Consider the following 123,779-nt stretch of genomic DNA (forward strand, 5'->3'; position numbering starts at 1 on the left):
TGAACTCCTACATCATCACACATACACACACATACAGAGGGGCCCTCTACCCTGAGAAAAAGAATACACTCTCTCCATAACTAGGCTAAGTTAGAAAGAATGATGAGCAGGGTTTTTTTCTTCTCCAGTTTTCAGTCACTTTTATTTACACTTTACAGATTACATTGCACAATCACTCTGCCTCAAGTAATAAAAATAGACAGTATCCAGGTTTTTGTTAAAAAAAGATCAAATTATGCATTCAGGGAAATAATAAGAATTCAAGAACAAGTTTAATCTGAAAAAATAAGTTATCATGGAAATACTTTATCTCATCAACGCAGATAATCAAACATAACACTACACCTCAAACCAGAGACTTCAGGCTTGGTTCTGTTATGTGACCCAATAAAACTTTCTAGTTCTCTCTGGGTTCTTGCCAGAACGAAGTTTACTGGCCCTAGTACCTCTGGGGTCAAGTAAGGCCAGGTCTTGATTCAATGAAACAGAACACAGCTTCAACATCTGTTCCACTGAGTCTTGCAAAGTTATGTAAAATAGAACAGTTCTCAACCTGCCATTTTCCATTGTGCCTCAGCTGAATGTAGCAGACAGATGTTAACATATAAATATAGACGTTAATATATGCGCAGACGGCAGATACATCTGTGAAGGTAGACAGCTGTTAATCACTACATTTTATGAGTTCATCCTCCCAGTCCAGGCCCAGCTGCTTTAAACAAATGTATAACTTTGTCTCTTAAGACACTTCAGATTCTGTGCGGTCGATAAAAAACAAGATAAAATACAAGAAAAACGACCTTCATTTGAAAATATACAGTACATGATAATACAATCCATTAACTTCAAACAACTTCCCCAGCTAGAAACGAAGAAGTTCTCACATTTTGACTTTTATGTATAAAACTAATAAAATACAATACTGACAATATTTCACAAAACTCTGGTGTAAGCAGACACCATTATTGCACTAGGACTGATGATCATGTATCTTTATATATATATGTTTGTATATATATATATATGAGCCACAACCCCACAGCAGTTCAGTCACTTATTCAGAGATGTTAGGCATATGTGGCCACTGCAATGAGGACCTGTATTGCCATGGAAACACAGGGCACTTGCCCGATGATGTAGGCCAACGACCGTGTGGGTGCCCGCATGGCAAACAGGTAGGCCACACTGTGTAGCGTTCTGGCTAGGAAAAACACCAGGAAATGCAGCCGGGCCACGGCCAATGAGGGTCCAGTAAGGCAGTAGACGGCCCCCACGAATAGGAAAGGCAAAATGTTCTCCATGTCGTTACGGTGAGCCCTGCATGGGAGACAAAACACAGTCAGTCACCCTGTTATCTACACTGTAAAATCCTGAGTGACAATTTAACTCTGAGAGTGTAGAAATGGAACGAACTGGATCTGTAAAGGTCCATTTGGTGAGTTCACAGCAAAATATTTGTAGGCTGTAAATTGTAAATTTAACTGAGTGTAGAAATGTGTCCAAACACATTTGTAATGCTTATTTTTTTTACCTTCATGAGTGCAAAGTGCAAACCCATTATTATAAGTTTAAAAGGCACATACACAGGTATGCCTACACACACATGTACACGCACAGACATGCAACCAAACCCTAAATCCAAGGCCTAACCCGAAAATAGTCCCTTGAGCTATTTGAGGTTGAAAAAGTGTCCTTGCTTTCTGGTCAAATGTCATCATTCCCACAATTTTGCTACTCTTGTTTTCTTATTCAATAATGTCTTTTCCACATAAAACTGGGAAACACGTTGACACACATCTGTTTTTTATATAGGGCATTGCTCAATCGTTCCCCTCACTTCCCATAATTATTTCTGAATGCCGACGAACTTTACTTGCTCTTTTTTCCAGGAATTGTAATGATAGAAGGACGCAAGTCATTAAATTAAAACCCTGCATTGCATGAAGATTATTCTGTCTTTGAGTCATGACAGATGATCCACCTTAATTCCGTTTGACTTAAGGTGGATCATGAACTTTCCTCTGAAGTGATGTTGTGTCAGTGACAGTGTAAGCATAGCGAATACAGTGTGCTGAGGAAAACCACTGGATTGCATTCCATGCTACGGACATGACATCAGTAGCTACTGTACTTCAAAGGAAGGACAATGATTAATTATACAAGATGAAAAACATCTGTTACCCAACATTCCCTGTCACCAAAAAGCATGACTTTTCATTATGATTCATTGCCATGTCACCTAAAATGCAATTTCCTGTAAAAATGTCACTTTCAATTTTTTTCTCCATAAAGCCACATGTCTTATAGGTTTGCCTGGTGCCTAATTAGGCTGTGTTTTCATTAAGCTGTGACCTCGGCCCCTGTAGCTGCTTCTTGGAATGCCTGACTAATCAGAATCTGTGGATGTCATAGACCCACTAGCCCCCGCCAGCCCCCCACCCACCCCGTTTCCTGTGCAACCACAAAGGAAACTTAGAAAGAAATATTATTTTAGGAGCCCTGCACTGGAAGACAAAAACTAAATAAAACCAGCCGCACACAACACAAGCACAGCATTGGTAGAGCTAGAAAGGGATGTGATTATATCTATCCTGGGGCCTGAATGTCATAACATTCCCTGATTAGATTTCATTTGTGATGCTAGATAATTGTGTGCGAGTGCACAAATGTTTCCTGTCATTAAAAGATATAAAATATGGGTCTTGGAGGGTGATGAGAGGAGGGGGATCAGGGATTATAAAGTTTATAGTGTGTTGAGAAAGCATGCAGCTGCTGTCCTCAGCACCACGGATCATTTCCTGGCAAGTTAAAACAAAACAAGCATTCCCTGCTGTAGGACGGTGAACAACCATTCCCAGGGGGCTATACTTGGTCTGCTCCTTGTTTCCCTCTACACCAACACTCTTCAAGGAAAATAGTGTGAGCTTGTAGATCTGCTATTTTCACAGAATGTTAACCATGTGGGTGAATATGCATTTATTCATTCTGTAACACTACTGTGGGTGAACAGCCATCTAAAAAGAAGATCCAACTGTGGACCTCTAAGATTCCACTTCTACAATTGAATTAACTCTGCATCTAATAATGCAATGCAGTGACTGATCTTTGGCTGTCTAAATCGCTCAAAACTTTTGAACTATTACACATATGGCTGAGATTTAGAAGTAGGACCCATGCACATTCAAGCACCTCAGTGTGACCAATGCATATCATTCGCTGTTTTTCTTTACCTTCTATCCAATCTCGGAGCCCAGATGCAACTGAAAAAGGAAAAACAGCGACCTCTGTTCGTCCCTCCTCAGTCTCTCACGCAGTGCAGAATCTGTTCTTGAGAGATTACCTTCTATCTACCTTCTCTGCTATTCTTAAAAGGAGCACTTCAACATTTTATCTTATCTTCATATAATTGGTCCTCACTAATGCTCATTATAAGATGGTATAATTACTCACTCTGCATCTCAGAGGTGGGCTGTGGATAGTTCAGCTTCTATTTACGCATGCTAACTTTCTAGGATGAGAAATTCTGTAGTTTCCATTAGCTTGGAATCCCCATCGATGACATCATTGGCAGGCATGTTTCTGAACTCCCTCCTCCGACTGAGACACAGAGCGAGTATACAGAAGTGATGACATCTTATGAGCATTGGTGAGGACCAGTTATTTGAAGATGAAGGAATGTAGTACCCCTTTAATCATTTATTTGTTATTATAGAATTTTGTCTAACAATTAATTTAAAAAATATGTTAATTTCATTACGAAATACCTGCACTAAATAGGCAATAGTATAGGCCTAGGAATTCACACTCCAAAAGTTCCATCAAACTTTTTTTGACCCGTTTGAAATTAATGTATAGCTGGGAGTAGACACAACAGATGCAGCACAGCAACAAAATGAACATACATACAAGTGTGACACACACAGACACACACACACACACACACACACACACACATACACACACGCACACACGCACGCACACACGCAAGCACGCACGCACACACACACTTTTAGAGTTTCCACACTTTTAGAGTTTCCCCACTATCCCTCATGAGACTACAGGCTATTCATCTCATCTCATGGCATGCTATACTCAACATATAGACTACTTTTTACACCAATTCAAACGTTAACGTTGTGATGACTGTAGCTAAGCCTATTTCACACGAATAAAGCAGGCCTACTGAACAATCCCTGTAGTGTCTCACCTTAGGCAACGTTCCACGGTGGGATCCTCTCTGCAGAACTGAAGACCCCCATGTCTGACTGCATCCTCAGGGTTGGTGAAAGCCTTTTAGAGCCAAGAATGGAAAAATAGTCATACTCTCTCAAAGGACATTGCATGTGGTGCTGCCTTCAGTGCCTTGTTTAAGCTCTATAAATTAATGAATAGCTTCTGATGTTTTTACACTTTCAACTGGCCCTACAAGCTCACAATGCATTGCGATGAATGAATATGTATATGAACAACACAATATGAACAAGTACTCTACCTAAGTCCAATTTTGAGGTATTTTTACTTTACTGCAGTATTTCCAATTTTCAGTACTTCTACCTCTACTTTCAGTACTCCACGACATCTCAGAGGAAAATATTGTACTTTTACTCCACTACAAGTATTTGAAAACTTTAAGTTACTAGTTACTTTCTAGATTTTGATTATTATTACAAAACATACATTACAAAACATACATTACATACATTATTGAATGAATATGTAGGGCTTTAAATGATGGATATTTTTAGGTCACTCACCTTTTTTCGAAGCCTCACTTGTCCAGTTATTATTGCTATAATGTACATCTTTATTATAAGAAGTACAGCATAGAAAATGAAACACGAGCAAACGTCATCATATATCATGATTGTTCCTTTAAAGTCCCCGAAATCCTTGTCAGTTATTGCAGCAGGCTGCTGAGGAGGACGCGTGCGGCAGAGAAAATGAAGTAGACTCACTTTCAGAGACGTTTATATAGCGCACCCCTCCCCCAAGACTACGCTAGAACTTTCACTGGATCCCAAAAACTGGGTCGGCACCCATTTGTGGGTCGCAGACACATTTTCATGGGTCCCTTAATTTTTTCGTTTCCTACTTTTTGTTTTTAATTATTATTATTAAAAAATAAAATTAAAAAAGTTTTTCATGAACTAAAACAAATTCAATGATTTTTTTTCCAAAAAAGAATTCATAAATAAATGAAATAAATCAAACAAATTCCATAAATTAGAAAATATTAATGCTTAAGAAGATATCTACAAGCTCACTCGCATCATGATGCCTTGTGAGCTTGTAGATCTGCTATTTTCACTAGTTTGGGTACTGGGGGAGACATCAAATTTCTCTTTTGGGTCTCGAGCCAGGGAACCAGTTGACCCCTTGAGCCTAAAAATGTATAAACAGCCTACAATGTACATTTTGACAGATTGAAAATACTATGATTTTTATCTGACACATTAAAAACAAAAAAATAAACCTGTCCAGCCATTATTTATGCCCCACACCTCCTCTAGTCTGCACGCCCTAGCGTGTTTGATGTGGTGAATGTTGGAGCATGTCCATGTGTTCCCCCCTCTGGGCATGGAATTTACACCAGGTCGCTCAAATACTAAACTTTCACTAGGAGCATAATAGTTCGAAGAGGTTATAGCATAATTAGATTGAAGTGAATACACAGGTCCCCAATGGAAACAAGCCATAGTGCTTTCTTGGGTTTTAATCCTTTTAGCATCCTTTTGTATTGAAATGTACTTTTTTTTTTCAAACTGTTAATAAAGTGTTCAATCAATCAATCAAAGTGACTGTCATAATTTTGTCGGTTGGTAACAATATGTATATCTCATTAATGGTTGAGCTCTTGTTCAAAAAGTTGAATAAGGCTATCTGACAAATCATGGATTCTCATTGTTTTACAATTATGAATTGTCCTGTGTAGCCTACAGATGACCTAAGGTAGGAGTCAGCATGAACTCTCTAGTCCAGGGGTTTTCAACTGATTGTGAACCAGGGACCACCACCCTGACTAAGAATCAACCTGGGGACCACTGTTGTGTTGGGTGAGGATATGAGCTAAGTGCTTTGCTAACACTTGCTACTGTATGCATGCATCCCATGATACATCCCACTGTTTCTCAACCAGTGGTCCATGGACTTATCAGACACATGCAATTATATGGCCACATTTCCTAATAATGATGACTCCATCAGGCAATCCGGTCCACTTTCCCTTTTTGAACTCCCTTTTCTGTGGAATTTCTTGACTACCAGGTCGATAGTATGCACTATTACATGGAACAAGAAGAAAAAAACATATTGCAATATGGTCAGGGACCACATGCAATACCTTCAGGGACCACAAGTGGTCCACGGACCACCTGTTGAAAACCCCTGCTCTAGTCAACCGACAGAGTATTATAGTCAAAACACAAGTAAGTAACAAGGATAGCAGGTATATATATCTAACCTTACATCTGTCTAAAATAGATAGTGAATAAATAAGCAACACAGCTGTCTGGATAACATATTCTATCTAACAAGAGGATGAATCAAGATCAAGATAAATAGGCAATAAGTAGGACTACCGAAATAATAAGATTTTTCTTTTAAGAGTTAGCCTTCTAACTGTATAATCATTTTTTTATATAACACATTTCAGCTTTTATTATGTGGTTTATTTGTACTTACTTATCGCCCACAAAGATGTGCATTTTATGTGTTTTACAGCAAGGGTTCCCAAACTTTTCAGGCCACAACCCACCAAAATATATTTGAGCTGAGGACCCCCCACCCTGACAAGCACTTTTAGGCATTACATTTAGTTTGACTCGGTTCCATAGACAAATATTGTGAAAATAGCAGATCTTCAAGCTCACAACGCCTCGCACTCATTCTCCCGTAATATTTGGCTAATTTGGAATTAAAAAGGTCTTAAAAGACCTTTAATTGTGACTTTAGAAATGTGTAGGTAGGTACCCTGTATACATTTATACTGTGTTGTGTTGGTTTACTGTTGTTTGAGAAAACAATGTTTCACATAAAGCTAATCATCTGGGGACCCCCCAAAATAATTTTGGGGACCCCCCTGGGGGTCCCGACCCCCAGTTCGGGATCCACTGTATTACAGTATTATATAACTATATATCTATATACACATAGCCTACATATATGGCAGTTTCATAAACCCTTCACTATCGGGCTCATTGTCAATCCTCTGTCCCCTGTGTCTGCCAGTCTATGGTGACAGAGCTCCCTGTGCTGGTGTCATCGCAACAGTCCTCAGCATCAGAGAAGGAGGACATGTAATGAAGACCAGTCACTCTGTGGTAGCCACCCTGGAGAGCCTCTGGGTAGGCAGTGAGCTCCATAGCCCTGCGGCTGGATCTGTTCACCGATACATTCCATAGGTCAACTAGCTGGGAACATATGGCACAACCCATGGCAGTTCAGCAGATTCAGACGGTGACAGTGAAATAGCAGCACACACCAAATGTCTAATACACATGTGTAGACACATACAACGTATAGTCACACTCCAGTAAGTACTAAGTTAATCATGACAGACATGACAGCAACTGCAGGTGACACAAGCAGACAGACAGACAAACAGACAGAGAGACAGACAGACATCACTTCACTATTACACATCTAAAGTACGTAGTATCTGAGAGCATTGCAGTATGACACAGTCACAGAATCCTGTGGAGTGTTGAGTAGATGGAATTACGAGTCTTTCCCTGGAATGTGTTTATGCAAGTTCCTCTCCTGTCTGAAGCGCTGCCTGTGGCAAAGAGAGAGAGAGAAAGAGAGTGTGTGTGTGTGGCTGAGAGTGAGAGTTTTAGCATAGTAGAGTTTTCCCCTGTCTCCGGTGACCACAGATTGTAACCGCCTCACATCCAGCCCTGCCTGCAGGGCCTCATATGGGTTGGTATGAGTTCAAAAGGTCACAAAGTCGTAACCAGGTTCCTAAAATGCTTTTTCAAAAGTGGAAGATTTAAAATCTAAATATTTACAGAGTTAGAGACGGTTCACAAAAAGAGGAGTTGAATCAGCGTGAAGCACAGTCCTTCCAAGCCTGCTCAGTCCAGGCGACAACTGAGGACACACTATGGCCCAAAGCTTTCACAAATAGTTGTGGGCATATCAAGTTTTGCTTTTAAGTATGTAACTTTTCCTGTTGACACTTGATTGCTTTGATAAATAAGTAAAAAGCTTCTTGCATCATGCAGTCATCTTCTATCTGGCAGAAGAATTTTGTAGTTGTTTTTTCTGATGCTTCAGACGTCTTGTGTTCAGTGAGAGTCCATAGCTGCTGTCTATACTGAAGCAGATCCTGAAGGGCCAAGAGGAAAAAAGAAACTTATTTAGAGAAATGTCATATCTCACTCAGCTACATTGTGACAATGTAATGCAAGGATCTAGTGTTGGTCATGCTCAGTTAAAAACGTTACTGATAAATAAGTTGGACCAATTTCACCTATAAATCTGCATGCATTTTTCCATTTTGTTTGCTTTCTAAGAGGCAGATGTTGTGGACATGACTGTGCAACTTTTCCATCACAGCAGCAAACGCTCCTTTGCAAACGCTCCTTTCAGACAACAAGAGGCATATATGGTGGTAAAGTGAACATAAGGTATTTGGAACGAGGACAGGGCTATGTGGTAGACAGGAATAATGTCTTCAGGCTGATACTGTGGAACGTCCCTCTTTAATTGATAACTTTAGTCACATTTCACACAATCATAATCATAATCATACTAGAATTTTCACTCAGGTATGTCAAACTTGGTCCTCCAGGGATTAATGTCAGTGATCACTATGTACTTTTTGTACATCAGAGGGTACGAGCCGAATATATTGTTAAGTTTAACAGCCGGAGATGTTGTACATTTACTTTCTTCCACAAAGGGCTTGTACTTGTGGTGACCTAGACATTTCCATACATAATTGGTAATTATTCCAGTTCATTAGAACATATCAGAACATGCCCTCTTGAACTAGACTGTCTGGATAATATCATGCAAAGTTGAATGGCGTAGGCCTGCAAGTTATTACGAGTGATGTTTATCATCTGAACAGAAATGGAACTGTGGTCTGCTGTTTACCTGCCACACCCATCCCAACATGCTGGGGGGACATAGCAGGACAGCCCCATGGAAAAGACTGTAATCTGGAACAACGGCATGTACGTATTAGGTTCATATATACAGTAGCTGCAACACTGCCTTGTTCTTTTCTCTACAAGTCTGATGCATGCCAACAAGAGGTGCACTATAACACTTTCACTATGTTGATTTATTCACTTATATTCGTTATTTCAAAATATAATAATGGTCATCACATTTTAGATGTCTGTGATAGCTTACAGTGATCCTTTATTAATATCCCTTACTCCTTTCAAATACATGTTCTAGTGTCTTCCTATCTAGTCTATGATATGTCATAGATAGACTGTTGCTGAATGGAGTGCACTGTCATGCTCACACACACACATGCAGAAGAACACATGCTAATGGTTTGATGGGGTGGGTCGATTGAGCAGCTGCCATTAGGTGTGCGTATGAGAGGGAGGAGATTCATGAAACGGAAAAGCATGATCCTTTCTCTTACCTACCTTTTAGTGTTACTGCCTCTGTCTCCCAAAGGATGATCAGCGAGCGTATACCGTATAGGATGATCACTTTGCGTCCCCTATAGGATGGTGTGCGTACGCTATCCTCTCTTCATCTCCTCCCTTCCCACTCCCTCTCTTGTCTGCCTCTGTCTCAACCAGCCAGATAGAGCAACACACATACTGTAAGCAGAGGGCTGCAGATGACATCATTCCTGCCCACTTATATTTTATTTTTTATCTTATTCTGTTTAAAACACATACATACCTGTGCATCTTTTTCACACACAGACCTTAAACAATGATGTGTACAGGTTAAATACAGGCGTGTTATATTGGTTATTATCCCTCAGTGCCTAATCAATGTGTCCTCAGAATGTTATTGATCATATTACTGTAATATATAGATGCATGCATACAGTAATGATGCTGTGATTGTAATAATTAAGAATATCAAATGAACATTAACTACTGTATGTGTCTTTAGGAAAATGGTGATTGAGTAAAAGCATAATTTAAATCATTGAATTGAGGCAATGGTGCTATTTCTAGTCTCTTGTACAAAGGCTTGTTTCAACTGTGCCTTTGTTGCAGCTTCAAAGTAATGTATTTAACCATGAAGCCTGTATTACATATTCTAACTATTACCAGGACCAGTAGTCATCAGTCATGTAATGTATTTTTATGATTATGATGATTATGTAGTATACCTGCTATCAGAATAAGATGAGAATTCAAAGGCTTGTGTATTTGTGGATGAGTAGTTGTCTTGCTTCTGCTTTCTTTGCAGCAGCAGCTCAGGAGGTAGACCGGCTCCTGGCATCCTGCCGAAGTTTCCCTGAGACATTAAGACCGGGAACGCATCTGTGTCATTTTAGATTTTAGCTATAACCATGGCTATTCAAAAAATAGCAGATATACAAGCTCATAGCGCGGCAGTGCTGTGCTATGAGCTTGTAGATCTCCTATTTTAGAAAATTCTTGAACATTTGCGCAAATATTATATATATTTTTAAAGGGAACATTTTCGACTCAAATCTTTGCTTCTGGGGGGGTCCCTGGAACAAAATATTTTCAGATGGTGGTCTGCGGCCAAATACATGGCCTTGAAAGGAAAAAGTTTGAGAACCACTGATATATCAACATTCATTTTTTAGAAAACTGTTAGGATTTAGAAGACATTTGTAGATGCGTTCCCGAATTGAATGGGCTAAGGCAAGACAGATTGAACCCCTAACTGCTCCCAATGAGCTGGTTGCTGTCGGTATGGGAATGTAATGATGCCGTGCCCTGTTCAGTGCCATTCTTTACATAGCTTCTTAATTCCAATAAACCTCTATATTTTTCAAATTTTTATATAACACACCAAAAATAAAAAAATAAAAATGAAAGACGCTTTAAAAGAGTGCTTTCAATCATTTAACCAGGCATGGAAGAGTAAATCAGTTTGAAGACAATTCCTGCTAAGTTTACATCATCCACTGGAGTCCTGTTAGTAGCATTTGCTATGGACCATGTGTCTTTTATAAAGTTTGTTTGATTTAGTATCAAGATTATCATAACAACAGCCACTGTAACTGGAGAGAACATAGAAATCATTACGTTATGTTACTTTCCAATATGAATGAAGAGTGACGAGTTGTGATTGATATCCCCCACTGTAATATTTGTTTTCAATCAGAAACCAGTTAAATGGCACACTGCTACACAATCTAAATAATGCAACACAAACTTAATGAGTTAAGAAGTGGGAATAATTTAAATGCTACCACCGATCATTTCTTAACAGCCGTCACTGCTGTAAACTGTTCAAACGCTTCTGTGGGACCGTTTTCTAATACATCGATGATGCAGGTGAGATTGCTTGGACATTTTTATTTCCAGTGCACTTACCCAAAATAAGACAAAGTAGCTGAAGACAAATGTTCTCACAGAGATCCGACTCATATGGATATACATTTGAGGAAAAGACAAAATTCACAATTCAATTTTCTTAATTCAAAACAACAAATACATTTGCTGTCATTAAAGCATTATTGGCAAACAACAAAAACCTGGATCTATTGCTTTGCTATAGACTTATTCAGCTTGTTTGATGTAGTATAGAATAATGTTTGAACCACTTGAACCCTAGCTTCCCTATCCTTGGGGAACCAAAAATGCTGATCTACAAGCTTACAACGAATCGCAACGCAACACGTTGAGAGCTTTAGTTTGACTAATTTTGTGTAGAGGGGGAAAAAAAGAGCGGTACAGAGTCGACCCCGGTCAACTAAGTACTAATTGACTAAGTATAGAGGGCCTTGTACAATTGTGAATATCGAGCTGAAACCTTGCCAAAATATAGTCATACATGACTGACATCATAGACTGGACACATTAAGTCCAAGATCCACATGAAGCCACACCATTATCCGATTTCCGTCTTATTCCATCGTTTGTATTATTGAGCCTGCAGAACCACCTGTTTTTTGCTCTTTTCGGGTTTTCCTCACTCCAGAATTCCAAGGACGCAGCAAGTAAATCATTACTATCTATGGCTAAATCTTTCAAGCACACTGATTTAAATGGGAGATAAAACAGTTGGGCCAGAAATGTCCAGTTACACAGATTGAAACATTTTATTGGCAATTTCTGAAAATGGTCTAGTCTTGATTACTCTCATAGGAACTACAGCAAGTGTATTTTTGCAAAATGTGACCATTTGCACTGTTGTTATCTGTCAAGTATGCTTAATGTTGCTTTATTTAAGGAGAAATGTATGAATAAGCATTTTTATACTCTTGTTAGAAAATATGTTTTATTGAGAAAACAGCTTATTCTAAACTATACATGTTTATTAACTTCCCATGTATGTAGCATTATGGTCTTATGCCTACTGTATGTAATGTATATACTGTATGCATGTACTGTACAGACATATGCATGTACTATGTACAGTATGTACAGTATTTATGTATGTGCCCCCTAGTCTTCAGTATGATTATGAGAATAAATACAACCTCTGGTAGCAAAGAAACTAGACAACTGCGATAAGACATGATTCGGTTTGTGTTGTCTTCACCAGTCATGAAAAGACTTAATGTTACATGCAGTTAAGGGCATTTCAAATACAAATTAGACTGAAAAGCACATGTGTGCATGCATGATTCACAATCTGATCATATGGGAATAAATTCTTTTTTGTGTAGCTCAGAATATTTCACTGATTTAAGCGTTTTCCAGGGGCTCAGATTACTAATGTGAACTGTTTATTTATGGTAGGAGGAGCCAGAGTACAGTTTGTTTGTTCTCTGATGTCTCTGAACCACTAATGTGCTAAGCAAGTGGCAAGATGTGGGCAGAACCATACTAGAAATAAGCAAATAATGGCAAACATGTTAAATGTCTCTTGGGGTTAGGACCTCCAGGGAAGCATGTACAAGTGAACGCGTAAACAAGTAAAGCATAACACTTCTGTCCTCCTAAGCGTAGCCGCCAATCCTCTGCCTGCCTGAATCAGACACAGTTTACAGTATGACACTTAGATACTACAGTAGCCGCTCCATAGATGTGGAATGATGTGTTATTTTCCACTGTAACATCAAATATCAGAATTGCTCAATAAAGATACATTTTCTTCCTACTACAATATATCATAGTTGAGTACCATTTTGTCTTCTTGTGACGAGGCAACAGATTAATGCATTGCTACATTTACAGAGTGCTCACAACAAGGATTCTTCACCAAGGTGCAAATTCCTCGGTTTCTTGTGGAGGCAGGAGTGATGCAGAAGTCAAATGGCCTGTTGAGAATGAGAAAACAAAAGCCCAAATTGTGAAACAAGTGCGAAACAAACAAATGTTTCTTCAAACAAACCTTGTGAAACCTTATGGTCAAGCTTCAACTGTTTAACTAGTTATGACATCTCCAAAATTCCTGCCCTGCTGGCTTATAGCGCTGTGTGAACTCATGACAGTGACAAGGACGGATCTACAAGCTTCCTCTTGTAGATCGTCTACTTCTGGCGAATGTTCCCCCAGAATAGGGATGCTGTGGTTTAGGTGGTTAACCACTTAAGCCCCATTTTGCACTTGTTCCGTTTTCAACAAATATTCAAAATGTTTGAAAAATCACTAAAAACTAATTATATTTATGAATATATTGTCCTATAATGACATGCAAAACTTTAGATGCCAGGGTTAATGTGGTTAGATTAGAGTGGTTACATTTATAATTTACAAGTAAGATTCATTAAATGTTAGCATTATTAATCGTCACATATTTTAAATAATGTAGGTAGTAGGTACTGTTTCAGTGATCTATGCAAGAGTCTCACCTTTCTCTTTCTCTGTGCCTCAAAGTGCTCTGGTCTCTGCCTCAATCTTTCTCTCTCCGTGCAAATTGTCTGTGTCGACCGGGGCCACGGTCTGTCTCACTGCAATCTCAGGGCCTCCACCATAGATGCTCAACAGATATTGCCACGTCTCCTCTGAGATCTGACCATAGTCAGCACCTATGTGCCAAAACAAACATGAATACACATAATTAAGTGACTCTCTGAGGCTGTCAGTACACTGAACAAGGACAAAAAAAGAAAGAAAAATATGTAAAAATACCTTATTGTAGTTCACACGATACACATAGTATACTTGCACTAATGTTTGTATGTATGTGTACCTTTCTTCTTTTTTTTTTACACATTCTATATATCCGGCTAATGAATTATACTCCCTAGAGGGTTTTTACCCTTACCGTCTTTCTTCTTAACCATTACTACTATTACCATTATATTTTTATATATAATAAGTACTATAATTAATCATAATTCATTAATTCATCAATGACTATTATCTTGTTATATTGTAATTGTTGTTAGTACTGTCTGTGGAACCTGATGCCAAACCAATTGCACTGCTTACACCTGTATAAGTGAGCGACAAATGAACTCTTTTCAAAAGTATCGAAACATTACTGACTGTCACCTTGTTTGAGCTGTATGTGTCCTCCTTTCATAACACCAATCTTACTGTTGTCAATGGGACCAGGTGGCTCTGAAAAAGAAAGAGGACAAATATTATGTATGTTTTGACAGGAAGCTAAATTACTTTTAGGCACTAGTACTTTAAACACATAAGCCTGATTTATAATTTGTTTTAGGCTGGTGTCGCGATGCAACGTGTTGTGAGCTTGCAGTTTCTTTTTTGTTTCAACACTTCCAATTTCACTTCTTTATCCTGTATCCTGAAAGACAATCTCCTGATTGGATAAAATAGGTGTCCTGACCTGAAAATGTATTTTCCATTTACTAAAGAGCTGGAGGGACAGGGAGACAACCGTTACTGAAAAAAAAACACTCTATAGCAATGATTACTGTTGGAATATAAAGCTATGTAAAGCCCAGTCCACACAAATGATTCACGATGCAACGAGTTGCAACTTGCAACCACTTCCGACCTGCAACGGGGCAATTCAAACCGCTGCAATTTCTCTCTGCAACAGTTTTGTTGCATCTACTGTACAAGCTCACAGCACGTCTGTAGATCTGCTATTTTTGGCTAATGTTCCCCCAGAATATGGTTCTGTGGTTCAAGTGGTTAATGTGGTTATTAATGTAGCTGTACAGTCATACCATGGTCTTTGCCCTTAACAAAGCTCTCCCACTCTCTGAACCACTGCATGCTGATACACAGGATGACAGTGGGCGCTTCCTCAGCCTGAAACTCTTTATTTAGCTAAAACAAGGAGACAAGAGCATACAATCAAAATCAAATTCAAAGGAGAAGTACACACATGCATCCATAATTCCTTAAAACAGGCAGTACTCTACCTTGATGAAAGTGTCGATTTCCACTTTTCTGCGTTTTGCCAGAGCTTCAATCTCCACCTGGCAGATGGCACACATGTACAGATGGTTCACAGCTGGACCACCTCCAAAGCTGCACAAAGATACAAGAGATAAAATAGACCATTAGTTCTCCACCGTTTTCATTTCAACGACTCTCAGTTTGATATGCATTAGGCCATTTGTTTTTTTAATTTATTTTTTAAATCTCTGGGACCCTAATCTTGGAGATCGGCTATTTTCACGCGACAGCGCCATATATAAATATAAAATAAGTGGTCAACATAGTAACGTGCCAGCTGCTCACCTGTTGTAAAGATACTCCCACACGTTCTGTGGCAGTATGACCACCAGGTCGTCTATGTATTGATATTTATTAGGTGGGATCCCTGTGCAGAGATAGAAGCAGAGTGCAGAGGTTAATAACTGTCATGTGCACAACAGACTGAGGAACACTGTAAAACTGTCTATGTACAGTAACTACCTCCTCACCAGTCTTGAACATATATATACAGTACATACACCTTTAAAACTTTTATTCTACCTAAACTCTTATTGTTTTTATTCATTTTTAATTGCAGTAATTTCACCCCACTCCTTTATACTGGTGTAAACATGTCATAATAAAGTTGAGTTTGATGTGCATGAGTGGGTCTGTTTTGTAACGTGTGATTCTGTGTTCACAGAAGCGGCAACAAAAACTACAAAAAGACAAAGTGTGATCAGCTACATTTCTACAGAGTCGCTTTTGAAGTGTTGCTCAAGCTACATTGTGTAAATGAAAATAATATAGCACAAGGAACTAGTTAACAAGAATAGTTTTTTTTACTTTCATTTACAGACTGTGAGAGAACGGAAACAAAAATGAAACAAAAATATATGATTGTTTGACGCTTCACTGCGTAACTGCTAAAAGACAGTTGAGGTCAGCTCAACTATTTTGTAGCATGTCACCCACATCACTTAGCAACAAGTGTCGGATATCAATGTCACTGGCTTCCACTGAAAATAATTTGTAGCAGCGTAGGGAAATATGTCCGTAACACTTTGTTTGACTTATGAGCTTATGACAGCACTAACCTCCATGCCGACAGAGAAACGTTTGGTTGCTGATGGGTCCTGGTTCTGTGAATGTGTTGAACTTATTAAGCCATTCTCTGGAAATGTAAAACTGAAGTAGGCTGGGCTCTTTCATGTTGGCTAGAGCGACAACCTTCTGCCTCTCCCGAACCGACTCTTCACTGCTCTTCCTGCACACCGAGAGGAAATATGTATACACCATAATCAGCAATACTTTTTACAGACACAAACTTATTTGAGAGTGATCATTATTGTAGGACTGTGCATGGCTCACCTATAGAACAATACATAGGCCTCTGCATTCTGCACGACAGTTTCATGGACTTCTGTTACGTATTGGTCATCAAACTCATACCACTGACCATTAATCACATTCTGACAGTACGCTATGTAATGCCCACCTGAAACACCAGAAACAGAGAGATGAGAAGTGAAATATAACAAGCAGAGGGAAGGAGCCTAATTCATGCAACGGTGTCAACAGTGCCAAAAATAGCTGATCTACAAGCTTGCTTGTCGATCGGCCATATTTGGTGCACAACATCGTTCTACAACACCGCTTGACGAAGTATAAATCAGACTTGAGGCTTACCAATGAAAAGGCCACAAGAGATTCTATGGATTAAATCAAAATAAAATCTCACGACTGACAATGTTTGTATGGCCAAGTCCTAAATGTGTGAAACAGGGTGAAATGAGCCCTCTCCACACTATATTAACAAAATATTAATGTAAAATTATTATGTTTTAGTAATATTGTCCCTGCTGTTCTACAAACTGCTAACCAGGTGAAGAAATCATCTTCAGTTTCTGAACATAATTGCTAGTTTGACCACTTGAAATGCTCTAATCTCAAAATAATGTCTGAAAATAGCTATTTTTGCTCCGCAACATGCTTCCATAGAAGACATGTTGGCTTCTGTGGAATCCAAATGACTGAAATCAGTCGTGGCGACTGAGAACTTTAATCCATGAATAATCATTTTTGATAAATGAGAATGAGGGAGACCGTAATGTTGACTAATTTCTGACTATGATTCTTCAGTTTCTGACTATAATTCTTCACTAAGGAGACAAGCTTTGCGGTGTGTGGTTATCATTAGGAGTGGAGTCATACTTCCTGCAGTGCCATGGTGACAGATGACTGATAGCAGATCATATGTGGTGATTTGGGAGGGACTTTCTTTAGCTAAGAAAGGTCGCAGGTCAAGGCCCTCCAATGGGAATGAGACGTGGCTGCTGATTTTGAAGGAATACATGACCTCATGGCGAAAGCGCTTCAGGTGAATGCACAGAATCTAGATCATTTAGGGCACAAAAGCAAAAAGAGGCTTCATGTTAATTTCATTGTAGTAAAACTGCCATCTTCTACAGGAACATGTTTTAATTAAAGATATTTACCTCAGGCAGTCGGAGTACTTTGCAATATTTTACACCATTTCTCAACCTGTACAAACAAAGATATTTGTAGATATCAGATTTGTTCATAGGCACCAAAATTATGTTGTCATTCAAGATGTCAAGACGATGGAGTCTGTCCAACTTTTAAATTAAGTTCAGTTGTAATCATTTTCTTGTCCTTGACTCGTTAATGAGACATGTTAACAGAGAAAACATCATTTGAGTTCTTAAAATGTTACTAATGAGCCACTTTTACAGTTACGGTTACAACTTTGCTCATCAATCACTTGTACGTTTCCAGGTCTAAATGAATGTGACTGATATTCATTGATATTTTGCAAAGCGAAATATACACTTTTGCTGCATAGTAAAATGCTTAGTGTTGATTTAGCTCCAAAGAGTGTACAAATGCAAGCAAATGGACCCATAAGGACTTGTAATACACGTGTGTGCTGTGACGTGCTGAACAAAGTAAACAATATAAGGTCCACTAAGCAATGCATCATTCCAATGTACTCACTTTTTACATCTTTCACAGCTGTACATGTTGTCCCCTGTAAAGTAATGAATACATACAATAATTATGAAACATTCCTTACAATCCACATACTGAAAAACTATGGTGGACATCTTCGCTCACAAACCTTTCAGTTCATCTGCAGCAAAGAAGGCTGCAAGGCAGTCCTCTAGATTCACAATGGGTCCCCAAAACCAGCTGGGGATGCAGGAAACTACAAACCTGCACAGATATGAACAGATTACACCCATGAGATAAAACAATGTAATCATTACACCCATGAAATAAATCGATGCAATCATTTCACCCATGCATGAGATAAATCTTACACCCATGAGCATTTCACAATGATAAGGACTTCATAATATCCTGTTGCTGACAAGGCAACACAACTTTAAGATTTAACTTGTCAAGCTATGTCTCTTGATGGGTTAAGAAGTTAAGATCAATTTATACTCTGTTGCACGATGGTGTTGCTTGCAGAGAAGAACAGATATTCAAGCTAACATGTGACACATTGTTGGCTTGAAGATCAATTCTGGACATAGTATAAATTAGGCATTACATTGTGTTACATGATGTACAGTGGGTAGGAGAACCACAAACTTGCGTATAGAGTCCATGATGTACAGTAGGTAGGAGAACCACAAACTTGCATATAGAGTCCATGGTGTATTGTAGGTAGGACTAGTAGAACCACTAACTTGCGTATAGAGTCCATGATGTAGGTGATCCAGCCCTGGGAGCCGTACATATCAGGAGAGATGCCCGTCTTGGCTGGAAGGTTCTGATGGATGGAGGCATGCAGTTTTGCCAGATCCTCTTTACCGGGAATAGGTAGGGACAGGTCCTGGAATGTCTCCACCGTGGTGGAGACCTACCAGACAACATGAGTATTAGTCTACTTAACATACAGTACAGCACCTGTGTCTGTCACATGACATGTTGGGTTAACATCCAGAATATGTCTGTCACATGACATGTTACATACTGAACCGGTGTCCCCTTTAGTTGTTGTTGGGGTATTAGACACTGTACATTTGCACATATATAAGCAGTGGGCAGTGGGCACTATTAATACAGCACCCATGGAGCAGTTAGGGGTTAAGTTTAAGAAGTGTCTTGCTCAGGGACACTGTGACACATTAGACTGGGCGGACGCCGGACAGGTGGGCAAACCAGTGACCTTCTGATTCCCAGAGGGCCTCTCAGTCTCTACCCATTCAGCTACGGCCGCCTCCGACCGCCTGTACATGACTTCTTGCAAAGTGGTAAACATTTCAACACATTCTATCTGCAACCCTTTCTCAACAGTTTTCTGAGCACAGAAAAGTGACATTTGGTCAAACACAAATATCATTATGAACTCACTGAATAAATAAGCATGGTACAATGTAGAAATAGAGATATTTGCAATACTTTGCATTATTATTCATTAAAAGTTCCATAACAAAACAGAATATAAAAGTAGCATATAGGCTATAAGTGTAATATGTTATGCATTTGGTGCCGAGGAATGGAACTGAAACACATTGTTTGTATATATTATAATTCTAGATAACACTGACTTTACTTTGTTACGAATAATTCAAATACAATGTTCACTTCAGTAACACACAATCATTTAATATTTAAATTTCCATGCAAGCAGGATACATTTTCAATTAATGATAAAAAATATTTTTAAAATGACTACTGTAATTGATCAAAGTAATTGCAATGTTCCATTTTGTGCATCTATACATGCACAGTATTGTAGTATTAGTCTGCATATATCAAGAAGACAATTTATGTAAGCACTAAGCAGCTCCCCCTGCTGTTAACAAGCAGACACTGAAGCAAAGCTCACCCTGTCACAGGGCAGAGACACTGAAGCATTACATTATGGCTGTCACAGGTCAAACCTCACCCTGTGACTGTCACAGGTCAAAACTAGGGATGGGACGATAATCGTTAATCGTGATAAAACAACACTCACAATAATGGTAAAATTATTCGCTGCAAATTGAGTACCACTTAAATCCTCTATACTAGATAAAACGGACCTGTAAAGAGCGCATTTGGTGCGCTCTTATTTCGCTCTATACAAATTGATTTGCAGATCTACAGATCACAACACGTTGCAACGTGACGCGTTGCGAGCTTGCCTTGTAGATCGGCTATTTTTGCCGAACGTTCCCCCTAGAATGCTGGGGGTTCAAGTGGCATTTTAAGTTTCAATCATATTTAGATTATCGCGATAACCATGAAATGTAATTTTCATATCATCCCATCCCTAGCAGAGACACTGAAGCAAAACTCACCCTGTCACAGGTCAAACATTGGACCAGGCTGAGGATGGAGCCATCAAATATGTCAGAGATCACACTGCGGTAACGAGACTGTTTCTTCTTCCTGGAAGTCGGCAGCAAGTGAGCTGAAGAGAACATGTACCAACTGATTATGAAGGAGAAACATACCATTTTATCATTAACCACTTAAACCCTTTATGGTCCCAGTGGGAAATGTCTGTGATGTTTGCTGCTATCTGGGTGTCACCTTGAACCTCGTACGACGAATAACGAAAATAACCGACCTACAAACTCGAGTGTTGCATTGTGACGTGAGCTTGTAGAACTGCTATTTTCACAACATAATGACATGCCTAAAGGTGGTTAACTCTTTGCCTGCCACCGACGAGATTTCTTGTCGGATTCTGCTAAGGCGCAGCCTGCCATCGTCAAGAAAGACGATTTTTTTTTAAGTTTTTTTTTTACACAGAACCAGGAGATAACGTGATCCGAATATTTATTGCTCCATTCACTTCCTGGTTAAAGTATTTGGGAAATATTCTGTATCTCGGCTCCGTGTTTTACTATGTATTTTTGGCGAGACATGCTATTTTCAACGGCGTATAACAAGCGAACAGGAGGCTGCGATGACATTTTTTTTCTTTCGCGGAAGCTCAGTGAAACCTTCCGTGATTAGCAAACATCAGGGGATCGATCATACTGGAGATAATTATTCTGTGACTACTTGAAAAGGTAAAAAGAATCACTAGCAGTCTGGGCTATATTTATTTGTATATACTCTGGCAGTGAAAGGGCTAAATATGATGACACATAAATATAAATGAATACATTTTTGTAGGCATGTTTGAGAAAAGTGAGTCTATGAAATCCAAGCTGGCTCCACACCTTTCTTAAAGGAGTAGGCCGGGCCTGCAGAGCGAAGGGGGCTGGACCGCGGTGGACTGGAGGACAGCTTGGGGTGTAGCTCCTGAATGGTTCGAACCGGACTGCAGGGGCGGGACTGGGTCTGGGCCTGGGCCATTGATGCTTCATTGTCTGGTACTAAAATATAGAAACAAAAAAGTGATGATATGAGATATAGTATAACACATGCTAAAAATGTCATGTGGATCTTGGGATCCATCATTAAATATTTAAAATAATATTCAAAATAGTTGGCAGGCATTCTTTTCAAAATGTTCTCCTATATCATTTTGTAATCCTGCGGATCTTATACCTAAAGTGTTGTTGTTGTTGCTCTGTCCTTGTACTGCATTCTGTGTCTGGTTGTTTCCTTGGACCTGAGTGTTAGATGTTGATGTTGTCAGCTCCTCTGCAGGACTCTCAGGCGTGCGTCCCTCAGCTGCTGTGTCCACGTCTGCATCCTCATCCATCTCCTGAGAGCCGCCGCGGAGCGGAGAGCCAGACACCTTCCTCTCCTTCAACCTCTCCTTCTCTGAGATCAATCCCCCAGGGCTGACAGCAGGTATTCCCCCCGCTGGGACCCCCCTGACTGCATCACATTCATCCTGCAATAGAAGCTCCGCTTCCCCTGCACCGCCGCCGCCGCCGCCTCCTCCTCCTCCTCCTCCTCCTCCCTCCCCCCGGTCACTGCTGGAACCCGAATCACATGACAAGAACTCGTCCTCAGACGGGGAGTGGTCTCCATCCCTCCTCTCGTCTCCGTCGCTTCCGTCGCCACCCACAGCACACTCTGCCAGAGGCTCCTTCAGTTCCTCGTGGAGCTGATCCATCAGGCAACGCAGGAACTCCTGGGTGTCCTGTCCCACCACACAGACAGAGGGAGAAGGTCTGCTTGTGCTGCTCATAACAAGGAAAACGACCTCGGGTGGTGAAATAATGAGCACTGCGTGCAGAGGCAGTAGCTGAAAAGATACTTTTTTTGTGAATATGTAATAGAATGAGTATGCACACTTGCCAATTTCAAAATTAGAAGATGGAAGGAGAAATGTGATTTAGAAGGTATTTTTCTTTCTGGCTGAAATTCCTTGGCAGCAGACAAGAACCAGTAAATATGCCCACTACAGGAAGGCCCAATTATTTAAAAACCTTTAATATTTTACACAACAATCAATGCCAAACAAAGCTAGAAGCTGCCACTCTAACACACTCCAAGACTAAAGGAGATTTTAATCAAGATGTATTTTTCTCTCTTTTTTTATCAGGGCATGGTGAATAATCTAACAGACTTAAAACAAAATGTTTGGATGACAATATCAACTGCCAACAGAAATCAATAACAAAAACAATGGGGTCTTCTTACTATTAAGTAAGAGGCACTCGTACATCAGGCGTTGGGTATTAAAGTGTGGATGGTTGTTGAGCTCTGGTGTGATGTCGGTTGTTGTTGGGACCCTACCTGCTGGGCATAGCCACGAAACATGGGGTTGACCAATTTGATGCCATGAGACAGGTTAGTAGGGACCACATAGCTGGGCCTGGGATGAGGGCAAACAGAGAAGGGTTGAATGATAGGCATTCAGTTCATTATAACACGGGCAAATTGGAAATCCCCATTGTAACGCATTAAAGTTCTCCACTGTATAATCAAGATAACTCACTGCTACACTAGGTTTTGACTAGCAACATAATTGCAAAATGTATCTTGTTCCTAACAACTGGTAATTGTGTTATTACACTCAAGGAAGGGAAGTTCGCACACTGTAGCTCCCAGTAGAAAATGTATTTTGAGTCTTTAAACAACGTTTCGACCACTGTGGGTCTTCATCAGGTCTGATACATTATGAAGTAGGCATGTTATATACAACAAAAGAGGAACGTCACAATCAGAGGCAGCTGTAGTAGTGGACTCTATTTCTCATGATAAACAGTATCACACTACGGGCATTTAAGGCACTGCATGTTGTGCCAACAACACCCGTAGGTGTGATATAATCACAGTCATACCACAGCATACCAATGTACCGATATTATTTCTTAACCACCTAAAGGTGCAGTAAGTGATTTTCTTTTGTTAAATTAAGTGTTAAATAGCTCTATATTCTGTTCATTGCTGTAGAGTGTTTGTTCAGTAACAGGGGTCTCAGTGTCTCTACAGCTCTTTAGTAGTAAACAGCAAATGCTTTTTCAGGTCGGGATAGCAATTTTATTCAATCAGGAGAGAGAACTCATTCAGGATACAGCATAAACGTGAAATTGGAAGAGATGAAGCAATGAGCAGACACAATTTTAACTGGAACACTATGAAATTGATGCTGATAAATGGGTACTCTCTGGGTATTTTCTGTTTATTAAAGAGATGGGGAGACCCCTGTCATTGAACAAATACTATATAGCAATCACTATCTGAATTTAGAGCTTTAATCAATTCTTGTCAAATGTTTGCCCATTTTTGCTAAATGTTCACATATTGTGGTAATAGGGATGCTAGGGTTCATGTGGTCAAATCTAAAATCAACATGATCAGGTAACAGATTGATTTACTAGAAAAGACAACAAAAAAAACAAAAACAGATTGTGATATTTGACAACGATGTGTCTTAATTTCCATACATGACTTACCGTTTTTTATGCCAGAGCTCAGAGATGAGTTTCTGGTAACTCTTACACAGAGCTGGTTTTTTATCTGTTCGGACTAGTCCACTACAGTCCAGGAAGAATTGAGTGAGAGGAGGACTAAAGGACAGAGAGAAGGACAGTAGGAATTCAATTTACATTCTAGTAGAGAAAACTGACAGGAACATACAAACATTGCCCATCATCTGGCTAAATATAATGAGGCACTCAAGAGAGGAAATACTCTCACCAATTGGACAGGGCTTGAAGGGCTGCATTCATATAACATGAGTTTCCAATATTTTTCATTCCCGTTAAGCCTAGAAACAACAGAATAAAACAGAAGAATATTACCTTTTCAATCCCCCCCAAAAAAAAGACGTTGGCTGGCCAAAAAGAATGTGTGACCTCAAACTCCCAGAAGAGCTTGTACAAATTGGGTCCTCACTCCTGATACCATTCAGGAACCAAGAACAAAAATATAATACTACACAGGGTATGAACACACCCCGGGGTTTGATCTCATCCTCTTCTGACTCGGATTCCTCTTCTGCCACAGCGATCGGTACTGCTTTTATTGGGCGACTAGTTGGTGGCGGCATTGCATCCTACGGAAAACATTTTGTCAGGAATATAAATATCAGCATTCTAAGTAGCCACAAACAACAGCATTTGTAGCATTAATGTTTTTATATATATAAAAGACCAACAAGATCAACAGAGAAAGAAAATAAGGCGTAATGATGAGCAGATCTGACCTTCTTCAAGCGAAGCCGTACCTGCTCCATGGCTTTACAATGGTGGGGTGTATTAGCCACAGGCACCAGGGCTGGTCTCTGCTCCAGAAACACCTCCCTCTCACATACATAACACCAGATCCTGAACGTGGTCAGGTTCACGGTCAGGTTGTGCTTCTTAGCCTACACACGCACACGCACACACACACAAACACAACAGTTCAATACTTGGATGGAGGTAATTGCTTTCTGATAAACAAATTAGAACTTTTGCCTCTTTCAATAAATTACTCGGGTATAGAAGAACATTTTACCTGTGCATGCAGGGTACTGTGGTCACAGTATGATTCTCCACAACCAACATATGGGCAGTCGTTCTGCATTACAGAAACAACACATTGAATGAGTAATAATTTCATACAAAAAATAGCCTTCCTTAACGTGTTATTTTTTTATGTTTGAGAGACAAGACTCCTGCACACTGTCTTCTTTACTTGCACATAAAACATGTATGAGAACCACAATGTTTCAGTAGGCAGACCTTCTCCATGTTATCTTATATCTGTTAGTAAAAATGCCAAGTTCCCAACAAGCTTTCCAAACAGGGTATGTCAAAATAACTACAGCCCTCACTAAAGTGTCTACGGACATTTGAATGTGTCCCTATACCTGCAGACAGGCCCATAGGTTTGGCCCCCCTGCTCCGCATGACTGGCAGGTTCCCTAGGAAGAGAGGCAGTGAACATGATTATTATATGAATACCATTTTAACTACTCCAACAATAATATGACACATTTTCCAAATGCAATCCTAGTAGAACATCGAGGCAAAAGGCAGTGGTGGAAAAAGTACTCAGATAAAAGTAGAAGTAAAAGTAGCAATACCATAACATCTACCATATACTCTGTTACAAGTAAAAGGCCTGTGTTCAAAATAATTCTTAAAGGGTGAAAGTACAAAAGTATTGGCATCAAAATGTACTTAAAAGTACTAAAATGTTGTGAGCGTGTAGATCTGCTATTTTCAAATATAGCTTATGAATAGGGCTAAAGTGGTTAATCTATGTTTTATAATAGAATAATTGATATCTAAGTAACTAAAGTTTTCAAATAATTGTAGTGCAGTAAAAAGTACAATATTTAACTCTGAGATGTAGTGGAGTAAAAGTAAAAGTATTAAATAAGTATTAAATAAATTGGAAATACTCCAGTAAAGTAAAAGTACCTCAAAATTGTACTTAAATACAGTACTTGAGTGAATGTACTCAGTTATTTTCCACCACTGGCAAAAGGTGACTCAATAATAAAACCCACCTTGGATTTCTGCAACAGTTCCTCTTTGGTCACCTCCCCTATGGAGTCCAGGTGGGGGCAGATATCTTGGTCAGCCATATTAATTCAGTCTCCTCAATTGGAGATCTAATGACATTAAAAGATGTAAATATATAACTTGTTGTTATGGCAAGCTGTTGTAGCTAACGCTAGCCAGAGCCATCACTATCCAGTGCATCATAAATAATCAACATTAACACCCAGCAAGGACTTATAGTATAGGTATGATTGTTTTGGTCATCTTTGCTAATTAGCTATTAAACCAAAATATGTTTCACATCATTATAGAAACATCTACCTTGCCTCAGAAAATGTGACAGCTCTTCAAATTAAAAGGCCTTGTTTTCATAGCGAATGCTCGCTATGAGAAGGCTTTTGGAGCTTTAAACGACGTCATTACAACGACGGGTGCACATCTACCATAATAAAATAATGCAATAGCCTGGATGATATCAGGTATTGTTGATTCTTATAATAAGCATGTTTGCGGTAGATCGACGGTAGATCCTGAGAAGCGGCTGACGTGACGCGATGACTCCCCCCGCCCCTTCAAAACACAGCAGTGACGTCACATTCTCATCCTGTCCCTTCACAACACAGCAGTGACGTACTTAAACTTTGTTCTTTTTGTGGAAAATATCTACATTTTGGGATTGTACCTACTGTCATGTCTTTTGGATTGATCTTAATAATTTAATAAATTCCAAAATTGACTCTTCTCTTAGATTGAATATTCAGCATGTATTATTTGGGCTTTCAAAACAATTATAAAATAAGTCTAGACACATTTTATGTTATCAACCTTTTCAAAATGTTAGCAAAATTTCATATTCATTGTACCAATTTGCTAACCATTCCAAATTTAGTTTTTATAAAACCTACGTTTTAACAGCTCATCTTTCTAGGTCTCACTGTCTGCTGTTTGTGCAGTTTTAATAGTCCTTTTTATAACGGCCTGTCACATGTCACCTGTTACTAACTAGCCTTGGATCAAGATTATCGTAGATGTATTTAATAGAGTGACTTTTTCTTTCGTATCATACGAAAGCTAAAGCCAGTCAGAGTCTAGCTCCTTGCTTGTACTAGACTGGGACCAATTCACTTCGCAGGTTGCTGATCCGTTCTGCTGCGTATAGAGCAGATACGGAAACGGTGTGTGCTTTACTTTGCTGCTCATAAAAGTGTAAGTGCACATTTCCGGATACAGTAGGCGGGCCTAGACCCGTAGACCGGATCAAGCTGGTCAATTTGGAATAGAAACGGGAGTTTAGAGCCTAGCGTGGCGAACATGGCAGATCTACAAGCTCACAACGCGTCACGGATGCAACGCGCTGTGAGCTTGTAGCTCCGCTATGTTTGGGCCTACGTCATCACACTGCAAGCATCGCGATACTTTAAAGTTACCCAGAATCCCTTGTACGGTCTTTTCTATCTGAACCATCATGGTGAGATGATATTATTGCATTTTTATCCGTTTGCATCTGTGTGTTATCGACGTTTTTATATCAAATTGAACGTAACAGTCGATGTAGTTTCATTAAACCATGTATTCTAAGTCGATATGGCCAGTTCATGTGTCGCGGTTTTTGTAAAAATCAAACTTATAAGTGCTATGTGTTGTAATGGTCACTTGTACGCGGTGACCGAATTCAACCCGGTTGCTTACCTCTTATGTTGGTAATATTTATTTTAACCAACATTTGAATTTTGTTCATTAACGGTTATATGTATATCGGCACTTGTTTTATTTATATATGTTAAATTACATGGCTGTTAAAAGTAAATACAGGCGTTTGCCGGGTTCCGCGTCCACAGGCCGGGGCTAGTCAATGCTCCCACTCCTTCAGTCATGTTATGTTGGAACTCAACCGCACGTGCATACATTTAAGATTAAAGTTATCCGGTAGGTCAACTGAATGATTAGACCAGAATATAAGGCTCTGGACTAGACCAATGGTTCTCAAACTTGTTCATCTCAAGGTCTCCCTTAACTCGGACAGTATACATGAACCCTAACTGGTCCATTGAATTTGTATACAAGATACTTGACAATGCAGATACCTAACTTGTCCTCCTGAACAAGGGGAAAACTCTTTAACAGGAAGTAGAGCAGATTTATTAAACAGGACATCTTAATTAAGTATTAAGATTCATTGTTCTGGAAACATGTTAGATTACAACTTGTGACGTTAGATTGATGCCCTCTCTGGTCTTTACAATGGTTAAAGTCACCTGAATCACCTGTGAGGTTCAACAATGGTGCCTTAATTAAAAAAAACCTGATAAAAAGACTATCTTAGAGTTTAGGTTTGTATATGTATATACTTCATGTCAGTGGTGTTAAGCCATAATTCAGTGCAAGTGGTCATTTGCAATGATGTTTGAATACTGAATACCTGAATCCTCCATGTGGATCAAACTACAGGAGCTTTTTAACCCTGAGCAAAGACCACACAAGTGATGTAGCAAACGATTGATTTGAAATCAGATGTTTCATTACAGCCCCATAAACTTACAGAACACAATGGAGCTTTTTTTAAACCCTGAGCAAAAGTTGTTATCTTAAAGGGTAGCTTTGTGTATTAATTTACCTCATGTCAGTGCTGTTTAATTCTTATACATAATACTTCATTCTCATGTACTTGCCACTTTAATCTCTTTAGCCGAAGGGAAAGAAGGCGAAGGGGAAGAAGGTGGCGCCAGCCCCTTCTGTGGCCAAGAAACATGAGGTTAAGAAGGTGGTCAACCCCCTCTTTGAGAAGCGACCCAAGAACTTTGGCATTGGTAAGTATTATTTGAGATCTTGTTGGGTGCAATCTAGTGCAAATGATGTAAAGAATATTTGCTATCTTAAACATGAATGATGACAAACCACCAAGATCGCTGATGCACATGAGACTGAAAAGACTGCCTAACTAGATATTATTAATAAAGGAACTAAATGCATAATATTTACCCATCCTTACAGGTCAGGACATTCAACCAAAGCGTGACCTGACCCGCTTTGTCAAATGGCCTCGCTACATCCGCCTTCAGAGGCAGCGTGCCATCCTGTACAAGCGCCTGAAGGTCCCTCCTGCGATCAACCAGTTCACCCAAGCTCTGGACCGCCAGACAGGTTAGCTGCAAAACAAACTGTTGTGATGGTCTAGGTCTACTCTAGATGGAGATTAAACAGTTTTCCAGCTCATTTTCACTTTCAAACATTACTGTAAAGGTTGTGGAGTGCCGTGTTACTTTTTTTGGTCAATTGGTATTGGGTGTGATGTTTTTTTTATTATCTTAAAACTGCTGTGCAGAGTATTTTGTTGGGTGTAATGCTGTGCAAATGATGTCAAAATATTTGCTATCTTATGTCAATGATGACAAACCACCAAGATCGCTGATGCACATGTGACTTACAAACCTACATGAATTAGAAATGCATTTCTAGTTACAAGCTCGCAACACTTCATGCTGAGCTTCTAGATCAGCTATTTTTGATAATGTTAATAAACATTTAAGTCTTTTAATTATGACATGCCCAAAATGGGGATGGCTGGGTTAAAGTGGTTAAGTTCTTAAATTTGTATTGTTTTCACCATAGCAACACAGTTGTTCAAGTTGGCCCACAAGTACAGACCAGAGACTAAGCAGGAGAAGAAGCAGAGGCTGCTGGCCCGTGCTGAGCTGAAGGCCGCAGGAAAGGGAGACACACCCACCAAGAGACCCCCTGTCCTCCGTGCAGGTGAGATACTGGAACTGAGACTGATATTGCAAAGGAATAATGCTACCTGCATAAAAGTTCATAACTTCAGGATGCAGATGGCTTGCATTGACACAAAAGCTAGATTAGAAAACTTCACCTTGTCGTTCTGTTGCTCTGAAACCCTGTGGAAATGCTTGTAAATTGTTGGCAAGCAAATCATTTGGTGGTTTACACTGTTGACTAGGCTTATTGCTGCTCACTCCAGTCTTGCATTTTGTAAATCACTTTGGATTAACCATATTTCAGTTCAGAGGTGGTCATTTGCAATGATGTTTGAATTTCTTCACCTGAATCCTCCATGTGGATCAAACTACAGGAGCTTTTTAACCCTGAGCAAAGACCACACTCTAATGATGGGTGGAACACATAAGCATGTCATTACATGCAATGAAAATATTCCTTATTTGTTTTACCAAGGATGCCAATGTTTTTATAAAATGCAACAAATGCTTGGACATTTTTATTTGTTGGTAAGCAAATCATTTCCACCAACTCTATTTTTGAGTGGTGGTTAACGCTGTTGACCAGGATACAAGTCTTGCACTTGAGTCACTCTGGATAAGAGCATCTTCTAAAAGCCTAACTTTTAATTGTAGGTGTGATGTGTAGAAAGAGTTTTTGAAGACCCAAAACTTGGTTTCAGTCTCATTTGGACTGAAACTGAATTTAGGCAAGCGATATTACAAACTCCTTGAAATACTTTATCTTGTGATGCAGACACACTGCTTGTGTTGAAGATGAGTCTTTTGCTGACCGTTATTAAAAATGTTGTTTTGTTTATTGTCCCATAGGTGTGAACTCAGTCACAACTCTGGTGGAGAGCAAGAAGGCCCAGCTGGTCATCATTGCTCATGATGTGGATCCTATTGAGGTAAAAACCTGTTAACAATGGGATACACATGTGTACCTAAAGTTACGCCATAATTCAGTGCGAGTGGTCATTTGCAATGATGTTTGAATACTGAATATCTGAATCCTCTATGTGGATCAAACTACAGGAGCTTTTTAACCCTGAGCAAAGACCACACTAGTGATGGTTATAAGCAAACCATTGATTTGCAATTTGATGTTTCACCTTACAGAAAATATTGAACACAACTACTATTAAAAGAATAAATAACTTAAATTCTTGGTTGATTGTTTTTTCTTTCCTAGCTGGTCGTCTTCCTGCCAGCCCTGTGCCGCAAGATGGGTGTCCCATACTGCATAATCAAGGGCAAGGCTAGGTTGGGAAGGCTCGTGCATAGAAAGACCTGCACTTCAGTGGCTTTCACCCAGATTAACCCGTAAGTACAATCTTGATTCTAGTTATGTGCAAACAAATTAGAATGGGAATAGACGCTTCTTCTTACGACAAGAATCTTTGTTTTGTGAAGTCTTTTCATACACAAAGGCATTAGTTTTTAGAGGGCCGGCACTAAGAAAGTCGGTGTAGACGGCCCTTTACTGGAAATATTAAGAAATTCTTTAGGAACATTTCTCACTATGGTTACATGTTTTTACCTAAACCATATTTCAGTTCAGAGGTGGTCATTTGCAATGATGTTTGAATTTCTTCACCTGAATCCTCCATGTGGATCAACTACAGGAGCTTTTTAACCCTGAGCAGAGACCACACTCTATTGATGGGCATAAGTATGCTGTTACACATGCAGTTAAAATGCTATGCTTTAATCATTGTTAGATATGGGGAAAAGCTCACAACATGGCAACAGTTCATGTGGCTGGTTCATGCTTTGAATGATTCTGATGGCTTGATCAGCCCTATGTGCAGCATAATTGATGTCTGTTGGTTTCAGTATTTGTGAATAGCCAAAAATCTACACTGGAACTTTTATACTCGAATGAGCTAAATCGCTTTAAATGTAAACACAACTTGTGTGGTCTTAACTTGAGAAATGGATTCCAGATTACTTATTGGTTTTGTTTCTTCACAGTGAGGACAAGGGGGCTCTTGCCAAGCTTGTGGAAGCCATTAAGACCAATTACAACGACAGATACGACGAGGTGAGATTTCATCCGATAACCATATTAAAAAGATGTATTGACATGGGTGGTTTCCCATGGTTTGAAGATGTGTACTCACCGTACTTATTTAGATGTCTAATTCAGTTAAAAGGTGGTCATTTGCAATGATGTTTGAATTTCTTCACCTGAATCCTCCATGTGGATCAACATATAGGAGCTTTTTAACCCTGAGCAGAGACCACACTAATGGGACATACACATGCCAGTTATACATGCAATTAAAATGTTCCCTTTGTGTTCTTGATGCATCTACCCATCATTTTAATCCATTTATTATGGATATGGTGGAATGACTAGTCAACCTTGAACCTGCTAAAACTCTGTATAATTGTCTGTTTTACAGATTCGTCGTCATTGGGGAGGTAATATCCTTGGGCCCAAATCTACAGCCCGTGTTACGAAGCTGGAGAAGGCAAAGGCCAAGGAGCTGGCCACCAAACTCGGATAAAGTGTATTGTTGTTGAAATAAATGCCCATCAAACATAAGTAGTTGTATTGTCTTATGTTATATCGTGCTTTGCAATGTTGCAATATTTACAATGTTATTTGATTGGGAAGCCATAGTTGTATATTTGGCCTTGGTTCATAGTACTGAATGTGAATCCTCAGTATGTTTTGATTAAAAAAACGGATGCTTGAAATGACTGGTACCCAGATTATTTTAGTCCTAATTGATAGATACTGTGCCTAAAACACCTGTTAATCATTTACAGCAGGGATTCTCAAACTTTCAAGTCAAGGACCCCCAGTTTGGTCTGTATTACGATTAGTGTTGAAAATTAGCTTTTTAAAAGATTTGCACAATTTCAAGATTCTTTAAAATGGCAGATCTACAAGCTCATGCATAGCACGACATGAAGTGACACTCTGAGCTTGTATATCTACTATTATATTTATGAATAGCCAAGTATAACATGGTTAAAATGACTGATACACTAATTTTGCTGGGGACCCACTTTGAGAACCAATGATTGACAGTATCTTAGTCAAGTACTACACATGAGTGCAACTAATTCCTCTTAAGCTGCAATCCAGAAAGAACTAAAGTATAACCAAACAATGTGTTAATACAATGTACACTAGCACATCTACAATGTTATAGGTTGTCATTCTACTTTTCCACTGAGAAAATTAGACCTTAGTGTCCGTTGGGACAAGACATGTACTACCCATCTTTCCTAGCCAGGCAGATTCCCTCTTCACTCAATGGTAGATGTTGGGCACCATGATTTCTTTTTTATATAAATGACACGGAGGCAAGAATGCAAGTGGTAACACTTTATTAAATGGAGGCAAGAATGTAAGTTTAACACTACACTTAAACAAGAGTTAAGATTAAATTGGTTTGCAGTGCAAGGACTTGCGATTTGAATCTTTTAAGTTGGTATCACTTTCACAGCCCTTTGAAACCTAAATAACTGTGAGATTTAAATGTATAACACCAAAGACATGAATTACAAGAATGCAGATCTTAAGGTGGCAGTGGTTTAGGAGGTAGAGTTGGAAGGTTCCTGGTTTGATCGCAGCGACTGGCTGCATGTGTCCTTGAGACAAGCCACCTGACACCGGCTAACTGCTCCCTAATGAGCAGGATGGTTGCCTCCATCGGTGTGTGAATAAAATGCATATTGTAAAGCAATTTGGTGAAAGGCGCTACAGATAAATGCACCATTTACAAAGTCAACTGGAATATACAGTACTGAGTTTGATGCTCAAAATAAATATTACACCGCTGGACTTCCTACAATATTTTTACCTAATGTCTTTTGTAAATACATGTCGGCATAACTCTGTTTTATCCAGACAGCTGTTCAGTTCATATTATCATCTTTTTGATGAACTTTGCATACCACATGTAAGAAGTTGCAGCACACAGACCATACCTGGGGAAAGAGAAGTGATAAGCACATTAACTAATTTCAAAAACATCAAATTGAAATCAACACGATTTGTGTCTTCGGCCGTTCATACTTTCAAGCTGGTGTCCCTATTCTGGGCATATTATAGGGACAGTAAAAACTCAAGTGGTTAAAGCGATTTAATTGTTGTGAAACCTACCACGTCATTACATACTGGATGTGTTCATTCCTCAGGGTGACTCTGGTCTGTCCACCTATTGGTCCGCCAGGAATGGTGCTGCCTGCAAGAGAGCATCATTATGCTGCTGTCCTTTCACTTTTAATGTACACAAATGTGTTCTTCAAACTCAGATTTAGGAGAGTTCTTTTATTCAATTATATATAATTACAGAAATATTAAATTGAGAAAAACACTCTCTCTATACACACACAGTATATAGCCAAAATCTAAAATGACACAGGTGCTTTCCCGGTTTTCATGGGTTAAAGAGGTCCTACCGAAGTCTGCATCAATGAAGATGGGCTCAGCTCCGGTGACACTGGACATGGCCTCGAGATCGCGGTAGTGCCAGCGGTTTTTCTCCACATCATTGTGTGGCACAAAGGGTTTGCGGATTTCTGTCAGCCTTACTACCCCTACCACGTCTACCTCTCCTTCCACCTGGAATAACAATGAAAAGCATCCACTATAACCACTTTCAATGACACTGGACTCCTGGGGAACAGATTAAGATGATTACTACATATCTTAACAACATTTTAAAACCAGTATCATAAAGTTTGTCATGACAAGTGGGGAGCAGAATGAGACCTGTGATCCGTCCACTAACGCCAAATGTTTAAGTAGAATCAGAGGAAATATAATAATAATACATAATATGTCAGCCATTCATCACTCCGAGCCAAAACTCCTTATGTCTCAAGCTCAACATGTCATTAGCAATGATCCCTCTACCATTTACAAAATGTGCATTTCAGTTTTTATTTGCACTTTGAAAGTAAACCGTTTATGCACAAATCTTTTATTATTTGCATAACAAAATAACTAATTGATGAATCAGGGCCCTGGACATTGCACCCTTGGAATACATTTTCAGTTATTTACACAAATTAACCATTTACCTGTCCCTTTTCCCTTGTCTCTGGTCTTATCTTCTTCCTGGGGACATATCCTCTGTTCACCAGGATTGTGATGCTGTTTGAGAAGTGAGAATCTATGAGTGGTCGAATTTGAAACTTCTTAAATGTTTCTTACCTTTCTGTATTACAGACTCACATTGATTGTTGTACAGTAGAATTACAAGATAGCTACTGGTCAGCATAGTTGATACTTACCCTAGGTCAGTACAGTAGAATGGAGTAATGACATTTGCTCCAGTCTCTCCACTGGAGGACAGTGTGCCAGCCTCCCTGGCCTCCTTCTCTGGGTCAACAGGTGAGCGGGGCAGTATATACATCTCCTGCGAGTGGTCGTACCGTCCTCGAACTGTCACCCTTCTGTATTCTAGGGTATTCAGCTCAAGAGGACTGGGAACCAAAGACACACTTGATTAGCAGAAATATGCTTGATTTATACTTTATCATACACCGGTGTTGCATGCCGGAAATATCCGATCTACAAGCTCACTAGGGGGCACATTAAGACGCATTGTGAGCTTATACTGTAATAATAATAATAAACTGTATTTGTATAGCACCTTTCATGACATGAAATGCAGCTCAAAGTGCTTTACAGAGCAAGATTACAATTACAGAAAATGTACAACTATTTCTTTTAGGTATTATGAGGAAAAACTTGATTTATAGAAGCTGAAAGGGGTGGATGAAAGACATCACATACAATGGAAAAACTCAAAGATGATTTTATTTGCAATTCTATTTCAGTTAGTTTTAGTCTTAGTTCACTGTAATGTGATGATATCTGGTACACTTACTCGATAGGAAGAGGAATAGGCTCTGCAGTAGTAAGACTTCTCAATTCTGCAATGAGTTGCAATTTCCACTCACGCCGTTTGACCTTGTGAAGAGGAGTATACGATAATGATAAGATAAGATAAGATCCCTCAGGGATGTACAGTATATCCCTGAGGGGAGGTGATGAGCGATGATACACTTTCTCCATTCTCTTGGGCTGTCCTTGACTAAATATGTTTGACTAATAGTCTTAGGAATTTGTCAAGATTGAATCGATAAAACTGTTAGCAGAATCTGTCTTGAGAGATTAGCATTTGTAAAATAAAGAAAGCACATACCTGCCATGTTCCAAGGCCAAACGTTGCGGCAGGAATTAGAAGCAGTAACCATTTGAGAAAGTCCTCTCCCTTTTCACCACTGTGGGCTGTGGTACTTGACTGACGGCCAAACAAAAGAAACTTGCCTAGGAGTAAAAACAAAAGTCTGTTAAGTACCGTTAAGACAGGAGTAGGTACATGTTAATTAGTAATAATCAGTATGATTTTGATCATTTTCCTATTTACCCTCTGCATTTTTGAAGATGTACTGCCTGGGCAAGAGAAGAGTCCTCTTGATGTAAATTACATTTGTCTGCAAAAAGAACAGTTCATTTGTAATTACTGATCATTTGGTGAGATCGAATGGCCAATACTGTCTGCATCACTCATTTATAGTAGCCTAGATCACAAGCAAATTGAAATCAAAACCAATTCAATTGAATTAAGGGTGACATTGTGACATGCTTTTAGAATAAGTGCTTCAACAGTCTAATAGACACCTTCCATCTGAATGTGACAACATTCAGCCACTAGATGTCACACTTACATGATCTCTGTTGCATATTATTCGTTTACATAAAATGTTATCAATATGTCCTTTTAAATATCTCCACGCTGTTGACCACTCAAAAGTGTAAAGAGGATACTCGTACATGTTTGTCATCTTTGTCTACGAGTATAACTTATCTCCTTGTATGTAGAACATTAGTAGCGTTATCCTCGATATTATAAAAGCACCTTGAGCTCTACACATTATGAAAGAGTATCATTAATAAACAACTCACCTTCCTTTTCATTATCTGCAGCGTTCTGATGGAATACGCCAGCATAGACTTCAAAGAAGACATGTTTTATTGCGTTTATTAGTAATCAAAACACCAAAAACAGAGCAATAGCAATTAGCAACTAACTACTACATAACTGACATGTTTTTAACAACACAGGAATAGGGGGATGTTTTTTCATGTTACTACTTCCGGTTCAGGCTTTTCTGCCACGATTGACGTACGACAGTGTCGCGCACAGAAAATATCAGACCTGCAAGCCGACAACGCGGTACTAATGGTTCATCCGCGACGCGCTGTGAGCTTGTAGATTTGCTATTTGAGGTTTAAGCCACGCCCAGGTGTCCGTACCCACGTGTGGACTCCTCTTCTGATTTCTTCCAGTTCGTCTTCCTGTCTCGTGTGAATCTTTGAGTCTTGCTTCATACTTTAGTTTAATTTACAGCTTAAGTTTACAGAAACGTTAATTACTCTAGAGATGGATCTTCTGGCAGCGAAGGACTCGTATATCCAGAAGTTGGCGAGCAGAGTGTGTTCTCAGCCGCGTCTGGAGCAAAGGAAGAAGCCTTTATATGGTAAATATACTGATACAAATGACATGTTTTCATTAATACTATTGCTATTTTCGACCGTCCTCGGCTCTACTTGCATCATGTATCTTATTGATTTATATTATATCGTAGTGTATAGGCCATCTATAGAAGTGGTTCTCAAACCTTTTCAAGTCAAAGGACCCCCAAATTGATATCTATTTGGCCGCGGACCCCCCTCTGAAACGGTTTTGTGCCAAAACCCCCAGAAGAGAAAAATAGCAGATCGCTCGCAGGGCTAATGAGCTTGTAGATCTGCTATTTTTGAATAGCCAACTTATAAATGGATACATTGGTTGAAATGATTGTGATGCCATGTTAACTACTTTTGCTGGGGACCCCCTGGAACCCCCACCCCTCAAGGACCCCTGGGGGTCCCCGGACCCCACTTTGAGAACCACTGAATAGTACTTTCTACTGTGCACTCACTCAGTCATGTCATTGATAAAATTAGAAGTATCTTTCCATATTTAACCTTGTTGTTGTTAATTGTCGTGCAGATGTTATTGTAATATAATGCATTTAAAATGGGGACCCCTCAAATTAGTATTTTCACTATAATTAAATGCATATGAGATTATTACAATGTAATAAATGCATCTATTCAAGCGTTAGGTCTCTAATAACACCACCATTAATCAATTTCTCATTTATAATTATATTCAGAGAAATGAATTTAATTAAAACCAAAACCAGAATATTTTCATGACAGTGTCCTGTGAACAACAATACAAAATCATTTGAAATGGCGTAGTAAAGCAATATTATGGAGGATTTGGGACTTGAAAAAGTTCAATTATACCTAGTATCCTAGTATCTAGATAGTGTTGCTTTGCATTCCCACTAATATGACCATTATCCTGTCGTTTGTTGACCAGGATTCATGCCCTTTACTCCGATCACACACTTTTGCCACTCTGAGTCTGGATAAGAACGTCTTCTGAATGCCTAATATGTAAATTGTAAAACGTCCATACTGTCTTCTGCTTCTTTGTACAGTTCCATTTAAGGGTGGAGGTGATACTGGTCCTGCCAAGAAAAACAAACCTAAACCCCTTGTAGAAAAGGGCACCAATGGGACAATAACACCTCCTAAACTCCAACAGAAGCCTCCAAGTGCAGCTACAGCAAAACAGAATGACCCCAAAGCTAAGATCACTAATGACGCAACAGCAGATGAAATGCCGGCAGCCAAAGGTATTTTCCATTTACGTTATAATACGTAGACATCCCAGTTGTTGTTCTTTTGCTGTATTATATGTAGACCAATATCCAAGGACCATGCTATTGTCTTGACCATGCTAGTATTGTTTTGACCTTTGTGTTTCTATCTTTTCTTAAGAGGGAGCTACTGTTTCAAACTTCTCCACCGTAGACGTTCTTCGCAAGAGACTACATGAGAAGATCGAAGAGTCCCGAGTGCAGGTATGTTTGGAAAGTGTTTTCAATCTTATAAAATGAAATATTAATGTTGTCTTTGGATGCATTCTGTGAATGCCCAATATCGGCATCCTGGTGTACTAAAGCACAAACATCTCTATACAGGTTAAAACCACGTACATTATTATTTCTTCTTTAAATGCCTTACTTTACAGGTGAAACTGAACTTGAAACTGAATCTTCAAATCAAGTAAATTAGTCACAATTAATTATGCAAGCACTTAAATGCAACTAATTGCATTTGATGTCACCATGCCGATACTATGTCGTGCACGTCATTATACAAGGAGGTGCAGAGTTACAGTAGGTGACACTGCAATGATCTGATGCATGAGGTTCTGACTCTGAGCTTCACTTCCTTGTTTAATCTAATGCATTTTTTTACCATTTGCTTAATAATCAGTTATTACAATGAATTGCAACTACTATTACTACACTTTTTATTGGCATGAAAGCTGTGATGGCTCAAACAATAATTTGAATGAACCACTTTAGCCCTTTTTCATACTTAGCCCTATTTCATATTCATACTGTCGTGTGAAAATTGGCGAGCTACAAGCTCACCACCTTGTGCGATGTGTTGGTAGCTTGTAGATCTGCTATTTTAGAATTTTTGGGAAAATGTTTATTATATGGTTAAAGTTGTATTTTGACTAACATTCCATGCTTCTCTCAGGGACCCCAAAAGAACTCAGAAGAAGTTCTGGCAAAGCGAGCAAAGAGAAAGATGGAAAGGGAACGCAAGAAAAGGAAAAGAAAAGAATTCCAGAGGAAAAAGCTGGCAGAAGAAGCTGGAAAACTACAAGAGGAGGAAATTAAGAAGGAAGAACTGCCTGCTCCCGCTGCAGCTACAAAGAAGAGGGATGACACCGCCATTCTCTTCAACACGGTGGAAATGGTAGAGGAGGAGTATGTAGACAAAGTTCAGAAGAAGAAGGATAAGAAAAAGAGCGTGAAGGGCAATCTAACACCACTGACGGGGAAGAACTACAAGCAGCTGCTAAGTCGCGTGGAGGCACGCAAAGCTAAGTTGGAACAGCTGAGGGAAAAGGATGAGGACAAGGCCCGTGACATGGAGCAGAAGATGAAGTGGACCAATGTTCTATACAAGGCTGAGGGCCTTAAGATCAAAGACAATGAGGACATGTTGCGAGCCTCGCTAAAGAGGAAGGAGAAGCTGCGTTCACAGAAGAAAAAGCAATGGGAGGAGCGAAGTCAGTATGTTGTAGGAAAGATGCAGCAGCGACAGGACAAGCGACGCAAGAACATCCAGAAACGCAAGAAGCAGAAAATCGAAACGAAGAAGGACAAAGCACGTAAAAAGGGCAGAGTGTTGCCCGAGGATTTGAGGAAGGCTAAATTATAGTCTAGGAAGTAAAGTATGAGATATTCTGTTGTTTTTCTTGCTGGCTCATAAAAGTATATCCCATTTTAGAAATACCTGACTAAAATCTCAATCTACAATCAAACATGTATTCTGATGTTGTTTCTTCATCCACCAGAAGGAAGGAAACAATTGTTACCTGGTCTGTAGACTAAAATAAAGGATTGCTAAATTTGATCTTTGTCGTTACCGTTCGAACATAATAATGATGATAATAATTTGAAAATGCTTACATATTTTTTCTCTGATATTTTTATGAAAGATGTGATATGGTTAACCCTGACAGGACAGGTACATCCCATTTTTTTTTAAATACAAAGTTTAATTATTATGAGGGTTGTTTTGCTTTGCTTTTTACTGAAATGTTTGAAATTACATTTATTTTGTTAAACTTGTTTTTTCCAAGTTATTCAATTTGTCCAGTGATCGACTGCAAGCTGTGATATTATGTCAAGAAAGACTATTTTGGTGGCAGCTTGGTTTCTATGTACTGCTCAGTGCTCAGATCCGGTCTCAAGCCCAGAGCCCGCCTACTACAGCCGGTCATCTCAGTTTATGACATACATGTAGATTCCGTATCCGTTCTAGACCGGATCTGCACCTTACAACGCATATTGATCCCTCTTCAAGCCCTTCATTTAGTCCACCCCGCCCACACAGGAAGTTAAACGTGAAACGAAAACCTCAAGGAGATCCAAAGTTCGGGGTTCGTCTTCAGTATTGTGTCAAGTTATGGGGACAAAGAGTCTACTTGTGTTTGGTTAAATCGGGCCATTGTTCTCCTCTTTACTGTTATGATAAAAGCGTCGGTAAATGTGGCTGTAATTTGTCAGAGACTTAATAAAATCGTTCCTCCTAAGGTGAGTAGAGCACTCCTGTTGTTTACTTGCTCCAGTTGGAAATGAAACACGGCCATGGTGAAGTGAAATATGACATTTCATATTTGTTGACATCTTTTCAGATAATTATGGCACGCCGATTGCATGCGCGCAGATTAGATGGTGTCGACAAAAACATATGGTAAGTGTTCAATATTGACGACGCAATGCAATGCGTGTATACCCCACAGTCTATGGTGTATACGTGAGTTTGCAGATTAGCAATAGTCGTTGAGCGACACAGTTGTACTACGAACTAAGTATCAGTCAAATACATTTACTTGGATTAGTGTTTGTCTGGAACTAGATGGAAACGTTTCATCTGGCCATTATCATGTCACCAACGTATTTGGGCCACCAAGGGTTTATAAATGTCTCCGTTGTTCTGTTCACAATCATCTGGGTCATTCCAGAATAATTGAGTCCTATGTCTCTTGGACTAAAATACAGACTCTACTCTACTCTGAGAATTAATAATTATTTTTTCAAGTGACAACCTTTTATGCAATTTATCACTTTATTCATATGAGATTAGTATCTTTTTTGTGCTTTTAACCTCAGGCAGTCTGTCATGATGTGAAGTGTCAGTGTCATCAATGAGTGTCACATGACATGAGCCAGTAAAGTAAAGTAAAGTGCTGTGCAACTAAACCGTAGCTTCACTGTCACATTAATGGGAAGGGAAGAGTCGAATTAAAATACAGTATTGCATTATGTAAACAAGATTTTTGTTTATTTTTTTTAATGACAACATCAGTAATGGTGTGCTTAATCCATATTTACACATTCAATTAAGGTGGTGGTTCTCAACCTGTGGGTCGGGACCCCCAGGAGGGTCCCCACATGATTTTGTGGGGGTCACCAGATGTCAACGTGACATTTGAGGACCGTTTTTAATACCGAAATGAAATGAAAAAAGACCATAAGTAATCAACAAACTACACAATTATACAAACTGGTCAAACTTTGGCTAAATTGTCAAATAATATAAGAAAGAGGCAAATATTTTGAAAATAGCTGATCTACAAGCTCACAACGCCTTGCGTTGGGAGGCGTTGAGAGCTTGTAGATCGGCTATTTTCACATTATCTGTGGGACCGAGTCAAACTAAATGTAATGCCTCAACTTCTACAATTCCCAGTGCTTGTCAGGGTGGGGATTTGGGTCCCCAGTTCAAATATGATTATTTTGGAGGGTCCCCAGTTCAAATATGATTTTGGGGGGTTACAGCCTGAAAAGGTTGAGAACCACTGAATTAAGGGACATAGGAAACCCCACACAGAACAATGCAGAACACTGGTACAATCTCAGTGACAGCCAGGTGATCCATCTGTGTAACACCTCATGAGGTAACTGACGTTGCCTGATCAAGGATGTCCCATTTGACAAATTGATTCCTCTGTCCTCGCATCTCAATTGTTTTATATTGACAGGGTTGAGTTCACACAATTGGCGGCTGACTACAAAGCTGTGAATCTAGGCCAGGGCTTTCCTGATTTCTCCCCTCCTGGTTACATCCAGGAGGCTTTCTGTAAAGCTGTGAGCGGAGGATCCTCAATGCACCAATATACCCGTGCTTTTGTACGTGAGAATATTATATACATCCATCACAAATAACTGAGAATCATATTGCTTTATTTATCATACCCTTGGCCTTTGTGTGTGTGAAAGTTGATAGAACGTTTCCATATTTCCTCAGGGCCATCCCGCTCTAGTAAAGATACTAGCTAAATTCTTTGGCAGGATTGTAGGATGTGAGATTGATCCTCTTGAGGACGTCCTTATCACAGTCGGAGCCTACCAGGCGCTCTTCTGTACGTTTCAAGCACTGGTCGATGAAGGGGATGAGGTAAGAAACTGAATTCAAGGCAGGTTTGTTCTTTAATATATATTGTAACAAAGGTGATTTGTTACAGAACTACAAAGTAGATAATAAAAGTAGATCAAAACAAAAGTGATGCCCCCCAAAAAGAAAAACAAATATTACTGATCAGTACCCTTTTATTATAACCTTATTACCTACTTGTATTACACACTGTTTTTGATATTGTAAGCATATTCTAGTGATATGCCACACTAACATGTCACTGCACATGTATGAGCATGTGACAAATACTATAGATAGCGAGGTGAAAGGGCAGACTGTAAATGAGTAATCTAATCTGTACAAATGGAACCAAATCGACCCTTACGGGTCCATTTGGTTCCATTTGTACACTCTCAGAGTAATGGGGAACTTTGAAATTAAAAAGTCTGAGACCCACTGATCTAATCGAAATGGAGAATAAGTGGTTTGTAGAGTTAGAGTCGTCATGGTAAGACAAATTGGAGACACAGGAGGTTCACAAGTTATTGAACTTAGCAAGTTGGCCGTTTTCTCTGCTAGTATTTTTATTATTTTGTTATGCATTGGAGATAATAATTTAGAAAAATGTCAAGAGAGTATCAACAATAGCAGGGACCTGGATATGGAGTAAATCTTAATTTAATATTATTTATTTATTTTTAAGAGGATGAGTATAAAAGGCAGCTACAGAAATTAGATTAGTTTTAAGAGTTCATTTTCTATACTGGGAGAAATATGCAACATTTGTTGAAGCAAGGGTTTCATTAAGTGATCGGTTGCAGGTTCCTTCCTTGACTGTAAATTTGAAAATGGATGTCTATTTTTTCACTGAGTAACGCCTAATGAATCATCTGATTCATCAGCTGAGTGATGAGGGAAGTGATACTGACTGTCAACAGTATTTGTCACTTGCTTTGGAGTTTTTGTTTGGCTAATTTAAGTGCATGAATGTAAAAATGTTACTGGCGCAGATCCAACCCTATTTGATTGAGGTGCAGGATAAAAATGTAACTGGAAAAAGGAGGAATATCCACACAGTGTATTTAATTAAATATTAAATTCACTTTATTTATTATACTTTGGTCACACAGATCATCGTACAAGTGGCCATGGGAATCTGAGCAGTAAGATAAACAAGGAAACAAGTAGACATCCAAAATAATGTCAGGTGCAGGGCAGAAGCAAAGAGAAATAGAATCCGCACACAGGGTCATTCTCCAAAAGGCTTTATATTTATTACCACCGCGTAGCGTGACGTTTTGAGCCTGGTGGCTCTTCCTCGTCGGAGGAATCTTATATGCTTAAATTATACACGTTGTACGCCGGTGTTGTGCAGTGAAAATAGACGATCTACAAGTTTAAAATGCATCACATTACAATGCGTTGTGAGCGAGTGGATCTGCTATTTTCATCCTTTGTGTCAGGCTTATGAAATATGCTAAACCTTTTTGTCCTCACATAAAACAAATCTGTGTTTTAGGTCATAATTATTGAACCGTTCTTTGACTGCTACCAGCCTATGGTGAAGATGGCTGGAGGAAAGGCTGTCTACGTACCTCTGAGGCCAGTGAGTGATCAGAAAACTTTCCTGTTTAAATATAGTAGTATATATTTAGTGATAGCTAGTTTCAAGTGTCTGCTAGCATCTCTGTTTGTTTCATGGATTTACAAACTGATTCATTTAGATTTTTTTCCCCCAGAGGGCGGGGTGCAGCGAGGTCCTTTCAAGTGGAGACTGGGTGCTTTCTGCTGAGGAGCTGGCCAGTAAATTCTCTTCACGCACAAAAGCCATCGTTATGAACACTCCAAACAACCCATTAGGCAAGGTGAGTTTCTGTTAGAAGTAGCATGTCACTTGCATTTCAGTTTTTTTCAGTTTTCAGTAGTGTGTGTGTGTGTGTGTGTGTGTGTGTGTGTGTGTGTGTGTGTGTGTGTGTGTGTGTGTGTGTGTGTGTGTGTGTGTGTGTGTGTGTGTGTGTGTGTGTGTGTGTGTGTGTGTGTGTGTGTGTGTGTGTGTGCGCGCGCGCGCGTGTGCTCCTGGGTGACAGCTGTCACCTCTCAGGATCTAGCATGGACAACACTAAATAGTATCACAGCCAAATCAACCCGGTGCATATAGTGTGTGTGTGTGTGTATGAGTGAGTGTCCAGCGCTACTCTCGCAAACTGCTGGATTGATCGCCACCAAATTCCTAGTGCACACTGCCAGTAGGCCATAGACCTCCACTAACGTTTTCTCTAACTACTTCATATGCAGGTTTACAAAACAGAAGAGCTCCAGGTGATTGCTGACCTCTGTATCAAGCACGACGTGGTGTGCATTAGTGATGAGGTTTATGAATGGCTGACCTATGATGGAGCCAAGCATGTCAAGATAGGTGAGATACATCTGCCATTCTTCAATAGATAAATGCAAACAAATATAACTGTAAAATAATTACATTTTACTAGATTTGGCATCGGTTTCATGTCATGTTGCAGTTATTCTAGGTGTATAAGGTTGAACTGTCAGATCATAATAATCTTTAAAGAACAACATTTTACTGCAAAAACCTCTGCCGCGGAGGTGTGAAAGCTGAAAAATATTTAGACGCAACTGGCAAAAAAGGTTCTAACATTTGCTTTTTAAATTGTATTTGTTGTTTTATTTGTTGTTGTTTAACTGAGTTTGCACTACAGTTCTACATCATTATTCCTAACTTCCTATTACCGTTTACCATAATTTGGTGTGATTGTGTCTGTGAAGCCAGCCTTCCTGGTATGTGGGAACGGACAGTCACTATTGGTAGTGCTGGAAAGACCTTCAGCGCTACAGGGTGGAAGGTAATATCCTGATATTTTTCAGAAATCCTTTTAGGCCATCTGATTTACCATACATTACTGCCTCATGTTGCTTATAACTTGTCTTATTTCCTTCTTCTTTGTTTTAAGGTTGGTTGGGCTATGGGTTCTGGGCATATCTTAAAACACCTGAAAACCATCCATCAAAACTCGGTTTACCACTGTGCAACAGCTGCTCAGGTTAAGAAATATTTTACATTTATTAGTACTGTATTGTGGCCAGAAACACCTATAAGTTTATGGCTTACAGTAAATTACAAGTACAACATATTGGTTCATTTATTGAAAGTCTGTCCGTTGAGCTCCTCTCTTTTGTTCCCTTCCTTCATTCCTCCATTCAACAGGAAGCAGTCGCCGTTGGTTTCCAAAGAGAATATGAGACCTTTGGGACTCCAGAGAGCTACTTCCTGCAGTTACCTGAGCAACTGCATCACAAGAGGAAGAAACTTGCCAAATGTCTGGAGAGTGTTGGCTTGCAGCCCATAATGCCAGAGGGAGGCTATTTCATGATAGCAGACATATCCTCTGTCAGTGAGTATTGACTGTTGCAAGGAATTATATCAATTGTTACCACTATGTTTAATTAGGTGTTAGCATATAATCAGATTATTTGTGCAGTGTTTAATTTTTATTTTAAAAATGGTTAAATCTCTTGAAAAGGTCAACCTATTTCAATGTGTTCTATCTATAAAGTATAGTTTTCTGTTCTTTTGTTTTATTTTATTTTCAACAGAATCTGACGTGGATGACTCAGTCAATCTGGATGAACCTTGTGACTACAGATTTGTTAAGTGGCTAATTAAAAACAAGGTAAGAAAAGATAAAATTTTTACTATACTGACATTTCAAAGATGTTATAATTTTTCATTTGAACAGTATAATTGAACAAAAGGGTTGGTATAGTGCTATCTTATTCAGGATTTCTAATGTGTAGATCAACAGTAGTATTGCGGCTGTACCGTGTTTGACCATTTATTCTCCACAACATGTTAAGGTTACCACAGTTCCCAGCAAACTATTAACTAAACGTTGATCATGCCCACCACCTACTACCAGTGCAGTGCCCAATCTGTCAATAAAGTGTGCAATACCTTATGTCAATAATAATAAAAAACGCAAGACTTGGCATAACTCACATATGGCTCCTACAAGTAGTGTGTAGAATATCTACTGTAGGCTAATGCACATAGAACCGCTATAGTAATGCATATAGAACAGTGTTCGGTTTTCCAAACTGTAAGTTTATTCCTTGTTTAATTCTGACTTTTTATTGTGTTGTTTTGTCAGGGTTTGGCGACAATCCCTGTATCAGCATTCTACAGCTCTGAGCACCGTAAAGACTTTGAGAACTATATACGATTCTGCTTCGTCAAGGTAACATACTTAATACGAGAATAGGGTCAGGTGATTCTATTGGTATTTTCTGATTATTTGACATTTATTCTTCTTTCGTGTATCGTAGTCATATGTCCAGCTCAGTGTCACAAAGCCACGCTCTCCTGACATTTCTTGATCTTTATAGATCTGCTATTTTTGTTGCGGGACTCTCAAGCGCAACCAAGTATAACTCAGCCTTTACTCTCTCTTAATTAAAGGAGGACTCAACACTGAATGCAGCAGAAGACATCTTGAGAAAGTGGAGTGAAGGAAAGTGAAAGAACCGTCTGTGACAGCCATCCGTCCAACTATGTCGACTCAGTCTGTCCCAGATACTCTACTTGAAGTATCTATGATGCAATTTCTCCATGTTGAACAATAAAGCCATATAGTATGTTATCTTGTGTTATCTTATTTTGTGATATTACAGTAACATACTGTAACACACCCTTGTCAAGCACCTTGTCCTTTGTTTTATTTTCGTGACATCTCTGATAGTCTCTCTGCAACTCGTAATGGAAATGTTTCTGTGATCGCTCCTGTACACATCAGTACAAATAGATGCAAGTATTTTTGTCAGTAAGTTTCCACTAGAATATTGTTCTCTAACTGTCACTAATTTGTACTGAAATTCAGTTTTTCATATAAAAAAGGATTGTCTAAAATATGCTAATTTATTGATTTTGCGTCTTGATTATGAAGTAAGTTGGAGCTATGGTTGATTTAAATCACCTGCACTGATATTGATTTAAATGTGGGGCAAGTTATATTGCACCAATGGCACATATATTAAAGTCAGAATTTTGGAGCTCTGGTGTTGTTTTTTTAATGGAAAGTATAATGTTAATTATTAACTTACATCTAAAGACAATTTTACTGTCTTTAGATTGGAATGGGATTGTTTATTCATTTGTTTTGCCTATTTGTGCTGGTACTGCTAGTCACTATACCATCGTTAAATATCCATATAATGCCAGTCATGATATTATTTATATTGCATTTTTAAGATCAATCTACCCTAGTACCACCATATGGTACTGTGAGTGTGTTTTCATACACATCAAACACATTAGAACATTGTGGGTTTGCCTGTCAGTGTATGCACCTTTTTCCCTATGGAGAGAAATGTAATACAAGATTCCACCACATTTTCCCTTCTGTACTATGCCTGCTGCACCTTATAAGTTGCAAGCATGGAGGTATGAAGGAAAGTGTGTAGGCATACTAGGCAATGGTGTAAGACCGAACACTACAAACGATGGGCAGTACATAAGAAACAACAGTGGGGGGCAGCAGTAAGCCAACGGGCGTCTCGAATAGTCAGCCGGAAGCGAGTGTGAACACTGTAGAAGAAGTAACGCGGAAGTAAATAAAGTTCACGTGGTGAAGTTGCAAGGATGTCTGACGACAGTGCAGCGAAGAAAATAAAACTGGAGAGTTCACAGGTATTAAAACAATAACGACTTCCAGTATGTTTTAGTGTAATACTAATGTGTTCATATTCATATTGCATGCTTACATTTTTACAGCGTGAGGAGCATGTGGACTGGAGGAAATGGAAAGGAGAACGTGAGTATCATCTGTGTCAACAGTATTATTATAACCAGTGGTGGAAAAAGTACTCACATTTCATTACTAAATTAAAAGTATCAATACTGCAATGAAAAAATACTCTTACAAGTAAAAGTCCCCAATTTAAATATGATTATTTTGGGGGTGATTTAGGGGAGGGAAATACAGACGTCCTGTGTGTTAGCTAATCTGAGAGTCTGGAATCACCTTAATCATTAAAGATGCCAATATTGACCTTCCTTCTATGACCTGGAAAACACTATTATACTGCATACAACAGGTCACTTAAGCCAAAATGTATGACACTTGTATATGAGGTTATATGGGTCAAGAGGAAGGGGCATTAGACATTTGTTATATAGCAGAGCACACAAAAGCAAGTTAATGAGTTTTTTTAAATATACTGTCACACATCTTATTTACTATACATATTTATCCTGAACTGACAGGGAAGGAGGTTAAGAAACAGTGGAAAGAGTCCAAGCTGATTAAACAGTTGGAGAAGCAGAAGGCACAAGACTCGGATTCCAAGGAGGAGGCAGCAAATGAACATGACCACAACAGACCAAGTAGCAAAGGTAACCTCACCTTCTGCTGCACAATTGGTGTCTGAACTTAAGGCTGCTAAGTGATGTCTCCCCTGCACAAGAGATTGTAATTCTACAACTGCTGCTATCATATTGGCTACAAATGTTTCTCTACCGGCACAAGAAGCATTTCTGCCTCATTTTATTACAATTCTAATCATGCACCAGTTGTATATCATTTTATTTTGAATGATACCTTTTTATCTTCCATGTTCTTATTGAAACTGGCAAATGTTTGGAGCTTATACAAGAAAGAATTACACCCACTCTTTTAAGCTTGTAAACTTGTGATCTGACAGTGAAGTTGAATCTGAATTACCCTGTAGCCATCAACTCAGAATGGAGATGAAAGTTGGTACCAGGCTGCTACAGAATCAGTTGCTTGAATCTGTGTCTATCACTATGTCAGTGTACATAAATAATAATAAATATGATATAATGAATAATACTGTGATTTACATCTCTTAGGTCGGCCATACACAGTGAGTGTGGCGCTGCCAGGTTCTGTCCTGGATAACGCACAATCCACAGAGCTCCGTACGTACCTGGCTGGACAGATAGCCAGAGCCTGTTCTGTCTTCTGTGTGGATGAAATCATCATATTTGATGAAGACGGAGAAGATGTTAAGTAAGTCATCATCTACTGCGGTTCTCAACTGGGACCAGCGGGTGGAACCAGAGTGCTTCAGTTTGTTGCCATCTAATCAGGAACTCTTTTAGACCTGTCAAATTAAACTACTCGGGAGGATGCAAATATGGAATACATGCCACACCCTATTATGCCTTACCCGTTATACCCGTTGTCAGAGTACCCGTTGTAACCGTCTCTGTCTGCCTGTGTCCCTTTTATGTCTATACATGGAGATCTGACTATATCTGTCTGTCCTTGTCCCTTTTATAGAACAGCTGCGTATAGGTAATTTCTTACACGAACGTGTTCTCTTTCAGCCTTTCAGCATCAGAGGATAACCACTTCAGCCCTATATACTTAGTCATGGGACGAATAGTGAATTGTTTGTAGAAATTTTGGAAAATGTTTTCGCCATTGATGACATGCCCAAAACAGGCTAAGAGTAGACAATGTAAAGCTAACAGAATCACTATGTATTTGGTTGTTGTCTTGCAGAAGTGTAGAAGGTGAATTCACAGGTGTTAGGAAGAAAGGACAAGCCTGCATCCAGCTTGCCAGAATACTTCAGTACCTAGAATGTCCACAGTAAGTAGTGACATTTTACATAATGATCAAGATTATGACCATTATGAGATTTTGATGGCTTAACCTTTTTTTGTTTTGTTTTATCCCCCCCAACAGGTATCTTCGGAAGTGGTTCTTCCCCAAGCATCAAGATTTACAATATGCTGGTAAAATTAGTTATCCCTAATTATTGATTTTTAAATATGTAATTTCTTGTGAATAATTTCTCTCACTATAGTACGTATTTGTGTTGTTTTTGTTTATGTTTTCAGGCTTATGTAACCCATTGGACAGTCCACATCATATGAGAATAGATGAAGAAGCAGAGTATCGAGAGGGGATCGTTCTCGACAGGCCGACAAAACCAGGCAAAGGTTCCTTAGTCAACTGTGGAATGAGGAAGGTAAGCAGGTGTAGTTTAGAGGTGGAACCATTTGTACATAGTTAATGACAATTTTGAACAAGGGTATCTTGGGCTTTGATTAGTGAATATAAGCCTGATGAGAGAGAATTACGCATGAAACACACAGGGCGCGCAAGCATGCGTACACAGCTTTTATCCGCTCCCACGTTCATTAATGTCCGGACGCAGATTCTCTCACTCAAGGTGGAGAAAACAGTTTTTACGTGTGCATTATCATTGAAACGCACTGACCAGACGTCTGCTGTGGCCAAGTTTGGCAAGAACCGTCGCGCACAAACCTCCTTGCACAATAAAGAGCGTGAGCAACGCTTTTCTTGGTGGGTTAGACTCACAAGTCAGTATCTAAAAGCTTCGCAACTAGGACAATCTCCCAGCTTCTGTTACTTAAACTGGTTTGGTTTCCAAAGTAGCGGCATAGGTTTGTTAGCGGCCGTTCTAGCAACTACCTTCCACCATACCTAGGTGAAGATCTCAGATTGTCGTCTTGGCAACGTAACACGAGACTAAGTGAATATAAGTCTAACCATATTCTCCTCGGGTAGTCACACTCAATGCTGTGAAGAGATGATGATCTGTTGCATGACTATGTGTATGTTTTTGTTGTATTTTTGTTGTCTGTTTTTTCTTTGTTTTGTTTTTACACTTTTTTAATTTCGTTGTACTTGTGACAATGACAATAAAGCTACTACTACTACTACTTCTACTCCTCCAGGATGTGCAGATTGATAAACAGCTGCAGTCTGGGCTGAGAGTTACAGTGCGCCTCACAAAGACAGAGAACGGTATGTCTTCTCCACTAGAACATAGTTAGTGCCATGGCTTTTTGAGAATGTTTTGAGTAGGTTGTCATAGTGCTCATCACATACCACAATAATGTTGTTATTGTTGGTATTTGTCACTGTACATTTCGTCACTTTCGGGCAGAAACCTTGTATCTAACTATTTGATCTTTTAATCATTATTATTTTTTATTTTGATCTTTTAATCCATTTTTATTTTTTATTTTCTTTGCCAAAATAGCTGATAGAGTTGCTATTTCTGTTAGTTTTGAACATTTGTGAAAATTACTGCCTACAATTACATGCCCGAAATAGGGAGACCAGGTTGAACGTGCTTATTTTGTGACTGGGATCGGAACACAGGTTATTTTTTCCATTTTCCAAAGTAACGATTTTGGACATACAAGGTTTCTGCCCCTCGTACTCGACAGTGACGATTTGCACACAGTAGTGAAATTTGTCATGTGTGGACACTGGACACTTAAGTATGTGTGTATATTTCTTTCAGAGAGCAAACTACATAAAGGTGTGGTGGTGGCACCTCATGTACCCAGGACGGAAGGCGGTCTGTACTGGGGTTATAACGTCCGCCTGGCATCCTCTCTCAGTAGGTTCTTCATATGAATGCAGCCGTTATGTAATGTCAGCCATTCTTCTAGGGCTGGGCCATTATGGATTACAAATAAATATCACTATCTACTTGGGTATGGAAAAGCACATATTGTTCATCACATGCATGGTTTGACACAATTACAGATGATACATTATATATATTGATATAGCCCAGCCCTAGCACTCTTTGAAAATATCACCAGCACTCACTTGGTCCTTATAGTATGTCTTATTTATTGAAGCCTCAGCAGCAGATCACATGTCCTATAAGGATCAAGTGAGTGCTGGTGATCTTTTCAAAGATACTGTTTCTGCCAGAACTGTGCACCTGATAAACGAGTGCTCGCATTCTCTTTTTCCAGCCCTAGCACTCACCATGAACTTCTATGATCAGCTTAAAATAGTTTTTCAGAGTAAGCATGACATCATGGGTTTGTTGTGGGATTTAATCCTGCTGAAATGACATCACCCTTTTGTTCTGTCCTTGTGTCAATTTCAGGTGATGTGTTCACAGAAGGTCCATATGAAGATGGATACGATATGACAATTGGCACCTCAGAAAGAGGCAGCCACATTGACCATACAACACTCTCACCATTCAAGTAAGAGGATAACAGCCCACTAAATAGAGCTTTATTTTATCTATCCCTATTTTGGGCAGATAATTATATTGTAAAAACAGAAATGTTCACAAATAGCAAAAATAGTAGATCTGCATACACCCAATGCATCATATAGGATTGAATTGCCTAACATATTTCTCTTACACGCTTCTAAGCTATTATAATTGTTCACTTTTGCAGACATCTGTTGGTAGTGTTTGGAGGACTACAGGGACTGGAGACCAGTCTAGATGCTGACCAGAAACTGAATGTGACCGACCCCGCCGTTCTGTTTGACCATTATCTCAACACCTGTCCTGCACAGGGTAGTAGAACCATTCGCACAGAGGTGAGCCTGAACTTCACAGGGTTGTAGAACCATACACCGGTGCGGTGATGACGATAGAAAGTTGTAGAAACTATGCTGGAAGAGGAAAGCCTGTTGGCCACTCAAATTATGTGGAACATCATTGATTCATTGTATCCCAGGGAATGTCATGTCTAGTATGCATATTAATGTACAGGGTCCCCACGGTCATGAAATTCCTGGAAATATTTTGAAATTAAAAAAGAAATAATCCAGTACTGGAAAAGGTTTGGAATTGATCAAACTTCATCAAAGGTCCTGGAATTTATCAAGGGTCCTGGAAAAATATTTGGCTATGCATTGTTTTTGGCTATTGATTTTTTTTAATACAAAACCTTTTCATAAACATGTATAACATTACTCGAAATATGTAACATAAGTCGTTTTTCGCCAAACAGGCTGTGTAACACCCCATCCGCACTGCCAGCGATGCGACGCGAGCGGGCGATGAAATCTCATTAAAATACATGTTTTTGAATGAGACCGTCCTGACCTACCGCAAGCGACAACGAACCGTGCAACGACGTCGTCCACCCCTCCTATTTCCGCTCGCAGGCTCTATTTGAGCGAGGTTTCGCGGCTGTGCCCCACCCCCAAACACTTTTTATTGTTTTTTATTTATTTATTTTGCTACACTGCCTATCTTTGGGCATTGTACATAGGAGTAAGAGACACATTATTGCGCTGAATGATTGTTATATAGGCCTGGAAATTGGGCTAAATATTCTGGAAAAGTTTTGGAAAAGTTTTGGAAATTCATTGCTAAAAATGTGTGGGGACCCTGAATGTATGACAGTCCTGTATGGTTTATCTAATATAAATACACAAACCTGACCCCATGGTCAGGTTTGTGTCGGTGACGGTGTCCTGAACTACACACCATAAACAGCTGACTGGATGTTGCCACAGATTTTACAAGTCTCATGGCAATAGCACACATACCATCTATACATTTTTCTCTTTTTCCATAGGAGGCCATCTTGATTTCCATGGCAGGTCTGAGACAGAAGATCACAGCTGCTTTCAGATGAAGACGTTCAACAGAACTGTTGATGGAATCATTAAACACAAATTTGACATGTTTTCTAACTGGGACCTGACATGAATTTATATCCATATGTCTTATGTATATTTGTATGTACATTAAAGTGTTTAAAACAACCTTCCTTGGATCATCGTTACAAATCTCTTGTGAAGCTAGATATCCTGTATGCTACATTTCAATGCATCTAAATGTTCTCTGTATTTTGTGTCTATTGAATAAAATATTATTTGATCTATGGGCCAAAATGTATGACAGATGAAGGCAACAAAGATGTATGTTTGTGGTACCACCAATACCAAAGGGTAATACATGAAACCCTCCATGTGCACAGTATATTAAAAAAATAATTTAAAGCTACGATAAGTCTTCTCTCTCCTCACGAGATGCAATTGCAACCATGTCCGAAGTACAATAAAGATGGTGGCACATCTAGTATCCAATCCGTTTGCAGTCTTCAAAATATTGTCAACCAGTAACCCGTATCAATTCCTGAAACCAGAGTGTAAAGAATAGTGAGACTATCTACCCCCGTTTCAGATGCTAATGACTTTGTAATGACATACTCTACCATACAGTTTGGTTAAAATAACATTTCACTCATTAAATTAAGTCTTGGGTTGTAGCTTTTAAACTTTGATAAAAAATATCAAATAGAGAAAATGTGAATACATCTGTTGGATTCCAATGGTTATGGTAACAAAAATGGATTTGGACACTCATTCCATTGACTCAAACAAAAAATGTTCAAACGTTACATTTTAAAGAATTATGTAAAAATCAGAAGGGGAAACAAGGAGGAAGGAGTTACAGGGGTCCAAAATATAGGGTGAAAGAGTGAGAATAACAGTGTGATGAGCTGTGCTCACTTCCAGGGAGTCCACTAATAATGTTGAACATGCAGCCCCCCCCACCAACGGCAACAATACATAACTTTAGCTCAGTACATTTCTCTTGTATTGATTGAATTCAGCCTGCATGCAAGATTTCTAGTTTTTTTTATGAAAAACAAAAATAATCATCTAGACTCCTTCACAAAGCTTACATGTAGTAATTCTCTTTGATTAAGAAGTCTCTTCATCGCCCATTCACACTGAGCTCCAAAAATCTTAAGTTTTTATTTTACCTTTGACACCACTTTTCTGTCAAATTAAACAGCAACAATATAGTTTGAAGTGAGCACATACAATTTGAGCGTATTTTGTCAGCAGATGCATTTAAGCCTTACATGAACATACGTACCTTGAAAAGATTGGTATTAGTGTGCACCTCACTACATTAGTCATTTTAATCTGTTCAAATGCAACATGTACCGTAAACTTATAACCTGTTCCTGTTCATACAATATGGATAGAAATGCCATCAAACTGAAGAATATGCAATCATAGATACTATAATTTTAAAGTCAAAGTTTTGAGATTCAAAAGAATGTCTGTGGAGCTCCTTTGTATATTATGTTCTGTAATTTCAACTGTCACCAATCGATAGATGCTAATCCCTCTTGCCAGTATTCTCCTGTACCTAGTAGATAATAATCTGTTTATCCAATAGTGTTGCTCAAGAAGATCGAATGGGATGAAATATGTAGGTAATTTTATAGGTCACTTAGATTCGGTCAAACCGTGGCTGATACAATCCCCCTCAACATGGGAATTATGTGTACATTTTGAGGACATTTCTTAACAAAGCAATTATAAACATGTAAAAATACCTCTTTAAATTCTTTTTTTCCCTATTTACAATAACACTTGTCAGTTGGGTGCCACATTTCCATGTGGGATACAGTTAGCCTGGTTCCAGACGAATCTGCAATTGCAAAAAAAATGGCCCTCGGCAGATTAGGTCTGGCCCCTCTCAATAGAGATTGGATTTATCTCCCTCCGAAGTTTTGAGGGACCAATCAGGGCCCAGTATGCAAATATGGGGCGGGTTTACCACCAGAGGCATCGGAAATGCAGGTCCCACACAGAGATCCCAGACTAATATCTACGCAGTGATATTAGTCTGGCCATGCCAGGCTAGGATACGGTGACTATTTCAGGAATCTAAAGAAAATTCCGAATTCTTTGTATCACTTTGAAAAAGAAAACATTTTTATAGATCTCTCATTGCTCACTTGTTCCAGTAATACATGTTTTCACAACCTCCTTCATGGGATGACTTCCATCCAAAGATGGAGCACTCACAGAAAGGTTATGCCTGATTTGTACTTGGTTGCGCAGCATATTGCACATCCAAAAATTGTGGATCTACAAGCTCAGAATGGGCCAAATCACGACACGTTGTGAGCTTGTAGATCTGCTATTTTTGGTGTGCAACAACAGCGTACAACTAAAGATAAATCAGGCTTTTACTGTACTGTATATGAAATCTCTTATGCATTTATGTGAAAAGGATCGAGACTCTGGATAGAGAAGCTATGATGTTGGAGCAGTTACTCTCTTCAGTTCTGGCTTCAAACATGTCTTTTCACCAGGTGGGATGAGTGAATGTGATATTATACAGCTTTGCCCAGCGTGCAAACACATGCTTCTCTGTTATAAAGCGATGATGGTTCCCTCTCCGACCTCTCTCGTGTTGGAGGTATGTCACACATTCATCGGGTCCCCTGGGCTTATAGTAGTGATACGGAATTTTCTTGGATCCTTGTTTCCTCCTAAAGAAGAAATGATATTAAATCTATTGCTTAAAACACACTCCAGGAAAAGCAGCCAATTTATGCAAAGCAAATGTCCTTACATATGTAAATAGGTGAAATCTTTCTCATTGTAATTTTGTGTTTCCAATACTGGGTTAAACATAGACAGGCTGGTTTTACACAAGTTAGGTGGTGTAAGTCAAAAACAAAAAGTTGTTTGTTTAAAGTTAAAGCTCTTTAAAAAAAAAAAAATAGTAATCATTGCTATAGTATAGAGTGTGTGTTTGTTCAGTAACATGCCCCCCCCCCCCCCTTACAGCACCTTTAATGTTTTCCCCAGATGTTCTACGATTGATTTTCAGAAATAATTTGACATCAAATTTGATGAACAATGCTTCAATCTCATTACACACAATTGGCTACTGGTTTCACATTGGGAAATTGAAATTGAATAACTAATCGTTCAGTGTCTGCTAATGTCGGCATACATTTGTCTACTTTTGTGATGTATAATGAGTGTCTAAAAGTAGTATATCTATAATTTTTCATATGCTATACGTACCCACAGTGATTTGGTGGAACCATTCCATAGACTTTGATGTTGTCACAAATCTCAATGGCTATCACCATAGTGAACCAGCCTGTGCTCAACCACGACTGAGACTTTTGCCTGTGAGAAACAAATGTAATAATAAATGTAAATTCAGAGACCTTTGGAAGTTGCAATTCTTAAAATAAGCGTTAAATAGCTCTAGTCTGATAGTAAGCATTGCTATAGTGTTTTTTCAGTAATAAAGCTCTCCCTGTCTCTTGGGCATTTTAGTAAACAGAAAATATTTGTTTTCAGGTCAGTATACCAATTGTATCCAATCAGGAGAGAGAACTCATACAGGATACAGGATAAACAAGTGGAATTGGAAGAGATGACACAAAAAAAGAGCAGACTAGGAACTGGAACACTATGACATTGAAGCTGATAAAGGGGTTCTTTCTCCTGATTCGGTGAAATTGGCAACCCCCCTTTAAATGTATTGTCTGCTAGATACAGGGAGACCCTAGTCTCGCGTAGCCAGACAACTATTCCACAATCTCCGAATGCTATATAGAGTCTGGAACTACACCTCCCGAAATCCGAGAGAGGAAACTGACACTTCCGTTCACGAAAATATATTTGAAAATACCTTTACATTTGAATTTTGAATTTCCATTTCTGCAAAGCAGCAAGCTACATATACTTAGATGATTTTGTTTTATATTAGGATAAATTTGCGTGACTGTAAAGACGAAACGGAAGTGGGGAGGAGGCTTCATATCCGCTTTATATTTTAAAATAATAGGGGGCAGCCAAATCTCAGTGTGATTGGAACTTTAAATTTTATTTACATTAACCACTTGAACCCTAGCATCCCTATTCTGGGGGGAACTTTTGCCCGAAATAGACGATCTACAGATTCTAAAAGGTCAAGCTCCTCAAGCAACAAAGCGCTGCGGTGCCTTGTGAGCTCGTAGAAAAGCTAGTCCTTGGCCTGAAAAACGTTGAAGACCCCTGCTCTATAGCAATGATTACTATCTGAATATAGGCCAGATTCCCAACTAGGCCCCCATCTGTTTTTGCTCTACAAAAATATCTTCACCGAAAATCTACAAGCTCACAATGTGTCGCATTGCAATGCTTGTAGATTTTCACTGAATGTTAGACCCAGAATAGGGATGACAGGGTGCAAGTGCTTAACGTAACAATAAGAAATATGTTTTGAATAATTATAGTCACCCATTCTTCCTTGAAATGTACCCACCTATCTCGTCCAGTCTCCTTCTGAAACAGACTATCAAATTTGCGCATCTTGTTTGGTACGATTGTGAAACAAGAGAGGTTACTGTAGGTCATGCTGACTCTCTGTATCAATCTATACAGGGTTCCCTTAGCATCTTTTCCAATCTTGGTGGGGGGTCCCCAGAAGATGATGATAGGATCACTGCCTGTATGGTTTAGGAACTCGGATGGCCTCCGAACGACCCTGAACACACTGGAATGGGCCACCACCCTCAAAGAAGTCCGATTCCCTACATCAGGCTCGTGTCCCGTAGAAGGAGCATCGTTCATACGGATCACACATTCAGTTTGGTCAATGGCTTTTCCTGCCTTGGAACCCAGGACATGGCTGGAGCTCGTCACCAGTGCGCAGTGATGACAATGCAGGGTCATACTCTGGAGAAGAAATATAAAATTGCTATTTTATGGTTCCCAACATCACACCAACAAATCAACACAATAAAAGACACAATTAATCATACTGTGTTTAGTGATATTCATAATTCACTTGCTACATGTTTATACAGTACACATACAGTTCTATGTGTTCTGCAATACCTTGTTTCCATGAACAGACACATAACCAGCTTTTCCAGCCCATTTCTTCAGGTCAGTGACCTTTAAAGAATGATGGTTTGTAGAAACACGGAACGGACCGTATGCCATGATGTCATTTCTACTGTTTGAGCTGTAGAGGATGAGGAGGGTTGTCAGGAGGAAGATGGCTCCAAATATCACCATCCTCTTGCTCTGTCCTTGCTGTGTAATAATAATAATAATTAATACTCTTATAATGATAATAGTTGTAATAGTGTCGTCATTAACTAATATTATCAGGGTAGCCTTACCTACACAAATGAATTACATCAATTGTATTATATAAGTGCAGTGGTTCTCAAAGTGGGGTCCGGAGACCCCCAGGGGTCCTTGAAGGGGTTCCAGTGGGTCCCCAGCTAAATGATTAATAGTTATAAACCAAATGGACCCTTACGTGTCTGTCACTCACAGAGAGTGTAAAAAATTGAACCAACTGGACCGCAGGTTCCATTTGTACACTCTCAGAGTTAAATTGTGTAGATTGAGGTCCCAGTGATAGAATTTGGGGATTGTGGCGTTACCAGTTATGCATAGCCTAATCCAACTGGGGGCCTTGCATTTAAACAGTGGTGTAAAGTAACTAAGTACATTTACTCAAGTACTGTACTTGAGTACAATTTTGAGGTATTTTCACTTTACTGGAGTATTTCTAATTTTCAATACTTTTACTTCAACTCAACTACATCTCAGAGGCAAATATTATACTTTTACTCCACTACAATTATTTGAGAACTTTAGTGACTAGTTACTTGGTAGATTGAGATTATTATTACAAAACATTACCCACTTCAGCCCTATATACATTTCGGCCATTTGAAAATATCCGATCTACAAGCTCACAATGCATCGCATCTGCTATTTTCAAAAGATTTGTATACATTTTAAAACTTGTGAAATGGGACATTCTGCATGATGAGTATACTTTTGGCACTTTAAGTACATTTTGATACCAATACTTTTGTACTTTTACTCAAGTCAATTTTAATTACCAGACTTTTACTTGTAACAGAGTATTTCTACATTGCTGTATTGATACTTTTACTTAAGTAAAACATATGAGTACTTCTTCCACCACTGCATTTAAAAAGGTTGAAAAACACTGTCATAGTAGTGGATACAGCACAGTCAGCACTGCCACTCCCTCCATATGTCTGAGTGTGCATGTCTTGTGTCTTACCTTGTCAATGAGCCTGGGCCCCATGACGACTGATTATTATCAAACTGTGCAAAACTCTTACTGGGATTATTTGTCATCATACCTGGGAAGAAGAAAAAAAGAATATTATTATCATTGTATGTCTTTAAATGTCTCGATGAATTGATTGTAGGACCTTAATGGAAAGAAGCCCTGATAGCTGAGGGCTTATTTGGGTTATCATTTTAGCATTCTTTTGTATAAATCTGTGCCACAGTGCCTTTTTTTGCAAACTGTTAATAAAGTATTCTATCAATCAATCAATTCGATATCAGTGATGTTCAGAGTAGGCCCTGCATGGCAATCACTTGTTTTAACATAACGTTATTTTGATGAGAACATTGCATATTGTCTTAGGTTACATTTAGATTAACCTTTTAATACCATAATATCGAATTAATACATTTTGTCCTGTTTCCCGATCCCTGGGGGTCTGGTGTGGAGAAATATAGACATTTCAGATTCTTATGAAATAGCCAAGCCTAATTATTTTTATTAAATAACAGATTTTTATGTTGTAGTAGTTATAAAGAATTTAATTATTATTAGCTATAACGGACAGCCAAAGTACGTACCGTAACCCAATGAAAATGATATTATTTTAATATTATTATTATTATTAGAAAACCATCTTATTACGCAGCCCATCCATAGCTATTCACACTTGTATTAACAATTACTGTAAGCGTTCTCCACGCCTTGAGATGATGACAACAATTGTCATAATATACCACAAAATGGATATTAAGGAATAAAATACGGCTTACCATTTAAATGTTTTTGTCGTGCCCGATCTATGCTTTCTTGACGTCTGATGTGTCTCGTCCCCCATCTTCCCTCATGCACCACTTAGACTGGAATCGATTCACTTTGCAGGTTTCAGATCCGGTTTAGAGCGGATACAGAAACAGTCAGCGTGTGTGCATGTATGTGTGTATGTGCAAATGACCAGATACAGTAGGTGGGCTCTACACCGGATGTGAGCACCGAGCAGCAAATAGAAACCAGGCTTTCCACAAGTACCGCTTGGAGGCTGTGACGCGAGGTTATGCACCACTGTGGGAGGGGACTTGGCTACTACGTCATGCAACATTTCACTGCTCACTGCAGTGAAGGCCAGGGAGAGACCCTATGGTCTGTCCATGCTGTCCTGTCCATTGATGATGGATCTGTCTTGTCCATGGGTCTGTCCAGTTGCCCTTAGGCTATATATGGCATCAAAAGCATCTCAAAGGCAAATATTTGCCTTTGAGATGTTGTGGAGTAGAAGTAAAAGGACAGAAAATTGGAAATACTCCAGTAAAAGTAAAACAAAAAAAAAGAAGTACAGTACTTGAGTAAATGTACTTAGTTACTTTACACCACTGATCAAAAGTCATAAAAAAATCAACCAAATAACTAGATTTGGGGAAAGAATTTCCTCTTTTGTCAACAAAAGTGCTCTCAAGCCCTCATTCAATGCCACATTGACTATGCTTGCCTCTATGTGTGCCTCTTCTCCAACATCTCAATGTCAAAACTAAGCTTCAGACCTCCCAAAACAAACTCATTCGACTACTTCTCTGCCTAAAGCCCATAACCCACCTAATTCCAACACATGTTGCTAGTCTGGGATGGCTCAGGGTAGAAGACAAGGTTGAGTAATTCAAAATAGGATTGGTTTTTAAGATAGTCAAAGGGGAAATACCCTAAAAACCCTCATACCTGACTAACTACTTCTCCAAAGTGAGTGACACCCACAATACTAGAGGGAGCAACACCAATCTGGTGCCACCCATCCATGGAAAAACCTTGGGAAAATTCTCATTCTACTACTCTGCCACCAAAATGTGGAATGCCCTGACATCTGTGGATATGTGGACCACTGGCTTCTTTCAAAACAGGCCTGAAAATCCATCTATCAGGACACCACAAGGAGAGGTAAACCAAATGTGCCTTTTTCCCTTTTCTCCTTTGTACATATAGTGTTTTATATTTGTTGATGATATGTATTATTGAGTTATTTGTATGCTATGTTGATGAATTGAATACATAGGACCACAATGGAAACAAGTCCCCAGGACTTTTTTGTGTTATCCTTTTAACCAAATGTCTGACTGCACCTCGTACTGTTCATATTTCTGACTGTATTCAATCAATCAATAGTTACCGTTTCAATACATTCAGAGGATTAATCGAACCAGATTTAATTCATAGCCTATAGCCAGTGTTCATTTTAGTTTTTTTATCAATAAGGCCTATACAGGAGTGATTATACTGATGATACATCTACTATATCAATAAACTGGTGGATGGCGTAGGTAGGCTATTTGTCTGTTTCATGTTCACTATAATTGGAAAACACACGGACAGCTAGATTTGAAATAGTAAGAGTAAAGTAAAACAAAAACAACCAATGTTTACATACACATAACTTTATATCTATATGATACAACTGTTGAGTGTATACATCAACATAACTTTATATTTATATGATACAACTGTTGAGTGTATACATCAACATAACTTTATATTTATATGATACAACTGTTGAGTGTATACATCAACATAACTTTATATTTATATGATACAACTGTTGAGTGTATACATTAACATAACTTTATAGTCATATGATACAACTGTTGAGTCAGTTTCTCTACAATATGGAAGTATTATCCTTTATAACAATGATGAACGTGATATGACAGCAAAGAAGACTCTAAGCAGCAAGGTATAACAGAAATAAAAGGTGGCAGAAAAGTATTTACGATAAACATCCCATTTCATGTTTTATAATCCAGTTTGATCAAAAATTAATACAAAAATAAAACATGCTATAAGCTTATCTAATTGCTTAACATTCACATCACATGGAAATACTGCAACATAAAATTAAACACAATGAATGAATACTGTAAAAATTAAGGCACAGCAGGTAAGAAATGTAAATGGTCAACTTTGGTAACATTATTTCAGTAGTGTTTGGGGTTAAGGTGCTTTATCTATAAGCATACTGATACCATCAAAAAAGGCAAATATGTATATTATTATCAGTTACTAACACATTACAATGTTAAATGTAAAAAAATAAAATAAAAATACATGCAACAATCAATTCCTTAATTTCAGTGCATTAAAGTGAATCAATGAATGCCTTATGCTTTTCAAGAAGTCCAGAAGTCCAAGTCTTTTATAATGTCCAGTGGTTGAATCCCAGTGCTCAGTGCTGCATTCTCAATATAGGTAAACACAGTGACACACCACACATTCTATACCCTCTTTATTAGCTTAACCACTTAAGCCGTGTATACTTTGTTGTATGACAAATAGCAAAAACTATGTGTTGCATCACGATATGTTGTGAGCTTTTTTTCTTTTCTTTTTTTATTATTATTTTGCTATTTTTAAAATGTTAGGAAACAACTATAATAATATGTCCAAAATATGGATGCCAGGTTGAAAGTGGTTAATGATGTAGTGTTTGACAAGTTGGCAGCAAGCTGTGGCTCTTGACCACCATACCAGCGTAAAACAAATTGTTTGCATGGAAAAAAACGAGCAAAATGTTGAAGTACAACTGTGTTTAACTGAAAATAGTTTACATGCTGGTGTAGAGTCATGCACCGATCAAGATGAAATGCATTCTTTTTACACAGAATACTGTATAACTATTAGATTGCAACAGCAAAATCTAACAAAAAAACAAATTGTTGGCATAAAGTAGAACTCATGTCATAGAAACCTGGTAAACATTCAATTCAGTAACACTGCAGAGTAAAAACAAAGTGGTCTATAGATGAAATAACAGAACAGCAGTTCCACAGGGATCAAGTAAAACATTAATGGTTCCAGTATCTCCTTTATTCTTGGCTCCAAGAGGGGTGTTTAAACTCCATCTTGTGGCGTTTGGCCCATTTAGCATAGATGGCCTTCTCAGTGATAAAGCGATGTCCCCCGCGGCGGGTGTGTTCATGGACCTTGTACATTCTGCATTCATCCATTCGGCTTCGTTCATAGTAATGGTATGGAACAATGCTGTGATTGGCGCGACTGCCATGAGGAGGAAAGTCACAAATATTCATAAATGTCAGCTACGATGGCAAATGCCAAAACAAATTAGGCAAGAAAACTAAACAGCCGTGTCAAGTAGAGCTGCAACAATCAATAGTTTTCTTTTCAATTACTCTAATTATTACTTTTTTCATTAAGTGAATAATTGAGAAGCATTTTTTTTTAATTTTGCATATATAAACAAATTGACGTGAAAATAATTGCTCTTTTTTTTAATAATAAACTAAATCCATTAGTCTGATTTACTTCTTGACCTATTTTATACTTTGCCGTACAATGGTGAAATAGCTAAAATAGCCGATCTACAAGCTCACAATGCCGATGTGAGATCATAGATATGCTATTTTTGAACATTTTTGAAACTTTTTGCCTACAATGACATGACTAGTTGCCCCCCCCCCACCCCATCAATTATTATGATTAACTGTTGCACCCATATTGCCAAGTCAAGTTATAGCTGCAAATATCTTACCTGCAGTAGTTATCATCGATCATGCCATAGACATAAATACTGTCACACATGTCCAGGGCTAGAACCATGGTGAAGAATCCAGTGCTGAGAAATGCCCCCGTCTTCATTCTAAAAAAGACACCAACTGTTATCTGTATTCGTAGTGTTTATTTATCGTTTTTGTTTGTATTTGTTATTTTTGTCTTTGTGTCAATAGGACACCCTCAAAAACACACATCCTTTCAATACATTCTGCGAAAGGTGAGAGGTTTGACTTGAAAAAGGATGCAAAAAATCTATGAAACCTTGCATTTTATAAGTGCAGTTGTATTCTATTCTATATGCTATACCTGTTTTTTCCAGTCTCTTTCTGAAAAACACTGTCACAATACTCTCTCTTCTCTCTGGTCACAGCATAGATTCTGACATTTGGATACTTGTTTGCCATTTTCAGCAGGACATTGAAGATGTGTCCCTTTCCATCCTGCCTCATATTTCTTTCAGGACCCCAGAACACATATGTGGTGTCTGCAGAAGACTGGAAGTAGTACTTCTCGTTTCTCAGCAGCAGGGGGACACTGGTGTGAGAAACAACTCTGACGTTTGTTTGCTTCCCAACATCCCTCTCGTAGCCGCGCGTAGGAGCATTGTTCATGCGAATCACACATCCAGTCTTGTCGATCTCCTCTCCAACTCCAGCTCCCAGCATCTGTCCTGAGCTGGACACCAATGCACAGTGACTGCAGCGCAGGTCCAGGAACTGTTCAATAAAACACAATACAATTTTTTTACAATTAAAATCATTATGTAGTGGTTCCCCCATATTTTCGCTGTCAGGTGGAAACCTTGTATTAAAAAAAAACGGTTATTTTCTGGAAATTGAAAAAAATGACAGCATGAAAAAAATGACAGCATGTCATGTACATTAGATCAAATGTAGTTATTATTTAGTCACAAGCTCTTGCCAATATTTTTAACTGGTTACATATTTATAAAACCCGCAGATGGACTTAACTACTTTCAACCGGGCATGCCTATTTTGGTCATGTAAAAAATAGGAGATCTACAAACTGCATCACTTAGCGTTACACATAGTCCCAGACAGTGTCAAAACAGCATCCCGCCCAGAGCAACGACAACTTTGTAAGCAAACGGTATACGAACAAGACATCAAGCCCTGTACATTAGCCTGTAATCACAGTGACATCACAGAATCCCACCCTAAACTGAGGCAAATATGTAAGCAAAGGTACTTGCTTCTTGTCGTTACAGGGTCAACAGTAAAAAGTAACATGTTCAATACAGATATACATGTTTGTTCTCCCGTTATATCAGTTGTTCTCGCTGACAAAAGTTGTCAGTGAGATCAGGTTGGTTGTTAAATTAATGAATCTTAATCCAGTGAGTCTCAACCTTTAATTCATTTCAAGGACCCCCAGTTTGATATGCATATTAGACCACGGACGACCATTTGATACTTTTTTTTTTTATCTCTGGGAACCCAATCTACACTGTAAAATTCAGTGTTCATTTACTTCTGAGAGGAGACCCGTTAAAGATCCATTTGGTTCCATTTGTACACTCTTTGAGTTACAGACCTGCAAGGGTCCATCTATTTGATTCCTAACTATACACCATTTAGCTGGGAACCCCCTCAAAGACCCCTGGGGGTCCCCAGACCCCACGTTGAGAACCAGTGTCTTAATCAATTCCTCACCTGGTCCATGTTTTCAGGTTTGATCCTGGTGTATCCTTTGAGACCAGAGTTGTGCAAAGAGGAGCCATTTGATCGGATCCTGTCACCACACCAAAACATCACCCCAAATGCTAAAACCACCAGACAAACCCAGCAAAGTTTCTGAGGGAAAAAAAAAAAAAAAAAAAGATTGATAGAAAAGATTAACATGTCATAGTAAATTTGGAAAATCTGTGAATTTAAAACTTCACAGGGGATTCCCCATCCCACAAGGACATTGTACAGTTTAACAATGTGGAAAAACTCAAATATTGACTAAATGCTAATGACATAAATGATCTTACCAGAGAATTCATGTCACAGCTTTTAGGAGACCCCCCCTGGTACATGGCCTGATGGCATCATGACGTCACTGTGTTTGTGTGTGTGTGTGGGGGGTCATCTGTCATTGCGTGAAAATGTGTGACAGACATTCATGTTCAACGTTTCTTCCATTAAGGAACAAATTAACAACTCGATTTCTTTACATTTAAGTTCCCACGAAAGCTAAATGTGCGTCGAGCTGACATGAACACATTTCGTCTGTGATAAACCCTTTGTACTTATACTTTACTTTATGTTAACATCCATTTGAATCTGGGTCATCGTCGTTACATTTGTGAGAGAGTAATAGTTACTTTAACCTATACGTTAATTATAGCAAACCCCCAGAACACACCCGCAAAGTAAATGATTTTCTACTTTCGATATCACGCATCAGTACCGTTATTATCAGGTTATTATCCCTTCTGTTCTCACAAATACTACATTTTAATGTAGTGACCAACGCATAATCATACACATCGTTATATAATAACAAGGACACCAAAAATGAACAATGAATGAATGTCTAAACCGTTCGAATACTGACTTTAAAATCTAAATAGTTTATATCCATAGAGTTGTTTATATCCCAATATTTTTCTGGAAGGACAGTGGTGTACACATAGATGTGTTCCGCCTGGAAACACCAAATAGAGCCGCTGGTTCCCACTGTCATGCCAAGCAGATGATAAAGAATCTTAAATAGAAAATGTCCATTGACCAGGGGCCAGTTGTACGACCTCACACTAAGTTAAACACATTAAATCCGGGAAAGTATCTCTGTCATTTTAGATTTCTTTGGCTATTCTACAAGCTCTCATCATATAGCACGGCACTCGGTGCCGCGCTATGATGAGTATATCTGCTATTTTTGAATAGACAAAGAAATCTAAAATGACACAGATACTTTCCCGGATAAATGGGTTAAATGGCTTTTTAAAAAGCCATTTAAGCTATAACTAGGCTAAGTTTGAACTTAGTGTGAGGTGGTGCAACTGGCCCCAGAAACATAGTAGGCGGGCTCGAAAAACCCGGCCTGGTTTCTATTCACTGCTCAGTGCTGAGATCCAGTCTAAAGCCCGCCTGCTGTATCCAATCATTTGCAAACCCACACCCACGCTCACACAGACCGTTTTAGTATCCGCTCTAAACCGGATCTGCAACGTAACTTGAGCCCCAGTGGTGGAAAAAGTACTCACAATTTTTTACTTGAGTAAAAGTGCAATGTATAAATACTACAAGTGAAAGTCCTAATAATGTACTTGAGTAAAAGTACAAAAGTAAAGTAACCAAAAGTAGAAAGTACTCATTGTGCAGAAGGTCCAATTTCACAAGTTTTCACATAAAAGGTATGAAAATCTTTTGAAAATAGCAGATCTACAAGCTCACGATGTGTCGCATCGCAGTGCATTGTGAGCTTGTAGATCGGCTCTGTTAAAAAGGCCAAAATAGGGCTGAAGTGGCTAATGTTTTGTATTAATAATACAAATCTACAAAGTAACTAGTAACTAAAGTTATCAAATTTAGTTACTAGTTACGCCACTGTGGAGTACAAGTATAATATTTGCCTCTGAGATGTAGTGGAGTAGAAGTAAAAGTATAGTATAGTACTATCGTATAGTAAAGTAAAAATGCCTCAAAATCGTACTGAAGTACAGTACTTGAGTAAAGGTACAGTTACTTTACACCACTGTTGACCCCAGTGACGCAATTAGTGCATCATCTGTGATGCCGTATGATCTGTGGTGTGATTGGATCATTACGGTTCTTGCTACTTCCTATCTTACATATGATTGGTCAAAAGGGTGCCAGCCTTTTCCACACTCGGCACGCGATTGGCCAATACTCCCGTCAGTCCGAAGTACCGCTAGTGTTGCCATGTCCGCTTATTATAAGCGACTTTGGGCTTGTTTTTCTGGTAAGTTGCTTGTAAATATTGGTTGTGCAGCGTGTTTTTTGGACTTGTTTTTAAAGTATACTTGCTTATTTAGTTTGTTTCCAAATGTTGTAATTCTTATTTAAACCAGTGGTTCTCAAATATTTTCATGAAAATGTTTTGCGCCACAGGAGAGCATTTGTGTTGTTAGAATGTTTAAAACATATTTATTGAATATAGCAGATCTACAAGCGACGCGTTGTGAGCTTGTATATTGGCTATTTTCAAATAGCCGATGGATTAACTCTAGCTCATGTGGCCTTGTTACCTTTGGGCTTGTTTTCCTAGACCTGGTTGCTTATTTCTCTCACAAAATATGGCAACACTGAGTACCGCCCCCAAGCAAAGATCCAGTGTGTGAAATGAAATGTCCTTCTAGCCCCGACTGATGGGACCTGATGGGATGTTAAAGGTAAGCTAATTGCTAACTGCTAACTGTAGAAACACATTATTAATGTCCTGCAGACACCCACAATCAACACATCTAATGTGTCACGTTGAATATAAAACTATCCTACAACATCCCACCAAACTGTGATGTGATGTTGACACATTAGCCATATGTGGCTAGTTCGCTAGCTAACTGGTTAGCAGCCTAGTGAGTGAAGAAAGATTGTCTATAATAACTATGAAACCTATAACTGGTTCTGACATAATATTTCCCAAATAATAAAAGTCACAATCACCAGATTTAACTAGGAGGCGAATGATTACAACAGATACAATAGTGCTAATGTCATCCAGTCTGCTCTCTGTTCAGCTTTACTCATACCATTAACCACTGTCATTTTTCAATTGAAAGCTGTCAGAGTCTTCAATCGCTAATATCACACCATCTAACTCAATGGTTCCCAAACTGGTGGGTCGGGATTCCCAGGGGGTCCCCAAATTAATTTGGGGGGGTCCCCAGATGATCAGCTTAATGTGCAACATTGTTTTCTCACTCAACAGTAAACAAACCAACATACAGTATAAGTGTATACAGGGTATCTCCACATTTCTTAAGTTACAATTCAATGACTTTCAAGACCTATTTAATTCCAAATTGTCAAATATTACATAAGACAGAGGCAAACATTGTGAAAATATCAGATCTACAAGCTTGTAGTTTGGTTATTTTCACAATATTAAATGAGTCAAACTAAATGTAATGCCTACAATACCAAGTGCTTGTCATGGTGGGGGGCCCCCAGTTCAAATATGATTATTTTGGGGGGTTGTGGCCTGAAAAGTTTGGGAACCCTTGATCTAACTACATGTTTGTTACATGCTTATTTTTGGGGGGCTTTTCAGCACATCCTAGAAGGTATCTGGTCATGACAGGTCTAAAACGTACCTGGTCATGACACAGGTACCTTTTAAATAGCACAGTCACCTTTTATGAGATGTGGGTGTCTTGTAGCCGCAAGCAACTCTTAGATGCTATATAGTTGTATATAGATCTATAGTTGTAATACCAACCCTTGACAGCCCATTCATCCAAACAGAAAAGTCCTATCTGATTGTATTTAACAACGTTAAATTCACCAAGATTGCAGCTGTACGGAAAGCTTGGATTATCGTCTTTGTATCTGTCAAGTTTGTGTTTCATAAAAATCCACCGTTTACATGTTATGTGCTACTTTCAGTAAATTCTGTGTAGGTGATATTTTTCAAAGTGTTCGAGTTTGGAAGCGCTCGTTGGAAATCCCTCAACGGTCCTGCGTACCACCTGTTTCTAAATGTCACATAATGCAGGAGGCAGCAGGACGTTGCGATACTGAAAACAAGCGCTTCCAACACTTGGAGTGGAAAATCATCCCCTGCATGGAATTTATTGACAGAAAGTAGCTCATAACATGTCTACGGTGGATTTTTATGAAACAAAAACTTGACAGATACAAAGAGGTTAATCCAAGCTTTCCGTACAGCTGCAATCTTGGTGAGTTTAACGTTGTTTAATACAATCAGATGGGACTTTTCTGTTTGGATGAATGGGTTGGTATTGCAACTCTATATGCCAGATAGAATAATAGCATCTAAGAGTTGCTTGCGGCTAGGTGTCTTGCTGGTAGTTTGAAAATGGACAAACTATGGCTTTTCTTGTCTTGAATCATGTGGGAAAGTAAGTTATTGGGTTGGGTTTCCATGCTAAATCATGAATGATGGCAAGTTAATTTTCGTTTGTGGAGTCAAGGGCATTATTTTCATTCATGGAGTCGAGGCCATTATTTTTGATCAGCTACGTGTACTGTCCACCAATCCATCATGTTTCTTAAAACAATAGGTCGCCAGGGCCCTGCTGCAACATAATAGCATGAAAGAGGAAGATCTGCACACCTAGAAAGCTTTACCTCCAGATATTAGGTTCCCAAACCCAGTGCTGCTGGTCTTTGGGATACAGTTCTATTCAGAAGTAAGACCAGTATTGGGAATCTGGTTGAGAAGTGGATGACGACAGACAGATCACCAGCAGGCCCTGTCCTGGCTGCTCACAGAAGAGAGAGGAAGCCTTCTGGAAGGTGACTGTGACGGGGCCTCAGACAACTGTGGCCTTTTGGCATTTTTGTTACTGAGATGTCAGTCAGAAGAGCGGAAGGGATGTCCATCGCCCAGGCTTTGGCCATGACAGTAGCTGAGATACCAGTGTTTCTATATTCCACGTTTGGCCAGGTAAAACACTTCAGTGCTTCTGTGATTTGTTCTGTGCTCAGTGTGCTGTAGTTGCAGTTCTGCACAAACATGCACTACTTACCTGTCCTGTGTGGACTGGATATCTTTTCTCTTTAACAGTTTTTTATTGCTTTTGTTTTAAACATACAAATCTGTAACAAGACATGTAAAAATATATATATTGTTGAAACAATGATCATGTTTTCTATGTTGGATATCTTCTCTAAATGATTAAATACTGAAAACGTAATTATTCTTCAGCAATATGGATATTGGAGAGCTCTGTGTTAAAAGACTTAAGGCTAATTTATTCTTCTTCCCTTTCACTTGGCAAAAATGACATATTTTCGACTGAAAAAAGTGTTGACGTGAGTTGCATCAAGCCTAAGGTTGGTCAGGCTTGCTTAAGTTGTAACTTTAATTAGTGCATCTCCCTCTTTCAGTCCATATTCTCGTTTCAAACTTTTGTAATGAGCAATATGGAAAACATACATGTAATTCTAATTCAAGATCCAAGATCCTGTTTTAAATACATCATAAAACACGGATAACAAACAAAATACAAAGATATAATGCATTAACAACACATAACCCGCCCCTCCGACCCCCACCCTGGCACACCTTTTCCTAATTATACATCCCTCCCTCTGTCAGTCCATATTCTCTCAGCTTAAGCTTACACCCAGCTTGAAGAAGGTGCTATTTGCCACCGCACTGGGTAGTGTGGCACTGGCTCTTACTGCACATCATCTTAAACGGAGAGGTCGGAAGAGGAAACAGGTAACGCAAGGAAAGGATGGACAAAAGACTGTGGGAATTCCTGAGGCATTGCTGAAGACGGGTAGACCCTCATCTCTGAAGAGAGGTGAGGATGTTAGTCAAGTTGAACACGTTTAAAGGAATGTCCCCAAGTTGTTGAATGTCTCAAACTGAATGTCTGCTAAACTCAGAGAATGCTTCCTTTCTGCTACAGGTCCATATCCTGGCCGCCAAATGATGAGTCCAAGCACACGGAGCAATGATGCAATAAGTGGAATCTCCTCTCTGGCCCACAGCAAACACTCAAGTTCCTCACACAGCAACTCAAATGTAAATCAATGTAAATTATGTAACTTTGTCCCATTGGTCTGTCTTCTTTGGTGTCTCTATTGTATTAATTAGGTGTGTGTGTGTGTGTGTGTGTGTGTGTGTGTGTGTGTGTGTGTGTGTGTGTGTGTGTGTGTGTGTGTGTGTGTGTGTGTGCGTGCGTGCGTGCGTCTCAGACGCGGGTCACCGTCTCCCCAAATCAGTCAGCCAACCCATCTACTCCTTGGGAGGCAGAGCCTGTAGTGGAAGAGCCAGGTGCAGCAGAGGATGCAAATGCAGAGAATCTCTATGTATTGGGTATGTACTTTCTGTAGTTTGTTTTATACAAACAACATGACTTGAACAAGAATTTGGTATATTGATTAACATTATTTTTATCATGCTTGAGATACATCGGCTACCAAGTTTCTGACCAGACAATTGATAATTGCTTGTCCAGCAAGACAAAAATGTGTGGAGGAAGTATAGCTCCTCACCTTGTGAAGGACTACAGTATACAAGTGTATAATGTTAGTTGCCCAACCTCACAGAAACGGTGGTTGAATTCTTGAAAATATTCTAAATCCAGTTTTTGGGAAAAATCCAAAACATTTTTTAAAAATATTTTTCAAAAATAGCAGATCTACAAGCTCATAGCACGGCACTCGGTGCCGCGCTATGAGCTTGTATATCTGCTATTTTTGAATAGCCAAAGAAATCTAAAGTGACACAGATGCTTTATACACAGAGATAGTTTGAACCTCTGTACGTACTGACAGGTTCTCCCAGTGAAACTCCATGCTGTCAGGTGAAAAGAAGCAGCTGGTGACTGTGTATCAGAGGAGACATGTGGTTGTCTGCACACTCCCCAGACCAACAGTGGAGGGGGTCAGTGACAGAGACCACATTACAAAATCTGTAGGAGTAGTAGCAAAAAGTGTGTTTACAAGAAAACGCAAATAACAGAAAAACGCAAATAACAGAAAAACAGAAATGGAAACTTGTGTTCATAAATAATTCATAGTGCTATAAGGGAAATGTTTGAATGATAAAGTTGGACACTTTGTATTGGCTTACTAGAATAGCTTATAACAGTCTGCTTGTTATCTTTGCCTACTGCAAAAGCACATGCGTCACAAAGGTCAATGACCAAGCATGGATGTCTTTTTTATTTTGTTTATTACACAACCCAGTTTGAACTAGCAACCAGTACCCTCTTCAGAAGACAAATGGAATACAGAGAGCATGATATGAATAGTAATCTCCAAAAATGTTGAGGCTGTATATACTACTGTTGTATACTAATGTTCATTATTGATGTTGTCTGTTTGTGTGTGATGTATTTTACCCTGCTGTATCTACAGTACTTTCTCTTGCTCTGTTACTGTGTCTTAACTGCTGTGCTGCCTCTGGCGACTGAATTTCCCTTGCGGGATCAATAAAGGTCTTATATCTTGGACACTTGCGTCATTGCGTTCCCAGAGATAAAACATCCTATCAAATGGGGATCTGAATGCTGACATTACATGTCAGCGCTCAGCAGTGTTTAAAAAAAAAACGACTTTTTGCGGGAACTAGTGGTGTAACTAGTTACTCTTTCCAATTCAATAATGCCATGATTATTGGCATTATTAACGATACAGTTACTGAAATTTAAATGGGCTTGTTACTTATTGTGAAAATACTATAGCTGACAACTTCAGAGGATTAAAGGTTTATTATGATCCAACTTCTACTCTCACACTAGCCCTGTCTGTGACCTCTCCTCCCTGTCAGAATAGCTGTTTGTCAGTTGGCGATAACTATTGTAGCCAGATACTTTTCATTGCCGTACACTAGTCTCATTCAGGAATCGAATTTAGAGAAGTTATCAAAAACACATTTATGTGGAATGATTTTTGTGAAAAATATACCAGTGAAAGATTATATCAAAATAACTTTAGTTTAATTGAAATCTCCATGGTTATGCTTTCTCTTCCATTCTTCCCATTTTCCACCAGGGATGGAGTTGTTTGAGGAGGCCTTGCAGAAGTGGGAGCAGGCGCTCAACATTCGCCACAACTTCCACTCTTCCTCCAACAGTAGTACCAGCCTCGCCCTGCAGGGAGCAGCATGTGTTGACATTCCCTTGGTGCATAACATTTATATATATTTTTTACATATTTTTAACCATTGATAGACAGATATTTTCAAACAATTTAAAAAGAATAGCTGATCTACAAGCTCACAATGTGTCGTGATGTGACGTTACAGTTGAAGTACAGTTAGTTGGTGTCTGGCATATATTATTGTATTATTATTGTATATTGTTGGATTGTCCAAAGTGTCATATTTGATCCCTAATGTAACTTATTTTCTGCCACTCTGCACTGTAACTACTTGAACACTAACGTCACAATTCTGGGCATGTCATAATACTCAGAATTATATTTCGTAATAAGTGAACATTTGGTGAAAATAGCTGATCGACAGAACAAGTTGTGAGATCGGCTAGTTTCGCATTTCCCCCCCACATTTGATAAGGGAAAACATCACTTGTTTAAGAGTTAAAATGTATTAACTGGAGAGTAATTTAAGAAATATTTGTGAGTCTACTAATAGGGCTTCCATTCTCATTTGCATTGGGCACTGGATTATCAAGCCACACACTGGTTTCTAATTGTGTTTTTTTGCATTACTCACTGTTAATAAATGAAAATGTATTTACCGTGGAAAAAACAAGATTGTTTCCAGAGAGCAAGTGACTGATTTTGGTTTCTGTCATACCTCTGTAATGTTGTAGGTGGATACACGTAATAAAGTGTTTGCAGAGAAATTGGAGACCCTCTTACACCGAGCGTACCACCTCCAGGAGGACTTTGGAAGCACTATCCCACCAGACAGCCTGCTGGCTGACTTTGGTAAAATATTATCATCATAGATAGGGAGGGGTACAACAGTTAATCAATCAAATCAATTTAATCAAATGTAAAATAAAAACAGTAACACACGCAGTAACAGTCATCATACTTTTGTTAAAAGCATCAATGTTCAGTGTGGTTCACACATTTTTCTGGTATTCCTCTAGCAGAGAGTGAAGGAACACTTATCTTGCCTAATGTGGAGAGTTCACTCAGACATCTAGATGATGATGCAACGACAATTACTTCTGACGATTCTTTCTTCTCAGCTGCAGAGGTCAGTTCTTTCGTTCTGCTAACAGAATGTCTCCTACAAAAAAAAAGGTTGACCATTATTAATCCCACAGGGAGAATTCAGCTTCACTCACCTGATGGCTGCTCAAGTGGTCTTGATGAATGCTTTTCAGTACATACAGTACATACTAGGGATGGGCATTTGGACTTTTTTGGGGGAAATGTGTAACCTTTGGAATGTTGGTGGTTGACCGTGGTTTACTATCTATTAGGTCATAACATAACAATAAATAAAGTTGCAGTCCTATGTGTGGGCAGTTCAAATAGGGCCTAAAACATGTAATGTAACATACATTAGGTCTATATCTCATACAGCTGATCTCTTCAAATGTTTATTTTATTTATTTGTATTAGGTATTGTAACATTGTATGAGGAATAATTATAGCTTATTTAAGTGATTTATTCCATTAATATTCTATTATTATATATTTTTTCTTCTCTTTTTTGTATTTATTTAGAGTAGCCAATTATTTTGTACCCTCTTTTTCTCCCCAATTTAGTCCTTTTAATTAATTCCTCCCCACACACATTTCTGTGTTGTCACTGCTGTTGTTTCCTACTGACTCACCTGCCAGTGAGGAGCCCCCACCGGGAGGACGTAGGGCCTTCGTCCCACTCCTCCTGCCCAACACTCCCTGCTGACGCCCCCCAGCCCATAGGAATACATGCAGTGACAATCATCACCCTCCCCGCCCGGCTTCCCTACCCAAACACGGGCCAAATGTGTTCCTATAGACGCAAAAAAGCCGGATGCTTTTATAGATTTTTTATGCAACTTAATTCCGGTTAGTCCTAAACTGTTAAACACAGTAACACACATTTCGGTTAACCGTTCCCATCCCTAGTACATACCTGTGTGCCAAACAGATATGCCTGATTTACTGTACTGTATGCTTCTGTCATACACCAAAAGCCAATTTACAAGCTCACAATGCATCGTGCTGTGATGCATTTGAGCTTGTAGATCAGCTATTTTTGGTGCGCGACACTGGTGCACAGCTGTGTATAAATCAGGCTATAGTCATTAGTGTTTTGACTGTGAGCATGTCTCCTTCTGTGCAGTTGTTTGATGCCATGACACTAGATGAGGTGTACCCGCCTCTTAAGGCTGCTGCTCTTTATGAAGAGGCCCTTGAGCTTGTGCGGCAAGACAAAGTGGTCTATCGGTCCCTCAGGTAGCTAACGATTCATAATGAAGGTCTGCACCTAATCCACCAATATATAGTTGTATACAGAAAAATTATAACGTCTTATTTTGTTTAATTTCTCTCATCCACCTCTGTCTACAACAGGACTGAATTACTTGAATGTTATGGAGACGAAGACTTTCTTGCCAAGCTTCACTGTGTGAGACAAGCATTCCAGGTCAGTTCCTGCAGTATCTAAATCATGCTCACTGTACTGTATAATCATGCTCACTGTACTGTATGCATGGATACAGTCATCATATTGCTGTTGTGGATTTTGAGACGGTTTAATTCGATATTCCACATTTACAAGTGCCCACCTGGAAAAGACCAATATTTTAAGACATTTGTATGTTTACATGACCCAAATAAGTTGTAGACGTTTGTGAAATTGTTGGCTATTCAGTGATTTTGCAAAGTTGTCTCTACTCTGTAGATTGTAAAAAATAAATTCGTTTTCTAATATATTTAGACACATGACTGAACTAGGTACTCTTTTATGTATCTGAGATGAACTGTGCAAGGAGAGCAGCGCAGTCCCAGAATCCCTGAATACTCTATACACCAAAATATGTAATGCCAGCACAGTACAAGGCCATGGCAAATTAACTACATACAGTACAAATGTATATACTACAAATGCCTTAGCTGAACAGCATTGAGAAAAGAGCCTAAAGGCTCAAGGAGGCCCCTGGGCCGGACAGGCAGGTGAATATGCAAGATACTCTAGTTTGACATAAAATAGCACATAAGTGGTTAACCTCTGACAACAAATCTGTCCCTTATATGGGGCATGTGTAGGCCAACACTCATCTGGCATGTGTACAAAAAAATGACACCTAGCCAAGTTCAATTCTGCCTAAAGAAAACATAAATGAGTGAAGACATTTTGTAATTTGAGTTATTATTAGGATTATAGTACATAAGAATTAACAGATTAATAAAACAGTTTCGCTATGTTTCTGAACCAGTTGAATGTTATTTAATACTGCAGTTTTTATTAGCCTAGTAGTAAGTTATTTTTGTTTTATGTTTACAGTTAGATGTTGGATTGTTTGTGCTTGCAAGAGTGCATTAATAAATCCACTAGTGAGATTTAGATGTGAAAGGCACCTTAATTTAACTCTTGAGTTTAATGTATTTTTTGGTAATGTTATTTAGTAAGATGCAAGAGTCATGACAGTACTTTTCAAGGGGTTTAGCTTGGCATAAGCTGGTATAATATGACTGTGTCCTTTCTCCTTTCTTGTTTACTATCTAATACTCTATTATTTTATGCAGGTTCTGTTGTTGGATGAAACTCACCGGACATTTTTTATGGAGTCAGGGAAGCAAATGATTGTGGGCTTGATGGTTAAGGCAAACAAGGTAAAACCTTTTACTTGGGTCATTCATTATTCATTTGCTGTATCTTGGCTTACTTTTACTTGTTTCTTTGGAATATTGTATTATCTTTCTTACCCCACTTCAGAGTCCCAAGGCCTTTCTAGAGGCCTATGAAGACATGCTGCTGTACACTAAGAGAGAAGAGACATGGCCCATCACCAAAATGGAGCTAGAGGGCAGAGGGGTGAGCAATACTATTATTCCCTTTTCCCCCCTTCTTTTTTTAAGTTATTGTGGGGGCTTTTCTAGCCTTTATTTGAAGGCTGCTTTATAGTAAAGGGATGTACTTACATGACTGTTCTAGTCGTTCTATTGTTTGCCTTTACCCACTTAGTTACCAATATCAGGGTATTTGGTCAAAAATATTGTCATATCTGATTTGATCCATATCGCCCAGCCCTACTGTAACTGTGACTTAGTTAAAAGTGACTTTTTCTGCTCTTTTTCACACTTTGACATTTTCCTGAGATTGTAGACTGTATAATCTGATTTATTTGCTATATGATTTCCGTGGGTGCATTTTTGGTTGTTTATAGTCTATATATTTATATAGCGTTGCTGTCTGACAGAAACCTTGTATCTCTATATTTCCTTTGTTTTTTTCTGCACAAAAGTAGTGAAAATAATAGATGTACAAGCTCACATCACATCCTGACGCGCTGTGAGCTTGTAGATCAGCCATTTTCACTATTTTTAAATGTTTTTAAAATAATAATACAAAATGAACGCTTTTGGACATGCAATGTTTCCACCCGATGGCAACTATAGGTGACTTTTTGGTTGTCATTCTGTGATTCCTGTAGGTGGTGTCTATGAACTTCTTTGACATCGTGATGGACTTCATCCTGATGGATGCATTTGAAGATCTAGAGAGTCCTCCCTCATCTGTGGTGGCAGTGCTGAGGAACCGCTGGCTGTCAGATAGCTTTAAAGAGACAGTAAGTTGCATATACACTCTCACACAGACACAGAATATATAAGTACATTATTTTAGCATGACACTAATAGACTCAAGTAAAATATACACTAACATCTGTATGTGTCTCTATCAGGCCCTGGCTACAGCGTGCTGGTCTGTTCTTAAAGCCAAAAGACGTCTTCTTATGGTGAGGTTGAACACATTCCAATTAACAGAACTACCTTTCAATATCTTTACAGGTGGATTTAGCCAGTTCCTTCTTATAATGGATTTCAATTGTTCCACTTCCATAGGTTCCTGATGGGTTTATCTCCCACTTCTATGCCATATCAGAACACGTGAGCCCAGTTTTAGCATTTGGGTTCTTGGGGCCGAGGCAACACCTAACTGAAGTATGCACAATCTTCAAGGTATGTCTTTAAAACTTTTTATTTTATTTCCATTAATGCTAAGCAGCAAGCTAGATAAGCTTAGATTAATTTGGTTTACAGTAATAGCTCTGCGACTGCAAAGGAGAAACAAGAGGGGGGAAGGCGGAAGGGATAACATGCCCAACGGCAATAAAAAATGAATGACCAAGGGGGTGGAGATATCAAGAGCAGTGGCATGGGTTTCCTACCATTCCCCAGAAAATCCAACCCTGCCTATGATATGATCAATGCTGAAATAAGGACTAGGCCTGCACACAAGTGACCTTAATGAAGGTCAGTTGACCGTATTGTTGTGCTTTAATGAAGTGATACGCAAGTGAAGACGGTGTGTGGGACTACAAATGTTTTCAACGTTGGCTGTTCCTCTCCTATGCACCTGTCCAGTGTAAGCAGGTGTGCAAAAAGGCTTTATCTAAAACAATGTTCCAAATTCAATCTGTAACAAACCTCTTTCTCACCTCTCCTCTTTAGCAACAAATAGTGCAGTACCTTAAGGATATGTTTGACCATGACAAGGTTCGCTTCACCTCTGACCAGTGTTTGGCTGAGGACATCCTGAACCTCTCCCATCGGCGTAGTGAGATTTTACTGGGCTATCTGGGAATTGAGAGCCTGCTGGAGCTCAACGGAACCCTGCTTAGAGACACAGGAGGCCCCTCTAGGCTGAACTGAGACTATGGGCTTACGTGTCAGATTGAGTATATTTGGGCTAACCAAGTGGGAAGGACAGGGAATCACAGCTTACCTTCTATTATACTGATTTTTAAATTATTGGCACCCAAGCATTTTACATTTGTATCTACAATGAACAGTTGGGAAATTTGTAAAGTGATGTTGCCCCCAATGCAGCATGTGCTCAAGAGATGTCTCCAGATATTGTGTACAACACTTTGTTGAGGGCTGGACAAAATGTGTCAAAGGACATTCAAAATGTGTGTTCTGAAGTAAAAGACAAATGGTATAAAATCGAATTGTGTAAATGGGAGTGGCCTGTATACATAAATGCGGCATGACCAAAGGAATCACAATGTTCATATTTTAAAAGCCTAAATGTCAAGTCGGCTGATTGGTGTGTGGTAGCTGTAATTTGTTGTGGTTCCTAAGATCCATATACTCTATATCTGTCTGCTATATCCCAATCATATAAAAGACTCCATGGTCAAAACTGTAATAATTCAAAAACTAGACAACCCACAGCTTAGATAAATACAATAGATGAGTCAGCAGAACCAACTAAATATTTTAACATATAAATTATGTTCAAGGTGTTTATTGTCACTGTACACAATCAATACAGATGGTAGCCGCATTAAGCAGGAAGACATTCTTGTACTTCCTGATTCCTCAACAGTGTGAATAGCAATAAAGTAAGAATACAATTATATAGGTTAGAAAGGTAAAATAATGGTAATAAATAAGGAATTATAAGAACTGAATAGCCAAAATAGCCATACAAATAGGCAGATATTAATCATATATTATTAATAGCACAGTCATCTATGTGACTGCAATGGTGGTGGCATTAAAGTGAATATTCTATAGTGCAGTAAAATACTGAACATCAGTAAATATTAGAAATGGCAATAGGAAATGTGAAAGGAATTTGTACAGTCCATAATCTGTAAACTGTTTTTTTAATATCTAAACATTTTTAGTTCAGAGGTCCAATGGCCAGAGGATGGAAACTGTCCCTGAGCCTGCTGAATCGAGATCTGATGCTCCGGCACCGTTTCTCTGACGGTAGCAGAGTGAACAGTCCATTGCTGTGGTGACAAGCTGCTTTGATCCTCTGAGACTTCGCCCTACTCCTCTGGGTGTAGAAGCCCTGCATGGCTGGCAGCTCAGTTATTCGTATTATGTCTATGAAGTTTATAAATTGTGGTCATAGTGAAAGTAACAAAAAAAAGGTACATCTGCGTAAAATGCATGTCCCTTCTGGGATTCAAACTATGATCTTTCAGTATTCCAACCAATAACCACTGTGCGTAGCTGCAAGTGCACTGGACTGAAATTAGTGACGAATGACTCATTGCCAACTGTGGCTGTTTTGTGGTTTCACTGGCTCAACACCAAAATAGGATGTGCGTTAAATTATTTTTGAATGCCTGTTCTTTGTGGACTATCATGACTATCATTCACAGCTTAATATCACCTAAACCATAAGTGCTATCACTAGGGTATTTGAAGGTGAGTGAAAGCAGGAACCGGAGAACATGTTAAGGTATGTCGATGTAATAGAAGAATTGTGGGAGCAGCATTATTTCTAAAAAAAAGTATATAGTATAGTAATAGGCAGCATTGAGGCTGAAGTAGAGTGCAGATCCAATGTGTGTTTGTGCCAAACAAATGATCATAATTCAATGACTAAATCACAGAGCTTCGATTATGATATCAGGAATCGGTGGACCCTTATAGACAATTTTATTGTAAGTATTTAAATAAATTTGACCATTCCAACAGCTTAGAAAATGTGAGAATTCATGCAATTCCACCTACCTTCACTCTAAGCCACTAACAATTTGTGGTACACATATTGTAGTAAAATGTATTGCAATTAGGAGTTATATATATCAAAATCTATAAAAGATATTGCTTATAAATACGAGCACACAATTTGATACGTATGTGGTGTAAAAACTAGGAGTAGCATGGCAGTTTTTAATAAAAAAAAATAAGTATGAGCAATAAAGGCAACCACACTAATGGTAAAACCTTAATTTGTTGGCTTGATTTCTGACAATCTAAGCTATGATTAAACCAAAATGTTCAAAATTCAGGTTTAAAGTACCAGTAATAAATGATAACGAAATGTATTTGGTCTACACATCGAATAAGGCATAAAACTAGATTGTTGAAAGGAGAAAAAGAAAAAAAAGCCACTCTAAAGACAGACTTTAGGAAGTGATTTAAAAGATTTTGAAGATTTTGCTAATATTTTTTGGGCAGGTTAATCAAAAGTCTAGCTCTGATGGCAAAGGCCTGGTCATCTTTATTTATCAGTAATATCTGCAAAGCAATGTTCTAGTGAGTCAAAACTGAGTTCTGGCTTTCTTTGTTATAAAAAACAAATGATTGGGTGTCATCTGCCTAACAGTGGAAGTGGACAGATTGGGTGTCATCTGCCTAACAGTGGAAGTGGACATTTACAGATAATTTAACCAAGAAGGAGGATAGATGGAGAAAACGATCAGATGTAGATTTTAAACCTAGGTACCCCACATAATTGATATTTATATACAGTAGCTACTAGCTACCCATGTTGCCCATATCGGCCTCTGTATTGTAAATTGCAATAGATCTTTGCCTTTTATATTCTTGAGAATTCAACTGTAAATATCTCTTAATATTGCCATTATGTGCAAACATCCCTGGCAATAAGGAGGAGATTTCTAATTCTGACGAGAACTTTGCTGAGGATAATGAAGCATTTCCTCACTGGATACTGAACAAGTGTTATTGAGAATATGAGTTATACCAGCTCAGAGCTGTGCCTTTGATACCCGCCCAATGCTAAGCGATCAAGTAAAGTGATATCTACTGGATCAAAGGCTGACATGACTGACATGTTAACAGTAGAACAAAGCCCATCATCTGCTTTCAGAAGTCAAGGTCTTTTATGATGACATTCATGACTGTAAGCTTATTGACTATTCTTATTGCTATTCTGCTCTTCTGTAGTGTATCTTTATGGCCAGGCTATTATTACTAAGCCAAGGTGTAGCCTTAAATCCTTCGTTGCAGGTTGGTGTCGCACACCGGAAATAGCTGATCTACAAGCTTGCAGCACATCACGTTGAGAGCTTGTAGATCGGCTATTTTTGGTGCACGACACGACGCACTCAAGCTACATTGAGTTGAGTTGAATTAATTCTAGGTATAACTGTGCAAACTGCTACAGTGCCAATAGATTGGATCAGTGTTATGTATTAACATAGGATTGAATCAAGCTCATGTGGCAAACTGAAGACCAGCATCACCTCTTCATCTACATCAAACAGCTATTTACTTTAATCAGAAACAAATTAATTGGACAGTTTTATGTATTGAGGTCACCTCTGCACACATTAACGTGTCCATTATGGGGACTTGGCTTCACCTCGCTGAGTGAAATGGATAATTCTATGTAAGGGGCAGACTACTCAAATCACTTGAGCTGAGTCAAGTCTCCATATACAGAACATGGAATATGTTCCGAGTGATTAGGTAATTCATTGCATTGTCCATGTGCAAGAAGAAATGGTGTGAAACATTGTTTGAGTATTTGTATATTTCTTTTATATTAAAGGGGATAGAATGATTTTTTTTTAATCCATTGCAAAAAGGATGTTTTGCAATGAGTGAAGTCAGGTGAAGGACCTAATTATTCTTGTTTCCTTGTTGATTTAGTACCTCTGTGATCTTGAGTATTTATTTTATTTGTGATAAATGTTTGGCATTCAAAGGTGACACATATGCCATTGAAATTAAAAGAGGCATGATGTTTTGAAATAATTTCACTTATTAGGTGAGCATGTCTGCTCCAGTGGAGCCAAAAATAATCGCCCTAAAACCTTTTGCCTGAATTGTGCCCAAGCTTCGCAAGCAGTATAATTTAACCTAAACTATTGATGCAGTGATGTAGCTGGAATAATAAAAGTATGTCACACGCTATTTCTTAAATCATCGATATGCAGAATTAGCAACACCCAATCGGGACTAAAAAGAAAATCTTGGTCTTACGGTTATTATTTATATTATGCTTTTATGTGCCCTCTCCTGCTTCCCATTTCTCTCACGGTTAAAGGGATTAATCATTTTTTGGGGTGAATTTTATGATTTTTTTCCTATACTTGCTGGTATCCAGAATCAGACAAAATCATAGATGCCACACAGAGGCATAAAGGGTATCCATGAGTTTGTCTAACAGGGTAAACCAGGAAAGAGTAAAAATCCCCCAAAACGAAACTATCCCTTTTTAAGAGATTATAATTAAGGGACAGTGCCATCCAGTGGCTAATGTGAGCATTGCTGTTTCTCACTTAGCTATGTTTTATTCTACAAGGTCTGTGCTGAAAGCTGTTGAACTGTATCCCTGGGTGCATAGTACCTACTGTACAGTATGTCAAACGTGCACTAATGACCCCCAAGATGTCTTCACACTCATAGTTAAAGTATTGTTATAGAGACAGACATAGAGACACTGACTGAAGGGGCACTTTCTTGATGCCAAGCTATAGCCCTAAGAATGATACCTCCATTACTGTACAGATAGACAGACCTGTGTTATGCAGGTTGTATTTTATAAGTGTTTAGGAAAGTGCAAACTATTAAATTAACTTTTTGAATGGAAAGTATGTTGCATTATAGACAGGAATGAAAGAATGCTTTTGCTTATATACACACATTTGGAAAAAGACATGTTCTGTTGTCTGTAATCATTTTCTGTTTCACAAGCCTGGATTCAGTACTTAATATTCAACCATTTAAACCTCACTTAGAAATAATAACAGAAACCAGATATATTTGGTGTGACGTTGGTATGCCAGTTCATCATGGTATTTATTGTTAATCTACAGTGACAGTCTTTTTTCTATTTATGATCTTGGCATTCAAATCTGAAGATGAATGCTTAAAATGTATACTGTGTAATGGGTGTCTTCAAATTGAGTGGGAATATATCTGATTCTGTTATACTTGAACATAACTTCAAGTAGTCGCAAAACAATCATGCTGAAATTTAGCATTTCTGCCACAAGTTTTTTTTTCTTCGTGTTTTGTACTATGTTGTCTATTTTCTTTCCCGTCGTCCATCCTATCGTTCTTCCCTTTTTTGCACTTTATTAAAAAAGTCAAAATTATGTCTGTTGACCCTTTTGTTATCAGCTAAATCATCTTACTAATTTAATTGCATATTCATGAAATATGATGCTGATCATGTAGAAGAGTATAAATTCTATAAAATGTAACCTTCTGCCTTTAACTGAAAACAGCATTTTTAAGGTTCATTGATAGATGTTCGTCACCACTGTTGAAGTTATTTATTTTTGTTATTTTTGTTATTTTCTGCCCTACAGGTTCATTTTGTCAGAACTGTCAGAACTTGTGGCTGCAATTTGTCATATCCCTGATGAATTTTACCTAGCCTCGGGTCCTGTTACTGTAACGTATCAAGTATAGTTAGAATTAGTATATATCCTACAAATAAATGCACCTACCCCCCCCCCCCCCCCCCTCTAAATTATTTTTGTATAATGTTTAGTCTTTTGTCGCAAGATTGGTTTCGTTTTCCTGTTTAGAATGCCTGGAGAATAGATGGTCTGAGAATTTGACAACATTTCTATGTGAACATTCATTGTAGATTGCTTTTGATTGCGTCTTGTGCATGTGTCCCATCAAATCATTATAGAACCGGAATGTTTAATCGCAGACTCATTTATAGATGTTTTGAAAATCTAAATGAGAGTATAAAGTATTTCTTTTTTTAGCTATGACATTCATTTGAAATCAAATGTCAGGTGCAGTATGCACTATGCAGCCTATAGAATATAGCTTAATAAAAAAAAAAAAAACAATTCAGATGGGTAAGACAGGGATATTATAAAATATTTATATTTTGTGTTATAAAGTCACTGCTCTCTACACTACAAGTGTCCTATTCATGCCTTTGGATTTTATAATGTTACATTACAATGCCAGCACATACTGTAAATTAAGTTTGATTCTGCATAATTGTGTGATTTTATTATTTTTCATATTAAACTATATTCATTATGCAATTTCCCAACCTGAGATGGCGTTTTATTTTTTAGTTCCATTGCAGATCACTTTATCCAACAAGAGACTGCTCTTAAACTTTATTGTCACATCACAGGTGTGAAAAAAATGTGTGAAATTCTTTATCGTACAAACTCAGAACATTTGTAGTTTCAATAAAGGGTAAAAGATTATAGAAAGAAAGAAACCAGGAAAACGTCTTATTATATGAGCTATATATTATGAGCTATTACAGATATAGCTCGTATATTATGAGATATCCTCATATGAGCAGTGTAAAATATACATAAGATGTGTAGGTGTGTGTATATATGTGAAATGCCTGACACCTAGTAGTAGTCCCTAGTTCGACTCCTGGTCGACTGGACCATTTGCTCCATGTCACTCCCCTACTCTCCGTGTTTCCTGTCTCTCAACTATCTATAATATCATATAAAGGTTTAAAACATTTCCTTTACACCCCCCTCCACAAAATAATAATCTCGTACAGATGAAACATCACTCTTGTGCTGTTGAGACAACACTTAGCACACATCAAACATGTCATACAGACATCAACCAGGTCAACATGCCAGTGCAGCAGCAGAGTGCTCCAGCTGTCGTGTATACACAAAATAATCCTGTGAGGGATTATTTTCTGGATTATATTTATTTAGGATTATCTTTTGTGTTTCTGCACAGAAGAAAGCCTAGTTTCTATCTACTGTTCAGTGTTCAGATCCGGTCTAGAGCCTAGTGCCCGCCTACTGTCCGTCGTCCCATGCATGCGCACGCACACGTAGAACCATTTTCGTATCCGCTGTAAACCGGATCTGTAACCTCGAGCCCAGTCCGACTCTTCAGCGATTTGTTGGGCGCGTGTCTGGGCTGGGGTCCAGCGTTGCCATGTTTTTTTATTTTATTATAAGCGACTTTGGCCTCGTTTTTCTTTAAAGTTGCTTGTAAATATGGTGATTGCGTTTTTTGGGGCTTAATTGTTTCTTAAGTGTAGTTGCTTATTTAGGATTATTTCTTCATGCTTATTTCGGCTTGTTTCCAAATGTTTTTATTTTATTTTATTATGGTTGAAACCAGTGGTTCTCAAACATTTTCATGTCAGGGACCCCTAAATTATGTGACGGACCCCCCCATCAGAAAATATTTTGTTCCAGGGACCCCCCCCCCCCCCCCATACTAGCCTGTTAAAGCCCCTCAAACTCACAATGCGTCGCATCCGGCTATTTTCGGCTATTTTTTTCGACGTTTAAAGTGTGACCCATCCCACGCAGTCGCTTCTTTTGGACTTGTTTTCAAAGACCTGGTTGCTTGTTTCTCTCGCATAATCTGGCAACATTGACGTGTGCCCGGTTGTGTCCGGGTAAGATGGCGTCGGAAGAGCAGTGCTCGGCACCACCTCAATGGCGGTCCATATCTGTAACACACGTAGAGTTCCCCGAGGGTGAGTCAACAAAGCGTCTTCTAATAGCTACACTTCTTTTATTAACGATATATCTAACGATAATCCTCCAGGTGTTTGTTTGGAGGGTTTTATTCGCAATTGAATGGACTCAACTAAGACGGTAGTGTTGTTGCCAAATAATGAGCTGCTTGAAGGTGCACGGCTGAGCGGGGAACGGAACCCGGAATGCCAAATAGTGAGACGGCACCCTGCAAGTGTTGCTTGCCATGTCCGCTTACAGCGACTTTGGCCTTATTTTTCTGCAAAGTTGCTTGTAAATATTGGTTAGTTGCGAGTTACTGTTTTTTGGGCTTGTCTCTGAAGTGTAGTTGGTTATTTAGGCTGGTTTCCAATGTTTTTTTTTTAAATGGTTGAAACCAGTGGTTCTCAAACATTTTCATGTCTAGGACCTCCAAATGAATGTATTTATCCTGGAGGACCCTCATACAAGATTTGTGTTGTTAGAGTCATGTTTATAAAATATCCCAATTGTTTCACCCTTTAAAAAAGCAGATCTACAAGCTCACAACGCGTCACATATGTGAGCTTGTAGATCCAAATAGCCGTAGCCTAGTCGCTTCTTTTGGGCTTGTTTTCATAGACCTGGTTGCTTGTTTCTCTCGCACAACCTGGCAACACTACTCCGCATGCGTAGTTGATGGCAAAATGTCCACAATGGTGGCTAGTAGAGATTCTAATAGCTTAATTTCGACATTATTACCACATTAATGTATTATTAAATTGGTTCATAGACCTTCATATGTACCAGTCAGTGTACTGCTAAGAAACAGCCAGTGAAATTAGGCATATATCCCACCGTGTTTAAAATCATGTTGCCTTGCTGTGAGCTGTTGGATTCTATTAACTGGTCTGCTAATTAATTAGCCCTTTGCACAGAAGGAATGCAAGACAAAAAACAGTGGTGGAAGAAGTGTTCATATGTTTTACTGTTATGTTAAAAGTAAGAAGTCCCGTATTCAAAATGTACTAGAGTAAAACGTACAAAAGTATATGGGCATCAATATATACTTAATGTACCAAAAGTAAAAGTACTCATTGTGCAGAATGTCCCATTTCACAAGTTCAAAATGTATGAAAAATCTTCTGAAAAAAGCCGATAATAATCAATCTACAAAGTCACCAGTAACTTAAGTTTTCATGTAATTGTAGTGCAGTAAAAGTACAATATTTGCCTCTGAGATGTAGTGGAGTAGAAGTAAAAAGTATTGAAAGTTGTAAATACTGAAGAAAGTTAATTAAAATACCTCAAAATTGTACTTAAGTATAGTACTTGAGTACATGTATAGTTATTTTACACCACTGGTGATAAATTAACATTCTGGGTTTGGCTGTGTATAGGATATGGGATCATTGAGGATGAATAAGGGTTTCATAAATAGTGTATTCTGGTCGTCACAGTTGCACCTCAACGACACAGAATTAGATTAAATAGGGTGGCCCAACAGGGAATGGCTTGATTGACAACACCAGGTCATTGTGTGCTCCTCCCAAACTCGGTTTTACTTTTACTCTCATATTTTCAGTTGTGGAAAGTATCTAAGTACATTTACTTAAGTACTGTACTATTTTGTACAATTTTGAGGTACCTTTACTAAAGTATGTCAAATTGTCAATACTTCTACTTCTACTACTCAACTACATCTCAAGAGACAAATATTGTACTTTAACTCCACTACAATTATTTGAAAACTGTAGTTACTAGGTACTTTGTTGATTTTGGTTATTACAAAACATACATGAACCACTTCATCCCTATTCGGTTCTTAAGTCTGACGTAATTTTGTAGTCCGATGTCACGTCCGGGTCCAAAAGGCACCAGCGCCGTCCACTCTTCATTGTAAACAACATGTTGGAACCCGTAAATCTTTTTACAATAACCTCCTTTTTCAGAAATGAACCATTGAGGGTTAATAAGGGTCTTAATGCTAATATCATAGAAGTACAAAGTATTTATTTATTATTATGATTTAACATTATTATTATTAACATTAAAACACTTGGACCCGGAAGTTATTCTAGCGGGGCGCAACGTCACGTCTTAACAATCGAATAGATAGATAGATAGATAGATAGATAGATAGAAAAACCTTCCCCCTGCTTCTCTTTAGGAAGGGACCGCACACTCCAAAGACGATGGACAGGACTCAGACTCGGTTAATGCTTCATTTTTGTTTTATTCGCACGATGCGTTTCTCCGTGTTGGCTTCATCAGGTGCTATATATATATATATATATATATATATATATATATATATATATATATATATTAAGAAAAACACTTTGGCTATTTGAAAATTGCCGATCTACAACAGCTTGTAGATCTGCTATTTTCAAAGGATTAAAAAAAAAATACATTTTATACATTTGAAAACTTGTGAAATGGGACATTCTGCATAGTGAGTACTTATACTTTTGATACTTTTAAGTATATTTTGATGCCAATACTATAGTACTTTTACTCAAGCAAATTTCGAATACAGGACTTGTACTTGTAACAGTATTTCTATATTGCGTTATTGATACTTTTACTTACACTAAATGTGAGTGCTTCTTCCACGTGTATATCTTACCTTCAGTTTTACAACACAAACGTAATCTGGATTCACTGTGTCCAAATGTCCATCCTTAGTGCTAACATGACCCCTCCACTAAACAGCCATGGATGGACGGTAAATAATAATGAAAATGTGGGAATCTTGATGACTTGTCACACAAAGTTTCATATTGTCACCGTGTTTCAGGTGATCTAACGGGACAAGTGCTGGCCTACATCAGTCTGCTTCCTATAGCCATCCTCGTGGGGTTTGTTACGCTTATAGTATTCAAACGGGAACTGCACACGGTAAGTTAGAGGGTGTAACTTGTGACTTACAGATTACATTAAGACCTGAAGCCGATTCTACAGAATGTCCCAGGTCTGAACCCATTGAGACCTGAAGCCGATTCTGCACGTCTCCTAAATCTCAACAGTTTTCTGAAAAATGTATGTTTCCATATCAGTGTGGTGCTCAATCTTTTTCATGTCAAGGACCCCCAAAATGAAATGTATTTGGCCGCGGACCCCCATCAAAATATTTTGTTCCAGGGACCCCCCAGAAGTAAAGATTTGAGTTAAAAATGTTCGCTTTAAAAGTATTTATATTCAAAGATTTGCACACATTTTCACGATTTTTCAAAAATAGCAGATCTACAAGCTCGTAGCGCGGCACTCGGTGCCGCGCTATGAGCTTGTATATCTGCTATTTTTGAATAGCCCAAAGTGTAAAATAATGCCATTTAGCTCAAATCTAAAAATGACACAGTTCCAGGTCTTTATGGGTTAATGTAGTTAACCTCTTTCAATCTGCTGTCCCAATTTTTGGCGTTTCTTCATAAGTGAACATTTAAAAAAAAAGTTCATCATCATGACACATTGTTGTAGATCTGCTTTTTTGGTTAATCATAGCTTGTATGGAGTCAGAAGACTGATATTTAATTGGACACATTACAAATGTGATTTTTATTTATATGTTCCAATGTTAACACATGGGGTGCCAGCATTTTTTCATAACAACTTACGTTGGGTGCCAGCATTCTCCCCATTGACTGCGCTTTACTGTTTAAAGCTCTAGAATCCACGACGAGCAAATCCATGTAAAAAAAAACATCCATTCATTATATAGAGGTCTCGTACAATCGGGGAGAAAAAAGTAAAAGCATTCGTAAAACCGTTCCATAGTTGCAGCCAGTTGAAAATAGTCAAAAATACATTGTAAAAAAAAAAGTACACAGGAGCCGAGATACAGGCTTTTGAAGTCATAAGTTAACCAGGAAGTGGATGGGAGTCTAAATCTTCGAAAAAGTATATCTCCTGTTGCTATGGAGGAAAAAAGAAAAAAAAAAATCTTTTTTTTTTTCAAAAACAGTATATATACGGTTTTGGCACTCAACAGTTGTAATTGAAAAGAAGTATATATACGGTTTTGGCACCCAATGTGTTAAATTCCCAAAAAAACACAATACAATTGTTAATCGTAATTATTTGTGTGACAATTAATCGTCAAGTAAAATGTCATGATTGTGACAACCCTAACCATAACCTGTCGTTATAGATTTCATTCTTTGGTGGGCTCATCCTGAATGAAGGGGTGAACTGGCTACTGAAGCACATTATTAGGGAGCCGCGACCATGTGCAGGTAAATGCAGTGCTGGGACAGCAGCCTACTACCTTAATTTAACTTAACAAATACGATTAAGTTCTGCATTAACTTCCTGGCTGGTTGCAAATTCATATCTATAAAGTACAACTAAATCATGTGGATTATTTAGTGTTGTGCTTTGATGTAAAACATGGCTGTGCTTACAGGGGCTCATTCCACGCTGACCACAGACTATGGGATGCCGTCCAGTCATTCCCAGCTTATCTGGTTCTTTGTTGTTTACTTCTTTCTTTTCCTTTATTTAAGGTGAGCTTCATTCCTTTTTAAAGTTAGTTTTGAGGAGCCAGGAAGGGACATATAACTCTGTTAAAACATTAAAAGTATGTCCATTACAGAAATAAATATAAATCTCAGTGAACAATGCAACAGATTGTATTACCCAGTGCTAAATATGAGCAAGGCATTATTTAAAATGACCTTTTGACATTATCAATGCTCTAGAGATATATAAATCAGACAGTACACTGTCTGTACAGTGTTCTTGACCAGTGTTGTTGCATTTCAGTATACAAATCACAATCCCCACAGTTCTTTTGCATAATAAGACACCATATTGAAATCTCAAAATGCTTAATCCCCACAACTTACCCTGTTCAGTTAGCTACATTAGTTCTATGATTTGAAGTCTTTAAAAGATTGCTTCCGAGGTAGTTGTCAACAGACGTTTCACTCGAACCATTGCATGATGCATGTGTGATTGTGTGAACTCAATAGTTTTGTCTGTGTTTTAGAATGCATCAGACGAACAATGCTCGATGTGTGGACCTGTTGTGGAGACACATACTGTCCATCATCTTGTTGGGCATGGCCTTATCAGTCTCATACAGCAGGTAAGACATTGTTTTGCCCACTTTTCTATTGTTCAATTAAGTGAATCTGCTGTGGAGTTTTCATGTTCCAAAAGTCTATTTTTGCCTGGGTCCCATGAATTTCTGTAATCACTGTCAACCACTTAAGCCTAACCTCATCGTACAATGTATAGCCAACCAAAATAGCAGATCTACAAGGTCACAATGCGTCACCATGCGACACATTGTGAGCTTGTAGATCTGCTTTTTGTTGTTAAGTGGTAGTTGACTAGTCATAGAGACTGCATTGCAAAAATATTAAGCTGAACTGAAGCTACAACAAATACCACACATATAAAAACTAAACTATTTGTTACCTCTATCTGTCGTAAAGAAGGCAATTGATATACAAATTTACATTGCCATCAATACATTTAGCAATTGCACCTGAATTTCTAAGCTAATTGATTAGGCATAGTTGTGTTACTTTGGTGACAGCATGTTGATTTTTGTGAGTAGCATTTAGATCCCATATCCCCAAAGGAACTGTCACATTCTGTCTGGCAACTCCTAATGAATAAAAGCCCTGACACATAAAAAGTGTCAGTTGGGCGCGTCAAGTTAGGCCACTTGTTCACATTGACGGAGGGAGAATTTAAAGTCAAAGTCAAGTCAATGCATCTCTGACTGGTAAAGTTGAACTCTTGAACTTGTGTACCACCCGTAGGCACAGTGTACCTTTTGTATTCTCTCATCCATATTTTTCCTGTTTAAAGCGCTGCTGTCACCAGTTAAATAAAATATGTGCTAAGGAAGACTGGACTACTGCCGTTGGACAGACAAAACAATTTTATCAGGTTCTGTGCAGACCTGTTAAATTACAACTGAGTTATTTTTGAAAAGAGACTTTAGAATGGTCAAACTTTACACACTGCAGTACAAATTTGAACTTGTAAATGCCTTTAAGCAATATATACACATAGTTTTTTCATGGTCTGTGCGCCATGTTGACTTTGACAAGTCCACTTGACGCCTCCAGTGTGGCTGCAACCGTTGTAAACAATGTAAACCCCTCGAGGTTTGATGAGCATATGATGCTTTCAGTGTGCCAGGGCCTTAAAGGTGCATTCATACCAGATGCGATAAAGAATAATCAGGTAGCTTGCATTGCAGGAGACGCGTTGCTCTATTCACCTGACATTTGGCTGCGGCAGCATCGGTGATGTTTATGTTACCAGACTGCTGTTAACCCATTCAGTGCCAATGAAATGAAAAAATAATTGTGAACTGTGCCAGCAATTCTTCAATTTTCTTATACCTTTTTCAAGTACTCACAGAATATTTATCTCCAGTATAATCGATCCCCTGATGGGTGCTAATCACTGAGGGTTGCACTGTGTGGTTTCACAAATGTCAACGAGGTCATTGGACCTCGTTGACATTAATTTTCTGCCTTTTGAAAATAACATAACATTGAAAAATACATAGTAAAAAAAAGGGCTCAGGAGCCGAGATACAGCCTTTTTCAGTAATAAGTTAACAAAGTGTGTGCCAGAGGTTTATTAAAATAGGGTACATCTAGTGCCAGCATATCTTCCATCCACTTACGCTGATATGTTGCGTGCTGTAGAAGAACAATAATATTTCTAACGCGATCCTCCATTGCAGAGTGATCGCGATCGAAAACGGCTCATTTCCACCTTTTAGTCAAGGAGTTAACATTGGAGCGGCCGACCGGAAGCAATGGCACTCAATGAATTAAACGTAGCAATGGAGCATGTGTGCTTATAGACAATTGTCTTCTCTCGCCACTCTGCCTCTCACCACTCTGTATCCATTCCAAGTGTTGTGTCATATAGCTCAGGAAATCCACACACATCAACAACAAACCACTTCTCTGACGAATATGTTCGATCGGTATGCTTCTGTGAAAATCTCTTGAGTTGAAACATTTTCAACTTGTGCAAAATGGTTCCAGAGGCAGCTAGGTTCCTGTGATGGAAAAGGAGAAATGTTCCTGAATTTCAGAATGTTTCTACGGTCAGAAAGGGGTTAGCAATCATATTTTGTGCTAGTTTTTGGCACACTCCTGCACCTAGATCAATATATGAACTCTTCTACAGGGACACAGCTATTATTTTGTATGCCTAGTCCTAAATTCATTTTTGACAATATAGGATGAAAATAAACATCACATCACAGAAATGTGTGTGAGGAGGAATTATTTGGCATAAAAACATTACAAAAAAGAAAGGTTGATAATTTTATTCAGAATGATAAATCGACCTGGTTTTAATAAACAAACGGATGAGTACATCCGTTTGGTGTGGATGTACTCATGATGCAAACAAGAATTAGGAAAAATATATTTCTGGGTGAGTTATTTGCACAAGAAAATGCTCCCGGTGTGTAAGGACCTTAAGTCATGTTAATTAACCACATCCAAAAACAATATGTGGCACAAAAATAGAATTAGAAAATGTATGTACTGTAAAATGCAGATGTTACTTTAAAAATAATGTTTTATCATCCTCAGGGTGCACCTGTTGTATCACACCTGGAGTCAGGTGTTCTATGGTGGAGTGGCGGGTAGTACTATTGGCATATTCTGGTTCTTGGTCACACAAGAAGTGCTGACACCACTTTTCCCCAAGATGGCAGCATGGTAAGGATCCGTATTTAACTACTTAAAACATATATACATCATTGACTGTAGTATGAAGTATAGCCTAGGCCTCCTCTACAGTACACCAAATTGTTCAACGAAAATAGCCGATGTACAAGCTCACAATGTGTCGTGTTGTGAATCATTGTGAACTTGTACATCAGCTATGTTCGCCCCAGAATAGGGACACTACGTTTCGTGTGTGGTTAAAGGAGCACTTCACCTATTGTCATCCATATCTTTATATAATCGGTCCTCACTAATGTATCATTATAAGATGGTGTGACTACTACTACTGTCTACTCGCTCTGCGACTCAGAGGTGGGCCGTGGACAGTTACCACTGATCACATCATCCGAGGTAATTTCAAACAAGAATTGGGTAGGTTTCTGAACTATCCACGGCCCACCTCTGAGACACAGAGCGAGTAGATGGAATTGATGCCCTCTTATAATGAGCAATTAGTGAGTTAAATGAAGGTAAGGTTGATAATGGGTGAAGTCTCCTTTTAAGGAACATGAGCATGCAAATCCACTCTGCTGATCAGGTGCAGGATAAACACTATAAACGTCTTGGAGTCTCACTGTTTATTGCAGAGATTAGGTCATATCAGGATCTACTGATGAAGATCCTTTGGCGATCAAAACGTCAATCTGATCTTTGCTAATAAATAGTGGGGGCTAATGACAAGGATCAGTATATCATCGCTTTTGGGTAGAAACCTTGGATGTCCATGTTTCATGTCTTAAATTGCTACAAGTTGACAACTCACAGCAATGCAATGTCTTGAGCTTATAGATCTGCTATTTTCTGTTTTTTATTTCTTTTATTTCTTTAAAATATTTTAAAATGATCACCTCAGACGATATGCTCATTGTCTCAGGTATTCACTGTCTCTTGCTGTACCTTATACATATCCTCTAACATTCCATCCTATTATTTTCCGTTTCACAATAATAGGCCAATATCAGAGTACTTTCTGGTGCGAGACACAAGCCTGATCCCAAACATCTTATGGTTTGAATACACAGTGACCAGATCAGAAGCAAGGTAAGATCCTGTTTGGATGGAAAAGATTCATATACACATTATTACATTGTATTGGATGTTTAGATTTGTATTTGAATCTTTTTTTATTTATTTTATTTTCGTGCAGTCTGCACTCTCTAATTTCCCACACTTAAAAATGTGCATACACAATTCAACTCGGATTAGGCCTCACAGTGTTTCCACTAGGATGGAGTTGTAGCAGCAGAGTTTAACTTTTTTTCTGGTGGTGCTGCCAGATAGAAAGCTCAGCTATAAGTGCATACAGTACATTTGTGCTCAAGGAAAAAACACTTTATTGGACATGACTACAACTATAATCTTTAAAACAAATTAAATGAATTAAATGTTTTGATCAACACACCCATATACAGAAAAAGGATTCACGGTTCAAGGTCGGTTTAGAATAAAACTTGAGTGGTGGCACAGTTGGAGTCTTGGCTGAGGGAATCTTTTTGTAAAGTACAAGACTTTCTGAGGGCATTGATGCTCAGGTGCCTACAGGTGGCAATTTCTCGGGTCACTCTTCACCTGTAAATACAAATATAACAATCAATAGACGTGTGGATGTGGGACCCATTGGTGTTCAATTTTTATATTTGTCATTTATTCTTCTAAATATTCATTCTTAACTGTTAAGTGAAATTACCACACTGTTGTATTATCAAACTGTTAATTTAATGTAATTACATTTTCCATGATAAAATAACATAACATAACATTTTGCTTCATCTTGCCTCATGGGAAATTACGCTACTATCTCTCTGTGAGGGAGTCTTTCAGATTTCACAAGATTGACAGCTGTCGGGACTCATGGTACTGGGATTAACACATAAAATGCACTGTGGTGCTGCAATTCAAACAGGGCAATTGTCACTTTGCAGAGATGGTGTCATGACATCTGCTCGTCCCAGTAAGGAATTGGATAAGAATGAGAGCCCTCACACTCAAAATGAGATTGGAGCTAATAAGCCTGGGGGGTTGGTTCACACACAGACATGAAAAAGGAATGCGCACAAGATATCTCATTATCAAATTGGAAGATTGCAGGATGAGCCCTACTGATTTTGGTGACCATATGAAATAGCCTTTCCTCTTAGATTCACACCAGCTTTGCGTGCATGCCTCTCAGAACACAGTAATGAGGCTTTGAGGGAGGCTGGATGTATCCAGGAAGCACAGTCATGGTATTAACTGATGCAACAATTGGGACTCATGTCGACTGTTCACCCTGTGGTGCTGCGAGGCCTTCAGTGGTCCATAAGGCTCGAGTCGGACACAAAAAGGACCTTTTGATCATATCTCTGCAACAGTCGGGGACCTCAACCACTGGAGGAACCCCATGCATAATTTAACATGGGTAGTGTGTTGCACTTCAGCTTTCACACGAGTAACATATGTTACACATTAGCTTTCACATGAACAGTGTTTCACATAAGCTTTCACATAATAGTGTTTTACATTTGCTTTCACACGATATGCACATTAGCTTTCACATGAGTAATGTGTTGCACATTAGCTTTGACCGGAGTAGTGTGTTGCACATTTAGCTTTCACAGGCACATCACACAAGGGCTGTGGGTGCTTGTGCAGAATGGTCAAGGTTGACAGCTGTCAGTCTGAAAAATGACACATCCACCTCCTGTAGCATTTGGCAGTCCAGCAGCTAGTCCTAAAGCATGTTGTGCTGCTCCGCCTCCTACAGGGATGGGATGTGTTAATCAGGACAGACGACAGGATGACAAGTGTTTTGATTAACAGCTTTATTTAGGGAGGACAGGGTGCTCTGGCTCTATGGGCTCATGCAAATGGATTATGTCACCGAAAAGAAGTAGAAATCCTTTACTTCGTTCTAATGGGCCCCAGCCTGATTAGTCGTGTATGCAAACATTCAGTGTGGGGTGCTTTATGTGTACCATGATGAACATATAGAGCATGATAAAGTGCTCGGTCTGTGTTAGTAGAACTAGACTTAAAAAAGTATTGTATCAAGAGCCCCACAGCCGATATTCTGTGTGTGTGTGTGTGTGTGTGTGTGTGTGTATACTCTATATGCACACATACACACACATGATATCATGGCACATCAATATTGGAATTTCTTTACTAATTGATACATTTTCTTTAATCTTTTTCTAGGAACAGACAACGAAAGCTTGGAACAAAACTTCAGTGAGATCTACAGTTCTTTTGTGAAACTGAGTCAAGGACCACACATTATGTACATGTACACATAAACAAATGCTCACTCAACAAACACACTGGAGAACCATCTTTTGGACTTACATGGTTGCAAGGAATTCAAAGGCCAAACTGTTTAAAGGTTGTGAAAAGCGTGCCTGGACCTGGCCTGGAGCCTACAGCCTGAGCAAGTCCGTCCACATGCCTCTCCTTCTTGTACAGCTTGCCCAGATGCTTTCCAATGCATGCAAGACTGTGCAAGAGGCATACTATTTAATGATAGATTAATATATATTTTAACTCTAAACGCACGCTGACAGTAACCGTGTACTGTAAAAGATACAAGGAGCCAAAAGAAGGGGGCTTTAGTCAAATCTCAAACAAACAGGCTAGTGCCATTACAGCATGTAATTAGTGATGCTTTTTAAGAATATTCTACTATGGATAGTTGGTAGGGGCTGGGTGGGTGCAGAGTGATTGGTGGTTAATGCTAGTTGGATTGGGTAGATTTTGGTTGTGGATAATATGAGGGGGGAGTGGAATAGACATTTTTCATTGTTATATTAAAGAGCAATTTCTAAAACTGGTTGAGACAATAAATTAAAATTTGCACTTTGTGAAATGTAATAGTAAGATAAAAATTAAACTAACACTAGTTAAATGTTAAGATCCCCTCTTTTCCCCAGTTGATCTTCCCTCTGTGTCAATGACTGTCAGTCCTAATATATTAGCTTCCAAAGCTCCTTTGCAACCTAACTGTACATTTTGTGTACCTTCTGTACTATTGAGCATCATGTATTGGTTTGTGTTCATATCCACAATTGGGGATTATGACAGTAAGTCACTGTACAACTGAGTTTTTGTTGTAATCTTTTGCTGTTTTACATACACAACGGACCGAGATGGTCTTCTCTTAATGCCTCACATATTGCTGCTGTCGGGCAGAAAAAACTTTCAACTTTTAATGTTGTCCACCCCCACCCATAGATTAATGCCCTACTTCATTGTACACGAGTGTCACGTAAAAATAGTGAAAATAGCCGCTCAACGCATCGCAACTTTGAGCATGTAGATCGGCTATGTTTGCTATTTTTGAAAATTTTTGAAGTGAAATTGGTTAAGGATGTCGGTGAGTTTTATAAATATTTAATCAATGAAAAGTATATCAACAAGCGCTTGTGACTAAATAACTACATTGGATCCTTTGGAACACAGGTTCTTTATTTCCATTTCCTAACGGTTTTGGACGTACAAGGTTTCCACCCGACAGCGGCGATATACAGTAGCAGCCTGGGAACGGAATTCTGGGAATCATTTGTGTTTTTTTTTTGTCGTCTCATTTTGTTGTCATTTTTTACTTGCATTTCCATGCTAACATTCCATATCACTTGGTGAAAAAAACGTAAAATATGACTGTTTTTCAAATTGTTTTCGGGTGGGTGGGTGGGTGGGTGGGTTGGGTATAGGTGGTGGGGATGGGATCAGGTCAGTCATAGCATGTGATTATGATTATGTTTCTTTCCTCACAACCAGTGTAATGTGGGGATCTAAAGCTGATTTGGAACTGATTTGGTCATATCATTAGCTTCACAAAGGGAAGTAGTTCTCTTAGAAATACATTTTTCCATGTGTAACCCATATCAGGCTGAATAAAAAACTGTTTATGTAAAAAAAAAAAAAGTCTTTATTGCACATATTGGGCTAAATTGCTTTTGACTCAACATGACTGATTTTGAAATCTAGTATCAATTTGCACTGAGTACAAACGGAAAGATTCTACTGATTATTCCCACTAGATAATCATGTTATGCATGCAGTATATTCCTTATTTAGGTATGCTATTTAATGTCCAATGCCTTCTGTGTCAGGTGCTTGTGCTGGAAAATTGCCAGTCAATAGAAAATTATGTTTTTATGACCTTTACATGCTGGATACCAGCGAAGTTCCCCTATAAGTGTATGGCAGTTGGATGGATAAAACAAATATTTTATTACTAAATAAATAAACATTTGCAGAGTGATAAGACAGAGGCTCAGATATGCACAGATATGAATACGTGTGCCTTGAGATTTTGACTTTGCACAAAACGTTTGAAAACCATTGCCTTATTGCATAATATTTAGTTTGATGGTAATATAAATAAGGGAGCCCATTCGAGATGTAGTGCCTCTGGGGGCACCACCTACTTTTTTGTGAGTCCTGACATGCCTATTAGATCAATGCCCAGGACTGAGAAGAGAGTGGAGAAGAGATCCAGTAGAACTAAGACAAGTCATTCTGTATTTTATTCAAAGGTATAAGCACACAATCTCGAAGTTATTTAATCAGGTAAGCTGATGTGTTTATGCTCAACTTGTAATACAATGCAAGCTAAAGAAATCACCACTGAACTGTACTGATCAGAGAAGTGAATAACCCAGAGTTGCTTATCTTGGTTCATAAATTAAACATTTGGTGAGTGAGTAAAGTTTCACTGTCCTCAAATTGAAATTAAATAAAGTTAACTATGCCACCTAGGTTGAAGTCATGTCATACCATTGATATATGTTTTCACTGGAATAAGGGTTATAGAGCCCAAACACTATGCACTAACATGTGCCAATAAATACATTAATAATAACAATGTATTATTTTGTAACACATATATCCTGTTGAAAGTTACGGCTATGTAACATAATATAAAGTAATAAGCAGAGTTTTTCAACTGAAGCAAATGCAGATATTTCTTTCATATATATTTCATTTCACCCAAAAAGTTCATAGTATGACTATTGACAAATAATGCTGTCTGTGAATTATGCAACATAAGAGGATTAAGGCCAATTTAAGTTTTGGTCAAATTAGGCAAAACATGTTTTGTCAAATGACTTCCCTAGTCACAGTGACATGAAGAGCTGATTTAGGCAAACATATAACTTTCCTCAAAAAATGACTTTAATAGACCAATTATTTGTTTACTAACATTGAGACTGGATGCACAGGTGATTGTTTCATGCCATCAATTCTCAACCTGTTTTGGGGTGCACCACCCCTGTGTTGGCTAGTGAGGCGAGACCTGACCGAATGGGTTTCATTTGGAGCCAGTATGTCGTTTGGAGCCAGTGTGACGTCGCCTGTCAAGGGGTCTATACGCCATTATTTTAGGAAGGCTAATAGTGTAATGGTTTATTTTTGTCTTATTTAACTTTGACTGAATTCTCTTTTTTTGCTAGAATTGAAAAGACTGCCGTTTTCTCTTAGTAGTTATGTATTTCTCAACAAGAAAAAAATAAAAGAAGCAAATCAGCGAATAACATAATGTTATTGTCAGTCGTCAGACACTCGCTAGGTTAGGTAGACACACTCCGTGAATGCAGGTTGTTAAAACTTGTTACAGTAATTGTTAGGCCTACACACTCCTAGAAGCTAGTCTTCAGGCGGGCTCCAATTTTCGTGGCCGCCCCCCTCCCCCCACAAACCTGCGCGAGAAATCAGCTTAATTGACACAAGCTCCATTAATGTTTGGAAGTAAAACAGTGATAAAACTACTTATTATTTAGGTTTACACCACATGGAAGTTGAGTGGAGTTGACAGTGTTGTCAGGGGGTGAATAATACTACTAAAAGACATCTGTGGCAGACTGGCAGTTGAAAGAGAAGTTGTCATAACAACCTGCATGTTCTTTCCAGTTGAGTGGATTATCCAGGTGAGTTAGCTAAATAGTTACCTACCGTTAGCTGCTTTCATGCTAATGGCATTCCCATGAAAAAGCAATTGTTTGTAATTATTTCACTTTTATTATTTTACTTGGCAAATCAAAAAACAGTCAGTAGACAGCATTTTTGTGTGCTGTGAATTGTATTAGCTGAGTTTGACTGTAATGCTGAGGCAACATGCAGAGTCAGACTGTGTGTGTGTGTGTGTGTGTGTGTGTGTGTGTGTGTGTGTGTGTGTGTGTCTCTCAGTTGTGGTTGAATTGAATTTGTATATTAAGCTGCATCTGCATATGTCAGTGGTTCTCAAAGTGGGGTCCCGGAACCCCCATGGGTCCTTGGGGGGTTCCATAGGGTCCCCAGCAAAATGAGTTAATACATCAGTTTAACCCTTTTATTTACCTATTTTATCCTTCAGCCATTAAAAAGTAGCCAGTCTACAAGCCCACAGATCAGCTATGTTTGCCAGCTTGGCTTGTAGATAGGCTATTTTATTATTTAAAAATATTTATGGAATAATATTGAACATTTTTAACAATACAGGGGGTCCTTGGCATGAAAAAGAGAAAGAAAAAATTATTACTCATACTCGAGGCTTATTGTGTCAACCTACTCTGGTCCATAGGAGCCATGTACACGGGTACAAGAGCCATGCTGATGATCCCAGACAGCAACAGTGAGGAGTTTGATATCCTGGCAGCGATGTTGCAGAGGGACAACTTCGCCCCCTTCCTCTAGCCAGATGTCGAGATGACTGGTGAAGCCGCTGGAGGGCTCATCCAAGGATGAACTAGAGAGCTCTATCTCTCTACCCATGGGTTCCAAAGTTTGAATCGGGCCGCCACTTACACAACTGATGAAGACGCCGCAAGGTAGGAACCTTGTTTTTTTTTCTTCGCTGCTGCTGCTTGTGTTGTATGCTGTGTATGTACCAATATGATTCAAGCTGTTGTACTATTGCTGTCATTTTGATACCCAATTGACTGGGTGGCAATGAAACATGTTCAGTGACTTTTTCTCGCTCTGGAATTGAATGCTTGTCATTTGGTCAGTTGTGGGCCCCCAGGAGTTGTGTCTTAGACTCTTTAAGTTGTGTTGGATTTTGCTAATAATGTTTAGACCACTTCTAGTGCTATGCAATTGCAGCTTCAATCACATTCATAATTTTATCAAGTTGAATAGATACAATTAAACCAAAAGTACAGTACATGCAGTCTGATGTTACATTCATACCATACCACCATACCATTTACACTGATATTTACGTCCAGCTTAGTGAATCGGGCCCAATGTGATTACTTTACTCATAAAAAAAAGCCAAAGCTGTCTACAAGCTCACAAGCCAATCTACACGCTCACAATGCGCCACAATTGTCTAATTTCAGTGAAGATATTTAGTGTGGAATACCATGGAATAGGGTCAAATAAGTATAGGACCCATGGGAATACAGTCAACTAATAGTTTAAATGGTTACGTTTTATGGAGACTTCCTACTAGTACTATTACTACTGATAATAATAATATTTCTCATCCTCCATCTGTCCTCTCTCTCACACAAACTAACTTTCTAGTAGAATTATTTCTCCATTCTGTCTACTGCATGTTGTCTTGTCAACCACACTGTTTGGGTGTGTACATACTCTGTGCTCCAGTTTCCTACGTTATACTACTTCAAATGTACTGTGTCCTCTCGAACCCTGCGCACGTGCACACACACACACACACACACACACACACACACACACACACACACACACACACACACACACACACACACACACACACACTTTTCCGCAGGAGTTGTGATATCAATAGTCAGTCTGACAGCCAATGAAAATAGACTGACACACACACACACACACACACACACACACACACACACACACACACACACACACACACACACACACACACTCTCACACTCTCCACAGGGTTATATGCATTTGGCTACACATAGTACAGAACAGCTGGCCTGTTGCACAGCAACTGCTCGTTAACAAAGCTCTGTCTGTCTGTCAGCAGGATATCTCAAAAAAGTTATCAAAGGATTTGCACATAGCTTACTTTGTGGAAAGGTTGGTCATCATGGGCACAACTCATATACTGCTCATGGAGTGGTTCAGGAGGTATAGCGGCCACTTGGGAATCAGAAGGTTTCCTGGTTTGATCACCGGCTCCATCTGGGTTAGTGTCGAAATGTCCTTGAGCAAGACACTTAAGATAGGACAACCGTGGCAGGGTTAAAACCAACGATCTTGGACATTTAGAGAACATCTGATACATCGAGCCACAGTGCTTGCTGTTCCATCACACTTTTTCGCATTTAGACCTGAGGCCGATTCTAAAAACGCTGAAGTTTTCTGAAAAACTTAAAATATGTAATTTTTTTTTAAAGGAAAAAAAGTATGTTGCTATATACTGTACATAGCAACAGGAACCCCAAAAGTGGTTCCCGTCTTGAAAGGTATAGTTACAAATAGGGGTTCCCACCCAAAATGGGTTCAGTGTCGTTCTGGAGATTCCGGAGATGGAAAGGATCCAAGATGGCGGCACGAATGTTACATGCTCTGCTAGGTTTTATGTTTCTATGTTTTTAAGTCATCCATGCCTCGCGAATTTTATTGTTGCTTCTTTTTAGTGACATTTTAAACATAGTTCGGTGTTATTGTGATATCCTGGGATTTATTTTAGCTGAAGTTTAGGAAATAGTGGATTGTCTACCTCTGAGAAGCCTGTTCCACAATCCGCCTGGTGTCTGCCGGCTTTGACCCGGTGTACGACGCTATTACACCTCAACCGAGGGGCTGTGTCTGTGAGGCCAGGGTGTCCCCTGGACTGTCTGCTCCGTTCCTGTCTGGTTGGCCTTGAGTGCTGGGATCACCCTGGGTGGCAACTCTAGCTCATCGTAGCTTGTGCTGCTCACTAGACATAGTGTTTATACCACCGCTGGCTGTGGCAAAAACGCTAGTACAATTATAGCGTTTCTCCTCGCGGCTACTCGGCGGCCGTGATCTCGCTATCAACGGTGATTCTGCGCCGGGTCTGCTCTGCTGCTGCTGCTCGGAGGGCTCGCCTGCCCTGCTGATCCGTGGCTCTGCGTCCTGCCTCTTCTCGGGCTTTGTGAGGAGGGACTGCGGTGGATGTGTGGATATAAACGGCGCCTCCAGGTTGGCTTGTGCGGCGGTCTCGTCTCACATCTATCTCTGGCTTCTGCGACGGCGAGCACTGTTGTTGTTGCCGGCGTCCTCGTGTTGGCATGCTAGTTCAGATGGCACGCTAATCTCGTTGCTCTACTGTGCTACATAGCCTGTCGAATTGCGAGGCCTCCAGCCTCTGCCCTGCTTCTCTTCCACGGATTGAACAGTTTCTGTACCCCGGATTTGGCCCGTTCTCCGTTTCCCCTCGTCGCCTCCTCGGCTGTTGCTGTTGGATTACAGTTCTCCTCCTCCTGCTCCAGTACGGCGCATGGTTGGTCGCACAAAACACAACTCAAAACATTCTGTGGTTGTTTTGTTTTCATTTCATTGTTTATGCTACATGCTTCATTGAACGTTGTGCATGATATTCTGTGGCTGATTTTGTTTTTGTTTTCATTGTATTGTGTATGCCCTGTGGTGAAATGTTTAACATGTTGCCTTGCAATATGTTGGCTGTGTTGATTGTCTCGTTGGGCATGGGTCTCATGTCACTGGACACTCTCCATCTGGGTAACACCACTTCTTTGCCACACTTGAACCTAAACACTGCTGGTAAAGCACGCGTTACATCCGGATTTCTGGAAAATGTACTTTGGCCACAAAGACCATGTAAACGTGTTTCTCTGAATTGCTTTTCTCAGCCTGCTTTGGATATAGTGATTCTTGGATTATGGCGCAATCCCTGTTGTACTGCTCACTCTTGCATGTCTTCCTCCAGAGCCCCTGGTGTTGTTTCAGTGTTTAGGAGAACATCAACAAGGTTGTTGATTTTACTAATGCTGTTTATCTCAGGTAACGTACACATTAATCCTGGACCGGACCCCCTCTTGGAGGCCCTACCAATGTTGTCTACCCCCCATGACTTTAGCTGTAGACATGGCCTAGGCTTCCTCCATTTTAATGCTAGAAGCCTGGTGCCTAAATTGCCCACTTTTCGTTGTTGGTTTGAAATAGCCAAGCCTGATGTGGTCGCGGTTTCAGAAACCTGGTTAAAACCTGGCACTACTGATAATGTGGTTCGTGTGCCTGGCTATAATATCTATAGAACCGATCGTAAAGGCAGATGTGGGGGAGTTGCTCTGTACATCTCTGATAGATTTCAAGGGTCTGTTCTTCATTCTGTAACTATACCTAGGCAGTTTGAATTTTTAGCCGTCCAGATAATGGTGGCTAATTCCCCTCTGACCATTATCTGTTGTTATAGGCCTCCTTCGGCAACTAGTGAAGCTATGGGAAACATTGTAGATTTGATTTCTAAATGTGCTAGCTCCGAGATTGTCCTTCTTGCTGATTTGAATTGGGATTGGTTGACTGATAAATCTGCCAGTTTTAAACAGCAATGTGATTCCCTAAATTTAATACAGATCATACATAGCCCCACTAGATTAAACCCTGCCAGACCGGATGGTGACACTTTGATTGATATTATTCTAACAAATGCACCGCACAAATATGCCTCAATTGGTGTGTTTGCAAATGACTTGAGTGACCACTGTGCTATTGCATGTGTCAGAAACACTAAGCTGCCCAAAACCAACGGCCTGACTGTCATCAGGCGCTGCTTTAAACACTTCTCTGAACAAGCCTTTCTTCATGATTTGGCTGCAGTTGATTGGTTTCGCATGTCCTTAATTCCATCAATGGATGAGGCCTTTCGGTTCTTTCACGAACAGTTTCTCTACCTGATGAATAAACATGCACCTCTCAAAAAAATCAGAATTAAGAACCGTGCAAATCCCTGGTTCTCTAGGGACCTGGCTGATCTGATTCATGAAAGAAATAGACAATGGTCACTTGCAAGAAAGTCTAATTCAAGTCATGATTGGCTTCTGTTTCGTGTCTTGAGAAATAAATGTACGGTCCTCACCAGGAAGTTAAGATCGGAACATTATTTATCTCTCACTACTGATACCTCTAGCAATCATTGTACCTTCTGGAGAGTAGTCAAATCCTTGCAACAGAAAGGAGCAGCAGGCCCCCCGCCTAAGATTCGGGTGGGCGAGTCCTTTATTTCTGATAAAAAAATCATGTCAAATGCTTTCAATTCGCATTTTAAAAGGGCGGGACACATTTTTGATGAGCAAATTGCCAATGCTCCTCATCAAGACGCCCATGATGATAACGTTGACTCATCTGTTGTTTCTGTTTCTGTTTTTGACTTTTCTCCCATCCTGGTATCGGATGTTCTACACGCCCTGTCTACCTTAGACCCTAAAAAATCTGCAGGCCCAGACGGCCTTGACCCTTTTTTCCTAAAATTATCATCGGCTATCATTGCTCAACCTGTCACTGATATGTTCAATATCTCCTTAGCCACTCAAAGTCTACCTGAAGAGTGGAAACAAGCAAATGTTTCCCCTCTTCTCAAGGCTGGCGATCCTTGTGATGTAAACAATTACAGGCCCATTTCTAACCTTTCCACCTTGGCAAAGATCTTAGAGGGCCAAGTATCAAATCAGGTAAAGGTTTTTCTTGATTCATACTCTATTTTGAACCCCATGCAGTCAGGTTTTAGAGCAAAACATAGCACTGTAACGGCATGCCTTAATGTTATCGATGACATCAGGGCAGCCCTGGGTAAGAAATCTTTTTGTGCGGCCTTATTCATTGATTTGAGTAAGGCCTTCGATACCGTGGATCCTCACGTACTGCTCAAGGTCCTTTCTAAAGCTGGTTTTTGCCAAAATGTGCTTGGTTGGTTCAAAAACTATTTAGTTGGCCGCACACAGTGTGTCAAATTTGGTGATACCATTTCTGATCCCATCACCCTTGAGAAAGGAGTCCCCCAAGGTTCCATTCTTGGTCCATTGCTTTTTCTTTTGTATGTCAATCATATTTGTAGTCAATCTAAGCATTGTAAGTATCATATGTATGCCGATGACACAATTCTGTACTCTTGTGCTCCTTCTTTTGATGTAGCAGTGTCAAACTTGGCCTCAGATTTTGTCTCATTGCAGCATGAATTGGTAAATAGCAAATTGCTATTAAACGGCCAAAAAACCAAGGCCATGCTATTTACTCCAAATAGAGCTGACATTATCCCCCCAAATATCACCACCTTGGAAGGAGTAACCATCGAATGGGTGGTGCTTTACAAATATCTGGGAATTTGGTTGGATAACAAGTTAAACTTCAATCATCACATTGAAGCGTTGATTAAGAAGTTAAAATTCACAGTAAGCTTCTTTTATAGAATGAAGTCCTGTTTTTCTTTTGCTTCAAGGAAAAGGCTGGTCACTGGCCTGTTTATGTCGCAACTCGACTACGGCGACATTGTGTATCGATTCGCCTGTCCCTCAATATTGGGTAGACTTGATCCCCTTTATCATGCTGCGTTGAGGTTCATTACCAGTTCCACCTATAGGACACATCATTGTATTCTGTATTCCCTAGTAGGGTGGTCCTCCTTAGCATCTCGCAGGTTGCTACATTGGTACACTTTTATATATAAAGCCATTCAAAGCCAGACAACTCTCGGCCTAATTAACTGGACTCATAGTATTCCATCCTAAATAATGGTAAATACAACCATGCATTATAAATGTCTGACCCTCAACGTTAATGGCATTAACCACCATATCAAAAGGAAACGTATTTTTAAATATCTCAATCAGCACCAAATTGACATTGCTCTACTACAGGAGACCCATCTAACAGATGAGGAACATCCCAAATTGAAACAAGGGGGATATAACCAAGTGTACTACTCTTCCTTCTCCTCCCGGGCAAGAGGCGTGGCTATACTAATTAGTAAAAAAATTCCATTCAAGTTATGTTCAACCTTTAAGGACACAGGAGGTCGCTACGTGGTCATTCAGGGTCTAATAGGCTCCCAACCTATTACCTTGGTAAACATGTATGCACCTAATATAGATGACCCTCAATTCTTTACTAATCTCTTTTTTAACCTATCAAGCCCCCCAGAAGAGACCTACATAGGAGGTGATATGAACCTAGCCCTATCCCCATCTTGGGACAGGTCCTCAAACAAACAGACAAACCCAACTCAGGCGGCAAAGGTATTAAAAAAAGAAATGCAAAATTTTGGTCTATGTGATATCTGGCGTATCCAGAATCCTCTGAAGCGGGAGTACTCCTTTTTCAGCCCTGTTCACAATAGTTTCTCGCGAATAGATCTGTTCTTAGTTCCTCTCTCCAAAGTACACACAATTCCTCCATGCGAATATTTGGCCAAAACAATATCTGACCACTCAGGGTTAATGGTGAAGATCCCAGCCATAGAGTCTACTGGCTCCCCTAAAAGGTGGCGATTCAGCTCCTACTTGCTCCAAGATGCCGAATTTATCACATTTATTAATAACCACTTAGATATTTTTTTGGAAACAAATACCAATACGGCCACTCCGGAAGCCATTTGGCAAGCGCTAAAAGCCTACACCAGAGGCCAAATAATATCCTATACCTCAAACAAACGCAAAAAGTATAGGTCTAAAATAGAAAACTTAGAAAGAGAAATTAAACAATTGGAAACTGAATATCTAATATCTCAAAACAGTGAAACTCAGCTAAAACTTAGAAGAAAACAATTAGAATATAATACAATAACCACTCAGAAAACAGAAAACGCTATAAGGAGGATAAATCATAGATTCTATGAACAGGGTGATAAGACTGGAAAACTCCTAGCATGGCAGATCCGCAGAGAGGAAGCGAGTAGAGAGATACACATATTGAAATCAGGTCCTAATATTATTACTAACCCAAAAGAAATAAATAATACTTTTAAAAACTACTATGAAGAACTCTACACATCACAGGGTAAATTTCCAGAAAAAATAAAACTCTTTTTTGACAAATATGACCTAAATAAGCTAAACGAAATTTCTAAGGAGAGTTTAGAAGGAGGTATAACAGCAAACGAAATAATAACGGCCATCTTTAAAATGACTCCAGGGAAGTCCCCTGGTCTAGATGGCTTCCCTGTTGAGTTTTTTAAGGCATTTTTACCTAAACTAATTAACCCCCTGCTTTCAATGTACACTCACGCTTTGGAGATAGGTAAATTACCAGAATCATTAGAATTGGCACTAATAACAGTACTACCTAAATCAGGAAAAGACCTTAAACTATGTAGTTCATACAGACCGATCTCAATTTTATCCACAGATTATAAAATACTCTCTAAAATATTAGCAACAAGATTAGAAAAGCATGTCCCTGACTTAATTCACCTGGACCAAACAGGGTTTATTCCAAATCGTTCTTCATATGATAACGTAAGAAGGCTTTTCAACATTCTACATGCTTCTGAAGCATATGACTCCCCGACTATTTGCGTGTCACTGGACGCGGAAAAAGCTTTTGACCGTGTGGAGTGGCCCTTCCTCTTTGAAGTTATGAAAAGGATGAATTTTGGCCCTATTTACTGTAAATTGGTGAATTTATTATATAGGCATCCAATGGCCCAAATCCAAACAAATAACGACATCTCTCCTCAGATACTCTTATCGCGCTCGACCAGACAGGGGTGTGGACTTTCCCCCCTACTGTTCGCGCTAGTTATAGAACCACTAGCGGTGGCAATTAGATCTCACCCTTTAATTAAAGGATTGCAAATAGGAGGGGCCAATCATAAAATGTCCTTATATGCAGACGATGTCTTACTTTATCTTACAGATCCTGTGACTTCAGTTCCTGCACTATTAGAAACACTGTCTGAATATGGAGCAGTTTCAGGATATAAGGTCAATCTCACAAAGAGTGTGGTGATGCCACTGAACACAGAGGGGAAGAACATCCCAACTAATATTATTCCTTTTCAATGGAACTCTGAGTTAACTTACCTGGGTCTCCAGATACCTAATAATAGTACCAAAGTGTTCTCTTTAAACTATTCTCCACTGTTAAGAAAAATAGAGGATGAGTTAAATAGGTGGATGGACCTTCCACTATCTTTAATAGGTCGAATCAACTGCATTAAGATGAGCGTACTTCCCAGATTGCTTTACTTATTCCAAATGTTACCCATAGGTGTACCAAAGATTTACTTCAAACACCTGAATTCGTGTATCTCTAGATTTATTTGGAAGAAAAAACCACCTAGAATAAAATTGAGAGTACTTCAGGGCCAACCCTGTGAGGGGGGTTTAAAGCTCCCGAACTTTCAATCATATTATTGGGCAGCCCAATCACGAGCAGTTTGGTCCTGGCAGTCAGACCTGCAAGAGTCTCCCTCCTGGATACAAATGGAACAACATGACCTAGACTCCATATCTCTTGCTTCGGTCCCATACGTATTTTCTTTCAAACAGCTACAGTCACTAACGGGGAACCCCTATATAAAACATACTTATAAACTATGGCTTGAAGTGCGTAAAAAGACTGGCAACATCCAACCAATCTACGACCACACCCCCTTTCATGCCAACCCCCTGTTGCCAAGTGCTTTAAGAGATGGAATCACTCAAATATGGTTCAGGAAGGGTATCAAAACTTTTGGCGACATGTACAAGGAGGGTGTTCTGGCATCCTTTGAGGACCTTAAAACTAAATATGACCTTGATAATAGACACTTTTTTAAATTCATACAAGTTAGACACTATATTTCAATAGAACAAGGGGGAAACCTTCAAACCATTCAAACTTTACCTCTAGACAATCTATTGTGCAACAAGAATACCATTAAAGGGTTAGTATCACATATATACACTGGGGTTAATCTCCTTTTAGAAAAGGAGGAGCTAATGGTAAAGAATAAATGGGAAACGGACCTAGATTATTATTTCGATCGAAGGGATTGGGCTGAACTATGTGAGAAAGTTCAGCACGTCTCTTTCAGTAATAAGCATATTTTAACGCAATTTAACCTTCTTCATAGAGTCTACTTCACCCCGGAGAGAATGCATAGAATAGATCAGGCCAGATCTCAACATTGCCCAAGGTGTAAAGTTGAAGTGGGCTCTTTGGTCCACATGTTCTGGTCCTGTACTCATTTGTCAAGATATTGGAAGGGAGTTCTGGGGACTCTGTCCAGGATAGTACAAACAAACGTTCCACATGAACCCAGGCTTATTCTTTTAGGTGACACCTCGCTGCTGCCAGGCTGCACAAACAATAACATAAGACTTATAAAAATAGCCTTAGCAACAGCCAATAAATGTATAGCTCTCAGGTGGAAGGACGAATTCCCACCAGCGACCTCCTTGTGGCTTAGAGAACTAACTTCATGCATCCCGAGTGAAAGAATTATGTATAATCTTAGGCAAAAACCAGAGGACTTTGAGGGAATCTGGCGTAAACTAATTGACTTCACTGAGGCAAATGATGTGGAAGACTGAGTCTAATGTGGAGGATGTTTACAGCCCGGCTGTACTTAGGCCTTGAAGCTGAAATTTAAGAAGAGAGAGAGGGGGGGGGGACTTGTTATTTTTATTTTTTATCATTATTATTTTTTATTTATTTTTTACGTTTTATTTTCTATTTTATACTTTTCCTGTACTCTGACCATTTTTATTATCATTTAAATATCACTACTCATCTATTACCTTTCAAACATTATTTTCTGATGTGTGTTCAATTTTCACTTTATTTCTATTCTTGTCGGTTGGATGAATATGTGTAGGCGTATATGGATATATGTATGGGTGTACATGTACGTGGGTGTATATATATATATATATGTCTGCTTTTTTTTTTTTTTTTTTTTTTCGCTTTCCTTTGCTTCTATCGTTTGTCTTGTATTTTGTTAAGTGTTGTAATGACATTAACCAGTAGTAGGGGTGGGGGGTGGTGGGGGGGAGGGTGAAAAAGTAAAAAAATGACACGTTAAAAGGATGTTTTCTCCCCAGGGGAGTACACCAAAAGAACGATGTGAAGAAATTATATGATATGATGAGCTGATGTTGATCCCCTGTCTAACATGTTGAATATTCCAAATAAACACAATGGTTAAAAAAAAATAAAGCCATTCTTGGAAATTCCCCCTCGTACATTTGTTCAAAATTTAATCTTGTCCAAAATTCGCTCAACCTCAGATCGAATGCCTGGATGCGCTATGTCGTACCCACTACTAAATCTGAGGCAGGGAAAAAAAACCTTGCGTTTTTTGGGCCTTGGTCGTGGAACGATCTACAGACCAGATTAAAATTGGCTTCATTGATCCCTCTAGTGTCTTTTAAGAGGATTGCCATGGGCACATTCTCCAACCATTGCTCCTGCTTTGACAAGTAGCAATTGCTGTGATCTTAGTCTTATATTAGTTTATTAGTTTTATGATGTATTGTTGTTATTAGTATTTTAAATAGTCTGTATTGGTGCTATTGGTAGTAGGTCTTTGGTATTACGGATGTCATGTTTGTCTTTGTTTTGTTATGTCCTGTATTGTCGTTACTGGCAGAGCTGTGTAACTTTTTATTTGCCTCTTCTCTTGGCCAGGGCACACTTGTAAAAGAGACACTAGTCTCAACGTGATTTCTCTGGTGAAATAAAGGTTAAATAAAAAAATAAAAAGGATGTGAGATTTCAAAATGTTCTTTAGAGTCAAGAGTAGGACTACCTTGGTAGGGTTTGAACCTGCAATCTTGGGAATCAAGAGAACCTCTTACCACAGTGAGCCACAATGGTCATGCTGACTTCACAGTTTTCCTAGTGTTGTTCTGGATTTTAGCCTTCAGAATGCTATGGAGAAGGGAATACTTTTCAGGGTTTGAACCTACGATCTTGGGACCATCTATTCTAGAGAATGTCTGAACAGAGTGAGCCACAGTGCTTGCTGTTCCATCACAGTGTGAAAAGCTTTTCAATGTCCCTTGACTACTAATATTTGATGAAGATTTAAGGCCCTTTGCTGAAACTGAAAGTTTTTCAATCTCTCCTTAAAATGAAGCTAGAGTGGGGTTTGAGCTGGTGATCTTGGGTCCAAGAGAATGCCTTTACACATTGAGCCACAGCACTTGGTGTTTACTCACGGTGTCAAAGCGCCCTTTAATCTCACTTCCACTACAATGTATAAAATACTTTTTTCAATCTCTCTCTCTCTCTCCCCTCTTCAAATTATTACCTTTCCAGTTTCCAAGCCTCAAGTCTTCTACTCAATCCAACCATGATATAATCTACATAAAATTGTAAACACCAACGGAATTACAGTACTCTAATGCAATAGGAAAATAGTGCTACTAACACATTTAAAAACGGCAATAACGTCATAGTGAGAATCAGTTTTATGATTTATGTCCTACCCAGGTTTCAAACCCAGAGTTTTGGTTATTTTCACATTTACAGCTTGGAATGTATAGATGCTATATCGCCTGTCATTGAGTTGCCACTATACAAGATGGGCCAGGATTTGCGAGACAACATTTCTACAAGTGAGCTAAGACAAAGTTTGCACCTGGCTGTCATCTTTCACTCCTGTGAGGGGTGTGTGTGCACATGCGCACACATGTGTCACACACAAGTAACAGATTAACTAGTGGTGACACTGTCAACTAAATGTCTAACCTCATATTTCCATGTTGCACATGGAGCACTGATGTTTTACTTTACAACACAAATCTCTGATGCTAAAATGTAATCTCCCTGACGTTTTGTCCTGATCTGTGTCCACTGGGATTGAGTATCAGATTTAAATTTAAATCCCTGAATTTACGTACAGTATATTGTACCACAGTGTCATTTTATGCTACATCCACTTGGGGGAGACCAAAGACTCTTTAGACCTATACAGCTTGTTTTTTTGACAGGGTTGTCAGAATCACAACCATTGATTTGTGTGTGTGTGTGTGTGTGTGTGTGTGTGTGTGTGTGTGTGTGTGTGTGTGTGTGTGTGTGTGTGTGTGTGTGTGTGTGTGTGTGTGTGTGTGTGTGTGTGTGTGTGTGTGTGTGTGTGTGTGTGTGTGTGTTTAATACTGTTTACATAATTATTTATTGTGCTTAAAAATCCTTTTATTCTTCCTCACACCCTTGGGCAAAGCAGTCTCCCCACAAAGCATGGCTTGATTACATGCAAAACAACTATTTATAGGGTAGTGCCCTGGGGCCATGCAGTCCTCTCTACTGTAGTGAAGCAGTTCTTATTTGATCATTAATAATAATAATTATTATTAATAATAAAAATGTCAACACGGTTGCAATGTGCTTTACAGAGAACATGATAAAATCAAACTAGACAGATCAAAATACAACCCCATAAATACAATTAGGCCTAGAGAAGAAATAGAAGAAGTTAAAACTTGAGAAACAGGATGATTAGGGAATAAGATGGAATGTGTATAAACTAGAGCTTAAAAGAAAAACATAACTTGAAAAGTGTGCTCCAAAGTTAAAGGCCAAAATGTGAAGTAGGCTGTTTTAGCGCCACCATGAGGAGATAAAAAATTATAATTGGGATGGCGGTTCTTCCTTGGCTTAGTGGGAATGTGCGTGTAAAGTTTCCCAGCAATCGGGTGCTGCATTCATGTTGTGTGGCATTTTGTGCAAAACGGGCCACCCCCGCAAACTTTGGAAGCCAATCATAGCCATTCGGAATGGAATATGAGAATTGTGACAGATACGTGTTGGATCACATGACTGCAGAGATAATGTATGCTGAATTGCATGAGGTTTGGACAAAATCTGTGGGAGCCTCATACAATTACAATTTAAGCATTTAGCAGACAATCTTGTCAGTCTTAACCAGAGTGACTTCAAATAAGCAAGTTAAACACATACATCAAATGCAGAGACAGAGTGTAGTGCCACAGTAAACTATTAGGATCACGGATAAACCAAGAAATAGCATCACTCTAAACAAAATACTATCAAAAGAATATCTGTACATTGAAACTATAGGATACCAGACAGACAACGAACCTAACATCTGTCTAAATAACCTGCTATCTAAATGTTAACATTGTGGTCAAGAAAGACAAGCCTAATTAACAAAAACATGAGAACAAATCCATGCATGCATGGTTGTCGGATTCATGATGGTGAATTCTAAATAGAGATTTAAAGATGGTACTGAGTTTGGAAGTCTGAGATTCTCAGGCAGGGATTTCCAGAGCTGGAGGAGCCCTGACAGCAAAACCCCGGGGTCGCCTTTGGTTATGAGCCGGGACTTAAGAACAGACAGGAGACCCATGCATAAGGGATCTTAGGCTATGTTCTGGTTCGTAAGGAACTAACATGTCAGAGATGTAACTGGGAGCCTGGTGCTCAGACAACTGGCAGGTTCGAGTCGCATCAAGGTACTGGAGGACCATCGGGGGGGACTGCCTCTCCCCCTGTTTACTGAGAAGTAAAAGTGGAGGGTGAGCAGAAAAAGAAACCTTGTCCAGCTGAAATCTTACAGATCAAAATGGAAAACAAAACAAAGCACAGAATGTTGACTATAGCTAGCACAGTTTCTGTGTTTGAATCCGAGATATACATTTTGAAAGCATACGACACATCAGAAGCCCAAATGTGCACAGCTGGCAGGTTCTGTTTGGTATGATAATATTGTTTTTGTTTTTAAATTTGTATCTGTAAAAGTTTTTTGTTGTTGTTGTCATATCTCCCCACTCTTACCTCTCAGGAAACAAGGGGAGAGGCTGTTGAGTACATGTGAGACTTGCGACTCAAGTGCAAAGATAGATACCATTACACCAAGAAGGTACTGTACCTTTAGGCTCTCAACAGGTATCTTCAAAACACACCAGCAATTGAATATGTTAAGCCAGGGAAACATGGAAACTTCAGAGAGACTGAACACTAGACCGCTGCACCAACACAACTTCACACGTTGACTCAATAATTGTCTTCTAGTGTTTTTTAAGTGTTGTTGTAATCTTCACAATATTAAAGTACTCCAGCATTTAGCTAGGAGGCCTGCAAACATGGAAACTCTATGGTGAGAGAAGGATGCTGAGGCGGATGCCTCTAGCCTGGAAACCAGACCAATCTACCAGTGCAACAAAAACAAAATATCCCTCGGCAGACTTGGTCTGGCCCTGCTTGGTTGTGATTGGATTTCCCTGCCGCCGAAGTTGTGAGGCACCAATCAGGGCTCAGTATGCAAATGCGGGTTTATCACCAAAGGCATTTTTTTTAAATTTGCCCCTTGGAAATGCAGGTTCCACACAGAGATTCCAGACTAATATCTACGCAGTGATATTAGTCTAGCCATGCCTAGCCTCGTTCCCAGCCTTTACTCATCTGCGAAGAGAACTGCCTGGTCACGACCTAATGCAGACTGTCTATACAGGGACGGGACTTCCGTCGTACGTGTTTCCCCCGGAAACAATCTTTTTCGACCAATCACAACACTCGTTTCATTCACGGAGAATGTAAACAGATTTGTAAAGTGTCAATGTCATTTCCTTGGGCTGTACTTCCGCCAGATTCTGATACTTCTGTTTAGACACTCAACCGGCTAGGCCAGCGTGAGCCATGCCAGACTAGGATGCCTCTACCTGGCTCTTTTACCCAGATGGGTTAAATGCCCACACCTGTGCCTCCGAGGTTAACAGTAACTGGTGGACAGTAACTCACCAAGTACATTTAGTCAATTACTGTACTTCTCCCACATCGGTAGCAGCCAGACCAGGGTGCCTGGCTTTCAATCTCTTTGGTGCATTTCATGGCACTTGCACCCTCTCTTTTTCGCTTGTGTCATCCTCCACCCTCTCTTCCACCCTTTCTCCCTTGGATGGTGTGGCGTCATCGAAGCCTGGCAAAGGAGGAGGCTGACCATTCAAAACTGCTAGTGTCATCTACGGAGATGGTGTCTGTAGGATTATTAGAGTAGACTCTTTTAGAAACTTGTAACCACCAGGTCTGACAGTAAGTGGTCGTCTTGCCAGCGACCTCGGGATGCACTGCCACCCTCCAGCCAGCAGGGGAGGTTGTCATATTCAGCGGTATATGCTGCTACCACTACCTACCTTGCTGCCAGCATCCCCTGGCCTAGTGGCTTTCTTCCAGTGCTGTGCCTACAATTTTTTATTTTATTATTTATTTTGCCTGAATTTAACATATTGTTAGTTTTCTATATATGTCTAAACACATATAATATATGTCTAAACACCCTTGTACTCATCTGTACTGACCACTTCAGTTCCAGCAACTTCGAATAAAGTGCCTCCACTCACAGCACTAGCTTGACGATGCAGATGCCTGTAGACACATTGTATACACACTGTAGTTTTTTACGCAAGTGTATTTTATTCTAGCTTCTTTGTTTAGTCAAAAAGACATGTACTTAAAATTGGGAGTACAGCTGATTTGAATTTGGCACTCCTCAATACACCTAAAAAACATATATGCCATAACTAAAATGATTTGCCTTCAGCACTTCAAATATGCACATTTTAAGGATGGTGAGATGGCTTGGCTTGTAAGGCTTTAGAAATTTACCTAAGTTGATTAAAGCTGGATACAATCAAATGTATACATATTAATGCTTGAGATCATCACTGTCCTATTATGTAAAGTGTTTATTTCAGAACAGTGTCCAACCTGAAATAGCCTGCAGGTTTTTTCTTTTTTTCTCTCAGTTCAGTAAATTAAGCCGCTTCTAATATAGAAAAAGTAAATGAGAGAAGTGACTGGGTTAACAGTTGGGATGCTCTGTTGGTTTTAACGTTGTCCTATTTATGCCATGTGAATAAAGGAATTTAAATGTTGTCTATTTATACAGCTTTCTAATTGTGTTCAAGGAGTAAATAAAGGTCGCCACAAAAGTACTACTCAAAGTTACAGTATATTGCAGTATTCTGCAAACTGTTATTTTTGGTAAACAGCAAAATGTCTGAATCTTAATTTATCAGAATTTGATTCTGAATACACTGTCTCAACTTCTTTCTAAAGCAGAGGAATCGAATCCTGAATTATTAAGCATAATACGCCTGCTCTGATGCATGCGTTAGCTTAGCATTTTTCTCTGTGAATCCCAAGACATCATGAGCACATGCATGACTATAATATATCATTGCTGTCAGGCAGAAACCTCGTATCTCCATATTTAATTTTCATGTTTTCTTTTAAGGAATGCCCTATTTTGCACTTCATTGTATGACAGTGTCTCACAAAAGTAGTGAAAAAAGCAGATCTGCATTCTCATGATGACACATTGCAACTTGTGAGCTTGTAGATTTTCACTCTTTTTGCCTTTTATTTTTGCCTAAGATAGGGCCGCCAGGTTGAAAGTATGTGTGGGTTTTATAAATATTGAACCGATGAAAAGTATTAACAAGACCTTGTGACTAAGTAATGATAATTACTGTTTTGGACATACAAGGATTCCACCCGATGGTGACGATATATCCGATTTACTTTCTGCTCTTTGATCTGCACACACTCAACACTGGACATTCAGAAGCTATTCTGAACCACATATTAATGCTTCACATCACTCATCATGTTACGACCACACAAATCCCACCAGATGATGATTAATGAAGATTAATTAATGCACTTTTTTTTAGCATCTGGTCCGGGGTCCACCAGGGGTCCAAATGGACCCTTACAGGTCTGTAACTCTGAGAGTGTACAAATGGAACCATTCTTTAAAGTCTTTGGGACCCCAATCTACAGTATCAAATTCTTAAGCGTTAATTTAACACTCTCAGTTACAGACCCGTAAGGGTCCATTTGGACGCCCTGCCCTGGTGGTCCCCAGACCCGAATTAATGTTAATACAGAATCTTAAAAAGACAAGAATGATGCAGCATCTCTTGCTTAGAGATCACAGGTGTAGATTTTCTTTTCCTTTTTAAAATCTCATATATAAGCCTTTGTGATAGAGCATTTTTTCTGTTTATATACTCCATATTTATGATAGCTTTCTATTATAAGACTGGTGTATTGGTTTTCAAATGACAGCGACCAAATGTGGCATTAGAACCTTACCTCACAAACACTTATCTCAGGTCTAGAAGACAGGGTTCTCCTGCAAAGGTAGGGTAAGTTATATGTTTTGGTGAAAACAAAACGTTTTGTTTTTTGTTCAAAGGTTAAAGCACTTTAGTGTTTGTATACTGTTTGTTCAGTAACAGGGGTCTACCTGTGTCTCCAGCTCTTAATAAACAGAATACAGTTTTCAGGTGGGTTGCAAATGTTCAGCCAATCAGGAGAGTCCATTTATGAACTTAAATATTTATGCTTATTAAATATTTATGTTTATGCTGTATCCTGTGCGAGTTCATTTTCCTGATTGGATAAAATTGGTATCCCGACCTAAAGATGTGATAGCTGATTACCAAAGAGCTGGAGAAACAAGGCCTGTTACTGAACAAACACATATGAGTACTATCAGAATATAGACCGATTTAACACTTATTTTAACAAGAAATAACACTTACCCTATCTTTAAAGAACAATCCTTTATAAATTACCCCTTTACCTTCAGGACATGATCCAAGTCTTAAAGTTAATATAATGGCATACCGTAGCTCTAGTTCATTTCTAGTTCGAAAAAAATCCCCACCTAAACATGTCTTTTCCCTTTATGTCCCGATGTTACACAAATACCCATACTATACCCATAACACATAGGATCATACAACCTCATACAAAAACATAATATAAATATACAGTATGGTGACTGAAATAAACTTAGGATTGTGGTGTTTAGAAAGTATTGAGATCTACTTCTTGCAGTACCTATGTTTCCTGAAAGCAAAGTGATGCTGTCACCCAATTTATTTTTGTAATTAAAACGTTCTGCTGTCATCATGATGCTGTCTGTTGAAGAACCTTAAAGCACAGATACTATCTCTTGGAACACAATGTACTATAATGTATTGTTGTAGTACAAAGTCTAATTCACTCTTTTCATTTGGCTTCTGCATCATACATGTTATGTGCAGTTGTAGTCTGTGAAATGATTTGTATTCTCATTTCAGGAATGTTCTTTGTGATTCAAGGACTATTGGGTTTCAAAGTGAAATTATTTGTGTCATTTAGGTTCTTCATTCATACTTGGTGTGACATACGAGCAAGTGACTTGGACACAGTAAAATCCTTACAGTTAATTTAACTCTGAGAGTGTAAAAGTGGACTCTGAGTTTATTTTTACACTCTCAGAGTTAACCACATTCAACCTTGTCTCACATAGCCCGGCGATCGGATATCTACACCTATCTCCGGCGGAGATCTCTGAAAGTCTGGCTACGCGAGACTACATTCAATCTCCCTATTTTGGGCAATGTCATTATTGGCAAATATTGCACTTTTAGTTAGAAGTTAGTTTGCAGATTTACCGTAGATTATTATTACAAAACATACATTAACCACTTCACCATTATTTTATACTTTGGCTATTTGGAAATAGCAGATCTACAAGCTCACGATGAGCCACGATAAAATGCATTGTGAGCTTGTAGATCTATTATTTTCCGGTTATGAAATGGGACTTATGTAGCTAAATCTATGTAGTCATTAAAATGTATCGCACTTTTCAGTTGAGATGAAATTACACCCAACAGAAGCAATCTGATAACTTAGCAGTGGCAACAGTATGTTATCCTTGAGACTGAAGCAATAATATACAAGCAAGGGCAAATAACAGTCATATTTACTGTAACGTTTACAGTCAGTAATAAAAAGCAATTGTAATAGTTGTAAATGTCATTTGTTATAATTTATTGTAACTCCAAACAAAAATATTTTCTACAAAAAATATTCAAATAATGTCATATAATAATGATACTTTGATATCTTTTCTCTCTTTTAGATTTCTGATAAGATAAATTCTGTTAAATTCTGTTTCCTGAATACTGTTGTGAAGATAAAATCTCGCTAAGTGTGGCAACAATCACTCATTCCTATAACAACCATAGTAGTGACTAAATTTTATTATTCATAACCCTCTGAATATTATAATATGTATAATCTCAGCGACTGTAAGTGGGCACATTAGATACAATGACAGAAGATATAATAAATAAATAAAAATTTGCAGCAGAAATAGAAGAAAACGTGAAATCAAGTGTCATCTTTTGAGAACAAATGAAACCTGGTTAATATTCTATGTAGGCCTCAGCAGCAGGTTCTCTCTCACACACACACACACACTCACACTCACACTCACACTCACACTCACACTCACACTCACTCACACTCTCTCTCTCTCTATAGGTATTACTATACTTGTGAGGACAACAAAAGGCAATTTTATGAATGACATTTTTTTGTTTTTGCCATTCTTAACCCTAACCCTAAAACCCGAGTTGCACTCCGGTGTCGCAGACTGAAAATAGTCGATTCTACTATACTTGCGGGGACATTTGGCCCTCACAAGTATAGACAGACACACACACACACACACACACACACACACACACACACACACACACACACACACACACACACACACACACACACACACACACACACACACACACACACACACACACACACCACCTCCCTCCCACCCTCCACATGTCAAACATAAACCCCACTAAGTCTAAGAGGACACACTGTTCATCAGTAATATCAGTCTTTATGGAGATGGAGACTCTCAGCAACAACCAAGGATGAAAAACAAAAAAATGTCCCGTTTGTTACGACAGCCGGTCCCTCCTTCTCTCTCCGACGTGAAAACAGTAGTGACGTAAAGTGTTTCTTTTTTGTTTTTACGCATTTTTGGTATGATGCACATCGTCCCAGCTCTGGAATAAAGGGATAGAGACAGTGGTTTGGTTGTTATGATTTGTTTCCCCTCTGTCTGCATCCGTTTGTCTCTGAAGTTTGTCCTTTTCTCGTCCGATACACTCACATCTGGGTGCATTCTCAGTAACAGTCCCGTGAG

The 123,779-nt window shown here is 39.0% G+C and overlaps 11 protein-coding genes across 15 annotated transcripts; 6 read left to right on the forward strand and 5 right to left on the reverse strand.

Moving 5' to 3' along the window:
• Positions 1-785: 785 nt before the first annotated feature.
• Positions 786-4,921, reverse strand: ptges (prostaglandin E synthase). Its single transcript, XM_084046797.1, has 3 exons — positions 4,755-4,921; positions 4,208-4,290; positions 786-1,317 (listed from the first exon to the last, which is right to left on the reverse strand). Exons 1-3 carry the CDS (start codon positions 4,860-4,862, stop codon positions 1,068-1,070), a joined length of 441 nt encoding a protein of 146 aa, XP_083902923.1. The 5' UTR covers positions 4,863-4,921; the 3' UTR covers positions 786-1,067.
• Positions 4,922-11,460: 6,539 nt separating this feature from the next.
• usp20 (ubiquitin specific peptidase 20) lies at positions 11,461-26,831 on the reverse strand. Of its 3 annotated transcripts, XM_084047732.1 has the most exons (25): positions 26,603-26,831; positions 26,287-26,391; positions 25,642-25,695; positions 25,287-25,349; positions 24,994-25,155; positions 24,744-24,843; positions 24,486-24,555; positions 24,242-24,355; positions 23,079-23,157; positions 21,936-22,479; positions 21,605-21,760; positions 20,732-20,844; positions 19,133-19,305; positions 18,556-18,650; positions 18,432-18,465; positions 17,912-17,957; positions 17,628-17,808; positions 16,785-16,911; positions 16,511-16,680; positions 15,738-15,819; positions 15,416-15,524; positions 15,218-15,320; positions 14,571-14,639; positions 13,925-14,101; positions 11,461-13,390 (listed from the first exon to the last, which is right to left on the reverse strand). In XM_084047732.1, exons 2-24 carry the CDS (start codon positions 26,362-26,364, stop codon positions 13,944-13,946), a joined length of 2,880 nt encoding a protein of 959 aa, XP_083903858.1. In that variant the 5' UTR covers positions 26,365-26,391; positions 26,603-26,831; the 3' UTR covers positions 11,461-13,390; positions 13,925-13,943. The 3 variants fall into 3 exon arrangements, with proteins under 3 accessions (XP_083903858.1, XP_083903859.1, XP_083903857.1); XM_084047733.1 differs by having other exon boundaries at positions 25,015-25,155; positions 26,287-26,831; XM_084047731.1 differs by having other exon boundaries at positions 26,287-26,831.
• Positions 26,832-27,725: 894 nt separating this feature from the next.
• On the forward strand, positions 27,726-32,566 carry rpl7a (ribosomal protein L7a). Its single transcript, XM_084046302.1, has 8 exons — positions 27,726-27,749; positions 28,968-29,088; positions 29,273-29,422; positions 29,891-30,031; positions 30,844-30,923; positions 31,208-31,338; positions 31,990-32,059; positions 32,424-32,566. Exons 1-8 carry the CDS (start codon positions 27,747-27,749, stop codon positions 32,526-32,528), a joined length of 801 nt encoding a protein of 266 aa, XP_083902428.1. The 5' UTR covers positions 27,726-27,746; the 3' UTR covers positions 32,529-32,566.
• Positions 32,567-33,350: 784 nt separating this feature from the next.
• On the reverse strand, positions 33,351-37,109 carry surf1 (SURF1 cytochrome c oxidase assembly factor). Its single transcript, XM_084047002.1, has 9 exons — positions 36,956-37,109; positions 36,417-36,483; positions 36,192-36,316; positions 35,874-35,956; positions 35,275-35,466; positions 35,062-35,134; positions 34,438-34,600; positions 34,139-34,220; positions 33,351-33,963 (listed from the first exon to the last, which is right to left on the reverse strand). Exons 1-9 carry the CDS (start codon positions 37,016-37,018, stop codon positions 33,897-33,899), a joined length of 915 nt encoding a protein of 304 aa, XP_083903128.1. The 5' UTR covers positions 37,019-37,109; the 3' UTR covers positions 33,351-33,896.
• Positions 37,110-37,305: 196 nt separating this feature from the next.
• On the forward strand, positions 37,306-40,546 carry surf6 (surfeit 6). The gene is made up of 4 exons (XM_084046873.1): positions 37,306-37,530; positions 38,545-38,742; positions 38,888-38,970; positions 39,662-40,546. The coding sequence occupies exons 1-4, from the start codon at positions 37,434-37,436 to the stop codon at positions 40,349-40,351; spliced, it is 1,068 nt and encodes a 355-aa protein (XP_083902999.1). The 5' UTR covers positions 37,306-37,433; the 3' UTR covers positions 40,352-40,546.
• Positions 40,547-40,691: 145 nt separating this feature from the next.
• Positions 40,692-47,983, forward strand: kyat1 (kynurenine aminotransferase 1). The gene is made up of 13 exons (XM_084046871.1): positions 40,692-41,229; positions 41,331-41,389; positions 42,681-42,828; positions 42,947-43,096; positions 44,574-44,660; positions 44,794-44,919; positions 45,350-45,470; positions 45,839-45,915; positions 46,024-46,113; positions 46,278-46,464; positions 46,667-46,743; positions 47,221-47,307; positions 47,529-47,983. Exons 1-13 carry the CDS (start codon positions 41,164-41,166, stop codon positions 47,586-47,588), a joined length of 1,335 nt encoding a protein of 444 aa, XP_083902997.1. The 5' UTR covers positions 40,692-41,163; the 3' UTR covers positions 47,589-47,983.
• A 687-nt stretch (positions 47,984-48,670) lies between these two features.
• Positions 48,671-54,609, forward strand: spout1 (SPOUT domain containing methyltransferase 1). The gene is made up of 12 exons (XM_084046872.1): positions 48,671-48,755; positions 48,840-48,879; positions 49,332-49,460; positions 49,938-50,097; positions 50,596-50,685; positions 50,782-50,831; positions 50,937-51,067; positions 51,801-51,870; positions 52,376-52,474; positions 52,979-53,081; positions 53,283-53,430; positions 54,420-54,609. Exons 1-12 carry the CDS (start codon positions 48,708-48,710, stop codon positions 54,477-54,479), a joined length of 1,128 nt encoding a protein of 375 aa, XP_083902998.1. The 5' UTR covers positions 48,671-48,707; the 3' UTR covers positions 54,480-54,609.
• Positions 54,610-55,718: 1,109 nt separating this feature from the next.
• On the reverse strand, positions 55,719-59,697 carry st6galnac6 (ST6 (alpha-N-acetyl-neuraminyl-2,3-beta-galactosyl-1,3)-N-acetylgalactosaminide alpha-2,6-sialyltransferase 6). Its single transcript, XM_084046794.1, has 4 exons — positions 59,500-59,697; positions 58,925-59,337; positions 57,691-57,798; positions 55,719-57,146 (listed from the first exon to the last, which is right to left on the reverse strand). The coding sequence occupies exons 1-4, from the start codon at positions 59,680-59,682 to the stop codon at positions 56,960-56,962; spliced, it is 891 nt and encodes a 296-aa protein (XP_083902920.1). The 5' UTR covers positions 59,683-59,697; the 3' UTR covers positions 55,719-56,959.
• Positions 59,698-63,285: 3,588 nt separating this feature from the next.
• On the reverse strand, positions 63,286-67,894 carry st6galnac4 (ST6 (alpha-N-acetyl-neuraminyl-2,3-beta-galactosyl-1,3)-N-acetylgalactosaminide alpha-2,6-sialyltransferase 4). Its single transcript, XM_084047963.1, has 5 exons — positions 67,275-67,894; positions 66,952-67,092; positions 65,585-65,994; positions 65,256-65,363; positions 63,286-64,762 (listed from the first exon to the last, which is right to left on the reverse strand). The coding sequence occupies exons 1-5, from the start codon at positions 67,317-67,319 to the stop codon at positions 64,573-64,575; spliced, it is 894 nt and encodes a 297-aa protein (XP_083904089.1). The 5' UTR covers positions 67,320-67,894; the 3' UTR covers positions 63,286-64,572.
• Positions 67,895-69,568: 1,674 nt separating this feature from the next.
• miga2 (mitoguardin 2) lies at positions 69,569-86,615 on the forward strand. Of its 3 annotated transcripts, none has more exons than XM_084047671.1 (16): positions 69,569-69,641; positions 71,496-71,881; positions 72,536-72,746; positions 72,855-72,970; positions 73,144-73,264; positions 74,947-75,077; positions 75,729-75,846; positions 76,014-76,123; positions 77,204-77,316; positions 77,434-77,506; positions 78,610-78,696; positions 78,800-78,898; positions 79,518-79,652; positions 79,767-79,820; positions 79,927-80,043; positions 80,536-86,615. In XM_084047671.1, the coding sequence occupies exons 2-16, from the start codon at positions 71,786-71,788 to the stop codon at positions 80,734-80,736; spliced, it is 1,782 nt and encodes a 593-aa protein (XP_083903797.1). In that variant the 5' UTR covers positions 69,569-69,641; positions 71,496-71,785; the 3' UTR covers positions 80,737-86,615. The 3 variants fall into 3 exon arrangements, with proteins under 3 accessions (XP_083903797.1, XP_083903798.1, XP_083903799.1); XM_084047672.1 differs by having other exon boundaries at positions 76,017-76,123; XM_084047673.1 differs by lacking the exon at positions 72,536-72,746.
• A 1,552-nt stretch (positions 86,616-88,167) lies between these two features.
• dolpp1 (dolichyldiphosphatase 1) lies at positions 88,168-100,611 on the forward strand. Its single transcript, XM_084047623.1, has 8 exons — positions 88,168-88,255; positions 91,018-91,118; positions 92,368-92,452; positions 92,623-92,722; positions 93,208-93,306; positions 95,801-95,929; positions 96,890-96,979; positions 99,116-100,611. The coding sequence occupies exons 1-8, from the start codon at positions 88,180-88,182 to the stop codon at positions 99,150-99,152; spliced, it is 717 nt and encodes a 238-aa protein (XP_083903749.1). The 5' UTR covers positions 88,168-88,179; the 3' UTR covers positions 99,153-100,611.
• Positions 100,612-123,779: the final 23,168 nt, after the last annotated feature.

Source organism: Gymnoscopelus microlampas (genome assembly GCF_963454915.1).
Source record: "Gymnoscopelus microlampas genome assembly, chromosome: 21".
Lineage (NCBI taxonomy): Eukaryota > Metazoa > Chordata > Actinopteri > Myctophiformes > Myctophidae > Gymnoscopelus > Gymnoscopelus microlampas.

Bases quoted from the DNA above. Each gene is read 5' to 3' on its own strand.
- ptges (XM_084046797.1), bottom strand. From the start codon at position 4,862: ATGATATATGATGACGTTTGCTCGTGTTTCATTTTCTATGCTGTACTT. The intron at 4,291-4,754 runs GTGAGTGACCTA...TGGCTCTAAAAG, and splicing joins AAGTGAGGCTTCGAAAAAAG to GCTTTCACCAACCCTGAGGA. The intron at 1,318-4,207 runs GTGAGACACTAC...TCTCCCATGCAG, and splicing joins ACCGTGGAACGTTGCCTAAG to GGCTCACCGTAACGACATGG.
- rpl7a (XM_084046302.1), top strand. The intron at 29,423-29,890 runs GTTAGCTGCAAA...TTTTCACCATAG, and splicing joins AGCTCTGGACCGCCAGACAG to CAACACAGTTGTTCAAGTTG. The intron at 30,032-30,843 runs GTGAGATACTGG...ATTGTCCCATAG, and splicing joins ACCCCCTGTCCTCCGTGCAG to GTGTGAACTCAGTCACAACT.
- dolpp1 (XM_084047623.1), top strand. From the start codon at position 88,180: ATGGCGTCGGAAGAGCAGTGCTCGGCACCACCTCAATGGCGGTCCATA. The intron at 95,930-96,889 runs GTAAGGATCCGT...TCACAATAATAG, and splicing joins TTCCCCAAGATGGCAGCATG to GCCAATATCAGAGTACTTTC. The intron at 96,980-99,115 runs GTAAGATCCTGT...ATCTTTTTCTAG, and splicing joins GTGACCAGATCAGAAGCAAG to GAACAGACAACGAAAGCTTG.
- miga2 (XM_084047671.1), top strand. From the start codon at position 71,786: ATGTCAGTCAGAAGAGCGGAAGGGATGTCCATCGCCCAGGCTTTGGCC. The intron at 77,317-77,433 runs GTAGCTAACGAT...TGTCTACAACAG, and splicing joins GTGGTCTATCGGTCCCTCAG to GACTGAATTACTTGAATGTT. The intron at 79,653-79,766 runs GTAAGTTGCATA...TGTCTCTATCAG, and splicing joins CAGATAGCTTTAAAGAGACA to GCCCTGGCTACAGCGTGCTG.
- usp20 (XM_084047732.1), bottom strand. From the start codon at position 26,364: ATGGCTGACCAAGATATCTGCCCCCACCTGGACTCCATAGGGGAGGTG. The intron at 25,696-26,286 runs GTGGGTTTTATT...CTCTCTTCCTAG, and splicing joins AACTGTTGCAGAAATCCAAG to GGAACCTGCCAGTCATGCGG. The intron at 14,102-14,570 runs GTGACAGTCAGT...TTTGGCACATAG, and splicing joins ACACATACAGCTCAAACAAG to GTGCTGACTATGGTCAGATC.
- surf6 (XM_084046873.1), top strand. From the start codon at position 37,434: ATGGATCTTCTGGCAGCGAAGGACTCGTATATCCAGAAGTTGGCGAGC. The intron at 37,531-38,544 runs GTAAATATACTG...TTCTTTGTACAG, and splicing joins AAGGAAGAAGCCTTTATATG to TTCCATTTAAGGGTGGAGGT. The intron at 38,971-39,661 runs GTATGTTTGGAA...TGCTTCTCTCAG, and splicing joins TCGAAGAGTCCCGAGTGCAG to GGACCCCAAAAGAACTCAGA.
- kyat1 (XM_084046871.1), top strand. From the start codon at position 41,164: ATGATAAAAGCGTCGGTAAATGTGGCTGTAATTTGTCAGAGACTTAAT. The intron at 41,390-42,680 runs GTAAGTGTTCAA...TTATATTGACAG, and splicing joins GGTGTCGACAAAAACATATG to GGTTGAGTTCACACAATTGG. The intron at 45,471-45,838 runs GTGAGATACATC...GTGTCTGTGAAG, and splicing joins AGCCAAGCATGTCAAGATAG to CCAGCCTTCCTGGTATGTGG.
- st6galnac6 (XM_084046794.1), bottom strand. From the start codon at position 59,682: ATGGTGATATTTGGAGCCATCTTCCTCCTGACAACCCTCCTCATCCTC. The intron at 57,799-58,924 runs GTGGGTACATTT...TGTTTCTCACAG, and splicing joins AAGGAGACTGGACGAGATAG to GCAAAAGTCTCAGTCGTGGT. The intron at 57,147-57,690 runs GTACGTATAGCA...TTTCTTCTTTAG, and splicing joins GTTCCACCAAATCACTGTGG to GAGGAAACAAGGATCCAAGA.
- surf1 (XM_084047002.1), bottom strand. From the start codon at position 37,018: ATGTCTTCTTTGAAGTCTATGCTGGCGTATTCCATCAGAACGCTGCAG. The intron at 35,957-36,191 runs GTATGTGCTTTC...CCTCTTCACAAG, and splicing joins TTGGCCTTGGAACATGGCAG to GTCAAACGGCGTGAGTGGAA. The intron at 33,964-34,138 runs GTAGGTTTCACA...CTCTTTCCCCAG, and splicing joins ATCCAGTATGTAATGACGTG to GTATGGTCTGTGTGCTGCAA.
- st6galnac4 (XM_084047963.1), bottom strand. From the start codon at position 67,319: ATGTACCAGGGGGGGTCTCCTAAAAGCTGTGACATGAATTCTCTG. The intron at 67,093-67,274 runs GTAAGATCATTT...TTTTTCCCTCAG, and splicing joins GCTGTGACATGAATTCTCTG to AAACTTTGCTGGGTTTGTCT. The intron at 65,364-65,584 runs GTATAGCATATA...TGTCTTTTTTAG, and splicing joins AAAGAGACTGGAAAAAACAG to AATGAAGACGGGGGCATTTC.
- spout1 (XM_084046872.1), top strand. From the start codon at position 48,708: ATGTCTGACGACAGTGCAGCGAAGAAAATAAAACTGGAGAGTTCACAG. The intron at 50,098-50,595 runs GTAAGTCATCAT...GTTGTCTTGCAG, and splicing joins GAAGACGGAGAAGATGTTAA to AAGTGTAGAAGGTGAATTCA. The intron at 53,082-53,282 runs GTAAGAGGATAA...TCACTTTTGCAG, and splicing joins ACAACACTCTCACCATTCAA to ACATCTGTTGGTAGTGTTTG.